General features: G+C 38.0%; 1 protein-coding gene across 2 annotated transcripts; it reads left to right on the top strand.

Annotated features, from left to right (window-relative positions):
- Positions 1-71,223: 71,223 nt before the first annotated feature.
- Anxa10 (annexin A10) lies at positions 71,224-143,630 on the top strand. 2 transcript variants are annotated; one of them, XM_060381284.1, is made up of 12 exons: positions 71,224-71,412; positions 99,718-99,799; positions 104,910-105,004; positions 118,486-118,599; positions 119,080-119,170; positions 120,749-120,828; positions 132,658-132,711; positions 132,802-132,895; positions 134,024-134,119; positions 137,384-137,442; positions 140,368-140,490; positions 142,987-143,628. In XM_060381284.1, exons 1-12 carry the CDS (start codon positions 71,395-71,397, stop codon positions 143,053-143,055), a joined length of 975 nt encoding a protein of 324 aa, XP_060237267.1. In that variant the 5' UTR covers positions 71,224-71,394; the 3' UTR covers positions 143,056-143,628. The 2 variants fall into 2 exon arrangements, with proteins under 2 accessions (XP_060237267.1, XP_060237268.1); XM_060381285.1 differs by lacking the exon at positions 140,368-140,490 and having other exon boundaries at positions 71,232-71,412; positions 142,987-143,630.
- Positions 143,631-144,179: the final 549 nt, after the last annotated feature.

Here is a 144,179-nt window from a genome sequence, read left to right as displayed (position 1 = left end):
TGTCATTGGGAGATGTTTATAATTGTTAATGATCTTATTCAGAGTGAAACAAGGAATATACAGGTATATCTTATAGAAATAAGACAAAAGGTAGATTATTGAATCTACTGAACTTAGGGTTTATAGGATTTGCATTTTGATGCAAATATAAATAATAAGACAAAAGATAGATTATTCAATCTACTCAACATAGGGTTTTATTTGTTGTTCTCAAATAAGGTTAATTTTAACTCTGGTATAGGATTTTGCATATTGAGGCAAAAATAACTGTTGACCGGGAGGAGAGGAGGGAGGGGCTTATGGGGGAATACAAAATGAATAAAGTGTAATTAATAAAAGTTAAATAAAAAAAAGAAAGAAAAAAAATAACTGTTGTTGGTACATTGTTATAAGCTTTAGTATATTGATACAAATTCAAGGTTACTTCCAATACTTTTTTTTTTTTTTTTCATTTTTCAATGCAGTTTATTCAAGGAACCTTGAACAATCATTGGACCCTGGGGAAAGTCAGCCCACAGCATAAATAGCCTCTGGGTAGCCAACCCCAGCGTGCCATGTGGGCAATGCAGATAGGTCCACATACATGGAAGCAAGCCAGATCCTCAGCCTTAGCCAAATGTGGAGTTGTTTGTGACAGAGAACACTCACCATCGGGAAGGTGGAAGGCGGAAACCAGCTCCATCTTTAAGGCGCGGCATTACGCAGCTCTCTACAGTTCCCCCTTTTTGTTTTAGACGCATCAGGCAAGAGTAGAGGTCTGATCTCTGATATTAGAAATAAATTGGGTCGTTTTGATTTGCATTTCACTGATGGCTAATGAGGATGAGCATTTCTTTAAGTGTTTTTCTGCCATTCGATATTCCTCTGTCGAGAATTCTCTGTTTAGCTCTGTTCCCCATTTTTTAATTGGATTACTTGGATTGCTGCTTTTCAGCTTCTTTAGTTCTTTGTATATACTGGATATTAGTCCTCTGTCAGATAAAGGGTTAGTGAAGATTCTTTCCCAATCTGTAGGCAGTCGTTTTGTTTTGATGACAGTATCCTAACCAAGGACCATGTATGGATATAACCTAGAACCTCCACTCAGATGTAGCCTGTGGTAGCTCAGTAACCAATTGGTTTCCCAAAGTGAGGGGAACAGGGACTATTTCTAACAGGAACTCAATGACTGGCTCTTTATTCTCCCCACCCCCGAAGGGAGGAGCAGTCCTGTTAGGCCACAGAGGAGGGCTTTGCAGCCAGTCCTGAAGATACCTGATAAAACAGGATCAGATGAATGGGGAGGAGGTCCCCCCTATCAGTGGACTTGGAAAGGGGCACGGTGGAGATGAGGGAGGGAGGGAGGGACTGGGAGGGAATGAGGGATCAGGACATAGCTGGGATACAGAGTTAATAAAATGTAACTGATAAAAAAAATAAAAATAAATAAAAAATAAAATAAATAAATAAAAAAATAAAAGAAATAAATTGGGACTTTGTACTGATGTTCATTTAGGTGTCATCCACCCAAAGAGCATCAGACCCATCCGATACCTTTTTCTCAGAGGCAGGACCTGGGGCATCAACCCGCATGCAATCAGACATACTCTTCTCTGGGTCCAAAGCGGCTGACCCTGAGTGCAGTGCTTAGCCTCGCATCCTGAGCATAACATTTTAGCTTTTTATGGTAGCCAACCATGCTTGGGGAGACTGTCCTGCTTCAATGGCTGTAAAGGCCTGAATGATCATGGCTGCATTACGCTGTTGTGAGCCTCTAATCTTGCATATATACCACAGGCAAACCAAGGAGACTAACACCAGAAGGCCTGCTAACGCTCCCATGCCCGCCCATTCCTTCAAATAATTCATGGCTGCAGCAATCCATGGTGATAATCCTGTGGCTAGTCCTGCGTCCACTCTGGTAGAATTTACTGTGACAATGGCCACTCTCAGCTGCTCCATCGTAGTATCGAATTCTCCAGTCCAATTACCTAAAATATAGCTAGACAATTGTTTAGACAGATTTGCAGCACAGGAAAAATTCTCATGTTGTATGCTAGTGACACAAAGTCCAGCATACTTTCATTGACAGCCCGGTTGAGCCATTTGCCATAGGGTATCAATTTGCTCCTGAACGAGGTCAATCCTCTGATTGAACACCATCAAGCCTCCTTTTAGTTGAGCATTAATTCCTTTTTGTACATCTAAGGCATGAGCTACATTGGCTAAAAGATTATTCAGGGTCTGAGCAGTCTGCACAGTATGACCCATGGCTAATGCCACGGTGGTAGCTCCAACAGCCGCCAATGAGATGGCAGTAACAGTGGCAGCTGTAGTTCCAAGATCCCTTTTCTGTCTGAAGAGAGTCATAGCGTGAGGGGCATCAATGGGCACAGGCACCCAGTGAGCCATGTGAGTAACCAGGGCATACCTAAATTCACTAGCATTCCAGCATTGGGCAAAAAGCAAGAATAATCACCACAATTACTTGGCTCTATCTGGCTAATAATGAATAAAAATGGGGGATATAAACAAACAGGTGTGGGCTTATAGGAAATACTATGAGAAGCCTTAACCCCCTCGTTGGAACATCCTGCATCAGTTCTAGAACTAGCAGTGGTGGTGTCCGAGGTCTGAGTAGGTTCAGGAGACCATTGCCCCCAGGGGCGAGACATGCTCCATGTAAATTGACTAACTCCATATTTTGCTCCACTTTTGAAAGTCATTTAAGGTTCTTAAATTATTTTCCCCCTTTCTTTTTTAAATTTTTCCTCAATTACACTTTATTCATTCTGCATCTCCCTATAAGCCCCTCCCTCCTCCCCTCCCAATCCCATCCTCCCTCCTCCCTCTGCATGAATGCCACTCCACAAGTCCACTGATAGGAGAGGTTCTCCTCTCCTTTCTGATCTTAGTCCATCAGTTCACAGCAAAAGTGGCTGCATTGTCCTCTACTATGGCCCGTAAGGCTGCTCCCCCCCCAGGGGGAGGTGATCAAAGAGCAGGCCAATCAGATTATGTCAGAGGCAGTCCCTCTTCACATTACTATGTAACCCAATTGGACTCTGAACTGCCCTGGGCTACATCTGTGCAGGGGTTCTGGGTTATCTCCAAGAATAGACCTTGGTTGGAGTATGAGTCTCTGGGAAGTTCCCTGTGTTCAAATTTTCTTGTTCTGTTGCTCTTCTTGTGGAGACCCTGTCCTCTCCAGCTCTTACTATTTCCCAGTTCTTACCTAAAATTCCATTCACTGTGCCCAACAGTTGCCTATCAAGCTCAGCATCTGCTTTGATAGTCTGAAGGGTAGAGGCTTTCCGAGGCCCTCTGTGGTAGGTTCCTAGGTTGTTTCCTGTTTTCTTCTTCTTCTGATGTCCATCCTCTTTGCCTTTCTGGATGGGGATTGGACGTTTTAGTTAGGGTCCTCTCTCTTGCTTAGTTTCTTTAGATGCACAGGGTATAGTGGGTTTGTCCTATGTTGTATGTCTATATGAGTGAGTATATACCATGTGTGTCTTTTTGCTTCTGGGACAACTCACTCAGGATGATCCTTTCCAGATCCCACCATTTACCTGCAAATTTCATGATTTCCTTATTTTTCATTGCTGAGTAATATTCCATTGTGTAGATGTACCACAATTTCTGCATCCATTCTTCAGTTGAGGGGAATCTGGGTTGTTTCCAGCTTCTGGCTATTACAAATAAAGCTGCTACAAGCATGGTTGAGCAAATGTCCTTTTTGTGTACTTGAGCCTCTTTTGGATATATGCCCAGGAGTAGTATGGCTGGATCTTGGGGAAGCGCTATTCCTAGTTGTCTGAGAAAGCGCCAGATTGATTTCCAGAGTGGTTGTACAAGTTTACATTCCCACCAGCAGTGGAGAAGGGTTCCCCTTTCTCCACAACCTCTCCAGCATGTGTTGTCACTTGAGTTTTTGATCTTGGCCATTCTCATGGGTGTAAGGTGAAATCTCAGGGTTGTTTTGATTTGCATTTCCCTAATGGCTAGTGAGGTTGAGCATTTCTTTAAGTGCTTCTCTGCCATTCAGTATTCCTCTACAGAGAATTCTCTGTTTAGCTCTGTTCCCCATTTTTTAAGTGGATTACTTGGTTTGCTGCTTTTCAGCTTATTTAGTTCTTTATATATACTGGATATGAGTCCTCTGTCAGATTGGTTGGTGAAGATTCTTTCACAATCTGTAGGCAGTCGCTTTGTTTTGGTGATGGTCTCCTTTGCTTTGCAGAAGCTTTTCAGTTTCATGAGGTCCCATTTATTGATTGTTGCTCTTAGAGCCTGTGCTGTTGGTCTTCTGTTCAGAAAGTTTTCTCCTGTACCAATGAGTTCTAGGGTATTCCCCACTTTTTTTTTCTAGCCGATTTAATGTGTCAGGTTTTAGGTTGAGGTCTTTGATCCACTTGGACTTCAGTATTGTGCAGGGTGATAAGTATGGATCTATTTTCATTTTTCTACATGTAGACATCCAGTTGGACCAGCACCATTTGTTGAAGATGCTATCTTTTTTCCATTGTATGGTTTTGGCGCCTTTGTCAAAGATCAGGTGTCCATAAGTGTGTGGGTTTATTTCTGAGTCCTCTGTTCTGTTCCATTGATCCACTATTCTGTTATTATGCCAGTACCATGCAGTTTTTAAAACTGTTGCTCTATAGTACAACTTAAGATCATGGATGGAGATACCTCCAGAAGATCTTTTATTGTAGAGGATTGTTTTAGCAATTCTGGGTTTCTTGTTATTCCATATGAAGTTGAGAATTTTTCTTTCCAGGTCTGTAAAGAATTGTGTTGGTAATTTGATGGGAATTGCATTGAATCTGTAGATTGCTTTTGGTAAAATGGCCATTTTTACTATGTTAATCCTGCCAAGCCATGAACATGGGAGATCTTTCCATTTTCTGATATCTTCTTCTAATTCTTTCTTCAGAGACTTGAAATTTTTTTCATACAAGTCTTTGACTTCCATGGTTAGGGTTACTCTGTTTTGTTTTGTTTTTTTTTTCCATGTCAATCTTTTTTATTGTATAGTTATTACTGTTTAATGAACACATCGATGAACATATGAGTATGAAATGGAAGAGATAAGCACAGAAAAATATTGTCTTCTACAATAGATGAAAGTGAAGACAATCTCTTTCCTCGGAATTTACAGTCGGGTAAAACCCTCATTAAAACGTCCTTCATCTTATCTTGTGGCTTGAAATGCTCCCTGGATGTAAGTCAGTACACTCCAGGTGACTTCAGCTAACACAAATGAGCACAAATCCTATAAGGCAAATGGGGACTGTGGTAACTGAAGGTGATTCCCTGGTACAGTGTTTTAATCCCCATCCATTGTGAAGTAAACGCATTGGCTTTTGCAGAGTTGTATTCCCTCCTGTTTATCCGTAAGTGGAAGGCTCCATGGAGAGATGAAGGAGGCAGGTTTTCAGTCTTTTCAATCCCAATAACAAGGCAAACTAAATGTAAGGCAAACAGGTGAAGAAGAGGATTTTGTTTTCTGTCTAAATAAAAATAATAATACTTCCCTAATTCAAATATTGCTTTGAAAATATATCAAACAAAAAAGCTATTGTTAAATTTAAAAACACTACCATAGTGAACGGAGATACATTTCTATAATTGCAAATAGCTTCTTAGAGTCCTGCAGTTTCTTTTTCACTCATTTCGTTTGACAGGAAGGATACCACAAATTCAAATTTGAAATATAGCAAATAAAAAAATAAATAATAATATTTCATCATTTCTTCTGTTAGCATTTATGGTGTGTATAAAGTCTTATATTGTTCCAATGGATGCTCAGCTCCAATTCATGGCTTTAGATTTGATCAAGAATATTTTTTTTTAAATTTTTCATCAATTACACTTTATTCATTCTGCATCCCCCCATAAGCCCCTCCCTCCTCTCCTCCCAATCCCACCCTCCCTCCTCCCTCTGCTTGCATGCCACTCCCCAAGTCCACTAATAGGGGAGGTTCTCCTCTCCTTTCTGATCTTAGTCTGTCAGTTCACATCAAAAGTAGCTGTATTGTCCTCTACTGTGGCCTGGTAAGGCTGCTCCCCCCCCCCCCCCGAGGGAGGTGATCAAAGAGCAGGCCAATCAGATTATGTCAGAGGCAGTCCCTCTTCACATTACTATGTAACCCAATTGGACTCTGAACTGCCCTGGGCTACATCTGTGCAGGGGTTCTAGGTTATCTCCATGAATAGTCCTTGGTTGGAGTATGAGTCTCTGGGAAGTTCCCTATGTTCAAATTTTCTTGTTCTGTTGCTCTCCTTGTGGAGACCCTGTCCTCTCCAGCTCTTACTATTTCCCAGTTCTTACCTAAAATTCCGTTCACCTGCCCAACAGTTGCCCATCCGGCTCAGCATCTGCTTTGATAGTCTGAAGGGCAGAGGCTTTCAGAGGCCCTCTGTGGTAGGTTCCTAGGTTGTTTCCTGTTTTCTTCTTCTTCTGATGTCCATCCTCTTTGCCTTTCTGGATGGGGATTGGACGTTTTAGTTAGGGTCCTCTCTCTTGCTTAGTTTCTTTAGATGCACAGGGTATAGTGGGTTTGTCCTATATTGTATGTCTATATGAGTGAGTATATGCCATGTGTGTCTTTTTGCTTCTGGGACAACTCACTCAGGATGATCCTTTCCAGATCCCACCATTTACCTGCAAATTTCATGATTTCCTTATTTTTCATTGCTGAGTAATATTCCATTGTGTCGATGTACCACAATTTCTGCATCCATTCTTCAGTTGAGGGGAATCTGGGTTGTTTCCAGCTTCTGGCTATTACAAATAAAGCTGCTACAAGCATGGTTGAGCAAATGTCCTTTTTGTGTACTTGAGCCTCTTTTGGATATATGCCCAGTAGTGGTATGGCTGGATCTTGAGGAAGCGCTATTCCTAGTTGTCTGAGAAAGCGCCAGATTGATTTCCAGAGTGGTTGTACAAGTTTACATTCCCACCAGCAGTGGAGAAGGGTTCCCCTTTCTCCACAACCTCTCCAGCATGTGTTGTCACTTGAGTTTTTGATCTTGGCCATTCTCATGGGTGTAAGGTGAAATCTCAGGGTTGTTTTGATTTGCATTTCCCTAATGGCTAGTGAGGTTGAGCATTTCTTTAAGTGCTTCTCTGCCATTCAGTATTCCTCTACAGAGAATTCTCTGTTTAGCTCTGTTCCCCATTTTTTAAGTGGATTACTTGGTTTGCTGCTTTTCAGCTTATTTAGTTCTTTATATATACTGGATATGAGTCCTCTGTCAGATTGGTTGGTGAAGATTCTTTCACAATCTGTAGGCAGTCGCTTTGTTTTGGTGATGGTCTCCTTTGCTTTGCAGAAGCTTTTCAGTTTCATGAGGTCCCATTTATTGATTGTTGCTCTTAGAGCCTGTGCTGTTGGTCTTCTGTTCAGAAAGTTTTCTCCTGTACCAATGAGTTCTAGGGTATTCCCCACTTTTTTTTTCTAGCCGATTTAATGTGTCAGGTTTTAGGTTGAGGTCTTTGATCCACTTGGACTTCAGTATTGTGCAGGGTGATAAGTATGGATCTATTTTCATTTTTCTACATGTAGACATCCAGTTGGACCAGCACCATTTGTTGAAGATGCTATCTTTTTTCCATTGTATGGTTTTGGCGCCTTTGTCAAAGATCAGGTGTCCATAAGTGTGTGGGTTTATTTCTGAGTCCTCTGTTCTGTTCCATTGATCCACCATTCTGTTTCTATGCCAGTACCATGCAGTTTTTAAAACTGTTGCTCTATAGTACAACTTAAGATCATGGATGGAGATACCTCCAGAAGATCTTTTATTGTAGAGGATTGTTTTAGCAATTCTGGGTTTCTTGTTATTCCATATGAAGTTGAGAATTTTTCTTTCCAGGTCTGTAAAGAATTGTGTTGGTAATTTGATGGGAATTGCATTGAATCTGTAGATTGCTTTTGGTAAAATGGCCATTTTTACTATGTTAATCCTGCCAAGCCATGAACATGGGAGATCTTTCCATTTTCTGATATCTTCTTCTAATTCTTTCTTCAGAGACTTGAAATTTTTTTCATACAAGTCTTTGACTTCCATGGTTAGGGTTACTCTGTTTTGTTTTGTTTTTTTTTTTCCATGTCAATCTTTTTTATTGTATAGTTATTACTGTTTAATGAACACATCGATGAACATATGAGTATGAAATGGAAGAGATAAGCACAGAAAAATATTGTCTTCTACAATAGATGAAAGTGAAGACAATCTCTTTCCTCGGAATTTACAGTCGGGTAAAACCCTCATTAAAACGTCCTTCATCTTATCTTGTGGCTTGAAATGCTCCCTGGATGTAAGTCAGTACACTCCAGGTGACTTCAGCTAACACAAATGAGCACAAATCCTATAAGGCAAATGGGGACTGTGGTAACTGAAGGTGATTCCCTGGTACAGTGTTTTAATCCCCATCCATTGTGAAGTAAACGCATTGGCTTTTGCAGAGTTGTATTCCCTCCTGTTTATCCGTAAGTGGAAGGCTCCATGGAGAGATGAAGGAGGCAGGTTTTCAGTCTTTTCAATCCCAATAACAAGGCAAACTAAATGTAAGGCAAACAGGTGAAGAAGAGGATTTTGTTTTCTGTCTAAATAAAAATAATAATACTTCCCTAATTCAAATATTGCTTTGAAAATATATCAAACAAAAAAGCTATTGTTAAATTTAAAAACACTACCATAGTGAACAGAGATACATTTCTATAATTGCAAATAGCTTCTTAGAGTCCTGCAGTTTCTTTTTCACTCATTTCGTTTGACAGGAAGGATACCACAAATTCAAATTTGAAATATAGCAAATAAAAAAAATAAATAATAATATTTTATCATTTCTTCTGTTAGCATTTATGGTGTGTATAAAGTCTTATATTGTTCCAATGGATGCTCAGCTCCAATTCATGGCTTTAGATTTGATCAAGAATATTTTTTTTTAAATTTTTCATCAATTACACTTTATTCATTCTGCATCCCCCCATAAGCCCCTCCCTCCTCTCCTCCCAATCCCACCCTCCCTCCTCCCTCTGCTTGCATGCCACTCCCCAAGTCCACTAATAGGGGAGGTTCTCCTCTCCTTTCTGATCTTAGTCTGTCAGTTCACATCAAAAGTAGCTGTATTGTCCTCTACTGTGGCCTGGTAAGGCTGCTCCCCCCCCCCCCGAGGGAGGTGATCAAAGAGCAGGCCAATCAGATTATGTCTGAGGCAGTCCCTCTTCACATTACTATGTAACCCAATTGGACTCTGAACTGCCCTGGGCTACATCTGTGCAGGGGTTCTAGGTTATCTCCATGAATAGTCCTTGGTTGGAGTATGAGTCTCTGGGAAGTTCCCTATGTTCAAATTTTCTTGTTCTGTTGCTCTCCTTGTGGAGACCCTGTCCTCTCCAGCTCTTACTATTTCCCAGTTCTTACCTAAAATTCCGTTCACCTGCCCAACAGTTGCCCATCCGGCTCAGCATCTGCTTTGATAGTCTAAAGGGCAGAGGCTTTCAGAGGCCCTCTGTGGTAGGTTCCTAGGTTGTTTCCTGTTTTCTTCTTCTTCTGATGTCCATCCTCTTTGCCTTTCTGGATGGGGATTGGACGTTTTAGTTAGGGTCCTCTCTCTTGCTTAGTTTCTTTAGATGCACAGGGTATAGTGGGTTTGTCCTATATTGTATGTCTATATGAGTGAGTATATGCCATGTGTGTCTTTTTGCTTCTGGGACAACTCACTCAGGATGATCCTTTCCAGATCCCACCATTTACCTGCAAATTTCATGATTTCCTTATTTTTCATTGCTGAGTAATATTCCATTGTGTAGATGTACCACAATTTCTGCATCCATTCTTCAGTTGAGGGGAATCTGGGTTGTTTCCAGCTTCTGGCTATTACAAATAAAGCTGCTACAAGCATGGTTGAGCAAATGTCCTTTTTGTGTACTTGAGCCTCTTTTGGATATATGCCCAGTAGTGGTATGGCTGGATCTTGAGGAAGCGCTATTCCTAGTTGTCTGAGAAAGCGCCAGATTGATTTCCAGAGTGGTTGTACAAGTTTACATTCCCACCAGCAGTGGAGAAGGGTTCCCCTTTCTCCACAACCTCTCCAGCATGTGTTGTCACTTGAGTTTTTGATCTTGGCCATTCTCATGGGTGTAAGGTGAAATCTCAGGGTTGTTTTGATTTGCATTTCCCTAATGGCTAGTGAGGTTGAGCATTTCTTTAAGTGCTTCTCTGCCATTCGGTATTCCTCTACAGAGAATTCTCTGTTTAGCTCTGTTCCCCATTTTTTAAGTGGATTACTTGGTTTGCTGCTTTTCAGCTTCTTTAGTTCTTTATATATACTGGATATGAGTCCTCTGTCAGATAAAGGGTTGGTGAAGATTCTTTCCCAATTGTAGGTGGTCGCTTTGTTTTGATGACGGTGTCCTTTGCTTTACAGAAGCTTTTCAGTTTCATGAGGTCCCATTTATTGGTTGTTGCTCTTAGAGCCTGTGCTGTTGGTGTTCTGTTCAGGAAGTTTCCCCCTGTACCAATGAGTTCTAGGGTATTTCCCACTTTTTTTTCAAGCCGATTTAATGTGTCTGGTTTTATGTTGAGGTCTTTGATCCACTTGGACTTCAGTTTTGTGCAGGGTGAAAGTATGGATCTATTTTCATTTTTCTACATGTAGACATCCAGTTAGACCAGCACCATTTGTTGAAGATGCTATCTTTTTTCCATTGTATGGTTTTGGCGTCTTTGTCAAAGATCAGGTGTCCATAAGTGTGTGGGTTTATTTCTGGGTCCTCTGTTCGGTTCCATTGATCCACCATTCTCTTTCTATGCCAGTACCATGCAGTTTTTAAAACTGTTGCTCTATAGTACAACTTAAGATCAGGGATGGAGATACCTCCAGAAGATCTTTTATTGTAGAGGATTGTTTTAGCAATTCTGGGTTTCATGTTATTCCATATGAAGTTGAGAATTTTCCTTTCCAGGTCTGTAAAGAATTGTGTTGGTAATTTGATGGGCATTGCATTGAATCTGTAGATTGCTTTTGGTAAGATGGCCATTTTTACTATGTTAATCCTACCAAGCCATGAGCATGGGAGATCTTTCCATCTTCTCATATCTTCTTCTAATTCTTTCTTCAGAGATTTGAAATTTTTTTCATACAAGTCTTTGACTTCCTTGTTTAGGGTTACTCCGAGGTACCTTATGTCATTTGTGGCTATTGTGAAGGGTGTTGTTTCCTTAATTTCTTTCTCAGCCCTTTTGTCTTTTGTATACAGGAGGGCTACTGATTTTTTTTTTTTTGAGTTAATTTTGTATCCTGCCACTTTGCTGAAGGTGTTTATCAGCTGTAGGAGTTCCCTGGTAGAGTTTTTGGGGTCACTCATGTATACTCTCATATCATCTGCGAATAGTGATAATTTGAATTCTTCCTTTCCAATTTGTATCTCCTTGATCTCCTTCAACTGTCTTATTGCTCTAGCAAGGACTTCCAACACTATGTTGAAGAGATATGGAGAGAGTGGGCAGCCTTGTCTTGTCCCTGATTTCAGTGGGATTGCTTTAAGTTTCTCTCCATTCAGTTTGATGTTGGCTATAGGCTCGCTCTATATCGCCTTTACTATGTTTAGATATGTGCCTTGTATCCCTGATCTCTCCAATACTTTGAACATGAATGGATGTTGGATTTTGTCAAAGGCTTTTTCAGCATCTAGGGAGATTATCATGTGTTTTTTTTCTTTCAGTTTGTTAATATGGTGGATCACATTGATGGATTTCCGTATATTGAACCACCCCTGCATACCTGGGATGAAGCCTACTTGGTCATAGTGGATAATATCTTTGATGTGTTCTTGGATTCGGTTTGCAAGTATTTTATTAAGTATTTTTGCATCAATGTTCATAAGGGAGATTGGCCTGAAATTCTTTCTTTGTTGAGTCTTTGTGAGGTTTAGGTACCAAGGTGACTGTGGCTTCATAGAATGAATTTGGTAATATTCCTTCTGTTTCTATTTTGTGGAATAGTTTGAAGAGAATTGGTGTTAGCTCTTCTTGAAAGGTCTGGTAGAATTCTGTGCTGAAGCCATCTGGTCCTGGGCTTTTTTTGGATGAGAGACTTTTGATGACCGCTTCTATTTCTTTGGGGGATATAGGTCTATTTAGTTGATTTACCTGGTCCTGGTTCAGCTTTGGTAAGTCAAATCGATCAAGAAAATTGTCTATTTCATTTAGATTTTCAAATTTTGTGGCATATAGACTTTTGAAGTAAGTCCTAATGATTGTTTGGATTTCCTCAGTGTCTGTAGTTATATCCCCCTTTTCATTTCTGATTTTGTTGATTTGGATGGTGTCTCGCTGCCTTTTAGTTAGCCTGGCTAAGGGTTTGTCAATCTTGTTGATTTTCTCAAAGAACCAGCTCTTGGTTTCATTGATTCTTTGAATTGTTTTATTTGTTTCCAATTGATTGATTTCAGCCCTGAGTTTGATTATTTCCAGCCGTCTACTCCTTCTTGGTGTGTCTGCTTCTTTCTTTTTCTAGGGTTTTTAAGTGAGCCATTAGGGTGCTTGAATGAGCTGTCTCGAATTTCTTCTTGAAGGCACTTAGTGCTATGAACTTTCCTCTTAGCACTGCTTTCATTGTGTCCCACAAGTTCGGGTATGTTGTGTCTTCATTTTCATTGATTTCTAGAAAGACTTTAATTTCTTTCTTTATTTTTTCCCTGACCAAGCTGTCATTAGTAACAAGTTGTTCAGTTTCCATGTGTGTGTAGGCTTTTTGTTATTTCTGTTATTGTTGAGGTCCAGCTTTATTCCATGGTGATCAGACAAGATACATGGGATTATTTCAATCTTCTTGTATCTGTTGAGGCTTGCTTTGTGACCCACTATGTGATCTGTTTTGGAGAAGGTTCCATGAGGTGCTGAGAAGGTAAATTCTTTTGTGTTTGGGTGTAAGTTCTGTAAATGTCTGTTAGGTCCATTTGATTCATGACCTCTGTCAGAGACATTGTTTCTTTGTTTAATTTCTGTTTGGTTGACCTGTACTTTGTTGAGAGTGGGGTGTTGAAGTCTCCCACTATTAATGTGTGTGGATCTATATGTGTTTTAAATTTTATCAATGTTTCTTTCACAAATGTGGGTGCCCTTGTATTTGGGGCATAGATGTTCAGGATTGTGATGTCTTCCTGGTGGAATTTTTTCTTGATGAGTATGAAGTGTCCTTCCCCATCTCTTTTGATTAATTTTGGTTGAAAGTCTATTTTATCAGATACTAGAATGGCTACTCCTGCTTGCTTCTTGGGTCCGTTTGCTTGGAAAGTCATCTTCCAACCCTTTACCCTCAGGTAATGTCTATCTTTGTGTCTTAGGTGTGTTTCTTGTATGCAACAGATTGCTGGGTTTTGTTTACGTATCCATTCTGTTAATCTGTGTCTTTTTATTGGAGAGTTGAGTCCATTGATGTTGAGAGAGATTAATGACCAGTGGCTGTTAGATCTCTTGATTTTGATGTTGGCTGTGGTCATCAGGTTGTGTGCTTGGTTGCTTTTTGTTTTACTGAAGTGAGGTTATTTATTTCCTGTGTTTTCTTGAATGTAGCTAGCTTTCTTGGGTTGTATTTTCCCTTCCAGTGTCTTCTGTAATGCTGGATTTGTTTGTAGGTATTGTTGAAATTTGTTTTTGTCATTGAATATCTTGTTTTCTCCATCTATGAGGACTGAGAGTTTTCCTGGGTATAGTAGCCTGGGTTGACATCTGTGTTCTCTTAGGGTCTGCATGATATCCGTCCAGGCCCTTCTGGCTTTCATAGTCTCTGTTGAAAAGTCAGGTGTGATTCTAATGTGTTTGCCATTATATGTTACTTGGCCTTTTTCCCTTGCAGCTTTTAGTATTTTTTCTTTGTTCTGTATACTTACTGTTTTGATTATTATGTGGCGGGAGGATTTTCTTTTCTGGTCAAATTTGTTGGGTGTTCTGTAGGCCTCATGTATTCTAATTGGCCTCTCCTTTAGCTTGGGGAAATTTTCTTCAATGATTTTGTTGAAAATATTTTCTGGGCCTTGGAGAAGGGAGTCTTCTTTTTCCTCTATACCTATTATTCTTAGGTTTTGTCTTTTCATATTGTCTTGCATTTCTTGGACGGTCTGTGTCAGGAATTTTTCGGATTTAACATTTTCTTTGACAGATACATCGATTTCTTCCATTGTATCTTCTACACCTGAGATTCTTTCTTCCATCTCTTTTAGTCTGTTGGTTATGCTTACCTCTGTAGTTCCTGTTTTCTTCCCTAGATTCTTCCTTTCCATTATTTCTTCCATTTGTGTTTTCTTTAATTTTTCCAATTCTATCTTCAGGGTTACTCTGAGTACCTTATGTCATGTGTGGCTATTGTGAAGAGTGTTGTTTCCCTAATTTCTTTCTCAGCCCTTTTGTCTTTTGTATATAGGAGTGCTACTGATTTTTTTGAGTTAATTTTGTATCCAGCCACTTTGCTGAAGGTGTTTATCAGCTGTAGGAGTTCCCTGGTAGAGTTTTTGGGGTCACTCATGTATACTCTCATATCATCTGCGAATAGTGATAATTTGAATTCTTCCTTTCCAATTTGTATCTCCTTGATCTCCTTCAACTGTCTTATTGCTCTAGCAAGGACTTCCAGCACTATGTTGAAGAGATATGGAGAGAGTGGGCAGCCTTGTCTTGTCCCTGATTTCAGTGGGATTGCTTTAAGTTTCTCTCCATTCAGTTTGATGTTGGCTATAGGTTTGCTGTATATCGCCTTTACTATGTTTAGATGTGTGCCTTGTATCCCTGATCTCTCCAATACTTTAAACATGAATGGATGTTGGATTTTGTCAAATGCTTTTTCAGCATCTAGGGAGATTATCATGTGTTTTTTTTTCTTTCAGTTTGTTAATATGGTGGATCACATTGATGGATTTCCGTGTATTGAACCACCCCTGCATACCTGGGATGAAGCCTACTTGGTCATGGTGGCTGATATCTTTGATGTGTTCTTGTATTCGGTTTGCGAGTATTTTGTTGAGTATTTTTGCATCAATGTTCATAAGGGAGATTGGTCTGAAGTTCTCTTTTACTGTTGGGTCTTTGTGAGGTTTAGGTACCAAGGTGTCTGTGGCTTCATAGAATGAGTTTGGTAATGTTGCTTCTGTTTCAATTTTGTGGAATAGTTTGAAGAGAACTGGAGTTAGCTCTTTTTTGAATGTTTGGTAGAATTCTGCGCTGAAACCATCAGGTCCTGGGCTTTTTTTGGATGGGAGACTTTCGATGACTGCTTCTATTTCCTTCGGGGATATAGGACTATTTAATTGATTTTCCTGGTCCTGATTTAGCTTTGGTAAGTGGAATCGATCAAGAAAATTTTCCATTTCATTTAAATTTTCAAATTTTGTTGCATATAGACTTTTGAAGTAAGTCCTAATGATTGCTTGGATTTCCTCAGTGTCTGTAGTTATGTCCCCCTTTTCATTTCTGATTTTGTTGATTTGGATGGTGTCTCGCTGCCTTTTAGTTCGCTTGGCTAAGGGTTTGTCTATCTTGTTGATTTTCTCAAAGAACCAGCTCTTGGTTTCATTGATTCATTGAATTGTTTTCTTTGGTTCTAATTGATTGATTTCAGCCCTGAGTTTGATTATTTCCAGCCGTCTGCTCCTTTTTGGTGTGTCTGCTTCTTCTTTTTCTAGGGTTTTTTAGTGAGCCATTAAGTTGCTTGAATGTGCTGTCTCAAATTTCTTCTTGAAGGCACTTAGTGCTATGAACTTTCCTCTTGGCACTGCTTTCATTGTGTCCGACAAGTTTGGGTATGTTGTGTCTTCATTTTCATTGAGTTCTAGGAAGATTTTAATTTCTTTATTTCTTCCCTGACCCAGCTGTCTTTTAGTAGCAAGTTGTTCAGTTTTCATGTATGTGTAGGCTTTTTGCTATTTTTGTTGTTACTGAGGTCCAGCTTTATTCCATGGTGATCAGACAGGATACAAGGGATTATTTCAATCTTCTTGTATCTGTTGAGGCTTGCTTTGTGACCAACTATGTGGTCTATTTTGGAGAAGGTTCCATGAGGTGCTGAGAAGAAGGTAGATTCTTTTGTGTTTGGGTGTAAGGTTCTGTAAATGTCTGTTAGGTCTATTTGATTCATGACCTCTGTTAGAGATATTGTTTCTTTGTTTAATTTCTGTTTAGTTGACCTGTCCTTTGTTGAGAGTGGGGTGTTGAAGTCTCCCACTATTAGTGTGTGGGGATCTATGTGTGGTTTAAGTTTTATCAATGTTTCTTTCACAAATGTGGGTGCCCTTGTATTTGGGGCATAGATGTTCAGGATTGTGATGTCTTCTTGGTGGAATTTTCCCTTGATGAGTATGAAGTGTCCTTCCCCATCTCTTTTGATTAATTTTGGTTGAAAGACTATTTTATCAGATATTAGAATGGCTACTCCTTCTTGCTTCTTGCGTCCATTTGCTTGAAAAGCTGTCTTCCATCCCTTTACCCTCAGGTAATGTCTATCTTTGTGACTTAGGTGTGTTTCTTGTATACAACAGATTTCTGGGTTTTGTTTACACATCCATTCTGTTAGTCTGTGTCTTTTTATTGGAGAAATAAGTCCATTGATATTGAGAGAGATTAATGACCAGTGGCTGTTAGATCCTTTGAATTTGATGTTGGCTGTGGTCATACAGTTGTGTGCTTGGTTGCTTTTTGTTTTACTGTAGTGGGGTTATTTATTTTCTGTGTTTTCTTGAATGTAGCTAACTTTCTTGGGTTGTATTTTCCCTTCCAGTGTCTTCTGTAATGCTGGATTTGTTTGTAGGTATTGTTGAAATTTGTTTTTGTCATTGAATATCTTGTTTTCTCCCTCTATGAGGACTGAGAGTTTTGCAGGGTATAGTAGCCTGGGCTGACATCTGTGTTCTCTTAGGGTATGCATGATATCCGTCCAGGCCCTTCTGGCTTTCATAGTCTCTGTTGAAAAGTCAGGTGTGATTCTAATGGGTTTGCCATTATATGTTACTTGGCCTTTTTCTCTTACAGCTTTTAGTATTTTTTCTTTGTTCTGTATACTTACGGTTTTGATTATTATGTGGCGGGAGGATTTTCTTTTCTGGTCAAATTTGTTGGGTGTTCTATAGGCCTCTTGTATTCTTATTGGTCTCTCCTTTAAGTTGGGGAAATTTTCTTCAATAATTTTGTTGAAAATATTTTCTGGGCCTTGGTGCAGGGAATCTTCTTTTTCCTCTATTCGTATTATTCTTAGGTTTTGTCTTTTTATGTTGTCTTGAATTTCTTGGATGGTCTGTGTCAGGATTTTTTTAGATTTAACATTTTCTTTGACAGATACATCTATTTCTTCCATTGTATCTTCCGCACCTGAGATTCTTTCTTCCATTTCTTGTATCCTATTGGTTATGCTAACCTCTGTAGTTCCTGCTTTCTTCCGTAAGTTCTTTCTCTCCACAATTTCTTCCATTTGTGTTTTTTTTTTAATTTTTCCAATTCTATCTTCAGGTCTTGAGCTATTTTGTTGGTTTCCTTCCCCTGTCTGACTGTATTTTCATGTGTTTCTGTCAATTCCTTCAGCTTTTTTTTTTTTTTTTTGAACAATCCACTGTTTCTTTTATTTCATTCAGTGATTTAAGCATTTCCTCTCTAAAGGCCACAGACTGTTTGGCTGCAGCTTCCCTATTTCTTCATGGATGGCCATTATCTCCTTATCTTTAATTTCCTCCATTTCTTTACGGATAGCCATGATCTGTTTGTTTTTATCTTCCTCTAATTCTTTTCGTATTTTATTTGTTTCCTCTGTTATCTTCTTCATGAGCATAGATGTTAGGTCATCTCCTTGAATTTCATTTATGCTGGGGTTTCTAGGGCTATTTGCCCCTGGATAACTGGGTTCTGGAGATGCCATATTGCTCTGGCTTTTGTTGGTTGGACTTTTACGCTGTCCTCTACCCATTGGGCTATCTTAGTTGTTTGAATTTAGTTTCTGGTTGTTCCTGGACTCTTGTAGTGGAGAGAATCCCTTTGGCAGGAAGATGGTTTTTCCTGAAGGAAGCCTTTCCAGCTTTTTGGGTATAGTCACTGGATGTCCAGTGTTTTTCAGGAGTTGCTACAGCTCACCTCAGGCATAGAGACCTGGGTAGTAACTGTGTTCCTGATTAGTCATGAGGGCTCTCCTCTCACTGGGAAAAGTCCTGGAGACAGTTGCCCTCCTTCTGGGTTTCTTGCTGGGAAACACGATTGATGTAGTTTCAGGGCCCAGAGTTCAGTCTCCTGGTCTCTGCACGGCAAGTGCTGTCCTGCTTCTCAAACGCGGTGCTCTCCTGGCACCGCCATCCTGGCTCCCCCCCCTACTTCCAATACTTTTAAAGAAATATGAAAAACGGGTTAGGGTATCAGGTAATGCAAATTAATTGCTAGTTATTCAACTCATAGTCATGTCAAACACTAGTTTATTTTTTCACAAGAGTATACATCCTAAGTTTAACAGATAGATTTGATTTTTTAGAAAGATTGATTACATAAAGATAGGTAGTCTTCAAAAACTTCAGAGACCTACAGAATATGACATTCAAAAATGTCTTTATTATTTTAAAGATTCTTTGACAACGAGACAAGTCATCTCCTGGCAGCACCCCGCCTACCTCAAAGAAGATAATGAGCATAAAAGAACAACCATATGGAGATGGCTTCAAATGTGACCAACAAGCCACTGGAGTAAAGAAAATACCTTTGTTTCACGACAGACAAATTCTGCCAAAAATGGGCAAACTTAAATGCAGGACAAGTCGACTGCTGAACTCTGCCAAGACAGGGTAAGCAAGTCCTAAACATTTCCTGCTTCACATATATATCTGTCAAATATTCTGAGCCAGAAGGCTGAAGATGATGCTCCAACGTTATAAAGGGCTATGGGTGACTGTTCAGGCAGCAAACTGTCAATTTTTAATTTTTGGAAGCTGCTAACATGCACTTCCTATTTATTCTAATAACTAATTTTATTCCTTGTCAAGTCTCTGATGGGATTGAAGAAAAATAGTTATAGTGCCACAATCAAATTTAAGTTGTTTAGAAGTTAGGAAATCCTTTCATATAGGTAATACCAATAAGGATAAAAGTTAATTTAGGTATAGAACTCTAAATTTGTTAAGATAGATAAAATAATCAGATGCTTTCTCCTAAGTTGCTAAATACAAATAGACTGGACATTGCACATGTAGATTTTATGTAATAGTTTTCATAATTTCATAATTATTATTGTATTTGAAAGAAAAGAAGCCTTATGAGTCTTTGGTCATAAATGAAAAAGGGGGAACTGAGGCAGCCATTCCATTGGACCTGAGATGGTCACGTGTGTGCAAGTCATGCTGGCCCACTATTCTTGTTTTCAGCAGACACCTCCTGTTTTGCTTGGGTAAGCCTTCTGTTTTGCCTAGTTAAGCCTCCTGTTTTGCTTGGTTAAGTTTCCTGTTTTACTTGGATATGTTTACTTGGAAACCTACATAAGTGGTTTACTCTGTAAGAAAGATGGCGCCTTGATCAGAGCACTGTCTTGGTGTCACTTCTTCGTGTGCTCTGTCTCTTTTAATTCCCAGACCCGTGTGCAGGCTGTTACTATTGGTGGCCATGGGCAACTACAGGGGTGACTCTAACCAAGCAAGTGAAAGACCTGTTCAAAAAAACTTCAAGTGTCTGAAGAGAGAAATTGAAGACAATATCAGAAGATGTAAAGACCTCCCATGCTCATGGATCTGTAGGATTAACAGTGAAAATGGCCATCCTGCCAAAAACAATCAACAGTTTCAAAGCAATTCCCATCAAAATACCAACACAATTCTTTACAGAACTTCAAAGACCAATTCTCAACTTCATATAGAAAAACAAAAAACCCAGAATTGCCAAAACCATCCTGTACAACAACAGATCATCTGGAGGTATCTCCATCCCTGATCTCAAGCTGCACTACAGAACAATAGTAGCAAAAACTGTATGGTAGTGGCATAGAAACAAAATGGTGGATCAATGGAATCAAGACCCACAAATAAATACATACACTTATTGATACTGGATTTTTGACAAAGAAGCCAAAACCATACAATAGAAAAAAGACAGCATCTTCAACAAATGGTGCTGGACCAACTGGATATCTACATGAAACGTGCAAATAGGTTGATGTTTATTGCACAAAACTAAAGTCTATGTGGATCAAAGACCTCAACATAAAACCAGACATACTAAATCAGTTAGAAGAAAAAGTAAGGAAGAGCCTAGAACTCATTGGCACAGGAGACAACTTCCTGAACAGAACACCAGCAGCACAGGCTCTACTAGCAACAGTCAATAAATGGGAGTTCATGAAACTCAAAAGGTTTTGTAAAGCAAAAGTTACTGTCATCAGAACAAAATGACAGCCTACAGACTGGGAAAGGATCTTCACCTACCCTATATCTGACAGAGGACTAATATCCAGAATATATAAAGAACTAAAGAAGTTAAAAACAACAAATCAAGTAATCCAATTAAGAAATATAGTACATAACTAAATAGAGAATTCTCTGTAGAAGAAGATAGAATGGCAGAGAAACAAAGAAATGTGCGACATCCTTAGTAGTCAGGGAGTTGCGAATCAAAATGACCCTGAGATTTCACCTTACACCCATCAGAATAGCTAAGACCAAAAAACTAAAAGACAATACATGTCGGAGAGTTTGTGGCAAAAGGGTAAGCCATCTCCATTGCTGGTGGGAATGTACACTTCTACAACCACGTTGGAAATCAATCTGGCACTTTCTCAGACAATTAGGAATAGCGCTTCCTCAAGATCCAGCTATACCACTCCTAGGCATATATCCAAAAGATGCTCAAGTATACAACAAGGACATTTGCTCAAACATGTTTGAAGCAGCTTTATTCGTAATAGCCAGAACCTGGAAACAACCCGGATGTCCATCAACTGAGGAATGCATACAGAAATTGTGGTATTTTTACACAATGGAATACTACGCAGCAATTAAAAACAAGGAAATCATAAAATTTGCAGGCAATTTTGTGGGATCTAGAAAAGATCATCCTGAGTGAGGTATCCCAGGAGCAGAAAGACACACACTGTATACATTCACTTATAAGTGGGTACTAGACCTATAAGATAGAATACACATACTAAAACTCTGTACACCTAAGGCAGATAACAAGAAAGAGGACCAGGGGTAAAACGATTAGTCCATTACTAGAAAGATCTACATTGAAAGTAGGAAAAAAACAAGTAACAGGACAGGAGCCTACCACAGAGGGCATCTGAAAGACTCTACCTGGCAGTGTATCAAAGCAGATGCTGAGACTCATAACCAAACCTTTGGCAGAGTGCAGGGAATCATATGGAAGAAGGGAGAGTTCTTATGACCTAGAGGGGACACGAGCCCCACAAAGACCAAATATATCAGGGCACAGGCATCTTCTATGAGACTGTTTCTCCAACCAAGGACCATGCATGGATATAACCTAAAACCACTGCTAGGATGTCGCCCATGGTAGCTCAGTATCCAAGTGGGTTCCCTAGTAAGGGGGGCATGGATTACTTCTGACATGAACCCAATGACTAGCTCATTGAGCTCCCTCCAGCCCCCTGGGGGAGGAACAGCCTTGCTATGCCACAGATAAGGACATTGCAACCAGTCCTGAAGATTCCTGATAAGCTAGGGTCATATGGAAGGGGAGGAGGACCTCCCCTATCAATAGACTTGGAAAGGGGCAGAGAGGAAATGAGTGAGGGTGGGATTGGGAGGGAAAGAGAGAGGGAGCTACAGCTGGGATACAAGTGAATGTCCTGTGATTAAAATAAAAAAAATAAAATAAAATTACCATCATTTCAATAACAAAAAAAAAAAAGGAATAGCGCCTCCTCAAGATCCAGCTATACCAATCCTAGGCATGTATCCAAAAGACCCTCAAGTACACAAGGACATTTACTCAACCATGTTCATATCATCTTTATTCATTATAAACAGAACCTGGAATCAACTGCAATGTCCCTCAATGGAGGAATGGATACAGAAATTGTGGTACTTTTACACAAAGGAATACTACTCAGTAATTAAAAACAAGGAAATCATGACATTTGCAGGAAAAATTGTAGGATCTAGAAAAGACCATCCTGGATGAGGTATCCCAGAAGCAGAAAAACAAACATTGTATATACTCACTTATAAGTGGATATTAGACATATAATATAGGATAAACATATTAAAATCTGTAAACCTAAAGAAGCTAAGCAAGATGGAGGACACTGGGAAAGAAGATCAATCCTCACTCAGAAAGACAAACAGGATGGACATTGGAAGAAAGAGAAAACAGGAAATGAGACAGGAGCCTACCACAGAGGGCCTCTGAAAGACTCTACCCAGCAGAGTATCAAAGCAGAGGCTGAGACTCATAACCAACTTCGGGCAGAGTTCAGGGAATCTTATGAAAGAAGGGGGAGATGGTAAGACCTGGACAGGACAGGAGCTCTACAAGGGGAGCAACAGTACCAAAATATCTGGGCACAGGGGTCCTTTCTGTGACTGATACTCCAATCAAGGACCATTCATGAATATAACCTAGAGCCCCTGCTCAGATGTAGCTCATGGCAGCTCTGTATCCAAGTGGGTACCCTAGTAAGGGGAACTGGAGCTGTCTCTGACTTGAACTCAGTGGCTGCCTCTTTGATCACCTCCCCCTGAAGGGGGAGCAGCCTACCAGGCCACATAGGAAGACAACACAGACAATCCTCATGAGACCTGATAAGCTAAGGTCAGTTGGAAGGGGAGGAGGACCTCCCATATTAGTGGACTTGGAGAGTGGCATAGGAGGAAATGAGGTGGGAGTGGAAGAGAATGAGGGAGAGGGCTACAGCTGTGATACAAAGTGAATAAAATGCAATTAATATAAAAAAATTAACATTTAATTAAAGAAAGAAAATTTAGTTTTTTCTAATTACATCAGATGATATTCGTTATGTACAAATCTTTAATCAATTATTGTGGCCAATAAGCATGGTATGAGAAACAGAACTGTAGTTGGATACCAAATAGTTGATAATTGTCAGCATTTTCTTTCACATATGAAAGAAACTTATGTGTGTTACTAGGTGAAATTGTTTATTTTTCAATTTTCATTAAAAATACTGTAGCAAATATACTTTACTGTCCATCCACATTGCTTGAAACTTGTTTTTTTTAAGATATACTAATTAAAAATATTTAAAAATCATTTTATCTCAAAAATAATTACATTAAACTTAGCGGAAGAGTCAGTTCATTAGGTTCGCAGAGCGTCTGAGCATAAACGTAAGATCAAACATGTCTACCACTTTGCCTCCAAGTCAACATGAACAGAGACTAACTTTTCCCGATGGAGAAATTTACAAAAAAGTATTTGGTCTAATTTTTAATTTTTTTCCAGGGTATTTCTTTCTGTACTAGGATACTGACTGTATTGAGGGTTCCCCAAGAAACCACCACTAGAAGATACCGTTCCAAGATAGACAAAGTTCAGCGTCTGTGAAAGTCTGAAGGCCCAAAACCCCGGAAGTCTGACAGCATGAATTCTAGTCTGGTTACCAACAATTTCAAGACCGCCTATGCCCAGTGCCCTTTACATGAGTCTGAGCCAAATAAAATCAAGTTAGGTCATTTCACAGCATCAGAGAGCAAGAGCTGCCCTTCCGCAAGTTTATACACAACAGAAGGGAATGGAAATAAGGTCAGCCCCTATGGAAAGCAATATGGAATTTCTTAAGAAAAAGCGGGGGGGGGGGACACCTTCCATGTGACCTAGGCATCTACAAGGCATTTACTGAGGGGCTAGAATCAAACTATCACAAAGATACTGGTACATCAACTTTTACGTCATTAGTCACAATAGCTAAATAACAGAATTATCATAGACCTGTCAGCAGAGGAGTAGATAAAGAAAATGTGTTTTATTTACACAATGGACTCTTATTAAGCTAACAAAATGAATAAAATTGTGCCATTACAAGAAAAGTAGATTGAACTGGAGAGTACCATGTTAAGGAAAGTAAGACTCAGAGAGACAAATGATATGTTTTCCTCTCAGTTCTGGATCCTAACTTTATATAGCTACATAAAACCATGCATATAGTACATCTACACAATCTAATATTACTCAACAATAAAAAACAAGAAAATCATGAAATTTGCAGGTAAATGGTGGAAACTGGAAAAGATCATCCTGAGTGAGCTAACCCAGAAGCAGAAAGACATACACAATATATACTCACTCATATAGACATATAATATAGGATAAACTTACTAAAATCTATACACCTAAAGAAACTAATCAAGAGTGAGGACTCTTGTTAAAATGCTCAATCCCCATCCAGAAAGGCAAAAAGGATGGCTATCAAAAGAAGGAGAAAACAGGGAACAAGTCAGGAGCCTGAAACAGAGGACCTCTGAAAGGCTGTTCCCTGCAGACTATCAAAGCAGATGCCGAGACTTATGGCCAACTGTTGGGCAGAGTGCAGGGAATCTTATGAAAGAAGTGGAAAATAGTAAGATCTAGAGAGAACAAACTCCACAAGGAGAGCAACAGAACCAGAAAATTTGAGCACAGGGGTCTTTCCTGGGACTCATACTCCAACCAAGTACCATGCATGGAGATAACCTAGAACCCCTGCACAGATGTAGCCCAGGGCAGTTCAGTGTCTAAGTGGGTTCCATAGTAATGGGAACAGGGACTGCCTCTGACATGAACTGATTAGTCTGTTCTTTGATCACCTCCCCCGAGGGGGTAGCAGCCTTACCAGGCCACAGAGTATGACAATGTAGCCACTCCTGATGAGACCTAATAGACTAGGATCAGAAGGAAGGAAAAGAAGACCTCCCCTATCAGTATGTTTGGGGAGGAGCATTCATGAAGAAAGGGAAGGAAGGGAGGAATTGGGAAGGGAGGAGAGAAGGAGCTACAGGAGGGGATTGATGGGACAACAGGTCAGAGACAGAGGGAAGCTGGGAAGGAGGCAGGTCATACGGTCAAAGCAGATCATGTGTTTATATAAACTTGTCCTTGGGGAGGGAAATGGAAAGCGAATGAGGAAGGGTGGGGTTAGGAGGGGATGAGGGAATGAGCTACAGCTGGGCTAAAAAGCGAATAAATTGAAATAAATTAATAAAACGGAAAAAAAGAAAAAGTGTCCTGATGAGGCCCTACACTACATGCAGTAACTACACCAGTTTTTAGGAAGAGGAGTGGGAGGTGCAGTTTATTCAGTACTACACCTGATTAGAGAATACCCACAGTAAGGAAAAGAGTCTGTTTCTCAACCTCTCAATTCATTGCTCTCATCCAGAGTATCCTCACAGGGATACCAGAAACGCATTTGAGCGCCTTCCCTGGGCACACCATGGGACATCAGAATTAACTAACAAAACTAATTATCAAATTTATCTGACCAAAAGTTTTATAACTCAGATTTTTACATATAAACTTTAGTTTGTGTAAATAGTCTAAAGCTATTCCATTAATTCTATTTAATTGATTTAGGGAAAATACTAAAGAGACCAAGGTTAAAAGTTGATGAATAAAATCTAAAATGTGATCAGAAGAAAGGAAAAGAAGACCTCCCCTATCAGTGGACTTGGGGAGGGACATGCATGGAGAAGGGGGAGGAAGGAAGGGATTGGGAGGGGTGGGGGGAAGGAGCTACAGGGGGGATACATAGTGAATAAAGTGTAATTAATAAAAAAAATTTAGAAATCTAAAATGTGTGTCTAAAATTATAAACACGCACAGAACATGTCTATGATAAACCTGTGAAAGTACAAAACAGTCTTGAACAATCTGGAAAGTGTGATTCAGTGCTGTAAACTTCTAAATTTATTACATTATGTAGTTCCAACACACTTGAGATCTGTATACGTATAAATACAATTGACATCACAAACATGCACACACACACTAAACTGATACAAATATTATTTTAACAACATTGGAACTTTCTGAAGTTCCTTTCAGCATATAGTTCAAAGTTAGAGTTTTTCAGGGGTATTATTGGGAATCTCAACTAGGGTAATAGACATTTTCATAAGAACTTCAGAACTCTAAAAACAATAGTCATGTCAACATTCTATTGATAGGTGGTGTTTCAGTGTGGGTCCACTATTCCAGCTTCTACTGAACCACATCATCTCAAGTTTCTGACAGATGACTGTGATGGCAAGCGAAGGCTACTGACCCTGAAGCTCTGTCTTGACAAAAAAGTGAAGACAGAAATGATGCCACCTCCAGACTGTCAGTGTGGGTGCCACTTGTCCTGGGGGTTCTTTTTTGCCCTTTAATCCCAGTGCATGAAAGATTCTGATGCTTCTCCTCCTATGCCTAAATTGGGTCAGAGGCTTAACACTAGATACAAAGAAAACCCTCCTAAAACCAACATGGCAGTGTCACAGCTGCACAAGTTCTGATTATTGCTCTGATGAAGTCCTCATTTCCTGTTCATAATCCAAGACGGCAACTTGGTACTAAGATGCCAGGCAGCACCACCACAACAACTAAAGCCTGTTCTCATATGGTGTGCTATAAGGGAAATCCATCAAGTATTCCCAGTATGATCTTTGTATAAGCCAGAGGAACCCACAGACAAACATATATTAAAATATTGATGAATTAATTGGCCCATGTTACCAAAATGTCAAGGACATACAGCACAAGAATCTTAAGAAGTTTTTTCAAGTTAGAGAAGAATTAAGAACACTACAGCAGAAAGCAATTTGGGCTCCTTGATTAGATCCTAAGGAAAGAACAAAAATAGATGTAGATGGCATAATGGAACAACTGGTGAGACGAAGCATGAGATGAGGATCAGGCAAGAGCATGTTCTATCTCATCATCCACAGCATTACACTAAGAACTGCTTTGTACTTAGGTAAGAGGAAAGAAATAAATTTATGGATAAAAGTACATACTTATGCTCAGTTCCTGTGCATTCAAATGACCGAGAATATAGGTGTGGGCATCTGTGACCATATGTGTACCGAAAAATTAAAGAGTGTGAAAAAAAAAGAACATTGAGAGAGACTAAAAGTTAGTATTACCAACTTTCCTTTAAAGTACAGCAAAAGCACAAATTAAAAGAAAGTTGGTAAATGATGTAAATAAGCATTGAGTGAATATTCTTTTCATTCGTGTATACTTTTTTTCTATAAAATTATATGAAATAACTTTTCCCACCAAAAATTATGTAAGTGACAAAGTGATATTTCAAAGTCTTTTCAGCTAGGTACATTATAAACTTGTGAGAATGAATCATATAGACCTATATATAGATATTATACAAAGCTAACCTTTCTCTGCACAGTTAACCATAGTAATCACAAGCATATGCATTCTTGAAGTTTTTTTTTGATGGTGGACTTTTATAATCTCTCTAAAACCAAGCATTCAAGCTTAAAACTGAGTGTCTTATTTATATTGATGTTGTACTTGATGTCTTAAATTGATAAGAGAACAATCCCTGTGTTACAAAAGTAAATTATAAAATGAAACTATCGTGCTGTAAGAATGTTAAATTCTAATTCACAAAGTACAGAATGATGCACTTTCTTCTATTCAAAATGATCCTTCTATAATGATAAGAACCCTCAGTAGATGTTATGTGCTCAATTATCTCAATCACTTTGAAACATAAGGTTAAGTGTAGAGATTGCTGATTAAATGTTTCATCATTCAGAGACAGCAGTTTTGAGAATTATAGAATATAACTGTAGCAGTATCCTTTAGGAAAACCAACCATATTCGTTGTCATCATTTTATTAAAGGTGAATGTCGGGATTATTTTTAACAGATACACAGAATGATCGAAAAGGTATGTTATGTTGTGTATTTATATTATACTTACCATGTCAGCTTCATAAAATAGTTAATGTTTTATTCCATTATTATGGTTTGTACCGTGAATGAGAAATATTCCCCAGAAGCTCATGTGTTTAAACAGTTAGGCGCCAAGCTAGTGAGGTTGTTTGGAACCTTTAGGAGGTGGAACCTCCCTGAAGAAAGGGGCAGGCCTTTCTGCCTTAGAGCCTGGCACAATTTCCCTTTCACTTTGCCTCCTTAGTGTGGATGCAATAAAATCATATATATAAGACAAGATTTAAAATATATATGTCTTACCAGGGATGTCAAGATGGCTCAGTGGGTAATGATTGCTTGCAAGCAAGCTTAAGGATGTAAATTCTTGAATTGGATCCCAGAACTAGCATGATGGAAGGAGAAAAACAACCTATGAGTTGTCATTTGACATCCATGCACAATAGCATGTGTGCTTGTGAACACATACATATAAATAAATTAATCAATCAAAAATATATTTCTTTACTGATGTCCAGCCAAGCCCAAAGGAATAAACATTGTAGTAAGCCTTAAAGAATGAGCAATGCTTTGTATGAGAGAGAGAGAGAGAGATAATGTATCACTTTTGGCTTGTGGGTATACTTCTGAAGGACCTGTCTCATGGAAATGACAACTGACTACAACATGACCTAAGTGTGAGAAGGTGATGAGAAGCTTTGATTATAGCCATCAGACAAGTTTAGAGCAGTGGCACAATACTAGATTGAAAATGGCTTTATAAAATCAAAAGACTTTAGATTTTTTTATCCTAGAGATGAAATATATTAACTGTTTTAAAGAAATTAAAGAAGGATGGAAGGCATTATCCTAGGAGGATGATATCCAAGGAGTCTAGTCATAGGATCTCTTGGGAAATTGTCTTGAAATATCAAGTAAGGGATGTCAGTGGCCATAAATCTCCAGACAATCATAGAAAGATGAAAGCTTTAGCTTTGGGTAAATTATTTTGTGTGTTCAGGTATAAATGCACATGTGAGTTCATGTGTGCAGAGGTAAATGCTGCATTTCTCTATTACTATCCATCTTATTGCTTGAAACAGGATCTGTCATTGACCCTAGAACTTCGTGGGACAGCCAGGCAAGCTGACTGGTCAACAAGCCCTGTGTTCTTCTACATCCATGTCCTTAGTGCTGTGATTACATGTGCACACCGCAGTACCTGACTTCATCTTTAGTTAACTGTATTGAATATTGTCTACATCTATCAAATTTTCAGTTTTAAGAATTAGCAAAGATTGGCTCTGAGTCTCAGCGTGTGCTTTGAGAGTGCAGGAAATCTTATGTAAGAAGAGGGAGATAGAAAGACCTGGAAGGAACAGGACTTCCACAAGGAGATCAACAGAGCCAAAACTTCTGGGCCAATGGGGGGCCTGAAGAGACTGATGAGTCAACCAAGGACCATGCATGGAGAGGACCTAGAACCCCTGCTTAGATATAGCCATGGGCAGCTCAGTCTACATGAGGGTTGCTTAGTAAGAGAAGCAGGGGCAGTCACTGGCATGAACTTGGTTGCCTGTTCTTCGATCACCTCTCCCTGGCAAAGTGGCCTTACTAGGCCACAGAAAAAGTGGATCCAGCCAGTCCTGCTGAGACGTGATAGGCTAGGGTCAGATAGTAGGGAAGGAAGACCTCCCTTAACAGTGGACTAGGGGAGAGACATAGGAGAGGAAAAAGGAGGGAGGGTGGGACCAGGAGGAGATGAGGGAGGGGGCTACAGACAGGATACAAAGAGAATAAATTGTAATAAATAATAATAGTAATGAAAAAATAAAATTATATTTGAAAAAAAAGGATAAGAAAGGAGAATACAACTTGTCTTATATATAACACCTATACCATGTGGGGCTTATTATGGTGGCTAAATACAGCAGATGATAATAAATATTTAAGGGAATACTTGCTTGTCCCTTAGAAACTGGAGCCCCATGCTTACCTTGCCTCCAGGATCTGACTCTCTTTTTATGAGTTTCTTCATCTTTGTCTTTTGTCTTGTCAAAGGGCGTGGACTGGAGCTCATTGCTAGAGTTGTCCCCTGGCTCTTCTGATGTCACTGGATCAAACAGCAGTGCTAAGAAAAGAAAAAGAAAATGGAGGAAAAAAAAAACTACGATCATATTAATGTTTAGTATTTTTGGAAAACATGTCCAATACCTAGTTTCCATGTTTTTCATATCGTACAGTCATAAAATGATATATTTTTTGAGACACACATTCTTGTACAAAGCAGACCAGATTGTACACTAAGGAAGATAATGGCAAGTGATGGTGGTTCCTGCATAATTTTTATATCTTAAAAAACAGGTTTTAGAATTGTATTTTATATCTTATTAAATCTTCAGGGAAACCTACTTAAAGTAATACACATAGAATTCAAACTCAGGTCTTCAGGGTCCTGATCAAACTAGAAACACTAATGAGCTAAAATGAGATTGTGAAATTTACATGAGCTCTGTATACAGCTCTGCTCTTCACAATCTTAAGGCATTGCTCTTCCCATTTTGATGGAAATTAATGTTAACAATTTTTAAAAATATATTGTTATTTAAGAAGTTTTTAAATTTAAAAAATGTTGGTTTTTAAAAATGGCATTAGCAGTGTAACTGCCCTAGGGCTCTTCTAATGAAGATTAAGGGTATTGTAATTCCTGAGTCCTTAGTTTTTTAAATAACTGAAAAAAAAAACTACAAAATAAAATCTGTACTATGGTATATCCATGTGAATTAGTCCTTTATAAGACCCAAAAGTTCTGCCTTTTAACAACAACCATAAATTTTACTGATAGAGGTTGAAATGGAAAATTAGGTGAGTAATGAGGGGAGGATCTAGAAGGAGTTGAGGATGAGACAGAGTGTGATAAAAATATACAGTATGAAATTTCCAAAGAATAAATGCAACATACAACTATAAAAAAAGAATTATTTAACCCACCTGTAGCTTTCCTCTGGTTGAAGGCAGAAATCAAAATGTGATCTTTATGTTCACTCAGTGTAGCCCACATTCTCAAAGCCAGTCAGACCAGCTTCTGCATTGAAGTTGCATGCAGACAATTCTACAAGGATATTGAAGGGACTGAGGTTGGTCCCCTCTGAACCCAGGTTAGACACAGACCACACCCACCAGCAACTGCCAAACACAAAGCTGTACAGCAAGCTGCATCCAGAAATCTGGGTTTGTCTGAAGCCAAAGCCAACTTCTTTTGTGAGAAAATACTTCAGTTAAAACAGCATATAAGAAGGCATTTTTTTTACATTCAATTTGAATGTAATTCTAAATTTTAAAAAAATATGGTTTCATTTGACACAATTAGACTAGAAAAGGAAAACCTAGACATGCCCTAGTCATTTTAATTCAATTAGCAAAACTTTTATTTGAACAATACACAGTGTCTAAATCAACTTAATTAAGAAATATCTGTGATACTCCAAGTTATTAGATTTTTTTTTCTGTTAATAGTTAACATCTGCTATTGACTGACAGAATGGCTCAGTGTGTAAAGGCCCTCGTTGCAAATATGGAACCTGAGTTAGATTCCCAGGAACTACAAGATGGAAGGAAATCAACTCCTGCAAGTTGTCCTATGACCTCTACATGAATGCCCAAACCCTCCTCTTTCTGCCTCTCTGTCTCTGTCTGTCTCTCTCAAACACACAGAGTAAATACAAGTATATAATTAAGAAATAAAAGTAGGCCAGAAGATGGTATCATATCCCGTGGGACTGAAATTGCAAACAATTGTGAGCTCATATAAATATGTGTGTGTGTTTGTGTATGTGTGTGTATGCAAGCGTGTGTAGTCAATGATAAAAATCAAGGAAAGAGAAGCATGAAAAATAGAAAAGGGAAATTACTTTCATATTCCCAGTCTTGAGAACATTGAGAGAATTACATTTGCTTGATGAATGAATATTTAGTTAACATCATAAAAATCAATTACAATACATCTTGCAGCCATCTGCATATGTAGTACCCATTGTGCTGAGATGGTCACAGTTATACATTTAAAACTAAGTGCTGTTATAATACAAGGACCCGCCTAAAAAGGAAATCAGTTCACTTTACAAATGAAACTAAGGTTAATGCCAATTATAGTTGTCAAGGCAACAGCTGAATGGAGAAAGGTGGGCATTTTGTTCCCTCAGTTTGTTCAGTCAGCTGCCTACATGGGGCACAGGATATGAAGTTAAACATGTATAAAATTACAATGCTGGCGCCAGGTCTTTCCCCTTAGCCTTTACATACTGCCATTAAAGTTAGCTTGCAACACTATTAATTAGCCTTCATTGTCTCCTTGTCTGCCTTTGAAAGCAAATAATTGTAGAGTAGTTCATATTCTACAACCTCTTTATATTGCTAGTTAGAAAAATATTCTTTCCAATATTGTAAGATCATATTTTTTTCAAAAAAGTAATTTTATTCAGTGTTTAAAAGGTTCATGCAGCCATTTACCTTTCAAATAAATCATACACTAAATGTTACAAACCCAAATTAATGTCACAAATGAAACCTTCGAAGAATCTTTTATTGTAACTTTATTGTTTTTTGATTTTTTGAACTTTAAAAAAACACATAAAATTTGTCTGAAAGTTAATTTTTATTCAATTATTTCTCCATATCCTTAAATATTAATTTGAAAATAGTAGATTTATATCTCTGGAGTAGTAGCAAAAGATAATTTTCTACTATCCAAATATACTAAGTAAACTGTTTAAATCTGACTGTTTAAAGACCTTTAATAGGCAACTGTATTGTACATTTTATTTATGTGTATAAATCTGTCATAAAAATTTCTGGGTTTTCTCAACCACTTGTTCGTGAATAATTTTAAAAAGATCAGCACAACCATGAGAGGGTATTTATGATAAGGATATTAGAAACTAGACTGGTAGCTCCTAAAGCATGAACCAGAGAAACGCTTTCCCCACAGGGAAACTCAGCAGTAATGCAAACAAACCCCAGCCAGACCTATGGGATCAGATTGCAAATTTCATAGGCAGAACTTAGCAGTCTGATTGGATAAATCCTACTTGCTACAAATAGTTATGCAAAAAGTCTCAAACTATGGGTTTCTTCTTTTCCATAAATTGTAGATTAGCATTAAGGGGAAAATTAAAGCTGAAAGTGTTTTGTGAGAAGATACTATACTTTAAGGCTAAGTTTTATCAGCATTTCTGGTCTTAATTTGTCCTCTAGTATATGATGACAACTCTCCCTTTTTCAGCAAAGTTAGAATTTATAACTCGGTGTTCATCCTTAGTAGTTTTTACAGGTGCAGCACAGTACTAATCCATATAAACCCCTTTATTCATAAGCAGAAAAGAGAACAATTAGGTAGGAAAAAATTCTCTAAGCCAAATGATTGTCCTTGGAAATCAATAAAATCTCAGATCTCTCTGTCTTGGCATCTAGCGCTGTTTGAACATAGTGCAATGTCTCTCAAGGATGAACAGGCTATATATTAAGGCTTGGGGTTTGACAGCAGCAAGAAACACAAATGCTAGAGTCTATGCTAACTAAAGCTGACTAGAGCAACAGAATGCATTTCATAGGAAAAGGAAAAACATGTCAATGTGTCCTCATGGATCAGTTAGGGCTGAGCCATATCATGGGACCATGAGGAAGCACACAACTGAATGGAAATGTTTGCAATTTCAACTACATTTTTGTCATCCCTAAACCTAACTCCTTTTTCTTGCATGCTGTGCTGTAGAGAGAGTTTACATGAAATACTATTTATTTTTAGCTTGATATTCTGCTCATAGAGCGGTACCCTGTGCAGTTATCATCAGAGATGGTTCCTCCAGCAGGATATGGGAGCAGGTGAAGAGATCCACAGCAGACTTTATGCACAGAGTCTAAATTGGAGATCGTCACTGGGTCCCTCCCCTAGAGATCTGGGGAATCCTGACAAAGATGGGAGAAAAGATTGTAGGACAAAAGGATGAAAAACACAAGGAGAACACGCCCCACCCAATCAACTAAGCAGGGTTTACACGGGCTAGCGAAACCAAAGCTGCAAGCTCAGGCCCTGCATGGGGGTGCACCAGGTACTCTGCATATGTTATGGTTGTTTTTGTGAGGCTCCTGACAATGGGGTGTGTGTGGAGGGGGTGCCTCTGACTTTTTTCCCTGCTTCTTGAACTCTTTTCCTCTTATTGGATCGAGCTTCAATATGAGGGTCTTTGCCTTATCTTATTATATCTTGATTTGTCTTGTTTGGCTGTCATCTCTTGGAGGCCTGCTCTTTTCTAAAGAGGACACAGAAAGGTAGTGGATCTCTTCGGTGAGAGGGGACCCAGGGGAGACACTGATTAGGTTACATTTTGTGACAGAAGACCCTGTTTTTCAATAAAATTTGAAAGACATATATAGATAAGTTTAAATATAGCTAATGTAAATAAAAAAAAGTCTGAAATATATCAAAATACCATTTTAGTTATTGGCTGGGCTAATAAAGGGAAATAAAGTAAGTTGTATAAAAACAGGCTGATTTAACACAAGACTGTGTGCTACCTTCTTTATAACTTAACTGAAATGAGTATTATACAGATGGATTTTTTATAACTGGTGGCTGACTGTGATCAAATTAGATTAAGGGAGAAGTGATGGTAGGAAGGCTTAGAGTGTAATTCCGTACGAAACACTTTCTCAGTGTGTTTAAGGATGTGTGTTTAGTCCTGGTCTGCACAAGTATATCAACATAGTAAAATACTGTGGGCTATTATGAGATTCACACGGTAGCATCTTTTCATGGCAGGGTTTGCTAGCTATTTCTTGCTGGACTTCTTTCTCTTTACAAACCAAACATTCTCCCTATAGTTGTCAATATATGTAGCTGATAATTAGAAACAAATCAAAACTGAGACTCAATAGGTCCAAAATGCAAACAAATCACTTTTATTAAGGCATAATTTTCTACTTACATAATTGTTATAGAGTAGGAGAAATCATAAGTATATGTAGTTACCTCATGCATCACAAGATAGAGCCTCATGCAAAAGTATGTAAACATACAAAGGTAAAGTAGCCAGTCTACCGCAGGACTACTTGAAAACCAGACATTTTTAGAAAGAAAAGTACATTTGATAGAAACTTAAAAGTTATTTGAACGCATTTCTTTGACTTTGCATGGTTTCATCTCTTTAAATGCAGTTGTTTCCATTCAGTATTTCTGTACAGGACTAGAAATGAAAACATCTGATATGCAGCCTTCCTAGTATTATGATCCTTGTGAACGTGGAAGTCATGGTTGCCCGAGTGTCTGAAAGGAAGAATTCTGAAACTGTTTTCTATGAAATCAGTCTCCTTTCGCTTCTTTAGTTTTATTTTTCTTTTAGTAAAATAAATGCAATTATTTTTGTTATCTTTTAAAAATGTAACTAAAATATAATTATACAATTCCCCTATCTTCTCATCCCCCAACCTATTCTTCCCTCATTCGCTTTCAAATTCATGGCCTCTTTTTCTTTTATTATTTCTGTCACATGTGTACATATATAGACACATAAATACATAAGTACAACCTGACAAATCTATTTAGTATATGTGTTCAGTATTGACCAGTTTTTGGTATATAATCAAGTAATGAGCTCATCCTTGGGAAAGTCTTGATTCTCCTTCTTTCAGCAGATCTTAGCTGCCTGTAATTCTTTGTCTAAAGGTGGGAATGCTTGGGTTTCCCCATTTGGAACTGTCATGTCAAGTATTGTCAGGTTCAAGTCTTGTGTCGACAGCCACATGATTGAGACATCATGAGTGTAGATTTCATGTCATTTCTAGGAAACTTGATCTCACAGTAGACTTCTGGGTTCTCTGGCTCTTGCAAGCTTTTCAATCTTCTTCATCAGTCTTCCCTGAGCCCTCAGTGCCGGATTGTGTTGTAGATGTTTTTCTGTGGTAGGCCTTGCCTTTCTCCTATATTCTGATAAAAATTTTAATTTGCTGTAGAACTTACCTTATTACAATAGTGAGATTAAGTTTTAACAGATTTACTTTCTTCTTCCGTCATAACAAAGACAATAAAGATTACAATCCATTAAATGTAGGAGGTATAAGAGAGTTCACTGCAGAAACACAGATGGCTATAAAAAGTGGTCCTTGTTTACCTCTGCATCTTTCTGACTCTTCACAGGGTTTGCTGTTGATGACCAGGAGTATGAAGTTTTGAACTCATTTAATTAGGGTTTGCTTTTTCAACTGTCCAAAAGATTGCTTTCCCAGAGGTCATTAATGATCTTCACCAGAATCTCATGAGCAGAAAGCTGGGTGACGGGAGCACATGCCTTTAATCTCAGCACTCAGGAGGCAGAGGCAGGTGGATCTCTGGTTTCCAGACCAGTCTGGTCTACAGAGTGAATTCCAGGACAGCCAGGGCTACACAAAAAAACAAAAAATGTCAAAACAAAAAATGGAAGTTCAACAAATGTTAAGAAATAAGCAAAAAGTAGAAAATTGCCATAATCAGCTTGAAATAATTCAGAAATCTTAAATATATAAATGTTAAAATAACATCTATAATATATTCAAATATTTTATTATACTGGATTAAAATTAACTGTGAATATGGAAGAAACTTGTTTAAAAAATAAGAAAATAATAAATAAATAGATAAATAAATAAGTAAAAATAGTGTTTTCTTGTTTTATTTATGTGCTCATTGAAGTTCAGTTAAATTTAATGAATAAAGAAGTCATTTTTTTTGTTTTGTTTTTTCAAGACAGGGTTTCTCTGTGTAGCCTTGGCTGTCCTGGACTTGTTTCATAGACCCAGCTGGCCTCGAACTCACAGAGATCCACCTGCCTCTGCCTCCCTGAATGCTGGGATTATAGGCCTGTGCCTGGCTGAATATAGAATTTCTCTAGTTCTCTTGGTGTTGCTGATTTTTATACTATTTTATTTTATTTTTATTAATTGTGAAGTTTTTTTTAGCCTTCCAAGCTAAAAACATGTTAGTTTTGTGTTGTTACACATCTTATTCTGATTTCCTATGAAAGAACAATTTAACACACAAGAATCCCTTCTAGCAATGACAAACCATGATCCAATGATTTGTATAGTAAATGCATCAACACTGTTATAAACTGGGTAACAAGTTCACCCTGCTCACGATCTAAAAATTTTCTGTTTCTTTTTATATCACCAGTAACAGTCCTTAGGCAGGGATGAGCAGGCTATCTTTGATCACATTACATGGCTATATTCTTGGTCCTTAAAGATTTCCTCATAACTGACTTCCTCTAATTTGGAAGAAAAGAGAAGATATACTCATTGATTCTTGTAGCTTTCCTTGTTTGCACCGCTCATCCTCTTCCTTATGAAATCGCCGTATATGCAGCTAACTACAAGAGTTGTATTTTACCCAATTCCTTGTTGATATAACGTTATGTGCTATGTAAGAAATTAGTCTTATGTAGGACTCATGAACTTATAAGGATGGCCTACAGACATAAGGATGTTAATTTTCTTTAAAAAAATGGGGGGACAATAAAAATGACAATTACTAGGGTGATGGTTACTTGTTAGTGATTTGTGTGCCTATGGTATAAATTTTTAGCAAAATTTAATATACACTGGACTAGAAAAATATCTTGATATTTGTTTTTGCTTTGTTGCTGAGCATTTCCTACATTCGCCAATGAAACATGTTTAAAGCTGGGAATATATTAGGAAATTTTCAGAAAAATCAATGATACCTCACTGTGTGAATTTTGTCACTTTAAAATTTCATAACGCCAGTGAAGACAACTCCACCAAAATAAGGCTGTCTTATTCTTGGCATAGCCTCAAAACCTTAATCATTTATAATGATTAATAATGACTACACACATCTATCTTCATGTCGCCATAGTAAGCACATGACAAAAGAACTTTATTAAAGAATAGGAGGCACCATCATACCCCACACAAAGAATATATACTTGCATTACATGTTTCTCTGTGTAAAAAATGCTGGAGTGACACGTTCTATAGCTAAAATCCAGAAATATCTTTTTCAGAGAGTCTGCCGAAGCAGTAAAGAGGGCTCATAGTAGAAAGTGACACTATAGATTAAATGACTTTGTTTTATTTCAAACAATAAACATGAGTTGCCTGCAATAGGCTGGATACTGTAGCACCTCAGGGTGGAAAATATCAAGTTGTATCTGTTCTTTACTATAAATTTTGCCAATAGGTATTTATGGGCAACTCAGGTGACAGGTTACTGCATTTGGAGTAACTAAGCTGCACTGGTTCATCTCATTCGGAAGCGATATGTAACAGACATAAATGACTGTGAGCCAAGCATCAGGTGGTGTCTTGCTAACTAGACATTCTTAAGCTCTGAAAAATAACCTGGAAATTCAGTGATTTTAGTGTTGTGAAGGTTATAAATGTCTCTAAAAGTGATGATGTGTTTTTACAGAGGAGCTTGCAAAGACCAGGGACCCACTACAGCCTGAAAGCAGTACATTTGAATTCAAACTTCTACTCTACCACCTGTAAACTACATAAATGTCTGAGCATCAGTGAATAATCCGTTTATACTCAGGATATACTCGTTCCCCTAGTCATCTCTAGGATCAACTGAAAGAAAGATCTGACTCTTCATTAAACAAAAGTAATGTTTTATCAGGTATCTTCAGGACTGGCTGCAAAGCCCTCCTCTGTCGCCTAGCAGAACTGCTCCTCTCTTGCGGGGTGGGGAGGTCAAAGAGCCTGCCATTGAGTTCCTGTCAGAAATAGTCCCTGTTCCCTTTACTACGGGAAACCAATTGGTTACTGATATTGGTTTTACCCATATATGGTCCTTGGTGGAGTATCGGTCTCATAAAAGATCCCTGTGCCCAGATATATTTGGTCCTTGTGGAGCTCCTATACTTTCCATGTCATATTAACTCCCCCTTCTTTCATATGATTCCCTGCATTCTGCCAAAGGTTTGGTTATGAGTCTTAGTATCTGCTTTGTACACTGCTACGTAGAGTCTTTCAGAGGCCCTCTGCAGTAGGCTCCTGTCCTGTTACTTGTTTTCTCCTACGTCCAATGCACATCCCATTTGTCTTTCTAAATGAGGATTGATCATCTTATCCTGGGTCATCTTTCTTGTTTATCTTCTTTAGGTGTATAGACTTCATTATGTTTATCATATATATCTTATCATATATATCATATTTTATAGGTCTATATAAGTGAGTATATACCACATGTGTCTTTCTCCTTCTGGGATACCTCACTCAGAATGATCTTTTCTAGTTCCCACCATTTGCTTGCAAATTCCATGATTTCCTCGTTTTTGATTGCTGAGTAATATTCCATTGTGTAAAAATACAATTTCTGTATCCACTCCTCCGTTGATGGGCATCTGGGTTGTTTCCAGGTTCTGGCTATTACAAATAAAGCTGCTACAAACATGGTTGAACAAATGTCAAAACAGGGTCAGATGAAAGGAGAGGAGGTCCTCTCCAATCAGTGGACTTGGAAAGGGGCAGGGAGGAGATAAGGGAGGGAAGGTGGGATTGGGAGGGAATGATGGAGCAATGGAGTGGGATACAGCTGGGATAGAGAGGTAATAAAAATGTAACTAATAATAAAAAAAAATTAAAAGACCTGGAGAGGACAGGAGCTCCACAAGGAGAGCAACAGAACCTAAAAATCTGAGCACAGGGGTCTTTTCTGAGACTGATACTCCAAATAAGGACCATTCATGGAGATAACCTAGAACCCCTACACAGCTGTAGCCCATGGCAGTTCAGTGTCCCAGTAGGTTCCATAGTAATGGAAACAGGGTCTGTTTCTGACATGAACTGATTGGCCTGTTCCTTCATCACCTCCCCCTGAGGGGGAAGCAGCCTTACCAGGCCACAGAGAAAGACAATGCAGCCACGCCTTATGAGACCTGATAGACTAGGATCAGAAAGAAGGGGAGGAAGACCTTCCCTATTAGTGGACAAGGGGGAGGGAGAAAGGGTATTGGGATGAGGGAGGGAGCTATAGGGAGGATACAAAGTGAATAAACTGTAATTAATAAAAATAAAAATTAAAAAAAAAACAAAAAATAATAAAACAACTTTCTAAAGTGGAAAAAAATAAAATAATGTGGATATACCACTAGCTATTTATAATGTGATATTGAGGGTTTTGATGGCTAACTCCCAGTATTTCTACACAGTCTTGCTTTATTAAATGTTTAGAAATAACCCCAATCATAAATTTAGAGACATCTGCTAAGAATCATATTTTATCACTCAAGTGTTGATTAATTGTCAATCATGAAATCTGCTGAAAGCTGTGCCATTAGCATAGTAAAAGATCACTTACATATCAGTGAAGTCTTCATGGGGACGATTAAAGACGATGAAGAGAAAGACCTGTCCTTACCAGAAGGACATTTTGTCCAACTCTGGCACAAAGAGGTACAAATCCATTAGGTCATCAGCAATGTTTGAAGGAAATGAGAACCAGGGATTCCAGAGAGGTTAAGGTACCTGTGGAGGAAGCTAAAGTGATCACAAAAGAAATTCATAAAGAGAAGCCAACCAAGAATATTGGCTTGTACCTTTGCCTTCTAGAAAGTAAACGGCAGAATTAACCTGCCAGATGAGATATGCCCACTGATGAAATAGCAGCATGCCTGTTTGGGGGAAAGCAAACTATTTCCTGATTTGGCTTGAGACCACCTCCAAAGAGAGAATACATGGTTAGCCTACCAAGTCAAAAGTCTGTAGTTACTGAGTGCACCTTGGCAATGAACCTACTGCACAGTTCTTTAGGCAAACAGACATGTTGTCAAACTGCTTTCTAAACACTCTAGAAGATTGGCAAAGAAGCTCTTCTTTGCAGAGGGCAATGCTTAGCTCAGATAATTATATCTCATTAATGTGAATAATGAATTATCATTGAATAATTATTATTCAATAATAATGATTATTATATTAATATATTGTTATACATTATATATAATAATTATTATTCAATAATAATAATAATAATTTTTCAACTACAAAAAGGACGTATACAGCACTCCCTCCAGGGCCCAAGGAATTCTACCGAAGACAAGATGGAAAGACACGGAAGCCAGAGGACAAAGTGCTGTGAAACACTGCCATCCAGATATGGCATTGCATTGCAGCCATGACCTACAGCATGTCTTCACACACAAAAGATGAGGCCCTTTCCAGATCACAGATGCAGTAGATACCTATTACCCGTGATGCAACACCTTTTCCTGCGGCGCTATTGGAACTTAGTGTTTTGGGAAAGGGGCATTTTTTTCTGGGTAGACTCCCTGGCACCAGCACATAGCCAGCTATTCACATATATGCAAACAACCCTAACTAAACTCAGTGGTTCAAAACAAAAACAGAACTATAAAAGGAGCAGAAGAGGCAGGAAGAAGAAAAGATTCAGAGAAGAAAGGAAACCAACGAGGGTCAGGAGGATTATGTAATAATGCATTGTATATATGTATGAAATTGTTTTAAAAAATAAACAGCAGTTAGGAAAGCAGATAATGAATTTTAGGGCCACCAATTTATAGCATTTGATTGAGAATTGGGTATAATGCGCCATGGCAATTGCAAAGATAGAGGTTATAACCAGAATAGGTGGCTGAGTGAATAAGACTCACCCACTGTAGCATCCCCAGGCTGGAATCAGTAGATTACAGAAACAAGGATATTCTGAGAAATGGGTCATCTAGCTTGTAGACCGTCAGAAACTCATTTCCAAACCCCTACTGATATCAGCACTGTGCGTGGGAAAGCCACCAGCCGTTTCTCTCGGGTCTGATTTCGTCAAAGGGATAAGTCCGTTAGTGCTGCTCTCTTAGGAGTCTCATTAAGTGCAGTTTTTTCAGAGATGTGAACAAATCTGTTGAGCCGTGTAAAGGCAAAAGTAAACAATGTAACATTGTCTAAATTTTCCCTTTGTCTTAAATAAGCTATTGAATAGACAGCTATTCAATGTATAGAGAATAAAAAACCTTTATAAGCTGGAATAAATCTAAAGATCCTCTTGATTTTACAGTTATGGTCAACATATGGTATATATTACTATGTACATTATAAGACTCCTTTTGTGATTGTTTCTTCAAGGGCAGCCACTAACTAACTGTTAGAAAACTAACAGGAGGCAGGCCTCTGCTTGGCTACTGAAAATAGTAGATCATGATGATAAATGGTTTGAATTATTCAGAAGAGAGCAAATGGCATGAAAGGTTGGGAAAAAATTAGAAATTTTTCACTTAATGTGAGTGTTAAGGTTGTCTTAAAATACCATTTACAAAGCGATAGATGGGATAGACAAATATTGCAATGAGCCACCATATGAAAACTGGGTAGGTTAGCTGCCATGTTAGTTCACTAAATATCTGAAAGCTGATATAGAGTTTCTGAACTCCCCTAGCCTTAACGGATTCTTTTAATCTTCTCTATTGCAGAGAAAAGAATTTATACATTTCAGTACCAACTGTAATGACATAGCACAGAAGTGAAGGATATGAATCCGACTGACTAAGGGCCCTGGTTACCTGGCTCATTACCGAGCCAAAGGTCCCAAGCTGTTGACACAAGCATGTGAAGAAGCCATAGTCAGAATGCTGGACTCTGTTTGCAATGTAATATGATTCAAATCTGATGAGTAAATAATAACAGGCAATCTAATTGAAGTGGATGAGCAACCACATAGGATGTCAGGCAGAAGAACTTCCCGAACTGAAGATGTGATTAGGATGTCAGGGCGAAGAACTTTACCAACTGAAAAAGTGTACAGCCATCTTACCATGCTGAAATTGACTGAGGGCATAGAAGTCTTTGCTTGGAAAGACTCTTTTTTTTCTTTTTGTTTCCTTTTTATTTTTTATATTAATTATAGTTTATTCACTTTGTATCTCAACTGTAGTCCCCTCTTTCTTTCCCTCCCAATCCCACCCTCCCTCCCTCATTTCCTCCCAAACCCCTCTCCAAGTCCACTGATAGGAGAGGTCCTCCTCCCCTTCCATCTGAACCTAGCTAATCAGGTCTCATAAGGACTGGCTGCATTGTTCCTCCTGTGTGGCCTGGCAGGGCTGCTCCCCCCTCAGAGACAGTCCCTGTTCCCATTACTAGGGTACCCACTTGGATACTAAGCTGCCATGGGCTACATCTGAGCAGAGGATCTAGGTTATATCCATGAATGGTCCTTGGTTGGAGTATCGGTCTCAGAAAAGACCCCTGTGCCCAGATATTTTGGTACTATTGTTCTCCTTATGGAGCTCCTGTCCCCTCCAGGTCTTACTGTCTCCCCTTCTTTCATAAGATTCCCTGCTCTCTGCCCAAAGTTTGGTTATGAGTCTCAGTATCTGCTTTGATATACTGCTGGGTAGAGTCTTTCGGAGGCCCTCAGTGGTAGGCTCCTGTCCTGTTTCCTATTTTCTCTTTCTTCCAATGTCCATCCCATTTGTCTTTCCGGAAATCATGAAATTTGCAGGCAAATGGTGAGATCTAGAAAAGATCATCCCGAGTGAGGTATCCCAGAAGCAGAAAGACACACATGCTATGTACTCACTTATAAGTGGATACTAAACGTACAATATGGGACAAACATACTGAAATCTGTACACCTAAAGAAGTTAAGCAAGGAGGACCCTTTGAAAGACTCTTAAGTGACCCAAATGATTAAGAAAAACTTGTCCTGAAAATCTGTTCTTCATCCTTTAACGGAGCATAGCAAATGGACAGCATTAGAATTATGTAAACTCACTCAAGTGGCTAATTTAAAACAATTAAAGAATAGTATGCAATGGGCTAGGGTTGAATACCTGAGGTGCATAAAGAAGTTTGGGTTCAATTAGAGATCTCTTAGATGTGGTTATATCAGTATCCACAAACTCCTTGCTTAATGACCTGTGAGAAGGGCTGATGAATCCTTGAGATCCGATTTACATTGTAGAGATATTAATAAATAACTCCATGCGACAAGCAGAGCACCGTATTAACTATTCAAGCTGTGCCAAAAGAAAAAAAGAACATCTATTATTCTGTAAGCAATTTGGCTAATGCCTTTCTTCTCATCTCTACTTATAAAGAAATTAAAAGCAAATTTGCATTCACCTGAGATGGATGAAAATAAATACACTTTCTATGTTCCCTGCTTTCCTATTGTGCCTGATGAGATGTGGCAAAGCTTGATGCAATGGAAAATGCTGTTACTCGTTGCATTAATGAGATAATATTTATAGATTGCACTAAACACAAAGCCAAAATTGAATTATATATGGTTATTAATCATATTATCCCAAAGAATGGCTGATTAACCTAACTAGAGTCCCAATACCCAGAAATATGATAAAACTCCCAGATAGTTCCTGGAGAGGATCTCCTTCAACAACCAAAAGTAAATTATTTTCTGCTTTTTTATCAAAATAAGCAGCAGATTATAATTGCAAAAAAAATCGCACAGAACATATAGGTCATGTACTCTTAGTGTTTCAAAGAAACATACCACAATGACAGGTTTTGTGATTCGGTTAAGTCTTCCCCCCTGCTCCCTGATACACACACACACATACACACACACACACACACACACACACACACACACACACACACAGAAAACACCCCCTCTCAAATAAATTTGATAGTGTCTCATAAACTCCAGCTAAGAGGACTGGAACATTTGGCAAAAGTCCGTTACTGACACCCAGAGGTAATTGCGGGTATTTTCAACTGGGAAATAATACCATAGCACTAAAGCAAGCAGGAATTGACAACAGTCACTGTTCTAAACGCGACATTTATGTCATACCACCCTTCAAGGCCCAGCGGACATCTCAGAAGAGCAAGCAGAAATCGTGTAAAACGGGAGACAGGAGAGCCAGGAAGGGCTATCCCTAGTCCTACACAGCAAGCATGGGCACGCAGGCAGCTGTGCTACCCGCACACGAGTGGGCCCCAGTGCTCTACTGCTCCCTCAGCACTTGTTGGCAACTAACAGTTGCTGGGGTAGCTGGGGTCATTTTCTTCAGGAATGTAGCCACTGGAAGTAGAAGGTGTGCTAGTCAAACTCCACACTACAAGGAAGGGTAAGAGAGGAATAATTGTGAAAAAATAGGATATATATATATATATGTGAAATTATTACATGTATGAAACTATATAGATAAAAATTTCAAAAATTAAAGAAAGTCTTGGTTTGTTATTGTTACTTGAATTTTAGTTGACACTGCTTCTATAAGGAAGTCAATATTCCTCTTTTTTGGACTTGATCTAATTTCACTGTCCTCTGTGAGCTCAAGTAGTATGTGTCGTCTTCTATTGGTCAAGTCACTTAATATATCATCAACGTCATCCTTGTTTTCATTCTGTCTCAAGGCTCAGGACTTTCTTGGGTTTTTGTTTGTTTGGTTGGTTGGTTGGTTTGGGTTTTTTTTTTTTTGTTTTTTGTTTTTTGCTGTAAATGATTATTTTATTTTTATGGTAGAGATAGACAGTGTTTCTTGCTTGCTTGCTTTCCTTCTTTGATTATTTTATTTAATTTACATCTTGATCACAGAATCAGAGACTGCCCTTGCTCCTGCTGTTAAAAGTCCCATGTGAAGACCAAGCTGCACTTCTTTTACAAGTGTGTAGGAGGCCTACTACTGTCCCAAGCATGATCTTTGCCTAGTGGTTGAGGCTCAGCGGGTCCAATAGAGTTGATTCTGTAGGTTCTCTTGTGGTGTACTTGACTCAGGTGTCCAAGGACTATGGATCCTTTAATTCATCTTCCCTTTCTTCAAGATTTCCGAGCTCTGCCTAATGTTTGACCGTAAGTTTCTGCATCTCTTTCCATCAGCTGCTGGGTGAACCCTCTCAGAGGACAGTTATGCTAGGCTCCTGTCTGCAAGTATAGCAGAATATCATTAATAGTGTCAGGGGTGGGCCCACTCTCATGGATTGGGTCTCAAGCTGGGCCAGTCATTGGTTGGCCCATTCCTCCATGTGCAACATTTAGTTCCATTTTCATCTATCTTCATTCTGGTGACTGAATCCTTTGATGATCAACAGGTTTTAAATCTAATGACATCTTCTTTGTCTATTCTTGCTTTACTTTCTATGCCTGAGTGCTGGGGCAAAAAAAAAAAAAAATCCCACTCCAAATTTTACCTGTTTTCTTCTAATAATCACACTCATAACAGAACATTGTGTTGTGTTAAGTTGATTCTTCTGAATGGTGACAGACAGATATTGGTTTAGTTGTCATTCCGTTAATGGACACCTGTTTACCTGGAGGTAAGCATTGAAATGACTGTTCTTTCTCCAATGTGCGCTTGTAATATCTTCATGAAAATCAGTTGGTTCTAGGTACCTAGATACACTGCCAAAGATTTCCAGTACAATCAATGCATGTGATGAATTTGTGCAGCCTTATTAAATCTTCTTAAATCTTGGTAGGAAGACTTTCATCTTTCCCCATCCTATGTAAAGCTAGATTTGTACATGACACATACACTTAATTTAGTAGAGCCATGCTTTTTCTATACTGAATTTAGGGATATAATAGCATATAGAAAGTTAAATCTACTTTGACTTTAGTTTTGTGCATGGTGATAAATATGGATCTATTTTCATTTTTCTGCATGTAGACATCCAGTTGGTCCAGCACCATTTGTTGAAGATGCTGTCTTTTTTCCATTGAATGGAATTGGCTTCTTTGTCGAATATCGAGTATTCATAGGTGTGTGGATTTATTTATGGGTCTTCTATGCGGTTCCATTGATCCTCCTTTCTGTTTCTATGCCAATACCATGCAGTTTTTATTACTGTTGCCCTGTAGTACAGCTTGAGATCAGGAATGGAGATACCTCCAGATGATCTGTTGTCGTACAGGATCGTTTTGGAGATTCTGGGTTTTTTGTTTCTCCATATGAAACTGAGCATCTTTTTTTCAAGGTCTGTAAAGAATTGAGTTGGTATTTTGATGGGAATTGCATTGAATCTGTAGATTGCTTTTGGCAGTATGGCCATTTTCACAATGTTAATCCTACCAATCCATGAGCACGGGAGATCTTTCCATCTTCTGATATCTTCTTCGATTTCTTTCTTCAGAGACTTGAAGTTTTTCTCAAACAGGTCTTTCACTTGCTTGGTTAGAGTCACACCAAGGTACTTTATGTGATTAGTGGCTATTGTGAAGGGTGTTGTTTCCCTAATTTCTTTCTCAGCCTTTTTGTCTTTGGTATATAGGAGGGCTTCTGATTTTTTTGAGTTGATTTTGTATCCTGCCACTTTGCTGAAGGTGTTTATCAGCTGAAGGAGTTCTCTGGTTGAATTTTTGGGGTCACTCATGTATACTATCATATCATCTGCAAATAGTGACTCTTCCTTTCCGATTTGTATCCCCTTGATCTCCTTTAGTTGTCTTATTGCTCTGGCTAGGACTTCAAGTACTATGTTGAAGAGATATGGGGACAATGGACAACCTTGTCTTGTCTCTGATTTCAGTGGGATTGATTTAAGTTTCTCTCCATTGAGTTTGATGTTAGCTATAGGCTTGCTATATATTGCCTTCACTATGTTTAGGTATGTGCCTTGTATCCCTGATCTCTACAAGACTTTAAACATGAATGGGTGTTGGACTTTGTCAAATGCTTTTTCGGCATCTAAGGAGATGATCATGTGGTTTTTCTCCTTCAGTTTGTTTATGTAGTGGATTACATTGATGGATTTCCGTATGTTGAACCACCCTTGCATGCCTGGGATGAAGCCTACTTGGTCATGGTGGATGATATCTTTGATGTGTTCTTGGATTCGGTTATCACCCTGCACAAAACTAAAGTCAAAGTGGATCAAGGACCTCAACATAAAACCAGATACTCTAAATCTGTTAGAAGAAAAAGTGGGGAACAGCCTAGAATTCATTGGCACAGGAGACAACTTCCTGAACAGAACACCAACAGCACAGGCTCTAAGAGCAACAATCAATAAATGGGACCTCATGAAACTGAAAAGTTTCTGTAAAGCAAAGGATACCATCATCAAAACAAAATGACTGCCTACAGATTGGGAAAGAATCTTCACTAACCCTTTATCTGACAGAGGACTAATATCCAGTATATACAAAGAACTAAAGAAGCTGAAAAGCAGCAATCCAAGTAACCCAATTAAAAAATGGGGAACAGAGCTAAACAGAGAATTCTCGACAGAGGAATATCGAATGGCAGAAAAACACTTAAAGAAATGCTCATCCTCATTAGCCATCAGGGAAATGCAAATCAAAACGACCCTGAGATATCACCTTACACCCATCAGAATGGCCAAGATGAAAAATTCAAGTGATAACACATGCTGGAGAGGTTGTGGAGAAAGGGGAACCCTCCTCCACTGCTGGTGGGAATGTAAACTGGTACAACCACTCTGGAAAGCTATCTGGCACTTTCTAAGACAAATAGGAATAGTGCTTCCTCCAGACCCAGCTATACCACTGCTAGGTATATACCCAAAGTTTGTTCAAGTACACAAAAAGGACACTTGCTCAACCATGTTTATAGCAGCTCTATTTGTAATAGCTAGAACCTGGAAACAACACAGATGTCCATCAACGGTAGAATGGGTACAGAAATTGTGGTATTTTTATACAATGGAATACTACTCAGCAATCAAAAAGGAGGAAATCATGAAATTTGCAGGCAAATGGTGGGATCTAGAAAAGATCATTCTGAGTGAAATATCCCAGAAGGAGAAAGACAAACATGGGATATATTCACTTATATAGACCTATAAGATATGATAAATATAATGAAATCTATACACCAGAAAAGATAATCAAGAGAGTGGGCACGGGGTAAGATGATCAATCCTCATTTAGAAAGACAGATGGGATGTGCATTGAATGTATGACAGGAGTCTACTGCAGAAGTCATCTGAAAGACTCTACCTAGCAGTGTTTCAAAGCAGATACTAAGACTCATAACCAAACCTTCGGCAGAGTACAGGGAATCATATGAAAGAAAGGGAGTTAGTATGATGAGGAAAGGATAGGAGCTCCACAAGGACCAAATATATCTGGGCACAGGGTCTTTTCTGAGACTGACATTCAACCAAGGACCATGTATGGATATAACCTAGAACCTCCACTCAGATGTAGCCTGTGGTAGCTCAGTAACCAATTGGTTTCCCAAAGTGAGGGGAACAGGGACTATTTCTAACAGGAACTCAATGACTGGCTCTTTGGTCTCCCCACCCCCGAAGGGAGGAGCAGTCCTGTTAGGCCACAGAGGAGGGCTTTGCAGCCAGTCCTGAAGATACCTGATAAAACAGGATCAGATGAATGGGGAGGAGGTCCCCCCTATCAGTGGACTTGGAAAGGGGCACGGTGGAGATGAGGGAGGGAGGGAGGGACTGGGAGGGAATGAGGGATCGGGACATGCCTGGGATACAGAGTTAATAAAATGTAACTGATAAAAAAAAATAAAAAATAATAATAAAATTTAAAAAAAAAGAAAGTTAAATCTATCAAATGTCTTATCTTCATTTCTTAAGTCTTATTGTGATCTAAAATATGTTCTAACACAGAGAATGTTACACAGGCTTCTAAGAGTAATGTATATTTTACAATTGTTAGATGAAATCCTCTGTGAATGTCTGCTTCATCCATTTGGTCTACATTGAAGTTTGTGACTGCTGCTCTTTATGTATTTGCTGCTTCAATGATCCACCCATAATTAATCATCAATTTATTCTTCTTATTTAATTCTAGTATTGCTAGAGTGAGGTTATTTACTTTGTTGAAGTGACAAACCACTTGTACTGGATTACTCATGTTGAGCTATCTCTGCTTCCACGACATAAACCCTGACTGTTCATGGTGAGTGATCATATCAATGTTCTGCTGGATTCCATTTTCTATCATTCTGTTGACTATTTCTGTGTTTATGGTCATGAGGCCTGTAGGTTGCTTCTTTTTGGCTAGTAGGTTTAGGGTTATTTTGAAATATTTTCCTCTTCTCTGAAATTATATGGAGAAATATCAGAATTGCTCTTTGATTTTCTGTAAATGTTTGCTAGTACTGAGAAAGCCACAAGATCCTGGCCCTTCCTTTGATGAAGACTTTTTTTTTCAACTTATCAATTCTATCTCAGTTTCTAAGTTTGGTAGAAGGTAAAGACCATTTGTGACATCAGATATGAGATCTCAATTTTTTGTTTTTAATTTATTTGTCTTTATTCTTTTGTTCATATAAAAATGTCTGTTATGTCTTTGCTTGAATCCCATTTACATGGGATAACTTCTTCTGTGTCTTCTAAGGGTATCCTTGCAGAAGAATTGTGTGAATTGTTACAGCATATCCTATGTGTTCATGACTTTTAATTACGAAACTAAAGGCATTTCCATTTAAGGTAATTATTGATATAAAGCTCCAATTGTCATTAATCTATTATTTCTATTGTAATTTATTTTTATTTTCTCTTTGACTTAAAGTCTACTTCTATGGATAAGTGTTTTTTTTTCCAGTTGTATATTTTGATACTAGTTTATTGCTTTTGCTTTGTGAATCATAGATTCATATTCTGTGGTTACCATTATGGTTTGCAAAAACATTAATTATAATAACCTATTTTGAGAGGAAATAAATTGACAGAAGTAAAGAAATTTCATGTATATTTCATCCCTCCATAAAATTGAATTTTTGATGTTCCATTTTACATCTCTACACATGACCTATATCATAATGTATGAACATAGTTATTTTGTCTCTTTTGGTCTTCATACCAAGCACACCATGTTTATTGGGTTCTAAATTCACTTTGCACTGAATATACCACCTTCTTATTTTTCCTTCTTTTTTAATTTTTATTATTAGTTGCATTTTATTAACTCTGTATACCAGCTGTATCCTGCTCCCTCATTTCCTCCCAATCCCACCCTACCTCCCTCATCTCCTCCCTGCCCCTTTCCAAGTCCACTGATAGGGGAGGACCTCCTCCCCTTTCATCTTACCCTCTTTTATCAGGTATCTTCAGCACTGGCTGCAAAGTCCTCCTCTGTGGCCAGCAGGGTTCCTCCTCCCTTGTGGGTTAGGGAAGTCAAAGGGCCCACTATTGAGTTCATGTCAAAAATAGTCCCTGTTCCCCTTACTAGGAAAACCCACTTGGTTACTGAGCAACTACGGACTACATCCAAGCAGAAGTTCTAGGTTATATTCATACATGGTCCTTGTTGGAGAAACAGTCTCATATAAGACCGCTGTGCCCAGATATATTTGGTCCTTTTGGAGCTCCTATTCTCTCCAGGTCATACTAACTCCCCTTCTTTCATATGGCTCCGTGCACTCTGCTGAAGGTTTGGTTATGAGTCTTAGTATCTGCTTTAATACACTGCTAGATAGAGTCTTTCAGAGACCCTCTGCAGTAGGTTCCTATCCTGTTACTTGTTTTTTCCTACATCCAATGCCCATCTCACTTGTCTTTCTAAGTAAGGATTGATCATCTCACCCGGGTCTTCCCTCTTGTTTATCTTCTTTAGATGTAAAGTCTTCATTATGTTTATCATACCTTATAAGTTGAAATAAGTGAGTATATACCATCACCAACCCTATGTCTGACAGAGGGCTGTTATTCGGAATATATAAAGAACTAAAGAAGTTAAAAAGCAATAAATCAAGCAATACAATCAAAAAATGGGGTAGAGAGCTAAACAGAGAATTCTCGATAGAGGAATATAGAATGGCAGAAAAACACTTAAACAGATGCTCAACATCCTTAGCCATCAGAGAGATGCAAATCAAAACGACCCTGCGATTTCACCTTACACCCATCAAAATGGCTAAAATCAAAAACTCAAATGACAACACATGCTGGAGAGGTTGTGGAGAAAGGGGAACAACCTGGTGGGAATGTAAACTGGTACAACCACTTTAGAAATCACTTTGGCTCTTTCTCAGACAACTAGGAATAGCGCTTCCTCAAGACCCAGCTATACCACTCCTAGGCATATATCCAAAAGTTGCTCAAGTACACAACAAGGACAATTGCTCAACCATGTTTGTAACAGCTTTATTTGTAATAGCCAGAATCTGGAAACAACCCAGATGTCCATCAACGGAGGAATGGATACAGAAATTGTGGTATTTTTACACAATGAAATATTACTCAGCAATTAAAAACAAGAAAATCATGAAATTTGCAGGTAAATGGTGGGATCTAGCAAAGATCATTCTGAGTGAGGTATCCCAGAAGGAGAAAGACACACATGGCCTACTTTTCCTTCCTGCCAGTCACTTTCATTTGAAGAACTCTCTTTAGTACTTCCTGTTGGAGGTGAGTTCCCTGGGCTTTTGTTTGTGTGAGAATGTCTTTTTCTTTCAGTCTTTAACACAGAGCTTTGCTGTGAGCAGCATCTCAACTGGCTGAACTGTGGCCGGTTCCCTATGGCCATACTATGGGAAACATTTCACCCTACTCTCTCTGGTCTGGAAGGTTTATGCTAAGGAGCCAGTTCTCATGTAAATTATAACACCCTGGTACATTACACTTTTACTCTAGCCGCCTCAAAATTCTGAACTTTGTCATTTAAGCTTTGAGTGCTCTATTACAATATGACCTGAGGAAGATTTGATTGCATTGAATGTGACTAGTGTATTTTGGTCTTTCTGAACCTGTATATTTGGGGTTTTCTCTAGATTTGGATGGTTTTCTATTATGGCTGAAAATTTCTTTATTTTAATTTATTGTATTTATTTTTATTTATGATTTATTATAATTTGTTCACTTTGTATCCTGCTGTAACTCCCCTCATCTCCTCCCATTCCCAGCCACCCTCCCTCTTCTCCCACTATACCTTTCCCCTAGTCCACTGATAGGAAAGGATCTCCTCCTCTTCTATCTGACCCTAGTCTATCAGGTCTCATCAAGACTGGCAGCAACATTTCCTTCTGTGGCCTGGAAAGGCTGCATTCTTCCCCCCCCCCCCGCCCCCAAGGAAAGGTGATCAAAGAGCTGACCACTGAGTTCATGTCAGAGATATCCCCTGCATCTCTTACATGGAACCCACATGGAAACTGAGCAGCCTATGGGTTTCCTCTGAGCAGAAGGTCTAGGTCCTTTCCACGCATGTTCCTTGGTTGGAGTATTGGTCTCTGCAGGCCACCCTGGGCCTAGGTTTTTCTCCTTATGGAGTTTCTGTCCCCTCCAGGTCTTTCCATCTCCCTCTTTATCCATAAGATTCATTGTACTCTGCCCAAAGTTTGGCTATGAGTATCTTCATCTGTTTGATACCCTGACAGGTAGAGTCTTTCAGAGGTCCCCAATAGAAGGCTCCTGTCCTGTTCTCTGTCTTCTCCTACTTCCAATGTCTATCCTATCCTTCTCAATGAGGATTAAGTCTCTTCCCTAGGGTTGTCCTTGTTGTTCAGCTTCTTTAGGACTGTAGATTTTAATATGTTTTTCCTATATTATATGGCTAATATTCACTTGTAAGTGAGTACATACCATATGTGTCTTTTTGCTTCTGTGTCACCTCACTCCGAATGACCTTTTCTAGTTCCCAAAATTTGCCTGCAAATTTCATGATTTCTTTGTTTTTAATTGCTGAATAGTATTCCATTGTGTAAATGTACCACAACTTCTGTGTCCATTCTTCAGTTGGGGGATATCTAGGTTGTTTCCAGATTCTGGCTATTATGAATAAAGCTGCTATGAACAGAGATGAACAAATGTCCTTGTTGTATGGTTGAGCAGCTTTCAGACATATACCCAATAGTGGTTATAGCTGGATCTTGAGGTAGCACTATTCCTAATTTTCTGAGATAGCGCCAGATTGATTTCCAAAGTGGTTGTACAAGGTTACATTCCTACCAGCAAAGGAGGAGGGTCCCCCTTTCTCCATAACTTCTCCAGAAAATGGCATCCCTTGAGTGTTTGATCTTACCCATTCTGATGGTGTGAGGTGGAATCTCAGGGTCATTTTGATTTGCATTTCCTGAATAACTAACAATGTTGAGCATTTCTTTAAGTATTTCCCTACCATTCACTATATCTCTGTTGAGAATTCTCTGTTTAGCTCTGTACCCCATTTTTTTAAATTAGATTATTTGGTTTATTGGTGTTTAAGTTCTTGAGTTCTTTATATATTCTGGATATTAACCTTCTGTCATATATAGACTTGGTAAAGAGTTTTTCCTATTCTAAAGGCTGTCGTTATTTTTCTGTTGACAGTGGCCTTTACTTTACAGACACTTTTCTGTTTCATAAGGTCTTATTTATTGATTGTTTATCATAGAGTCTGTGCTGTAGCTGTTCTGTTCTGTCGGAAGCTGTCTCCTGTGTCAATTAGTTCCAGGCTCTTCCCCACTTTTTCTTCTAACAGATTTAATATGTCTGGTTTTAGGTTGAGGTCTTTCATCCACATGGACTTTACATTAGGGAAGGGTGATAAATATGGATCTATTTGCATTTTTCTACATGTAGACTTCCAGTTAGACCAGTACCATTTGTTGAAGATGCTACCTTTTTTGCATTGCACGATTTTGGCTTCTTTGTCAAAAATCAAGTTTCCATAGGTGTGTGGGTTTATTTCTGGATCTTTGATTCGATTACATTGATCCACCAGTCTATGTCTATGCGAGTACCATGCCATTTTTTATTACTGTTGTTGTAGAGTATGGCTTGAGGTCAAGGATGGAAATACCTCCAGAAGACCTTTTACTGTACAGGATTGTTTTAGCTATTCTGGGGTTTTGTTTTTCGATATGAAATTGAGAATTGTTCTTTCAAGGTCTGTAAAGAACTATATTTTGGTGAGAATTGCATTAAATCTGTACATTGCTTTTGGTAGGATGGCTAATTTTCACTATGTTAATCCTACTGATCCATGAGCATGGGAGATCCCTTCCATCTTCTGGGATCTTCTTCAATTTCATTCTTCAGAGACTTGAAGTATTTTCCAGATTTTCCACTTGCTTGGTTAGAGTCACACCAAGGTACTTTATGTTATTTGTTGCTATTGTGAATGATGTTGTTTCCCTAATTTCTTTCTCAACTTGTTTGTCTTTTGTATACAGGAGGGTTTCAGTTTTTTTTTGTTTGTTTGTTTTTGTTTTTTTAATTAATTTTGTATCCAGCCACTTTGCTGAAGGTATTTATCAGCTAAAGGAGTTTTCTGGTAGAATTTTAGAGTTCATTCATGTACGCTATTATATCATCTGTGAATTGTGATGTTTTGACTTCTTCTTTTCCAATTTGTATCCCCTTGATCTCCTTTAGTTGTCTTATTGCTCTAGCTAGGACTTCAAGAACTATGTTGAAGAGACAAAGAAAGAGTGGGCAGTCTTTTCTTGTCCCTGATTTCAATGGGATTGATTTAAGTTTCTCTCCATTCAGTTTGATGTTGGCTATTGCCTGGCTGTATATTGCTTTTACTATGTTTAGGTATGTGCCTTGTATCCCTGATCTCTACAAAACTTTAAACATAAACTAGTGTTGATTTTTTTTCAAATGCTTTTTCAGTGATGATCATGTGGTTTGTTTTATTTTTTTTCTTTCAGTTTATTTATATGGTGTATTACTCTGATGGATTTCCATTATGTTGAACCACCCCTGCATGCCTGGGATGAAGCCTACTTGGTTATGGTGGATGATATCTTTTACGTGTTCTTGGATTCAGTTTGTGAGTATTTTATTGAGTATTTTTGTAACAATGTTCATAAGCAATATGGTGTGAAGTTCTCTTTCTTCATTGTGTCTTTGTACTGTTTAGGTATAAAGGTGACTGGGGTCTCATAGAATGATATTGGTAATGTTCCTTCTGTTTCTGTTTTGTGGAATAGTTTGAAGAATATTGCCTTTAGCTCTTCTTTGATGGTCTGGTAGAATTCTGTACAGAAACCATCTGGCCCTGGGCTTTTTTTGGATAGGAGAGTTTTGATGACAGCTTCTATTTCCTTAAGGGATATAGGACTATTTAATTTATTTATCTGAATCTTGATTCAGCTTTCATAAATGGAATCTATCAAGAAAATTGCCTACAGCTGGGATACAAAGTTAATAAAATGTAACTAATATTTTTAAAAAAAGGAAGAAACCAATAAATAAATAAATAAATAAATAAATAAATAAATATTAAAAAAAAAGACCTGGAGGGGACAAGAGCTCCAAAAGGAGACCAACAGAGTCAAAAACAAAACAAAACAAAAAAATGAGCTGTGGGGGCCCTGAAGAGAATGATACATACCCCTACCAAGGACCATGCATGGAGAGGACCTAAAACTCTGGCTCAGATGTTGCCCATAGACTCTGTCTCCAAGTGGGTTTCCTGGTAAGGGGAAAGGGACTTTTTCTGGTCTGAACTCAGGGGCAGGCTCTCTAATCACCTCCACCTAGGACAGTACAGCCTTGCCAAGCAACAGAGGAAGACAATGCAACCAGTCCTGATGAGACCTGATAAGCCAAAGTCAAATAGAAGGGCAAAAAGACCTCCCCTATCAGTGGTCTAGGGGAGGGGTATAGAAAGAAGGAGGGTGAGATTGTGAGGAGAGGAGGGAGGGGGCCACTGCAGGTATACAAATTGAATAAATTGTAACAAATGATAATGATAATAAAGAAAAGAGAAAAAAAGAAAGAAAATTGCCCATTTCATTTACATTTTCAAATTTTGTTGGGTATAGGTATTTGAAGTAGGAACAATGATTTTTGGACTTCCTCCATGTCTGTTGTTATGTCCCCCTTTTCATTTCTGACTTTGTTGATTTGGATTTTAGTTAGCTTGGCTAAGGGTTTGTCCAGCTTGTTGATTTTCTCAAAGAATGAGCTCTTTGTTTCATTGATTCTTTGAATTTTTCTTTTTCTTTTCCCAATTTATTGATTTCAGCCCTAAGTTAGATTATTTCCTGGTGTCTATTCCTCTTTTGTGTGTCTGCTTTTTTTTTTTCCTCGCATTTTCAGGGGTGCCATTAAGTTGCTTGTATGAGATGCCTCGAATTTCTTTATGAAGACACCTAGTGCTGTGTACTTTCCTTTTCACACTGCTTTTATTGTATCCCATAAGTTTGGGTATGTTGTATCTTCATTTTCATTGAATTCTAGGAAGTCTTTAATTTCTTTTTTTATTTCCTCCCTGACCCAGTTGTCATTCAGTAGAGAGTTGTGAGTAATTTCTTATTCATTTGGTACTCACACATTCTTCAACCAATAAATCAAATATTTAATCTTTTTGTATCAAAAATTGTTACGTTTTTCTCATTCTTTTTGTTTGATTTTTGTTACTTTGTCCTTCCCTGTACTCCCATGTATTTTTAAATAACTAGCCCTTAAGTTCATTCATTCTTTCTTCTGGTTTGCTTCCTTTGTTCAACTTATTTGGTGTGTCTTTCACCTCTAGGAATTTTATGAAAACAGGGTGTTACAGTGTAGCCCAGCCTGGCCCTAGGCTCACTTATGGAATTTTCATACTGGCCTCTAATTCATCGAAACGTCCCTTTTTCATCCTCCCATCCATTTTAGCTTTTTATAATCACTTCAATTTTTTGTCATTAGGTTTCCCTGATAAAGAATTAAATGATTTAACTCTGTCTTTAATTAATTCATTGATTTCCATTAAACTATCTGTTTTGAATGGCCCACACAGGAGTTTGCACTTACTGGTTGCAATATTTTGGATTTCACTCAGTACCCAGGCACGGTGATACAGTTATTTCCTGCCTGGTTTACTCTATGGATGAAGTCTTTGCTACTTATCTGGGAAAGGAGTGGTAGTCGTTTTGCTGTCAGGCTATAAGGCCAATCTTGGGCCATGAGGAATGACTCAGAGATAAGAGGTAGGAAGTCTGGCTACTGCTGGGTTTCATTGTGATTGGGTTATTACTGTACAGGCTTGTATTAATACCCTATCTCTGTGCTTCACTGCTAGAACTTTGTGAGGAGACAACCCAGGTGACTGTATCCTTCCTGTCATCCACATCTGTTCTTATTATGATGACAACACCGAGTATTGTGGTGTTTTGTTGAGGTTATTGTTGTTCTCTTTTGCTCTTATAAAGTGAATTTGTTTCATAAATAACTACATAAAATTGTGTCTCCGTGAGATGGCTACTTGACTTGTCTTCCTCAGCCATCCTCTTGTTGTATTGTTGATCTGGGGATAGCAGCAGATGTTGTTACAATATAGCCTTGAAAAAATAAAAATAAAGCTCGATACAGCCAGATGATGAAAGAAGCTGAGCACAGGCTTCACCATAACAATGCCCCAAGTAACACTAAAGCTGCCACTAATGTTTGTCTGGCTTAGCTACATAATTAGAAAGGAGAGAGATTACACCAAGAATTTTCTTAGCTTTCCCTAAGCAAAGCTTATTGCATAAATGACAGGTCAATCTGGAAAGGAAACACACATTGTGTAAATGAAATGAACTGTGATAAGTGAACCTAGAGTTTGCCTAGATGCTGTTTCTGCTACCGTACTGGATCCTTAGTAATAAAGACTTTATATCATGAAAACATGCATAAAAGTAACATAAGGACTAAACAGGTTATATTTAGGAATGTGTATGTGCAGACACATTTGCATACAACAACAACTAGGACAGGAGCTCAACAAGGAGAGCAATAGAAACAAAAAATCTGAGCACAGGGGTCTTTCCTGAGACTGATACTCCAACCAAGGACCACGCATGGAGATAACCTAGAACCCCTGCACAGATGTAGCCCTTGGCAGTTCAGTGTCCAAGTGGGTAATGGAAACAGGGACTGTCTCTGACATGAACTGATTGGCCTGCTCTTTGATCACCACCCCTTGAGGGGGTAGCAGCCTTACCAGGCCACAGAGGAAGACAATGCAGCCACTCTTGATGAGACCTAATTGACTAGGATCAGAAGGAAAGAAAAGAAGACCTCCTCTATCAGTATACTTGGGGAGGGGCATGTGTGGAGAAGGGGGAAGATAAGAGGGGTTGGGAGGGGAGGAGGGAGGAAGATACAGGAGGGATACAAAGTGAATAAAATGTAATTGATAAAAAATAAATAAATAAAAATAAATTAAAAAAGAGAATATGAATTTGAAATAGAGTGGATAGTGGTATATGGAAGATTTTGGAAAGGGAAAAAAGAAGGGAAATATGTTTTAATTATATTATATTCTCAAAAATAAATAAACAAACAATGTTATTCAACATCTTGTGCAGCAATTATCTGCATGGAATTTTCATGTTGTGCAATATTTATGTGTATTACAAAATAATAAACATGCCTGCTTCATGGGCTTTTCAAAGAAATAACTAAATCACCTAACATGTTGAAAACAAGACTGGGACAGTCAATGCTTAAAAAACATAATTTGTCACTGGAACCACCGCTTTACTGCTGTAGTTCATGTAAGATCTTTGACATTAAAGAACAATACATACTGATATATACAAATTTTAATGCATTTATTGTTAACAGAGTCACACGCCATAATGGAGTTTTGAATTGTACATTATAAGATGTCTCTTATACTTATAAAAAGTTATATGTACATGTTGTGAATGTATTATTTGAATATTATAAGAGGAACTCTTTTCTGTGATTGCAAGAAAGCTCAGGCAAATATGAGCCTCTTCTTCAGCATTAGATTCATAACAACATATTTTTCCATGTGCCACATTAATAAACTGAAGATGAATAAGAGTCTTAAGATGTAGCTTATTGCAAAATAAAAGATAAAAGCATGCATTAATCCAAAGAGACAGAGGACATTTGATGCTGCTTTAGAATTTGCTTTGATTTTAACATTTACCATATCCCAAGAGTAACAATATTCAACAGACCAATTTAGCGTATTTCCTAGTCCTTGGTAATAATTCTCGTATTTCTGATGTCTATGAAATATAAGAAATTACTATTCTAGGAGTGTGAACATTGTTTCAAATTAATATACATGACTAATATGCCAGAATTTAATTTTCAAAGTGCTGACAATAATTTTATTGAAAGTTACACTTTTCTTTGACTTTTAATTAAATTTCATATACAGGGATTTAAAAATATGATTTGGACAATAATTAAAACTGTTTTTTATTCATCAATTCTATTGCTTTAAAATGGAAGAGCTCAATGAACATTTAGAATGAGAATGAATCACAAATGAACTTTAGAATATATACAAATTTCATGAACATACATTTTAAAAGCATATTTGTTTCATTTACTTAAATTGTGGCTATCTATTATATCTTGTATACAGATTTAGCTGACAAACTGCTTAACGTTTGGCCCCAATTATTTTTAGCAGTTGATAAAAAAATTATAGTGTCGTTGTGTTATGTGCAACAAATTCTATTATTATAAATGATAGTACAAGTCAAAGAATACAATCTTTGCCACCTTGTTTCAGAAAGAACTAGAAATTTAGAAATATTGAGGCTAAAATGATTACCAGCTAGACTAATAATGTTAGCATTTTAAAGTTCTTTGGTTTTTCGAGAGACAGGGTCTGTGGATAGCCCTGGCTGTTCTGGACTCATTTTGTAGACCAAGCTGGCCTCGAACTCACAGCGATCTGCCTGCCTCTCCCTCACCAAGTGCTGGGATTAAAGACATGAACCACCAAATCCTACTCATTTTACAGTTCTTTAAAGAACAAAGTAATGGTTTGTGGTGACCTAGCATGGTTCCATAATCTCACAGGTGACCTTTTTGTTTATCAGAGTTCAAGAGTACTACAAGAAAACATGCTCACGAGCAGACTGATGGAGCTACCACGTAGTTAGTGTGTGCCCTAGTCTTTACTTCTACTTCCATCTCCAAGTTCAAGCAAACAAAAACTAGTTGCTAAAATTTTTTAGAACAATGTAATACAGCTTTTATTGTAAGTGAAATAGGATCAACAAGATTTCTCTTCATATTTTAGTGGTAAAGACACATTAAGATAATGAAATTATATGAAAACACAATAAAGCAGATGTAGAAATGTAGGTGGAGTCTACAGTAAATATGAGAAGATATAATCAATAAAGCCTAAGTAAAAGTAAGATGTTGTGGTCCTTAAGGAGAATTTGTGTCAAGAAGGAGTGTATGCTCTCAGCCTTGCCTAGAAAAGAACAGGACTAAGCAATGGGATTTGAAAATGGTGATCACACATGGTAACAAGTTAGTGTTCTGAGGGAGCCGCTGACTGAATGGGACAAGTGCGTTGGTGTGTAGGGGAGAAGGTGTGAGTAACTGTTTGAAGAAGTTTTCTGTTAGAAAGGAGAAGGGAAAATAGATTCAGTTAATAGAGAATGTGGTACCAACACAACTTGGTAACTTGATTTCTGTTTTGTGACTTGCTTTGGAATTCTTGCTCTCTCAAGATTTGGATCTACTGCTGATAATACTGAGTTGGAAGCTCTTGGGCAAATGAGTCAGCATGACTAAGGGAAGTGCATGACTGGAGAGAGTGGAAGGGGCTCAAGATATAACCAATGACCTTCTATGAGAGGAAGGCAGGAAGGATGGGAGGAAGAAGAATGTTAGAAGTATAGTATAATAATTATATACTAATATAATATCACTGGACTATTAATTATTATACTATACATTACTGTGCAATATATGTTATATTGTACCATATAATATATGTGATGTAGGTATTATAAATACATTATCAGTATCCACAAAATAAACTTGCATTCTAAGAAGAATGTTTATTTATGGTTACACCTTCAGTGCATTCTGTGACACAGTGTCTACTACTTTGGAGAATAAGTGATATTTAATCAGGATTCTTTTCTCAGAATACTACCTTCTCTCAGAAGTTGATACACTGTTAAAATTCTGTTAGTCAAAATCACAAATGTAATTATTTCCAAACATGAAGTAAAATTACTAATATATTTACATAAAAGTTATAAGGTTATTGTACTTTATCTATTTGTCTATTTTTTATTCTCTCATATATTACAGCCCAACCACAGTTTTTCTTCCCTCCACCCTCCCAGTCTCTTCCCAATCCCTCTCTCCAAATCTACTCCCTCTCCCTTTCTCTTCAGAAAAGACCAGGCCTCCCAGATATATCAACTGAATGCTGCATACAAAGTTACTATAAGACTAGGCTCCTGTCAAGGCTGAATGAGGCAACCCAGTGGGAGGAAACAGGTCTCAAGAGTAGGCAAAAGAGTCAGAGACAACTCACTCCCACTGTTAGGAGTCCTACAATAAGTACCAAACTACAAAACCATAACATATATGCAGAGGACATAGTTCAGACCCATACAAGCTCCTGACCATCACTTTCAGCTCCATAAGGCCCTATGATACTTACTTAGTTGATTTTGTGCATTTTCTTCTGGTATTTTCAACTCCTCTGACTCTTATAATTCTTCCTCTCCCTCTTCCACTGAGTTGCCAGAGCTCCACCTATGTTTAACTGTGGGCCTCTGTTCTCCGATCAGTTGCTGTATAAAATCTCTCTGATAACTAGGCTAGATTCTGTCTTGAGTACAGCAGAATATCATTAGGAAGCATTTCACTGACTATTTTTTTGCCAGCCCTTTGGTTCTATCCTAGGTCTTTAGGTTTCCAGTCTCTGGTTCTCAGCTATCTAGGCAGTGTTTCCCATGGGTTCATTCTTGTGGCCTGGTCCTCAAGTTGGACCAGTCATTCATTGGCCACCCCCACAAATTCTGTGTCACCAGTATCCCAGCACATCTTTCAGACAGGACAAAGAACAGAGTTAATGTCCCTGTCGTACAGCTGGAAGAACTAGAAGCCTTGCCCAGGTACAGAAGATGGTCAGTCTGTATCTTCATTCATCATTAGTAAGAATCGTTGCTATGGTCATCCTTGTAGATTCTAAGGAGTTTTCCTTGCACTGGGCTTCCACATGCCCTCCAAGTGCCCCAATTTAAATTGTGTTTCTTAGTACTCTCCCCAATACATCTTAACCCTCCTGTTCCCATCCCCACTTATCCCTAGTTCACCTTCAAAATCTAATCTATTTCTCCTTCCCAGAGAGATCCACGTGTCCACCCTTGAGCTCTCCTTGTTACTTAGCCTCTCTGAGTCACATGATTTAAAGACAATTAAGATAGTTAAATATTAGGAAGCAGGGAACTGTATGGGAACTTGAATCTAAGCTTATGTTTTGTTCATGGATGTGTTCTTGTGTAAAGACCCACTATGAGAATATCACAATAACAATTCAGACAGCAACTATAAAGAGTACACTCTTGAAAGGCACATTACCTATTTCCCATTTAAATGTGTGTATTCCTGTATCATGTGCAGAGAGAGTGAAAGAGTAGCAGCCATATTGTCTCAAGGTAATAGAAGAAAATCTGGGACCAGAGCAGAAGTGGGAATGTGGATTTGAGTTGCTATAATCAAATAATTCACAGACATTAGGCTATCTATCACCTACTGTCTTAGCTAGGGTTTTATTGCTGTGAACTGACACCATAACCATGGTAAATTTTATAAAGAAAAATATATTTTGTTGTGACTGGCTTACAGTTCAGAGATTTAGTCCATTGTCATCATGATGGGAAGTATGGCAGAATTCAAGCAGTCATGGTGCTGGAGAAGTAGCTGAGAGTTCTACATTTTGATCTTCAAGCAGCAGACTGTGTGTCACCTTGGCATGGCTTGAGCATATATAGGAACCTTCACAGTGACACACTTCCTCTAACAAGGCCACACGTACTTTAACAAGGTCAAACCTCCTAATAGTTTCACTCCCTGTGGACCAAGAATTTAAACACATAAGTCTATGAAGGCCAGACCTATTCAAACCACCACACATACTGAATATAAAAGTATCTAAAAGGACTAAAAGTGACAGAGTACTGAATACAGAAAACTGGTAACAGTCTTCAGAAACAAGACAAGAAGAGTAGCAGTTGTAAATAATAAAACCAGAGAAACCAATCAGCTAGTAAGAGTAAGGGCAGAGTACAGTCTGCTGCTGGAATTTAAGAAAATTAACTTAAAATCAATAGTCCCTACAAGAGTGTGTCAGTATCCAGGGTTTCCATACTTATTACTGCTCATGGACTTTGCTGTCAAAACAACAATTACAGAGCTAATTCCAACTTAATCAATGTGTGAATTTCAGAGGAAACAATCTTAAATTAGGTAGACAGGAACAGGAGAGTCAAGGGCATGAGAAGGAAAGGAGTTGTGTGTGGTGAATATGCTCAAATTATAGTGGCATGAAATTCTGAAAGAGCCGAGGGAAAGACCCTGTCTCACAAACTAAGGTACAAAGCTCCTGAGAAATAATACCTGAGATTGACTTCTGCCTTCCAGATACATCTGTACACACTTGGCATTGAAACACACAAATAGTAATCAACCAATCAATCAATCAATCAATCAATAATAACCAGGTTATTCATATGAAAAAATGAAACAAGACATGTTATCACAGAGAAAATGTAATTAAAATTTGTCAGAATTCTTATGAAAATGTATAACTATAAACTTTTTTATAACTTTAAACTTAATCTACAAGGAATATCACAAAGCAATGGGGAGGAGGACTCCCCTATCAATGGACTGGGGAAGGGGCATGGGAGAAGAGGGAGAGAGGATGGCATTGGGAGAGGATGAAGGAGGGGGTTACAGCTGGGATACAAAGTGAATAAATTATGATGAATAAAAAAATAATTAATTAATTAATTAATTAAAAATAAGGCACAGAAACTGAAAAGCTTCTGTAAGGCAAGGTACAGTCAATAGAATGAAACAACAATCTACAGATTGGGAAAAGATCATCACCAATCCTCCATCTGACAAAGGGCTAATATCCAAAATACATTATGAACTCTAGAAATCAAACACCAATAAAAAAAAATATTCCAGATCACCTCCCCCTGAGGGAAGAGCAGAAAGCCACAGAAGAAGACAATGCAGACACTCCTGATGAGACCTAATTGACTAGGATCAGAAGGAAAGAAAAGAAGACCTCCCCTATCAGTGGACTTGGGAAGGGGCATGCATGCAGAGGGTGGAGGAAGGGAGGGATTGAGATGAGAGGAGGGAGAGAACCACAGGGGTGATACAAAGTGAATAAAGTGTAATTAATAAAGAATTAAAAAAACTAACCTAATTAAAAATGGGACAGAGAATTCTCAACAGAGGAAATTTGAATGTCTGAGAAGCATTTAAAGAACTGCTCAATGTCTTTAGACATCAGGGAAATGTGAATCAAAACAACTCCAAGATTCCATCTCATACCAGTCAGAATGACCCAGCTAAAAATCTGAAGCAACAGAGAATTCTCTGTTTAGCTCTGTACCCCATTTATTATTTGGATTACTTGTTTGTTGCTTTTTAACTTCTTTAGTTCTTTAATAGACTGGATATTAGCCTTCTGTCAGATATAGGGTTGGTGAAGATCCTTTCCCAGTCTTAAGCAGTCATTTTGTTCTGACAATAGTGTCTTTTGCTTCACAGAAGAGTTTAAGTTTCATTAGTCCCATTTATTGATTGTTGCTCTTAGAGCCTGTGCTGTTGGTGTTCTGTTCAGGAAGTTGTCTCCTGTGCCAATGAGTTCTAGGCTCTTCCCCACTTTTTCTTCTAATAGAGGAAGATAGAATGGCAGAGAAACACTTAAAGAAATACTCAACGTCCTTAGTCATCAGGGAGATGCAAATCAAAATGACCCTCAGATTTCACTTTACACTCATCAGAATGACTAATATAAAAAACTCGAGTGACAATACATGCTGAAGAGGTTGTGGAAAAAGGGGAACCTTCCTCCATTGCTGGTGGGAATGTAAACTGGTACAACCGCTTCTGGAATCAGTCTGGTGCTTTCTCAGACAATTAGGAATAGCACTTCGTTGAGATCCAGCTATACCACTCCTAGGCATATATCCAAAATATTCTCAAGTACACAGCAAGGACATTTACTCAACCATATTCATAGCAGCTTTATTCATAATAGCCAGAACCTGGAAACAACCCAGATGTCCATCAACGGAGGAATGGATACAGAAATTGTGATACATTTACACAAAGGAATACTAGTCAGCAATTAAAAACAAGGAAATCATGAAATTTGCAGGTAAATGGTGGTATCTAGAAAAGATCATCCTGAGTGAGGTATCCCAGAAGCAGAAAGACACACATGGTATAAGCTCACTTATAAGGGGATACTAGACCTATGAGATAGGATAAACATACTAAAATCTGTTCACATAAAGAAGCTAAGCAAGAAGGAAGACACTGGGTAAGATAATCAATCCTGACTTAGAAAGAGAAATAGGATGGACATTGGAAGAAGGAGAAAACAAGAAACAGGACAGGAGCCTACCACAGAGAACCTCTGAAAGACTCTACCTAGAAGTGTATCAAAACAGATGCTGAGACACATAACCAAACTTTGGGCAGAATGCAAGGAATCATATGGAAAAAAGGGGGAGTTAGTAAGACCTAGAGAGGAAAGGAGATCCACAAGGAGAGCAACAGATCCAAAATATCTGGGCCCAGGGGTCTTTTCTGAGACTGATACTCTAACCAAGTTCCATTCATGAATATAACCTAGAACCCCTGCTCAGATGTAGCCCATGGCAACTCAGTACCCAAGTGGGTGGGTACCCTAGTAAGGGGAACAGGTACTGTCTCTGACATGAACTCAGTGGTTGGCTCTTTGATCACACCCCACCCAAAGGAGGAACAGCCTTGCCATGCCATAGAGGACATTGCAACCAGTCCTGAAGCTACCTGATAAGCTAGGGTCAGATGGAAGGGGAGGAGGACCTCCCCTATCAGTGGACTTGGAGAGGGGCATGGGAGGAGATGAAGGAGGGAGGGAGGAATTAGAAGGATATGAGGGAGTGGGCTACCACTGAGATACAAAGCAAATAAATTGTAATTAATATAAAAATAATAATTTAATAAAAAACTCAAGCAATTACACATGTTGGTGAGGGTGTGGAGAAACTGGAACATTTCTCCATTGCTTGAGGGAGTGTAAACTTTTACAACCACTTTCGAAATCAATCTTGTATTTTCTTTAAAAAATTAGGAATAACTTTACCTCAATACCCAGCTACCTCTCCTGAGTATATACCAAAATGATGCTTCACCATTCAACTATGTTTATAGCAGCTTTATTCATAATAGCCAGAATCTGAAAACAACCTAAATGTTCCTCAGCTGAAGAATGGGTAAATAAACTGTGGTACATTTACACAGTACATTTGCACAATGGAATACTACTCAGCTATTAAAAACAAGAAAATTATTAAATTTGCAGGCAAATGGATGAAACTAGAAAAGATCATGCTGAGTGAGGAAACCAAGACTAAGAAAGACACACATTGTATGTACTTATAAGTGGATTTTAGCTATATAGTACAGGATAAGGATACTACAAGGCACAAACCCAAAAAAGATTAGGAGGACCCAAGTGAGGATGCATAAGTCTAACTCAGAAGGGTTGAGAGAATAGATCAAGGTCATGAAGGAAGGAAACAAAGTTGGAGAGAGATCACAGAGAGTTAAGAGAGTGTAGATCAGACCTGAAGAGAGCTAGGGTGAGAGAACAGAAGGCCTGTAGAGAAAAGAGAAACTGAGGATGGGGACATCTCTATAACAAGCTGAAGTCCTAAGTCAGAGTAGGGTACTGGGAGGGTATGAGGATTCAAGCACAGGCTCCTAGAAGCAGAGACTATAGAGACTGAAGAGGACATCCTATAACTAGAACTGTCTTCTAGTAATGGGCAGAGAACACCAACAAACCCACAAAAACTTCGACCCAAAATTTGCCTTGTCTATGAGATGTGAGGGATAAAGATAGAGCAGACAGAGCAGAGATTGAGAGAGTGCCTAACCAATATCTGGCCCAACTAAATTCCCAACCTATCGAAGAGTGTCAGCCACTGACGTTAGGAAAGATACTCTGCTAAACTTGCAGATAGGAGCCTTTCAGAGTTATCCTCTGAGAGACTCTACCCAGCAAAGCTTTAAAACAGATGCTGAGACTCACAGCCAAACATTGGGGGCTGCATAAGGAGTCTTGGGGAATAGTGTAGGAAAAGAGAAAAGGACCCAGAAGTGACAGGAACGCCACAAGAAAAACGACAGGCCCAGCTAACCAGGACTTAGAGGGCTTGCTGAGACTGAAGCATCAACCAGGGACCATGCATGAACTGGACCTCGACCTCCTACAAAGATGTAGCAGATGGTCAGCTTAGGCTTCAAGTGGGTCCTCTAGTATGGGAAGTGGGGACTGCATGGGACAAGGACTCACTTGCCAGCTTTTAGATCATTTTCCCCTGGTGCAACTGCCTTGACAGGCCACAGGGGAAGAGGACACATTCAGTCCTGATACAACCGGATGAGCTGCAGTGAATGGGAAAGAGAGCTTGCTTTCTGACAAAAAGGGGGATGAGGTCAGGGGAGGGAGAGAAGGACCTACAAGGATGTAAAGTGAATAAAATAAATAAATGAGAAAAAAGTATTAAACCGTCCTCCTAGCCCAGAAGTCATTATAGTTAAACTTCTGCTGTCTAGTTAAATTTCTGCTGCCTAGTTCCATGTTGCTGATTTATAACTAGAAGGCAATATTAATTTATTAGTTGCTGCTGTTTCTCTTTTGTTGAATTTTAACCCCGGGTTGAATTTTAATGTGAACTAATGAGGCAAATTATGAATAATTAGTGCAGAAGTTAGTTCCACACATTTTTAGCATTCTGTTCTGAAATATTCTTATATGCCATTTGACAACAACATTGTTAAATTTAGAATGAAGAAAATTACAGTACATACTTGCATCACTAGTATCCTGCTAGTACTGCTCTCTTGGCTTCTCCATCTGGAAGGCTCTTTCCTTCCATTCTAAGCCACACTTCAAATGCTAGCTCATCTATTTACTGCCTAGGGTAGTTTACTGCTACAGACTGTCCACAGTGTTTTATGCGATTTGCCTATGGCACTTACCAGTTTTCATTGACTCTATTCATTTCTCTACCTGTTAAACCAGACATCTTTCTGAATCAGAAAACATGCCCCTCTTTGCCTCACAATAGTTTACTTACCTTATTTCTTCATATAGTACCTGCACAACAGGTTAATAGCAAGGATTCTGTCAAGGCAGTAAGCTCGGGTTGTACTTGATCACTTTGGAGGAACAGTTTTCAAATACCCTGAATACTCGTCTCTTCATCCTTCTTTCAGTACAATGTGTGTCACACCACCTACGCCTCGGAGTTTCTACGTGATTAAATTCAATTACATACAAATATTCACTGGAAGCGATGTTTACCATAGATTAAAATCTCAAATACCATGTTTAGTTATAATTTTAATAGGTAATACTCAATCCGTAATTAAATATAAGTGAGCTAGTTCTAAGACTTTAAATGCTTCTGTTATGAAAAATTATCTCTACCTAAAACTAACCATATCTAGTAAACTTCCCTTTACTTACTGTTTTCAAACCATATTATGTTGGCTTCATGAGTCACTAACCTATTTCCTGACATAAAGCATAACCTAAGAAAAATCCCAGAAGTCACAGTTTCTGTCAGGGGTGTCTTGAAAAGCTAAATCACAAAACAATGATGAAAAAAAAAACTCACAAAGTACCCATTGGGTGGACAGACATGAAGAAAATGTCTGGTTTCTTTTTTCTACATTATTTAATTATACAAGATAAAATGTTTTAAGCTCAAATATTTTGCAAGTACCATTTCAAGTAGAAACATGAACTCTGAGATTAAAACTGTAAGGCCCACACTTTTAAAATTATCACATAAAAATTGTTTAAAAAAACACTTATTTTCTTCTATTTCTAGTTCACAATCCTGTGCTTTCTAATTGTAAATAATTTAATGGTAATGTATGGCCTCTAGACGTACACATGGGGAAAAAACTAATTTAGACACCAGGACAGACACATACAAACACAGGGAGACTAAGTTCATAATGATCTGTTTGCAAGCAAATAGGCAACATGTTTCTTTGCATATTTCAGTATATATGAACCAGATTCTATTACATATTAGATGATGAATAATTTAGATATCTTGCTGGTTGTTATACACAAATGTATATATTATTTTAATGTATCATTCTTATTTATTTTTATCCATATTTTAACGTCTGATATATTTTAAGAAAAGCATTTCTTGAACTACAGATATTGGTCTGTTTGTATTTATCTTACCATAGTCTGTTCTTCAGCAAAGAGTTGTTCATATCAACTAATTCAAAATCTAAGTATAGTGTCTGATTCACTAAATCTCAGTTAGCAGCAACAAAACACAATTTTATATTATTTTTAGAACAGTGTGTAAGGAATTTGTGAAGACTGACAGTTCCTATTACAATATTTGCTTTGAAGAGTTTTAAATATTTGTTTCCTTCATATATAATAAAATATGTAAGTAATATACTTTACAATGAAATTTGAAAAAATAATGGCAACTCTTTCTTCAAAGACATTTTTTACCGGATAGTCACTTGGATCCTAAATACCAGATATACAATAACTACTGCTCTGCTAAACCAACATTGTATTAAAATGGCTCCTAATGTTTTATTGCAATACATACAGATCAGAGCATCTCCCAACCCAAATCAGAGTCTTATGAAGTAGAGGGCAGTTAGCAAAGAGACCCCTATCTGGTCAACATGATGAGAATAAGCTACTGTGAAGTTCTCAGCCCTAAATAGAACATCCCCCCTAACCCAGAGCTCAGGGACCTCTTTGGAGGAGGGGGAAAGACAATTGTAAAAGCCAGATATGGTAGCTAACTTCAAGAAAGCAGTGCTTTCCAAACATCAAGGCAGAGGCACATAAGATTGTGCTCACAACTGTTGCACTCACAAGACCTGAGAAAGCTCCAAACAGACAAAATTCTAATCATAGAAAGGGGAGGGTAGACATGAAATCTCACAATGAGCTGAGAAGCTCTGGGCTCTTGTTAATGCTCTGACTCCAGGTAGGTTCAGCACACAGCAGGGCATGCTCTACTCTCAAGAAGAGCTGGACAACACAAACTGGACTCAATGGAGAAAGAAGGAAAACAAACAGAGAAGAAACCTCAAAGACGAGTCAGAGAGAATGGTATTGCAAGGAGAATATGTTCAAAACACATAATGTGGAAATTTTCAAATATTGTTTATTTTCCTAGGGAAAGTCTTAATTAAAAAAAAAATCACAGCCTAGAACCTGAAAAGGCAATAGAACTAGTGCTGGGGCACCTCAAAGAGTCTGGATGGTAAGAATAATTAAACAGAAAATAAACATTAACTTTGTGCCTAATCTACTTACCTTTCTATGAGTCATCAGCTTTTACGAAAGGTGACACTTTGTCATTATTTGGCTACTATATGTCTCTTTAATCAGCACATGAGCAGGGGTTGGACAGTGGTCCTTTTCTGTGTAATAGTCCTATCTATTTACATATGATTGATAGCCAAGTATTGAGTCATTACATTCCAGATTTGCTTCTACGTATTTCTTGCCCGAGACACCAGGCTGACCAGGCAGACATATTTAAATTTACCACTGCAGAGGACCTCAGCCTTTCTGGCCTCGCAGGGAACAACTCTATTAAGTGGGTCCTTTACTGTGATTCTTGTGATCTACTCTGATTATTCACTCTCTTCAAAATGTTTTGCGGGGAATACGTGAGTACATTAATTATTTCTATAAAACTTTCTAGTCTTCTGAGATTTGAGTTTCTTGGCATTTTGAAGAGGAAATATTGGTTTTAATTTGTCTTCATTAAAATTTTAATTAGTTATTGTCTAATGTAACTATTAAATAGAGTTAATATTATTAAGCCTTAAATCCGTGCTAATATATTATTCTATTCTAATTAAATTGCCTCTGTTTTAATAAGCAGTCTGGCTCAGAATCATGACTGGTTATACTAAAAACTGGTCTTTGTGTTTATTTCTTAATATAGAAAATTAAAATAATTTTAAATGCAACTCTTTATTTTGAATATTTCTTAAACTTAGTTTAATTTTAACTTAGTTTCATTTGCCCTTATATAAATTATTTTAATACAAACCCTTTACTAGTCCACTGTCTTTGGAAGAACCAACAGAAAGTTACCTGCATATACATATATGAAAAAATCAATTTCATATGGTAATTTTATGTATTTATGTATACTGACAATGACTGTTTTGAATCTATAATATAAATGTACTTTCTAGATTATTTTTATGCAAGAGATTCATGAAAGAAAAAAGTAAAAAAAGTAAAGAAAAAAGTAAAGAAAATAATTTTCTTTACTCATTTACACAGTATAGAAATTTCTAGATATTTTGCTCAATTATTTCATTTATCAAGACAAGCACTGAATGAGCACTTCAAATGTCACTATTTTATATCACCATTGTTTTAGCAACTGACATGTGTAACTTTAAGATCTCATATACAGTTGGAAGCCCACATTATTTTTATTAATTCTGACATAGTTATAGAGAAATTAAAACTATTATGCATCTTAAGACCAAAATATAAATGAATCAATTTATGAATTTCTGCCGTTTTATTTGAGTACAGTTACTTGAATATATTTAATACTACAACTGTATACCACACAGTCTTATGCTATTACTTACACCATTTTGACAAATGTTTTAAAAGAAACTTTTTATATAATATTTCTTCTAATTTAGGGATTTAAAAGGTATCATTACATGAAAATTTTAAGATATACAATTTCTTTGCTTTTATAACCAATGAAAAATGAATATTAAAGAGTTGCACTTAGGGGCAGGAGAGATGGCTCAGCGGTTAAGATCATGGGTTGCTCTCGCAGAGGTCCTGAGTTCAATTGCCAGCAGCTCTAATGATAGCTAACAACCATCTGCAGTGGAATCTTATTCTCTCTTCTGGAGTGCTTGAAAACACAGCACTCATATACATAGAACAAATAAATAATTACATAAATAAATAAGTTGCATTTAAACTCATTTAAATTTATTTTAAATTATTTGTTTACCTGCGTGTAGAAGAGTGTTATATATTTTTCTTGCAATTATACCATGAATTGAGAGTAAAATGATCTTAAGATTTATATCATTGATGTCATTATAATATGAACAACTTTTCTGCCTTAAAATATGTGGTCTAAGTGTCTAGGGTTTGATGTTAAAGCAGTCAATATTTAAGGAAAATTTCATTATTCAGTCTCCATTTTGCCCGAGGTATCTTCAGATACCCAGCAAACAAGAAAGTTCTTATTTTCTTTTTTGTATAAACAGGACTGAATTTTTGTTTATTTTTATTTTTTTATTAATTACAGTTTATTCACTTTGTATCCCAACTGTAGCCTCCTCCCTCACTCCCTCCCAAATGCACTCTCCCTCCTTTATCTCTTCCCAAACCCCTCTCCAAGTCCACTGATAAGGGAGCTCCTCCTCCCCTTCCCTCTGACCCTAGCCTATCAGGTCTCATCAGGACTGGCTGCATGTGTCTTCCTCTAAGGCTGCTCCCCCATCAGGGGAGAGGTGATCAAAGAGCCAGCCACTGAGTTCATGTCAAAAACAGTCCCTGTTCCCATTACTAGGGTACCCACTTGGATACTGAGCTGCCATGGGCTATATCTGTGCAGGGGTTCTAGGTTATCTCCATGCATGGTCCTGGGTTATCTCCATGCATGGTCAGTCCCAGAAAAGACCCCTGTGCGCAGATATTTTAGATCTGTTGCTCTCCTTGTGGAGTTCCTGTCCCCTCCAGGTCTCTCTATCTCCCCATTCTTTCATAAGATTCCCTGGACTCTGCCCAAAGTTTGGCTATGAGTCTCAGCCTCTACTTCGATACCCTGCTGGGTAGAGTCTTTCAGAGGCCCTCTGTGGTAGACCCTGGTCCTGTTCCCTGTTTTCTCCCTCTTCTGATGTCCATCCTGTTTGCTCAAGTGTGGGTTGATCATATTACCCAAGGTCCTCCTTCTTGCCCAGCTTCCTTAGATGTACAGATTTTAGTAGTTTATCCTATATTATATGTCTAATATCCACTTATGAGTGAGTATATACCATGTGTGTCTTTCAGCTTCTGGGATACCTCACTCAGGATGATATTTTCTAGATCCCACCATTTGCCTGCAAATTTCATGATTTCTTTGTTTTTAATTGCTGAGTAGTATTCCTTTGTGTAAATGTACCACAATTTCAGTATCTATTCATCCATTGAGGGACATTGGAGTTCTTTCCAGGTTCTGGCTATTACAAATAAACATGGTTTACAAATGAACATGGTTGACCAAATGTCTTTCTTGTATACTTGAGCATATTTTGGGTATATGCCTAGGAGTGGTATAGCTGGATCTTGAGGAAGCTCTATTCCTAATTGTCTGAGAAAGTGCCAGACTGATTTCCAAAGTGATTGTACAAATTTACATTCCTACCAGCAATGGAGGAGGGTTCTTATTTTCTAAAAGAGATGGTAACTAACTAGATTGACTGTTGACTAACCAGTTGAAAGTAGATGCAGAAACCTTCTACTTTGCAGTCCTGATTTGTAATTTCTGATATTCGAACAGTTTGCTTGATATACACACAATAACATTTTTTGAGATCTGCTTAGTAGTACAGCATTGCCACCAACCAAGAAGTACAGGATACACCAACAAAGAAGCACTAACATAGAAAAGTAGCTATGTTGCTATGAATAGTAATGTGTAATTTTTTAAATTATTTCTGGAAGTGTGGACTTGGGTGTTTCCTAATGATTAAGGCAGTTTAATAATGTTTCTTATGGTCAGAAGTAAGGCATACCTTTGACATAATAAGTGTGTTTTATTTATGTTCTTATATGTAAGGCATCTATTGAGGATAAGATTAAATTGGTTGCTAAAATGAATGCATTTGACTTATTATTTAGATTTGCCATGTTTAAGGAGAAATAAAGGATATTATACACCAGACTATTAAAACATTCTTGCTCAAAACAGGATTCAAACCCAACATCCACAGAACTGCAGCTCTTCAAACTAAGATGGTCCTTTTAGAATATATTATGCTGATTGTTCTAGGAAAATGTTTCCTAATTTTGTCTTGTCGTCAACCAGTTCCAGGTGTTTTGTTAGCATAAGATTTTATTTATAGACCCATTGATATGATTGATTCATTTTAATTCTATTAATGTTCTATTCATTTTGAGACTTTTACATACTTCTAACACATATATTGGCTGACAGAAAAGAATTAATCTTAGCCATTTTTAAAAAAGGAGAGAATATTGATACATGTACCAAATATACATATGACCCATGCCTAAATTACCACTATATAGTACGCAAAAAGTTGAGAAATTATTCTAAATTTTTTAGTATCTACTGAAGAAACCAACAAATAGAGCTTTGTCTAATTTAATATCCACGTTTAGTTATTTCATAGGAATAAAAATTAACATACTGAATATATTTTTTACAGTTCTTAGCCTTGCTAGACATTCTGTTCAGTGATCTCACTTATAGGATTTCAAACTTTCCTAATTTCATTGAAGCTAGCACCCCCTTTATATCCATGATTAAAATACAAAAGTTTAGAGACATTAATTACTTAAAAGCCAGAAATTTACAGCCACAGGATCATGTCTAACACAAAATAATTTGTATAAGAGAGGGAAGAAGAATTTATGTAAGAGGGGAGAAGGGGAGGGAGGAAGAAAGGGAGAGGAAAGGGTAAGAGGAAGAGAAAGAGGGAAGAAAGAGAAGCCGGTATGATTATCCTACATAATTTCCAGCTTTATGTAGGAAAGGTAGGCCAATTGTTCTGTAGATTTATTTATTTACCTATTAATTTTCTGTGGTGTAAGGGAATAAGCCCAGGACAACTAAACCAAATCCCCAGCCATACTCTATTTTATTATAAGAGAGGGTCTTACTAAATTTTCCAGTCTAGTTCCAAAATTTGTGACCTTCTTGAATAGTTTATTAAATAGGCTTATTCAGTCTCCTGAATAGCTTAATTATATATGTAAACATATCAAGCAAAGAAAAGATTCTCTGTGAATCAAATTAAGAGATAGAAAAAAAGCAGTAATATTTTTACAAAGATGTCCCAATTTCTAAATATGACTCAAAATGACTCTGAGTTGCAATGGATATATGGACAATGAGATGGTCAATATTTTGGCCCAATGAAGATGGAATAAATGCATTTTTAGGAATGAATTTCATAAACCAGGAAAAAATTCAAGGTGCATTATTCAGAAGCAAGTGCAAACTAGGGTGAAGTCAGATGGGAGCAGAGGTTGCTGGTATGGCGAGATTATTTTCAAAGCAGAAGTAGGAGGGTTATTTTTGAGAGAAACTTCCCTCTAAGATATCAAACTTGGATTGTTTATCTGTAATATGACTTACTGAGCAAATATTATTAAAAGGTTATTCATACTTTAGATTGCTTTTCACTATCACAAGACTACATTGTGTGAACTTTACACATATGGTTCAACAAAAGTTGGGAGTTACGCTAGTTATGCTTTCAACCTTTACTGAAGCTTTGGTGGAATTAATAACTATTGGAATGAAAAAATTAAGCTCAATAACCTTTTTCTTTGGAGTTTAGTGCAGGCATTGTGTTATTTTTTTAAAGGGAAAATGCTTGTTTTACCAACTATTGATGGCCTTTAATGTAAGGGCTGTGCAAACATAAGAATGGTAACTAAGCATACAATCAGAAACAGTCTTTCCATGTATTGTGTAGGATCTATGTACCTCAGTACAATTTTTTTTTCTCCTTTGAGTCTAGCCTCAGTTTCTCTAACTATTAAGAGGATGTGAGGTTGGGGGGGGGAAGAGCGTTACACAGCTGCAATCTCAGGACTTGAGAAAATCAAGAATTCAAGATAATATTGAATAATGAGCCTTGGTCAGGCTGGTCTACCCCAGACAATGTCTCAAAAAAGCACCTACCACTCTCTCTTTAGACTCTCTCTTTAGAAGCAGTTAATACATAAAGCCTAAGAAGGAGGACAAGGAGTACAGAAAACATTCCCCATAGTGAGTTAGTTTTGAATTTTATTAAATATAAGGAACAAACTCACCTAAATAAATTACTCTGGTTCTCAATAACACAAATCATTGCATTTAAAGAAGAGGTTAATCTTGTACCTATTACTGATGATTATGTGCATGTGTGCTTATAAATACAACTACCCAAATTATAAGAAAATCTAAGTAGCATTAAAATCCCTTTGAGTAGAAGTATATTTTCTCTTAAACTAAGCATATGTTTATTTGTATAAAGATCTTAACACACACAAAAAAATTATGTAGCTATTTTCCCAAACACTACTATTTTTTTTCTGGAAAAAAATTAAATGTGCATTCCTGTTCACTTTCTTTCCTCTAACTTTCTCTAAGTTCATTCTCATTGGATTTTCCCCAAAAAGTACCTCACCTGCTCTTTTCAGAGGAAGTAGTGACCTCCAGCTATCTGTGCGCTGTGTCCAGTTTTTACCCCTTTTCATAATTGATGGAAGTATGACAAAGCTAAATTCTTAAAACTCTTCCTTTTCCTACTCATTTTCCATAGCATTAAAAGTCAAAGATTTTTTTAATCTATTCAGAAGTTCCTTCTTCAATTTATACATAAACCTAGCACATGAGCTTGAGTCCCAAACATATAACAATGTGTCTATTTTGGTGATTCAACTCCACCCTCTTGTATTAGAAGAAAGAATAAATTAATATAAGAGCAAAGAACTTGAAGTTAGGGTTAGTTTTCATCGTTTTTACTCACAAGCATTATGCACTTCTAGCTATCTGGTCTTTAGCAAAGTCTGCCTTCTGCAAACAATCAGTTTAGGGGGTAATCCCTTAGAGTAGCTACACTAATAAGAAAACAGTAAGAATCAAATTTGTAGACTCATTTTTCCCAGGTGCTGTTTACTTGGGACCTCTTCTTTAGAAAATTGGTGCCCACATCTCTAAATTTATTTTCTATTCTGAAATTCTAATATTTCCAAATGAATCCAATACTCCATTCTCGTGTTTCTCCACTTTCAGTTTCGAGGTGAAAGAACTTGGGGTTTTTTTGTTGTTTTATTTTATTTTATTATTTTTATTTTTATTAATTACAGTTTATTCACTTTGTATCCCCCCTGTTCCTCACTCCTTCCTCCCTTCCCAACCCCACCCTCCTTCTTCCCCATCCGTGTCCCTCCCCCAGTCCACTGATAAGGGAGGCCTTCCTCACCATCCCTCTGATCCTAGTCTATCAGGTCTCATCAGGACTGGCTGCATTATCTTCTTCTGTGGCCTGGTAAGGCTGCTTTCCCCTCAGGGGGAGGTGATCAAAGAGTAGGCCAATCAGTTCTTGTCAGAGACAGTCCCTGTCCCCATTACTATGGAGGCCACTTGGACACTGAACTGCCATAAGCTACCTCTGTGCAGAGGTTCCAGGCCATCTCCATGAGTGGTCCTTAGCTGGAGTATAAGTTTCAGAAAAGATCCCCGTGTCCAGACTTTTAGGATCTGTTTCTGTCCTTGTGGAGCTCCTTCCTCTCCAGGTCTTACTATCTCTGTCTTCTTTCATAAGATTCCCTGTACTCTGTTCAAAGCTTAGCTATGAGTCTCAGCATCTGCCTCAATATCCTGCAGCATAGAGCCTTTCAGAGGCCCTCTGTGGTAGGCTCCTGTCCTGTTCCCTGTTTTCTCCTTCCTCCAATGTCCATCCTCTTTGCCTTTCTGAATAGGGATTGAGCATCTTAGCCAGAGTCCTCCTTCCCGATTAGCTTCCTTAGGTGTACAGATTTTAGTATGTTTATCCTATATTATATGTCTAATATCCACTTATTAGTGAATATATACCCTGTGTGTCTTTCTGCTTCTGGGATACCTCACTCAGGATGATCTTTTCCAATCCCCATCATTTACCTGCAAATTTCATGATTTCCTTGTTTTTTATCACTGGGTAATATTCCATTGTGTAGATGTACCACAATGTCTGTATCTATTCCTCAACTGAGGGTCATCTGGACTGTTTCCAGCTTCTGCTCAACCATGTTTGTAGCAGCTTTATTTGTAATAGTTGTTGCTTTATTTTGTCTTTGTTTCTGACGTAGAGTTTCACTAGGTACTCCTTGCTGTCCTGGAACTCACTATGTAGTTTAGATGGGTTTCAAACTCAGAAAGCTGTCTGCCTCCAGTTCCCAAGTACTCAGGTTAAAAGTATCAGGAGTCTACCACAGAGGACCTCTGGAAGGCTCTGCCATGTAGGGTATTGTGGCAGACGTTGAGACTCATAGCCAAACTTTGGACAGAGTGCAAGGACTCTTATGAAAGAAGGCAGAGATAGTAAGACCTGGAGACAACAGGAGCTCCACAAGGATAGCAACAGATCCAAAAAGTCAGGGAATAGCAGTGTTTTCTGAGGCTGATACTCCAGCCACGAACCACTCATGGAGATGCCCTGGAACCCCTGTACAGATGTAGCTCACGGCAGTTCATTATCCAAGTGGGTTCCATAGTAATGGGAACAGGGACTCTCTCTGACAGGAACTGATTGGCTTGCTCTTCGATCACCTCCCCCTGAGGGGGGAGCAGCCTTACCAGGCCACAGAGGAAGATAATGCAGCCAGTCCTGATGAGACCTGATAGACTAGGGTGAGAGGGAAGGAGAGGAGGACCTCCCCTATCAGTGGACTGGGGGAGGGACACGGGTGGGAAAGAGGGAGGGAGAGTGGGATTGGGAGGGGAGGAAAGAGGGAGGTACAGGGGGAATACAAAGTGAATAAACTGTAATTAATAAAATAAAAATAAATTTTAAAAAAGTGTGAGCCATCATGGCTGACAAGAAACTTGTTTCGAATTTATACTTCTACCATTAGCATTAATATATTGTGCTCATTTAAATGTCAGTTTTAGTTTTTATTCTGAATAAAGAAATTATGTGTAACTACATTGCTATTTTTTTCTTCCTAATTAATCAGCCCAGTTAACAAACAATACAGGAAATAAATCATTAGGTTGTCACAAATCATGATCTTTATTAAATTATAAGATAAAAGTCTTGAGAAAGTGTGCAATAAGAGTCACGGTTACATTAATGAGTCATGAATTTCTGTAATTGGAAGACATGGTAAAAAAAAAAAAAAAGAAAGAAAGGCTATGATACAGGATATTGCTCATTCATTTTTTTTCCATTTTGTAGCATAGTCTCATAGATCAACACCCAACCTTTCATGTACTATAGAATTATTTTATCAACGGAAGTCCCTTATGACCATGAGTAACTTAGGCTGACTCACCAAACAGAGAAAGAGAAAGAGAGATTACAAGAATTTTTGTTGTTGTTTTCTTCTTACACAATGTTTTAGATAAGTTGTATTTTTCTTGATTACCTTTCTTTTTAAATTATTTATTTTTATTAATTACAGTTTATTTACTTTGTACCCCCTGTAGCTGCCTTCCTCCTCCCCTCCCAACCATACCCTTCCTTCCTCTGCCTTACCTATGCCCCTCCCCCAGTCCACTGATAAGGGAGGTCCTCCTCCCCTTCCCTTTGAATTTTAAGAACTATTTTGGAGTCCACACTGTCAACCTCAAAGTCTAGCCTCCTCAGTTCTCTTCATAATTCACAAATATTTGTTTATAGTTCTTTTTTATTTTATTTTTTCTTATTAGTTACATTTTATTAACTCTGTATCCCAGCTGTATCCTGTTCCCTCATTCCCTCCCAACCCCACCCTCCCTCCCTCATCTCCACCCTGCCCTTTTCCAAGTCCACTGATAGGGGGAGACCTCCTCCCCATTCATCTGACCCTGTTTTATCAGGTACCTTCAGGACTGGTTGCAAAGTCCTCCTCTGTGGCCTAACAGGACTGCTCCTCCCTTGGGAGGTGGGGAGGTCAAAGAGCCAGCCATTGAGTTCCTGTTAGAAATAGTCCTTGTTCCCCTTACTATGGGAAACCAATTGGTTACTGAGCTACCACGGGCTACATCTGAGCAGAGGTTCTAGGTTATATCCATACATGGTCCTTGGTTGAATGTCAGTCTCAGAAAAGACCCTGTGCCCAGATATATTTGGTCCTTGTGGAGCTCCTATCCTTTCCCCATCAGACTAACTCCCCTTCTTTCTTATGATTCCCTGTACTCTGCCGAAGGTTTGGTTATGAGTCTTAGTATCTGCTTTGAAACACTGCTAGGTAGAGTCTTTCATATGACTTCTGCAGTAGACTCCTGTCATACATTCAATGCACATCCCATCTGTCTTTCTAAATGAGGAGAGATCATCTTACCCCATGCCCACTCTCTTGATTATATTTTCTGGTGTATAGATTTCATTATATTTATCATATCTTATAGGTCTATATAAGCGAGTATATACCGTGTTTGTCTTTCTCCTTCTGGGATATTTCACTCAGAATGATCTTTTCTAGATCCCACCATTTGCCTGCAAATGTCATGATTCCCTCCTTTTTGATTGCTGAGTAGTATACCATTGTGTAAAAATACCACAATTTCTGTATCCATTTCTCCGTTGATGGACATCTAGGTTGTTTCCAGGTTCTGGCTATTACAAATAAAGCTGCTATAAACATGGTTGAGCAAATATCCCTGTTGTGTACTTGAGCAAATTTTGGGTATATACCTAGCAGTGGTATAGCTGGATCTTTTTTTATTTTTTATTTTTTATTTTTTTTATCAGTTACATTTTATTAACTCTGTATCCCAGCCGTGTCCCGATCCCTCATTCCCTCCCAGTCCCTCCCTCCCTCCCTAATCTCCAACGTGCCCCTTTCCAAGTCCACTGATGGGGGGACCTCCTCCCCATTCATCTGATCCTGTTTTATCAGGTAACTTCAGGACTGGCTGCAAAGCCCTCCTCTGTGGCCTATCTTGAGGAAGCACTATTCCTAGTTGTCTGAGAAAGTGCCAGATAGACTTCCAAAGTGGTTGTACCAGTTTACATTCCCACCAGCAGTGGAGGAAGGTTCCCCTTTCTCCACAACCACTCCAGCATGTGTTGTCACTTGAGTTTTTCATCTTGGCCATTCTGATGGGTGTAAGGTGAAATCTCAGGGTCGTTTTGATTTTCATTTCCCTAATGGCTAATGAGGTTGAGCATTTCTTTAAGTGCTTCTCTGCCATTCGATATTCCTCTACAGAGAATTCTCTGTTTAGCTCTGTTCCCCATTTTTTAATTGGATTACTTGGTTTGCTGCTTTTCAGCTTCTTTAGTTCTTTGTATATACTGGATATTAGCCTTCTGTCAGATATAGGGTTGGTGAAGATTCTTTCCCAATCTGTAGGCTGTCGTTTTGTTTTGATGACAGTGTCCTTTGCTTTACAGAAGCTTTTCAGTTTCATGAAGTCCCGTTTATTGATTGTTGCTCTTAGAGCCTGTGCTGTTGGTGTTCTGTTCAAGAAGTTGTCTTCTGTGCCAATGAATTCTAGGCTGTTCCCCACTTTTTCTTCTAACAGATTTAGAGTATCTGGTTTTATGTTGAGGTCTTTGATCCACTTGGACTTTAGTTTTGCACAGGGTGATAAATATGGATCTATTTTCATTTTTCTGCATGTAGACATCCAGTTGGACTGTTTACAGTTCTTAATTATGCATTTCTTAACTAAAGAGGAATAAAGGTTGGAAAATTCGAGGCCCTGTTTTCTTGATACAGAGTCACATGTATCTCCACTTTGACATTCTTTCTGTTATGGCTTTATACAAATCATTTAGAGGTTCTAGTTAATTGCTAGCTGGGAATAAAAAGATTATTAGACCATGACAAGTATTATGTACAAAACATAGAAGTAATTTGTACTCACAGTTGTGTTTATTGTATTGCTCTTATGAATATAGCGAGAATCAGTTTCATTCACAAGCTGCTTCAGATGGCTTTTCATAGTTGCAATTTGTAAAAAAGTCACAGGATGCTACAGTGTATTTTATCATCCTGCTTCTTAATTGAAAATTGGTGCTATGTTATTCAAAAGAAGCTGGTTAGATTTTGCAGGATATGAAAAGGGAAAGCACTTTAACCCTAGCAAACTCATTGATGTCATACTGTGTGTTGCTAGTGTTTTGAATAAATAAGCAAATAATTTTATATTTTAAAACTGTGTCATTCTTTTTTTCTTCCATCGCTGCAATAGCAATCTTCTCAAATCATGGTTCAACTCCTTGGAGATATTGACAATATGTGTACACACTTATGCAGGTATTCATTTAGCTGCCATCTCAAAATGTCACTGATCTAAGAGTAAGTAAGAAAACTGACAAAGGTCTAGAAAGATAGAGGCACTAGTACCTGGGACCACAGGCTCCTTCTGTGTATCTTTCTTTCATTTGCTATTGTGCTGTTTAATCAGGTGTTCAGCTGGAACAGAGAAAAGCAAACACTCTCGGTGAGTACAGTAGTCCCTTCACAGCAACAAGGACCTGGATTCAGGAACCTTGATGATAGGGTTCCGAGGAGTTTGGATATGGAGATACTGCGTATGTGTAACAAAAGTCACAACTGCTGTGCCTTTCTCAGCTAATCAGAAAAGCTCTTCACCGTTCCACTCCCCCACCTGGGTCATTCTCTGTCTTCCCAGACATTACAACTGCTAGGATTAACATTTGCAGGTACCCCAGATCTTTCTTCAAGACAATCAGTGATGTGCAAATTCAGAAATTAGTGGGCAGCATAATGTTTGACTTGCCTTTCAGGAATAAAGAAACAGGTAGGTCCATACCTTCTTAGCTACTAGGCATCTTTCCTTTCTCGTAACAGATACAACAATATACATTTATGACCCATTTTGTTTTCTGTTTTTGTTCATGTATGTGTGCATGTATACATACGTTCACACATATGTATAGTGAGGAGTATGCATGTACCCTTGTTTGGAGGCCACACATCTGTTATTGCCCCTCCTTGTTTTGAGAGACAGGATCTCTCATTGGCCTAGATCTCACCTAGTAAATTGGGCTGGATGGCCAACTACTGCAGCTCCACAACCCCAACCCCAACCATATGCCTGGGATGATAAATTCAAGTCGCTGGCCATCCCTTAATTTTCAGATAGAAATCACAGAAAGAACTCAGGTCCCCAAGTTTGCAAAAGCAAGCACTTTACTCAGAGATTTCTTCCTATTATTTGCTTAATAATTGTATTTCATGTTGAGAAAGTACTCGCAGGAAAACTAATGTAATCTGAAGTTTGTTATTTGAATTAACTTGAGTAGGTGTGGTAAACTTGGCAGAATGGTAGGACGATGCATTATAATTAACAACATCTGGCTAACTTCTTTAGCAGTTAGTCACATTTTTATTGAGTCGTTGCCCGGTCCCTCAGCCCCCGCCTCCCACCCTCCACACCAGTCCAAACAGGCATGTGGACAGGGTAACTGTGAAATTTAGTTTCATGGCAGTGTAGCGTGTTCTTTCCTCAGCCCTTTTAGATCTACAAAAATGTTCACACCTCTGCCTGGCATGAAAACTGATTCACAGCAGAAGTACGTTCATCTGTGAAATTATCTGTCCCTTCCCTATGGTAACTTACGAGACAGGATATTTCAAATAGCTATGGCTATAGTATTTTGTCACCTTTCAGCTAACAGCTCTGTTCTCTCTGGAAATTCTCCATTCAGGTTATCTATACTTTACCTATCCTCTGCTGCCTTTCTCCATTTAAATGCAGTGAGGACCTTCAGCTTTTTGGAGGTTCTAGCAGGGTTGCGCAGCTACTCCTATACCCTTAACCGAAGACCAGTCCTCCTCTATTCAGGGAAGGTCATCCTCTTTGAATGAGCATGCAGCTTTGGGAGGGGAGCACATGGAGCAGTGAGGGAGGAAGGGGACACCCAGCTAACCAGCCAGATCAGCCGAATCAACCCTGGCAATCAATGTGGTGACAGATGTTGCAGCCAGATGGCCCTCACATCAGGGCCTCTGAGAGACTCTACCTAGCAGTGTATCAAAGTAGATATTAAGACTCATAACCAAACCTTTGGCAGAGTGCAGGGAATCACAAGGAAAAAGGGGGCGTTAATATGATCTGGAGAGGATAGGAGCTCCACAAGGACCAAATATATCTGGGCACAGGGGTCGTTTATGAGACTGTTTCTCCAGCCAAGGACCATGTATGGATATAACCTGGAACCTCTGCTCGGATGTAGCCCGTGGTAGATCAGTATCCAATTGGGTACCCTATTAAGGGGAACAGGGACTATTTCTGACATGAACTCAATGGTGGGCTCTTTGACCTACCCCTCACCCCTGAGGGAGGAGCAACCCTCCTAGGCCACAGAGAAGGACTTTGCAGCCAGTCCTGAAGATACCTGATAAACCAGGGTCAGATGAAAGGGGAGGGGGTCCTCCCCTATCAATGGACTTAAAAAGGAGCAGAAAGGAGATGGGGGAGGAATGGTGGAATTGAGAGGGAATGGGGGAGCTGGATACAGCACGGCTACAACGTTAATAAATGGTAACTAATAATAAAAAAATAAAAATGGAAAAAAATAAATGCAGTGAGGACCTGTCTCCTTCCTGCTACACTTCATTGCCACCTCCGTTTTCAAGCTGTAGCTTACTGATCCAGCAATTGTTGACGCATTGCTGTTGAAAGCTAAGTTCAGACCAATGTATTGACACTTGACTAATAGTCTCTCGTTTGTGGATTAAAGGAAATGGACTTGAACTTAAAAACAAGACAGTTTAACTTTTTGTTTTGGAAAATGTTTAGATTCATACAGAACTCATACACATGACTTAGGACCAAAGAGATGGCTCAGGGTGGAAAGCACTTGAAGAGGACCCGTGTTGGATTCCTAGCATTCACATGGCAGTTCAGAACACCTGTAACTACAGTTCTAGGTGAACTGAGCTTGTCCTTTGACTTCCCTGGACACTAGGCTTGTACACAGTACACAGACATACATGAAGGCAAAACATGCATGCACACAAAATAAATAAATACAAATTTTAATGATATAGATTACCAATTATTCTTTCTCCAGCTCTCTATTTATATTTACTGAAGTCATCAAAACTAGACTATTACAACCAAGAGATTACTACTCTCTAAACTGCCAACATAATTTAGATTGCATCTAATTCCTCATAGCTTTTCTATGTCAACAATTAATCAAATATGTTGCATCTTGTTATTGTATATCTTCCTCTCTTACAACCACTAACAATTACTTAGTTTTTACCTCAGTTTTCTGACCTAGACTCTTTTGAAGAGCATTCAATTATGAATAAGATGTATTTCAACTTAGCATTTGTACTTAGTTCAAAAGAATAGTACAGATGCGTTGTGCCCTTTCCAGTACATCCTATCAAAGGTGTGACAGGGTCAACCCATAAGTCCTGGACATAATCACTTAGTTGTGGTGAACATGGTGAGATGATGGGGTACAGATTTTTCACAAAAATTGAATAAATCCGTTATACATTAGGGAATAAATGCTTTATGGTTTTTCAATGGTCTTTCTCCTTAAATTTTTCCCCAATTTCAGCATTCAAATTTATGTTCATGTAATAATTAGAAATATTTTTGAAGGAGAGATATAGACATAGTCATATTTATTGACATATTAAATGTGATAAGGCATCCAGGGCAGAGTTTTGATGCCAATCTACTTCCTTTGTAAGTGACCTAAATGTATCTAAATGTAATGATGCAAATATTAAGTTTAGTCTTTTCATTAATACTCACCAATATAAAATTATTTACTGATAATTTACTAATAATTACTAATACTATTTAATGATGTAATTTTTTATTATTTGGATTTTTCTATATCCTTTCTTCCTTTTCACAACTCAGCCATTTCCAGTATATAGACAACATTTGCTTTGGGAGTATAGGATTGGGGGACACACAGACATGGATTTTAAATAAATCATTTAATTTCCTAAGCTCCTATAACAAATCACAGAGGACCCAAGTAATTTCATGTTTCTCGTGGTGTTGGGGGTCTAAAAATCTACTGTTAATTTCATTATCCTGAACTTAGCTATCAACAAGACTAGTTCCTGCTGGAGACTCTAGGACAGAAAGTGTTTTCTTGCCAATTCCAGCTTCTAAATGATACCCCTATTCCTGGATCCTGTTCCCTCCCTTCATGTTCAAAGCTAGCAGTATAAGCTCTTGCTTCCATTATCTTGTTGCTTTTTCTACAGTCAAATATCCCTTTGCCTCTCCCTTATGAAGCCAGTCATATTGATTCTACTATCCCCCAGGCAACTGTTCCACCTCACACTATTTAATTTTATTTTTTCTTCCTTTTTGTTTATTACAATTTATTTGCTTTGCAACTCAGCTGTAGTCTCCTTCCTTATCTCCTCCCAGTCCCAACCTTCTTCCTTTTTCTCCCCCTTGTCCACTGATAGGGAAGGTCCTCCTCCCCTACTATCTGACCCTAGCCTATCAGGTCTCATCAAAACAGGTTGCATCCTCTTCCTCTGTGGCCTGGAAGGCTACACACCCCCACGGGAAGGTGATCTAAGAATCTGCCACTGAGTCCATGTCAGAGACTGCCCTGCTCCCCTTCCTAGAAAACCCACATGGAGACTGAGCTGCCTATGGTCTACATCTGAGCAGGAGGTCTAGGTCTTCTCCATGCATAGTCCTTGGTTGGTGCATTGATCTCTGCAAGTTCCACTGAGCCAGATGTTTTTGCTCTGCTGGTCTCTTTTTGGAGCTTTTGTCCCCTTTCTATCTCCCCCTTCTTCAAACAAGGAAATCATGAAATTTGCAGGCAAATGGATGGAACTAGAAAAGCTCATTCTGAGTGAGATAACCCAGAAGCAGAAAGACACAAATGATATATACTCACTTATAAGAAGATATTAGCGATATAATATAAGATAAACAGTAAAATCTATAGTCCTAAAGAAGCTAAACAGCAAAGAGGACCCTAGGGAGGATGCTTAATCATCATTCAGAAGGGCAAACAGTTATAGACATCGGAAGCAGGAAATGACAGGGAACAGGATAGAGGACCTCTGAAAGACTCTACCCACCAGGGTATCAAAGGAGATACTGAGACTCATAGACAAACTTTGGGCAGAGAGTAAGTAATCTTATGGAATAAGGGGGATATATTTAATTTTATAGTATGGGAAAAGTCTCTTTGATGTAATGTAACATTCACAGGTTCCAGGCATCAGACAGTAGGCATCATGTGCTTTAAAAAAGTAAGCAGCTTTTGAAGTTTTCTATTTTACTATAATTAGCTTATGTTTAGTAGTATTCTATTGAGTTAAAGTTACTTGCAATTACATCTTTGTAAAAATTGTTTTCTGTAAATTAGCTAAGATATTTTATATGTTAATTTTAAGAGGCTATGTAGATGAGATCGGATTCCTCTCTAAAATTTCTGAATATCTAACTGCTAATTTAAAAAGACTTTACATTTACTAATTTAATAATTGGATCTTGTCTATAAATAACTTATTTGTCAATTTGGAAAAAATAATATAAGCTCCCCCATCTTGATATCACAATCTGGGGCAGTACTAATGTACGAGGGCTCTGTACATTTTTATTTTTATTAGATAAAATATACAAACTTTCTTTGCAAGATAGAAACTAAAGTTATATTTCCCTTTTAGTTGGAAGTTAGATTCACGAAACTCATTGCAATGACTGCTTTACTAAAATTCTTCATAAATTCTTTACTAAAATTCTTATTTTCTTCATAATGAAAAAATAAGGTTAATTTTCATAATGAAGAAAATAAGGTTAATTTTTCTCTCACTTGAAGTTGAATTTCTGTTTCCTGAGATTAATTAGTTTAGGGACTATACAGCTAGCATAGATATGGTTGGCTTTTCTGTTTCACCCTTGAAGCAGGGTTAGAGTTTATCAAGAGAATTTAATATAGACAGAAAAATAGTCAGAAAAAATAAAAGACACAGCCAAGAATATTGGCATGACCTTCTCAAAGGAAAAAACTGCTATGCCTTCTTTTTGGAGGGGAGGTTGACAGTTTTGTTTTGTTTTATTACAATTTATTCACTTTGTATCCTGGCTGTAGACCCCTCCCTCATTTCCTCCCAGTCCCACTCTCCCTCCCTCTTTTCCTCCCTTGCCCCTTCCCTAGTCTACTGATAGTGGAGGCCCTCCTCACCTTCTATCTGACCCTAGCCTATCAGGTCTCATTAGGACTGGTTGCACTGTCTTCCTCTGTGACCTGGTAAGGCTGCACCCTCCACCTCAGGGGGGTGGTGATAAGAGAGCCAGTCACTGAGTTCATGCCAGAGATAGCCCTGTTCCTCTTACTAGGAACCCACTTGGAGACTGAGTCTTTGGGCTATATCTGAGCCGGGGGTTTTTAGGTCCTCTCCATGCATGGTCCTTGGTTGAGGTATCAGTCTCTGCAGGGCTCCCAGTGCCCAGATTTTTTGGCTCTGTTGGTCTCCTTTTGGAGCTCCTGTCCCCTCCAGGTCTTTCTACCTTCCCCTTCTTTCATAAGATTCCAAGAACTCTGCCCAAAGTTTGACTGTGAATCTTAGCCTGTGCTTCGATACCACGATCAGTACAGTCTTTCAGAGGCCGTCTGTGGTAGGCTCTTGTGCTTTTCTCTGAGTTTGCCATTCTGAAAGAGGATTGAGCGTCTTCCTTAGGGTCTTCCTTGCGCTATGCCTTCTTAATGTCAGGTAATCCTGACATGGAGTGGCCTGGTGCCTTCTTTTTTTCCAGTGCTATCAACAAAACGTCTTTGCAACCAATCTACTGGGGAGTCATGGCAACTGAGAAATAATGAAATACAGATGAAAACACTTAGAAAATAGCCTGTTTATAAGAATGACTAATTTTAGAAAAAAGCTACTAGGAAAATTAAAGAACTCTGTACTAGTTAGATTTTTCTGTCACCTTGACACAAGCCAGAGTCATCTGAAAAGAGGAAACTTTAATTGAGAAATGCCTCCATCAGTGTCTAGAGGCAAGTATGAGGGATATATTCTTGAATAGTGACTGGTTTTAGAGGGCCCAGGCCCGTGTGGACTGCACCACGTCGGAGAAAGTGGTCCTGTGTGAGCCCTGAGGAGCAAGCTAATAAATTGTTTTCCTCGGAGCCTTCTGCTTCAGTTTCTGCTTTGAGTTGCTGCCTAGAGGTCCTGCCCCGACTCCCCTTCATGACTGGCTGTGAGCTATAAGATAAAATAATCCCTTTCCTCTCCAACTTGCTTTTGGCCATGGTATTTAACACAATAGAAATGTAATGTTCTTGGGGATCTTGGGAATCCTTAAGACATATAAAAATTCCATAATTCTACCTTGCATCTAAGGAACTAAATTATTGGCTCACTGGAAGTTTGTAATTTAAATGTAATGAAATGCAGAAGAGACAGCCACATGTAATAAGGAGCAGGTAGAAAGCATTGCTTGGTAAAATCTAAAGTGCTTGAACTGGGTTTTGAATTAGGAGGCAGCATAATCCTCAGAGATGGAGCAAATATACATGAAAAAATACATTTCAAAAAAACATCTAAGAAATAATTGTTGAGTGGCCTTTTAACAAATATGAATAAAGGTCAAAGACTGAAACTCAGTTTTGAATCTATGCTTCTTGCATAGAAACCAATTTGTAGTTTTCGTCTTAGATGATTATGCTACAAATGGGCTCAATACCAGATATGTGGCATTTGTTACATCTTCCTCTTGTCACCACAATAATAGAAAAAATAACAATTGGTATTTCTATATCCTCCTTTAAAAACAATACTTAGACTTTACAAAGTTCCCAAGCTAGGAAACAATTTATGTCTGAGACTCTTTCTATAACTTTATTGAAAGGTACTTCCTTAGCATATATTTTCTTTATACTATAAAGGAAATCTATGATATGTAGCTTTCAGATGTCCTAAAAAGCTCACATATAAGTTTCCACTATCATTTGAAAATGCTAGAATTAATTATCACACAAAATAACTGAGCCAGGGTTCAAATAAGCAAAGGATTTTCCAAAAATAAGGTAGATGAAGACAAATACATCTACGTTTATAAACACATGTTCTTTATAATATTTGGTTGAGTCCGAAGGCAAATAAATAAATACATAAATATGAAATTTATCCCCAATTTTTTTCAAATTAAAAATTGCATCCATATATACTAACACAAAATATACTTTTAACACACGTAAAATGGTATTTCACAGCCTTTTCCTGTGTATCAAGAAATCTTGCTTTAGCTAATTGTAAATATTCAAACCACTGTTTACATATATTCAAGTGTCTCTAAAGTCAGTCTAAAATATATATCTCTTCAGGAATGGTTACAATGTCCTTTAGCAAGGCTGCTCCTCCCTCAAGGTGAGGGTGTTGTCAAAGAGCGAGCAGTAGAGTTCATGTAAGAGACAGTCCCTGTTCCCCAAACAAGGGAACCCACTTGGATACTGAGTTGCAATGGGCTATATCTTGGCAGGGGTTCTAGGTTATATCCATCCATGTACCTTGGATGGAGAAACAGTCTCAGAAAAGATCCCTGGGCCCATATGTATTTCGGTAGGGGGAGGTCAAAGAGCCAGACTTTGACTTCATGTCGGAGATAGTCCCTGTTCCCCTCACTACGGAACCCACTTGGATACTTAACTGCAAAGGGCTACATCTCTGTAGGCGTTGTAGGTTATATCCATTCATGGTCCTTGGTTGAAGAAACAGTCTCACAAAAGACCCCTGGGCCCAGATATATTTGGTCCTTGTAAAGTTCCTGTCCTCTCCAGGTAATGCTAACTCTCTCTTCTTCCATATGACTCCTTGCACTCTGCCCAAGGTTTGGTTATGAGTACCAGCATCTGCTTTGATACACTGCTAGGTAGTCTTTCAGATGCCCTCTGTGGTAGGCCTGTTACTTACTTTCTCCTACTTCCAATGTCCATCCCATTTGTCTTTCTATGTGAAGATTTGTCATCTTAACCCGGGTCCTCTTTCTTGTTTATTTGCTTTAGGTGTACAAATTTCATTATGTTTATCATATCTTATAGGTCTATATAAGTGAGTATATATCATGTGTGTCTTTCTGCTTCTGGGATACCTCACTCAGAATGATCTTTTCTAGATCTCACCCACCATTTGCCTGCAAATTTCATGATTTCTTTGTTTTCAATTGCGGAGTAGTATTCCATTGTGTAAAAGTACCACAATTTCTGAATCCATTCCTCTGTTGAGGGATATCTGGGTTGTTTCCAGGTTCTGATTATTACAAATAAAGCTGCTAAAAACATGGTTGTGCAAATGTTCTTGTTGTGTGCTTTAGCATCTTTTGGATATATGCTTAGGAGTGGTATAGCTGGATCTTGAGGAAGCGCTATTCATACTTGTCTGAGAAAGTGCCACATTGATTGCCAAAGTGTTTGTAGAAGTTTACATTCCCACCAGCAATGGAGGAGGATTCCCCTTTCTCCACAACCTCTCCAGCATGTGTTGTCATTTGAGGTTTTCATCTTAGCCATTCTGATGGATGTAAGGTGAAATCTCAGGGTCTTTTTGATTTGTATCTCTCAGATGGCTAAGGATGTTGAGCATCTAAGTGTTTCTCTGCCATTTTATATTCCTCTACAGAGAATTCTCTGTTTAGCTCTGTATCCATTTTTTTTTATTGGATTGCTTGATTTGTTGCTTTTTAGCTTCTTTAGTTCTTTATATATTCTGAATATTAGCCCTCTGTCAGATATAGGGTTGGTGAAGATCTTTCCCAGTCTGTAGGCTGTCGTTTTGTTTTGATGACAGTATCTTTTGCTTTACAGAAGCTTTTCAGTTTCATGAGCTCCCATTTATTGATTGTTGATCTTAGAGGCTGTGCTGTTGGTATTCTGTTCAGGAAGTTGTATCCTGTGCCAATGATTTCTAGGCACTTCCCCACTTTTTCTTCTAACCGATTTAGTATGTCTGGTTTTATGTTGAGGTCTTTGATCCACTTGGACTGTAGTTTTGTTCAGGGTGATAAATATGGATCTATTTTTATTTTTCTGCATGTAGACATCCAATCGGACCAGCACCATTTGATGAAGATGCTGTCTTTTTCCATTTAATGGTTTTGGCTTCTTTATCAAAAATCAAAAGGTGTGTGGGTTTATTTCTGGGTCTTCTATTTGGTTCCATTGATCCATCTTTCTGTTTCTATGCCAATACCATGCAGTTTTTACTACTATTGCTCTGTAGTACAGCTTGACGATCTGTTGTTGTGCAGGAACGTTTTGGAAATTCTGGGTTTTTTTGTTTTTCCATATGAAGTTGAGAATTTTTCTTTCAAGGTCTATAAAGAATTGTGTTGATATTTTTGGTGGGAATTGCTTTGAATCTGTAGATTGCTTTTGGCAGAATAGCCATTTTCACTATGTTAATCCTACTGATCCATGAGCATGGGAGAACTTTCTATCTTCTAATATCTTCTTCAATTTCTTTCTTCAGAGATTTGAAGTTTTTTTTTTTTTCAAACAGGTCATTTACTTGGTTGGTTAGAGGCACACCAAGGTACTTTATGTTATTAGTGGCTATTGTGAAGGGTCTTATTTTTCTAATTTCTTTCTCAGTCATTTTGTCTTTGGTATACAGGAGGGCTTCTGATTTTTTTTTTTAGTTGATTTTGTATCCAGCCACTTTGCTGAAGGTGTTTATCAGCTGAAGGAGTTTTCTGCTTTATTTTGGGGGTCACTCATGTATACTATCATATCATCTGCAAATAGTGAAACTTTGACCTCTTCCTTTTTTGATTTGTATCCCCTTGATCTCCTTTAGTTGTCTGATTGCTTTAGCTAGGACTTCAAGTACTAAATTGATGAGATATGGAGAGAGTGGGCAGCCTTGCCTTGTCCCTGATTTCAGTGGGATTGATCTGAGTCTCATTCCATTGAGTCTGATGTTGGCTATAGGCTTGACTTTACTATGTTCATGTATGTACCTTGTATCCCTAATCTCTCTAAGACTTTAAACATGAATGGATGTTGGGTTTTGTCAAATGATCATGTGGTTTTTCTCCTTCGGTTTGTTTATATGGTGGATTTACATTTATATGGTGGATTTACATTTACAATGGATTACAATGATGGATTTCCATATATTGAACCACCCTTGCATGCCTGAGATAAATCTTACTTGGTCATGGTGGATGATATCTTTTTTGTGTTCTTGGATTCAGTTTGCCAGTATTTTATTGAGTTTTTACATCAATGTTCACAAGAGAGGTCTGAAGTTCTCTTTTATTTGTTGGGTCTTTGTATGGTTTAGATATCAAGGTGGCTGTGGCTTCATAGAATGACTTTGGTAATGCTCCTTCTGTTTCTTTTTTGTGGAATAATTTGACAAGAATTGGAGTTAGCACTTCTTTGAAGGTCTGGTAGAATTCAGCACTGAAACCATCTGGCCCAGGGCTTTTTTTGGAGGGGAGACTATTGATGACTGCTTCAGTTTCCTTGTGGGATATAGGATTATTCAATCTTTCTACCTAATTTTGTCTTAATTTTTGTAGATGGACTCTATCAAGAAAATTGTCCATCTACTTTAGATTTTCAAATTTTGTGGCATATAGGCTTTTGTAGTAGGATATAATGATTGTTTGGATTTCCTCAGTGTCTGTAGTTATGTCCCCCTTTTCATTTCTGATTTTACTGATTTGGATATTTGGATAGTTTCTCTCTGCCCTTTAGTTAGTTTGGCTAAGTGTTTGTCTGTCTTGTTGATTTTCTCAAAGAACCAGCTCTTACTTTCATTGATTCTTCGAATAGTTTTATTTGATTCTAATTTGTTGATTTCAGCCCTGAGATTGATTATTGTCTGCTCCTTTTGAGTGTATATGCTTCTTTTTATTTTTCTAGGGTTTTCAATTAGGCCATTAAGTTGCTTGTACATGAAGGCACCTAGTGCTATGAATTTTCCTCTGAGTACTGCTTTCAATATGTCCCATAAATTTGGGTATGTTGTACCTTCATTTTCATTGAATTCTAGAAAGTCTTTAATGTCTTTCTTTATTTCTTCCTTAACTCAGCTGTCATTGAGTATCAAGTTGTTCAGTTTTCATGTGCCTGTAGGCTTTTTGTTATTTCCATTGTTGTTGAGGTCCAGCTTTAGTCCATGGTGGTCAGATAGAATACAGGGGATTATTTCAATCTTCTTGTATCTGCTGAGGCTTGCTTTGTGACCAGCTATATAGTCTCTTTTGGAGAACGTTCCATGAGGTGCTGAAAAGAAGGTATACTCTTTTATGTTTGGGTGGAAAGTTCTGTAGACATCTATTAGGTCCATTTGTATTAGGGCCTCTGTAAGTCCTTTTATTTCCCTATTTGGTTTCTGTATAGTTGATCTGTCCCTTGGTGAGAATGGAGTGTTGAAGTCTCCTACTATTAAGGTGTTGGGATCGATATATGATTTAAACTTTAATAATGTTTAATAATTTAAGTTTTAATAATGTTTCATTTACGAAACCAGGCGCTTTTTGTATTTGGGGCACAGATGTTCAGAATTGTGATGTCCTCTTGGTAGATTTTTCCTTTGATGGGAATGTAGTGCTCCTCTTCATCTTTTTTGATTAATTTTGGTTGAAAGTTTATTTTCTTAGATATTAGGATTGCTATCCCAGCTTGTTTTCTGGGTCCATTTGCTTGAATAACATTTTCCCAGACCTTTACTCATGGTTAGTGTTTATCTTTGCTTCAGAGATGTGTTTCTTGGATGTAGAGGAATGTTGGATAATGTTTCCACAACCATTCTGTTAGTCTGTATCTTTTTATTGGAGAGTTGAATCCATTGATTTTGATAGATACTAGTGAAGAACGAATGTCACTTTCTTTTGATTTGGGGTTGGTGGTGTTGCTCTGTTTCATTGCTTGCATTCTGTTGAATTTTTTGTTGTGTAGTTACCTATGTCCTATGTTTCCTTGGATGTAGTTGTTTTTGTGGGGTTGGAATTTCATTCTAGTAACTTCTGTAGGGCTGGTTTGCTGTGGATATTGTTTAAATTTGGTTTTGTCATGGAATATTTTGATTTCTCCATTTATGTTGATTGAAAGTTTTGCTGGGTAGAGTAGTTTGGGTTGGCATCTGTGGTCCCTTAAAGTCTGCAAGATGTCTGCCCAGGCCCTTCTGACTTTCACAGTTTCTGTTGAGAAATCTGGTGTGAGTCTGATAGGTCTACTTTTATATGTTATTTGACCTTTTTCTCTTACTGCTTTTAATATTTTTTTTCTTTGCTCTGTAGGTTCAGTGTTTTGACTATGATGTGACATGAGGTGTTTCTTTTCTGGTCTAGTCTCTTTGGTGTTCTGTAGGCCTCTTGTATGTTTATGGACATCTCTTTCATGAAGTTGGGAAATTGTTCTTCTATAATTTTCTTGAAAATATTTTCTGGACCTTGGAGCCTGGTATCTTCTTTTTCATCTACTCCTATTATTCTTAGATTTTGTCTTTTCATGGTGTCCTTGATTTCTTGGATGTTTTGTGTTTAGAACTTTTCTGATTTTTTTTTGAGAGGTGTATCAATTTCTGCAAGTGTATCTTCAGCACCTGAGATTCTTTCTTCCATCTCTTGTATTCTGTTGGTCATGCTTACCTTTGTGGTTCCTGATCTTTTCTCTATGTTCTCCAGCTCCAGAGTTTTCTGTTTGTGTTTTCTTTATTGATACTAATTCTGTTTTCATACCTTGCACCATTTCCTTCACCTGTTTGAATGTGGAGTCCTGCTTTTTCAATGATTGCTTCTATTTTTTTTGTTCGTTTCCTCTCTCTACGCCACTAATTGTGCCTCTACTTGTTTGGTTGTATTTGCCTGTATTTCTTTGAGAGCTTTGTTCATTTCTTCTTTGTTTGCCTCAATTTTTGTAGCCTTTTCTCTGAGAGATTTGTTCATTTCCTCTTTATGAGCCTCTAATTACTGAAAAAGCATAATTTTAAAGTCATTTTCTTGTGTTTCCAATGAATTGAAGTGTCCATTGATTGGGGGGGTGCTGGTGAAGCCATGATGCCCTGATTTTTGTTGGGTGTGTTCTTACCTAGGCCTCTGGCCATGTGCTTATCTGTAACCCTCACTGTTTGTTCCTGGAATCTGTACTTCAGACTAGTTCCATCTTTTTCTGGTTTCTGGAATGTTTTTCAGGAAGATGAGAGAGGTTCACTGGTTTGAGAGTGTATGTTGTGGTTTCAGCTGTACCTAAGTGAGAAATGTGAAGCTGACACTATTCGCAGGTGCTTTTAGCAGGCGCAGTGTGCAGGTGCAGATTCCCTGACTATGGCAGTGGCCTCCAGGCCACTGGTATGCAGATCTGTCTGGGTTCCAGGAATTGTTTGGCAGGAACTCACCCATAGACCATCAGAGTGCGGGCTTCAGTGTTGAGAACACTGTCCCAAAAATCCTTATGTTGCCCACACTAGGGGTGTGGGTGGTAGGGATCTGTTGTCGGGATACTTGTGTAGAAGGGCTCTCGATCTGGGGCTCTGCAAGCACTCACTTGAAGGCACACTCTCTTGCAGGACCAGTAGGAGAGCACAGGTGTTTCCCTTGTTCTCTACTCTCCGATTTGATCCCACTGGGGCAAATGCGGGTGTAGGCTCACAGTCAGCTCAGTGGTGCTGTAGCGGCAGGTCTTGGTGTCCACCTGCACTGTTTGCTGTGCTGAGCTCCACCCACACTGGAGCCTAGGCAGTGTGCTCTGTGGCAGACTCTGTAGGCCCCTTCTGTATCTTTCACCTCCAACAGGGAATGGTTATGGGGCCCATTCTTGGGGGGAGTGTCAGGGTGGGGTTGGGGGGAAAGTGGGTACTAAATATCCTCTGTCCTGGATCCTGAGCCTGCGGCCCAAGAGCTGTGGTCTGTGGCGGAATCCTCAGGCTGCCTCTCTGTCCTTACCCTCCTCCAGAGAAGACGTATGGCAGCCGGTCCAGAGGGGAGTGCCAGGAAGAGTTGAGTGTCTTCAGTCCTAGATCCCGAGCCGGGGTTCCTTTGCTAGGAGCCACTGGCTGCACTGGAGACGAGGCGCTGTGGTCTGTGGCAGAACCCATGCCTCTCTATTCTTCTGCTCTGCCATGGCAGGCTTATGGTGACCGGTCTCCGGAGAATGTCAGGAAGGGTTGGGTATTCTCAGTCCCAGATCCTGAGCCAGGGTTTCTTTGCTAGGAACAGTTGCCAGTGCTGGGGCCTGGGCAGTGTGGACTGTGGCAGATTCTGCTGGCTGCCTCCTCTGCCTCCTCCAAAGAGGGCGTAGGGAGGTAGATACTGGGAAGTGGCTGGGTATTGAGGCCCAGGAAAGGACCATAAAGGAGTCCTTGAGTGACCTGATTCTAAATGAATTCAGTTCATGGTTAGTCTCTTTCTCCCTGGAAGCCTAGATAACTCTGTTCTGGGTTCAGCAGCCCCTTCACCCACCAATTTCAGAGTTTCAGATCCTTTGCCCCTCAGATAAGGTACACACTGGTCTCTGCCATCTTGGATCCCCCCCACACACACATTTAAATCTTAAACTCATATAGACTTGAAACATGAAAAAAAAAATGTGGGAGCAGGAGAGATGGCCCAGCAATTAAGAGCATTTGCTGATGTTGTAAAGTTCTTGGATTGTCTTCCCAGCACCCACATGGGGCAGCTCATAAAACCCCAGCTTCAGGAGATCAATATTTTCCTCTAACATCTGAAGGCACCTGTATATGCATAGCACACATACATACACTCAAAGCACAGACACATACACATAAAACAAAAATGTCTGAGTTATGAAGATCTAAATATTTACATTAAAATCCATAATCTGAGCTTAATTTAATAAATGAAAGAAATTTGCCTGTCATCCTAATGGAGCCCCACCATATGACATTTTGATAGACACATGAGTTAAAATTTGGTGTTTTCACCTAATAAATAGACATAACCGAGGCTTGACTCAAGAGAATGTTCTTTCAAGGTCATGTGCAGTAAACTTTGAGAACTTGGATGTTCACTGAAAATTCATTTGGTAATGAATGCAGTGGGGCAATGTACATAAAGAATAGGTTTTTAGGTAGTAGGTGTTTTGTTTTGAAGGAATCTTACTCTGTAACCTCTGCTATGTGGAATTTACTGTAAAGACAAGGCTGACCCTGCATTCACATAATCCTCCTGCCTCAGCTTCTCAGGTGAAGTTTGAGAAGTGGTCGAATTACAAGTGTGAGCTACCATACCTGGTAGTTCTTATTTTAATGACATTTCTGTTCATGACAATGCTGAAGGAGCACATTCCACCATCACATATGTGCTTCTAAGTGTAAAAATATGAATACACCACATATTATGTAGTTTTCTACTTTAAATGCACAGATAGCTACACATTTATTAATATCATTTAAAATCAAATCTACATATACCTAAAGGAAGAGAACATTTGATGCTCTAAATTCATTAATAAATACTTTGTTATCAATGGACTAATAATTATTTAACAATAAACTATGATCCAGTTTAATTGATTGATCTTCCCTTAGACCATGGGTACCACAGAGCAGTATTTTGGCCTAACATTGTATTCCCAAAGCACCAGCTCAATGAATGAGTTCTTGAATCCTCATAGGCTCATTTACTGTGAGATAGCATTTTTATTTTCCAGAGTTCCAGACACATCGACAACAAATAGAGAGAGCTGACCCTTGTACTTAATAATATCTGATTGACAGCTCTCTCATGTTGAGGGTGAGCATAGGGCACAAAGTCCTAGGTGGCAGTATCTGAAGTCAGAAACATGTGACTCCAACATCTTCCCTAAATGTTCTGCTATTTTATTATTGTCAAGAGATGTGGGGTGAGCTTTTTTATATTTTCTCTGCAGCTGAGTGTGTCAGGTCAATAATCCAATGTTACCTGTGTTCTTCGGAAGCCACTGAATAAAATACATTAAACCAAATTAGCTTTCCATATTTAACACACGATTATGACATGTTTAATAAACATCAGTGTAGCACAGCAATTTAACCATGTAGAATACATTTCTGTGGGTATTTATATACTAAACTTTGTTGAAACTTTTTGTGTAAATTAGTACAATCTCTTATGCGTTGACTTTTCCCACCAGGTCCAAGGAACTATCTTCCCAGCTCCAAATTTCAATCCTGTGATGGATGCCCAAATGCTAGGGGGAGCACTCCAAGGGTTCGGTAAGCCTGGAAAAGGCATTCTTTGAATATTGTATTGTCTTCCTTTACCACATGTTAACATGATAGCATGAGTTAAAATAACTAATGTTCTGTAGATGAGAGTCACAAGAATATAGAATTAGGAAAAAGTAATAGAAGGGTATGATGCTGAGGAGAAATTACAATTTGGATTGTGAAATAAATTCCTTATGCCTTCAAATGCCTCATAGTTGACTTCCAGACAAATTTCCAAACCAATAAACTTGATCCAAAGTAACACATCTTCCTGACCCCTGAGTTTGTTTCCTTTCTAGCATGTTTCTGTTGCTACTTATTCTTGGAGCCAAATCTAGTGTCCTGCTTTCTTAAACAGCTCTGTTTGCTTATATCTCATAAAGTGTCCCCATATACTTCTTGCCTGGGGTGCTGTTTTCTCTCTTGTCTGTTTTTATCCTAAATTCTTCAAATGAATGTCCTCTTTGCATTTTTCTCTAAGGCTGTACTATCTGTACATCCGGGACATCTTTCTTCCTAGCTCCTTCCTTACTGATAATCATTTGCCTTGTGTTTGTCTATTGCACCTGAAGACTGATCTGTGAGTTCCTAAGATGAGGAAGTTGGCTTAGCAAATTGACATTCATTTGATAAGATCCTAGTTTAGAAAAGGAATGTCCAAAAAAGGGGGAGGAAAACAGCTTGTTTTTAGTTCTTTAATCTTTAAGGTTAGATCTAGAAGTGTTAAATAATCATGTATTTTCCTTGAACAAAACCCATTTTTAAAAGACTTCTAAATGAACAGATAGATAAACCCAGAGAACATAAATGATTGTAGAAAAAATTAAGCCCTTCTATAAGAAAGCAAACATATCTGGGCACGGAGGTCTTTTCTGAGACTGATTCCCCAGCCAAGGATCATGCATGGATTTAACCTAAATCCCCTGCTCAGACATAGCCCATGGCAGCTCAGCATCCAAGTGGGTTTCACTTGTAAGGGAAACAGGGACTGTCTCTGACCTGAACTCAGTGGCTGGCTCTTTGACCTCCCCATGGAAGGAGGAGCAGCCTTGCAAGGACACAGAGGAGGACATTGCAGCCAGTCCTAATGAAACCTGATAAACTAGGATCAGATGGAATGGGAGGAGAACCTCCCCTATCAGTGGACTTAGAGAGGAGCAGGGAGGAGGGGAAGGAGGGAGGGTGGGATTAGGAGGGAATGAGGGAAAGGGCTACAGCTGGGACAAAAAGTAAATAAACTGTAACTAATATAAAAAATAAAAATTACAAAAAAGAAGGCAAACTCATAACTTCAGGACAAGGTTACTTGCTTTACAGAATATCTCCTCCCTCTTTTGCTCTGTCTCTCTCTGTATTTCTGTGTCTCTGTCTCTCTCCGTGTGTGTGTGAGAGAGAGAGAGACTCTCTCCTGTACATGAATACACACTATAGACCTTTGTGTTTCATCATGAATAGCATATCACACACATACGAAAATAACAGTATTATATATGATTTCTGAATTTAGCTTTAGAAGTTGGCAAATATTTCATGCCCTTTAAACTATCAATAATTACTGAAAAGCTACAAAGACAAAGTAAGTTTTTATTCAGGATTCAGACAATGATTTTTTTCTTTAAAACTAAAGGGCAGAGAAGTCTGGTCTCACACACACACTTATCATTTTCTCCATTTTCAAATTTTCTGTCATTACAATATAAAAGTGAAAATATGGATTCATTTTGACTATCAGGATGTTTGCTTGTGAGGTTTAGGCTGAGGGGTTCCAGTGTTGTATCCCTGCTGTAGTCCCCTCCCTCATTCCTCCTTGGTTCCACACTCCCTCCCTCTTCCCCATCTATACCCTTCCCCTAGTTCACTGATAGGAGAGGTCCTCCTCCCCTACTATCTGACCATAGCCTATCAGGTATCATCAGGACTGTCTGGATTCTCTTTCTCTGTGGCCCAGTTATGTTACCTCACCAGGCAGAGGTGATCAAAGAGCTGGCCACTGAGTTCATGTCAAAGTCAGCCACTGCCCTCCCCTTACCAGGCAACCCCTATGGAAACTGAGCTACCCCTGGACTACATCTGAGTAGGGGGTCTAGGGATTGTTTCAAGTTTGATGGTACAATGTTTGGGGAAGCGTGCTAGAGCAAGTTTCACATGCATTAAGAGTCTTTCAATTTTAATGACTTTGATCAAATGTAATTGAAAAGATAATTATCAATGTTTTACCCAGAGATTCTTACTAATTTTATTCTGAAAAAAAAATTAACTCTAAAGCAAATGAAATATTAGCAAAATTTGTAGAAATGTGCTTAAGTACATATTCATTAAACCTAAAAGGGAATACTTCTTAGGTGTTCATCTCCTCATGATACAGTCAGAGTCCCAACAAAGTACCATCAGTTGCTGTTCATCTACATATATATTCTCAGAAGACCTATATGCTTTCTTTAAATCTATAAGAATGTATATTTTCCAAAACTCCAAGTGACACTGGATAACTGAAACCATTCTGTTGGAGAATATTTGATCACACCGTGAACCCCCACACGGTGTTATCTACTGAAAAAGAAAAAAAGTTTATAGTTGTGGTGTGGCTTAGCCCCAGCATAGACCTTTACTTCAAGAGCTTTATGCTTGAAACATGATTGAATAAAATCAACCATAGGTCAAGAGTTGGCAGGAAGTGAGTATAGACTAATAAGAAAAAAAAAACATAGAGAGTAAGAGAAAGTCAAGAGGATGGATAGAGAGACACACAGGAAGTAGGGAGGGAGAGTCGGTTTGAGGAGGTTGTTTGAAACAGCTTGGGAGAAGAAGTGTTCCTTCTGGGGTATCACCTGGGGAGGAATGTCATCTGGGCTCTTTCACCCCAGCATCTGACTACTGAGTCTTTACTGGTAAAATTGAATGATTTAGATTTTGTTAAAAACAACACCATTCTTAAGCTGTATCCCTAAATCTTAACAAAGGAGTATAAAATACAAAAGTAGTCTTCTGTTTTGAAATACCCTCAGCTAAATGTGGTCACCTTCACTTTGAAGAGGACCCTTCTCTACATGATAATAATCACGGGATTTTTGCAGAGGTCCTTTATCAAACTGAAAAAGTTTCTTCTGACTCCTACTTTAACTAAATATTTTTTTCTTGAAGAAATGGTGCATTTTGTCAAATTTCTTTTTCTACATCTTTTCTTATAATCGTATGGATTTGCTTTTTTAAACTATCTATGGCATAGGTTACATTGATTGTCTGATGTTAGGCCTATGTACAGTTCTTCATAAACACTGTTGTGTTCAGTTTCCTATGTTTTTCTTTGGAGAAGTGTGTCTTTGTTCATGAAAGTTCTTTGTCAGAAGTTTCCTGTAATGTCTGCCTCTGGCTTGAACATTATATTAATTCTGACACCTGTCTGTCAGATTTATGTTGACATCAGATAATGTTTCTGGTAAGTGGAAATATTACAGACAAGTGCTAGTTCTTCTTTTAAAATTTGTCAGAATCATTTTTTTCAGAATCATTATTAACATCTAATATTAATACTTTTATTCTGACAGACTTAACTATTGATTCAATTTCTTTTATAGCTATAAATCATTCAGATTGTCAATTTTTCTTGTATAAGTTTGATCTTATATCTTTGAAGAAATTGACCTATTTATCTAGACAATTAAATTTTAGAGCATGGAGTTATTTATAATGTCCCTTTATTATCTCTTTAATAAAGCCAATGAATAATGGTCTCTCTTTTATTTCTTTTATATTAGTAGTTAGTTTCTGTATTTTAATTAACCCACTTTAATAAAATTATTGAGATTCATTTAAAATTATTATGCAGTATCTCATAAAGAACAAGTGAACAAAAACTGATACAAAAACTAATAAACACAGAGTAAATCAGAGAGACAGTTTGTGTGTAATCTCAAGAGACCAACAAAACAGATGAGTATAGTAACTCAATAAATTTTATAATTATAAGAAAAACAGTGGAAATCACTGAAAATCTTCTATTTATTATTTATAAATATGTTCACAGCCTCCTTTCTCTTTCTAAATCATTCATTTTTCTATTCCTTTAATAGAATGAATGAATGATAGATATAGATAGAAAGATTGACAGATAGATGATAGATAGATAGATAGATAGATAGATAGATAGATAGATAGATTATTTAAAACTCTTTCCAGTTTACAACACTAATAAGAGCAAAAAGAAGATTTCTGTCTCTTAGGAAAGAAGATATTTACACTTGTGTATTTTCAAGATAGTTACCGTAAGAAAAAGGAGGTCATAGGGCTTTCAATATAAATGAATCTGTTTACATTTTAGTCAAGCTGATGCAAAAGTTAAACCTATCTTGGCTACTCTATTCTGAATAGTCAGAAATAAACACAATAGAAAGCAATTATGACATATGACTGATATGAGCATTGTGATGTGAGATGTGGCGTGTTATGGTGTGGTATGGTGTGGTATGGTGTATTGTGGTGTGGTATGTTATGGTATGGTGTGTTGTGTTGTGGTTTGGTGTGTTATGGTGTGGTGTGGTGTGATGTGGCATGATGCGATGCTGTGGTATGAATAAGTAGAGGGTACACAGGAAAGACAGCCTAGGTAATGGACAAAAAAAGACCGTATTCCATCCAGAGTTTCATAGGCTCACTTTACCTGACTATACTTTGCAGACACCTTGTGCTTACATTTTTTTTCCTTCTGAGTTTCTTCTCCTTTTCCTAGAGGTCCTACAAAAGCTGCCCTAGTTTTGTAACACATTTTTACTATAAACCACATCTTTAACTGTACCCTGGGAAGACACGGTACTCAATTACTACCCATCAGCTTGAAAGTCAGGAAAGCTCTCTTTCAGTAAGGCAGACTAAAGTATCTAAAGACAAGCTCTATTTTATTTATCTTCCTATATTTCTTATGGGATTTTATTTAAACTAAATGGATGTGATGCATATTAACAGTACTAATTGTAACATGGAAAAGCATGTAGGATTTATCAAGTGGGATATCCAATAATATTTAATAGTAAAGTATAAACGAGGATAACACCTGCCCATTAGTTTTAGTCCAAAATGAATGGATTCTTCATGCTAACTTTCTATTACGGTTCCTTCCTAGACTGCAACAAAGACCTGCTGATCGACATACTAACACAACGCAGCAATGCGCAGCGGCAGATGATAGCTGGGGCCTACCAGAGCATGTATGGCCGGGTAAGCCTTGACCTGTTTCTAGGTCAACACCCCTTTCAGAGAAATGAACCTATTCTTTCCTTCAGGCTCACTGAGCACAAACATTTCTGAACTCCTTGTTAGTTAAAAAATGGTTTGTCTTGCTCTTAACATATTTCAAGGAATAAGAGCTCTTTCATGAAAAGTCTGTGTGTATGATGTCTATTCACACTCACAGTGACTTGCTTGTGCTTTTCCTATTTATACAGTATCTCACAAAAGAAAGACTGGATAACCTTTTATGCCACTTGGTCCAATTAGGCTGTAAGTGTAGGGCTGGGAACGCCTATGTGGAGCTTTAGGGGAGGCAGAGAGCCGACTAATGATCACTGGGGTCAGAAAAATAACATCTTTCCCACCAGATCTCTGCAGGTCCTCACCTAGCTCTGAGCCAATATGAATTTTCTTCTACCTTTTCTCCTCCACAGCATGCCATGATGGAGACCATTAAAAGGGGAATGGCATTTTAAAAATAGTTTAAGGCAATAAAACTATCCATGTTTTAAAGTAATCACATTCTAATTTCAAAGTGAGGACCATTAAGGAGTCTTTGCTTTTGTTATGCATTTAAACCACAGATTCAGAACAAAAACTCTTCAGGCCAAAAGGGCCTGGAATAGCAATTACTTTGTCAACTGCACATTATCGATGAAACACTCTCATAAAACTTTCTCTACAGAGTTAGTCCATATAAATTGACTCTGTCTCTAAAGAGCAGCCTTTGAACGACCATAACACATGCAACAAAAGGTAGCTCTGTGTTTTAGAACAGTTAATGATCCAGAAAGCTCTACAAGTAGATACATGAGTTGAATTAAGCCAGAGGAGACAGTTACACCTCTTTCTACATAAAACTGTTACCTTACCTTATGCTCCCAGAGCTAATTTTCTTGCAAACAAAATGTAAAAATGGTCAGTGTAGTATGGTTGTTAATCTAATATGATCTAAATGTACACAGTACTATAAGTGATGATATTTCTTAGGAAAAAAAATTTAATCCAAAGGTATACTTCAAATTAACTTAGGCCAAAGACCTTCTGCATATCAAGCTCTGCAAAAATCATGCCAAAATAGATTAAAATAAAACATGAGTTCCTTAGACTCAAGGGATTTAAGGCCCATTAAAAATAACTTACACTGGCGTGAAACTCTTTTCACTAAGGTCTTGGAGTTGTTTATCCTGCACTTTCCCTGAACAATTGGTGTGTCATAGCTGATGGCTAAATTGCTGAAGAAATGGGACAACACAGAGCCAAGCTTTTCCCTCACCTCAGAAATACTCTTGTCATTCAGTCAGTTGTAAAGTCCTGCCATTTATCACTCCCTCACATTCTTCTCCTTCCTTCCATTACAAATTCTTGATTTAGATCACCATAGTTTTCTTTTTTCTTTGTTTGTTTTGTTGATTATTATTATTATTATTATTATTATTATTATTATTATTATTTACAATGTATTCACTTTGTATCCTGACTGTGGTCTCCTCCCTCATCGACTCCTAGTCCCACCATCCCTCCTTCTTCCCCAACTATGTCCCTCCCCTAGTCCACTGATAGGAAAGGTCCTTCTCCCCTACTATCTGACCCTAGCCTATCAGGTCTCATCAGAACTGTCTGGATCCTCTTTCTCTGTGGCCTAGTAAGGCACCCCACAGGAGTGGGTGGAGGGAGATGATCTCTGTTGCTTGCTCTTAGACCATCATGGTTTTCTGTGCAGGCTAATCCTAACTGGTTCCTACTACTCAATTTCTATTTCCTCTACCTCCTCCTTTCTTTTACTATACCAACCTAAATCTAGAATGATGCAAAAAGTAAAATTTCTCTAGCATTTTCTCTATTACTCCATCATAATTATCTATAGATGCATGACCCAAACCTGGATCCTTTTTACCTCTTTTTTAATCTTATGTTTCATTCATTTTTTTTTTATTTTTACAATTAATTCATTATATATCCCAATTGAAGCTCCTTCCCTCAACTCGTCCCAGTCCCTTTCATCCTTTCTTATGATATGGGAGCCTTCTTACTTTATTTTTAGTTTTCATATTCTCTCTTTCTCTCTCTGTCTGTCTGTCTGTCTCTCTCTCTGTGTGTGTGTGTGTGTGTGTGTTTCTCTCCTCCATTGCTCCCTTCCCCCTCTCTCCATCTCTGTCTCTTCTTACCATTCTTACTGTATCTTGGACAGCATTGACTGTATCCCCAGGAAGTATTTGTAGTTTTCTATAGCATCCTTGCCTGCTTCCTTATTTTTCATCATGCTGTTTCATCTGCCTTCAGTAGTCTCTGTCCTCATTATATTGGCTGTACCCGTCAAACTTCCAGACACTGGACACCCACTCCTCAAAACCAGTAGATCCTAATTCATGAGTTTGTTTTTATATACGCTCCTCATTACCAGTATACTCACTTGGAACAATGTTTGTTCTGCCGGAGCTTAGTATAAATGTTTATTTAATAGCAAGATTGATTGATTGATGTCTGGTGGATGACTGATCTCAGAGCTAAAAGAAGCTCCTCCAGTAAGATGCAATCCAACTTTGGGTGCAATTGCAAAACTCTTCAGCCTGCCATGTGCTTTCTGCTCTGAACTAGGTGCTCTCTGTTTGAGTCAGAGAGGTCTCTGTATATAATATTATGACAGTAGCTATTGGTTCCTGTTTATGTCTTAATCATGATCACTATAACATCTAAAAAGAGACTGGCTTGTTTTATTCCTTTCCTCTAGAACTCAGTCAAGGTCTAATATGCAGAAAGTTCTTCATTTACAGTTTAAGACAGACTAATGAATTACATTCTGCCCATATACTTTTTACCATCTACTTTGAAAATAAAAAATAAATTATGAGCAAGGACCTCTTTATCATCTGCTCTAGAATTAAAATAGTCATGGTTACCTGAGTTTCTCTTTTCCCCTTATGCTCTGCTGTGGCTGCTTTTCACGTTAATCTGCCCAACCTTCCATTAGGTCCTCCTGGCTTCCCTCACTATGTGCATCCAGAAAGGCATCTCCTATTTCACATTTATGGCACCCAGCTTTCTAACTAAAAAGAAAAAAAAAAAAAACAGATTGTCTTCTATGTTAACCATTGATACTTCTGTTTTCTACTCACGTGAATAATCAAAAGTTGACAACATTGTTTTCTTAGCTGTGAGAAAAGCATAATATGAGGCAAGCTTATAAGTACTTCTTGACTGAGGGTTCATATTAGTACCAGACTTTTGGAGTTGATCAGTATCATCATTGCCCTAAGCATAACAAAAACTAATCCTCAAGCTCAACTGAAAAGTATTTACTGTGCATCAGATTAGCACAGTTGTCAGTATAAATATGAGATTACCCACTGATCTTTCCCACCAAAGCAAGTGTCTAAGTATTGACAATGAACAGGACTAAAGGATGGAGAGAATCCTGTCCATCCATGACAAACTTGACAACTAGACCATGGTTCCTTAAATAATTCAAGTGGAACATTAAAGCAATTTGTGGTTCCCAGTTTTCAGCCGTAACAGGTCAACTCCATAATATGTTGATTTCTGTTTCATCACAGCATTGTTTGGCTAAACCATCTGATTATATCTCAAAATAGAGCTTTAATGAGATAATTCAGTGATGTGAAAAAAAAAGATAGATCCCTATTCTAGTAGCACTTCTTTCATAAGAAAAAGAAAAGACACTAAAGGTCTGTGTATATAATGAAAAGGAGATGGCTGTGTACATGTTAGGGAAATGAATCTTGGTAGAAACCGAAACTGCACAGGAAGACTTTTGACTCTCTTTCCTTAGCATTCTGAGCCTCAAACTCTAATGTTTAAGCCCACAGCATCATGCTATCACAGCCCAAGCTGTTTATCTTCACTGATAGATGCGGATTATAAGAAGTTCATTCTTCAAACTTCTTTTGTTCTCAATAAGTTCTCACTTATTGTCGCTGAGCTCATGGTTAAACATATCAATAACTTAAGAGTGTTATAGCTAAGAAGTAGCTAGAAATTATCTGCTCTATAGATGTTCATCTTTCCTATAAAATGATTCTTCTTCTCACATCATTTCTATTTTGAAAATGATCATCAGATGTAGTTTTAGCCCAAAGGCTGAGTTTTGTTATCTAGTTTGTCACAGATAAATATTTTATAAATATTAAATTTATTGAGTTAAATAAACCTTCTGGTAAAACCTGGAACTTAACAGATTAGAAAAATACTTCTAATTTCTAAACATTTTTCTAAAGAATCAAAGTTCCATACATGCAGAAAAATCACCTCTGCAGTTTTCTTATTGAACTGATTTCTCTTTGGAATGACGTATTTAATAGCTATGGCAGGAAGGAGGAACAAGAGGAGAGGAGAAGGAGGAATAGAAAACTGACAATTCAGTTATTTTTGCATTAGAAGTACCCTCACTTCAGTTACTCTCTAAGGCAGTTATGTGAATTCACACTTTTACCCACAATGCATAACAATTCCTGTTCCTCTAAAGTTATCAGCAACACTGGATGATATGCAGTGTTGTCAATTTAACCTGTCTATCATGCAGCGCAACTGAAATTTCATTGCAGCTTTAACCAGTCTATTATATATGTGTAATGAAGACTTACTGCAGTTTTTAACTTGCCTTTTTGCTCTGATAAAGTGTAATGGGAGGTATATTTCCATGTTTCTCCTATAGACAAGATGCTGCTTGTTTGCAGCTAGCAGTTTGTATTCTTTATGTTTTTCTTTCAGCAATGTGTTCTTTTATATTGATATGGAGATATTTGTATTTTTATACAGGGCATTTCTTGAGATTATGCGAATAAATTGAAAATATTTTTAAATATATAGTTATATTTTATATAAGATTATTATTTTTATAATTATAATTCTATAAATACATATAACTAAATTATATGTCTACAAATGATACAGATATGAATTAAGAATTGTGAAAAGTGTAGGATCTTATTTACAAGATAGCAAGTTAATTAACCAAGATGACATGGAAGCTGGTACAGAAGGCCCATGAGTCAAAGACAAAAGACACTTTGTACTCTCATTAGTAATGGTCAGACACATCTCAGCTGTTTGTTCCCTGGACTACAGTTCTCAGAGATCAACATGAAGAGCATCTTCACATATAGTGGGTTGCATTTTAGCCATGAAACCAAGAGATGAGGAAAACTAAATTCTTTAAATGGGCAGAATGCATGCCTACCTTTGTTCTTTTAGAGAGACCTTATCTCTGTCCTTACGGAGTTATGTAACCATCCTTAGAGAAGGAGGATAAAAGCAAAGGCTGTCAGTGCCTCGCTGTGCATGATATTTATAAATATGAGGTCCAGAGAAAACTGCCACTTGCCTGTATTAACCCAATTTCTATACAACTTTAACAACAACTGGCACATTTTACGCTTGTGCCAAATGCAATCCACTCTTTCTACTCTGAACCACAAAGACTGACAGATCATCAATTTGTCTTTATATTCATTAAAGGGCTATAAACAAAAAAGTAAAGTGGAATATTATTCCTAACAGTACCTTCACTGATTTCTGGAATCAATGAATTATCAAATCCTATACTATCATGGGAATTTACCTCAAAAATCGAAGAATCCTTCTTTTCAAATTCAACACTGACCTATTTGTCTTGAAATTCTAATCTGGATCATGAAGTAGGATATATTAGCTATGAAACTGTTACCTTGGCCACAAGGAGAAAGTCTCAGGTGGGCCTATCATCTGTAATAATCTTAACAGTTGCCACTGTGAATGCTTTCCAAGGTCAATATAATTTACTTATGCAATCCAACCTTGCTCAAGGTGACAAAGCTATTCTTCCTTTACCAAAAGAAAGAAAACTATTGACTTCCATTTCAGTACTTCCAGCTTCATATTTTTGTTGTATTATCGCCAACAAATAACCAGGACAACTTGGAATTGTTAAGTGTGGGAGGGTTAGGGTCATTTTTAGAACAGTCCAGAAGCGATATGTCCTACAATGAATGAAACAATATAGTTAACTGAGAAGGAATTATTCCTATATATCTAGAAATGCAAGAATCCTCAGAGAGTGTAAGTAGATAAAGCAGAATCACATTAGGATCCTATGCTTACTTTTGTTTAGCATACCAAAAATAATAAGAGTGTAGACCAAACACTGTGCCCAGAGGTCAGCCAGGAGAAAAAAAACTGAAACATCATCTCAGGAATGGTACTGTTAGAATATTAAATATTAGACATGAGTCTACATAACCTTTTTCCCCCTCATTGTGAACGCTGCCAAGGAGAAGGCTGAAAGGAGATGACATTTTTCTCTTGAACTACTATATCTGGGGACCAAATGTCCTGCTTCACTGAGCACAACTAAAGAAATGAAAAGAACCAGAGTCAGAATTCTTACCAGCTTGATAAATTAAGAATGGATAGCCAGCTGGCGAAGAATATGCTAGGTCTATTAGAGATGCCCAGATCCTACCTTCTATTGGAGATGCTTACTGTAAAATTCAAACAAAACAGCATGGTCAGTCCAGAAAGCCTAAAACACGGGGTGTATTAGTCTCTAGGACCAGAAATAGCAATGCTATGACTTGAAAATGTTCAAGCTGTGGGTTACTCCAAAGACGGAATCAAATCTGCCAGGAGTGCAGGGCAATGCTCTGTGAGATGAGTTCCTTTCTGTGGAAAGAAAAAAAAAAATCAGATTAAATTTAACAGATATCCTAAGATTGGAAGCACTGGCAACCTTGGTGTGTAAGATACTGAGAAGTTCACTAAACATCTGGTTTATGACGAGATGTGTTTTGCGATGTCCGGTTTGCTGGGAAGGGAAGGGAAGGGAAGGGAAGGGAAGGGAAGGGAAGGGAAGGGAAGGGAAGGGAAGGGAAGGGAAGGGAAGGGAAGGGAAGGGAAGGGAAGGAACTGGTGTCTCACTACCCTCATGCCCATGATGGCTTAAGAGACTTCCACTAGGTCCCACCTTTAAAGCTTCCATAACCTTCCAATAGACATATAGTAGGAACTAAACATTTAACACATGATCCTCCAAGGGACATTCTAAGTCCAAACTGTATCAACTTCAATATGCTGTGTTTCTCTAGAGGACCAAACTGTTATTCCCATCGAACAATGAACAGCCCCATTAGACACAGAAGCATTAAATAAAATGTGTGTGGGATACAGCTATTTGGAAGAATATTCTCTATCTGTAGCAAAGTAACACAACAACTTGCACATAAATTGTTCACTTATCTTCACAAATAAGCACAAGTATATTTTTATGCAGGGGCCTCATGGCAAATAGAATTGATGGACTTTTGCTTTCACTGTATGTGCTCGCCTTTTGAGTATTTCAATGATAGGCTTTATTTTTATGCTTAATGAGGAAAAGGCACATAAATTAGAAGCATATGTAAGTGTTCCCCAGAGTATATTCAAACAAGAAAAGCATCATACTTCCACTTCTGACCCCCATTTTATCCATAAGAAGATGTGAATAAGAGAAATCACATATGAGAAAATGTTTTATTTTTAATTTAACCAGAGTGGTCAGAATGGTTTCGGCAGTGGGACAGAACAGCTCAATTTGAAAAGCAAGTACTCATTAGCTTAATGGAAGGCCAAGCTGTGATTCTGCAGCCTGCTTCAGGGCAAGGCTTCAGAAAATAGGAAATCAGAGGCGTTGAGACTAGGGAAAGTCACACTCCAAAGGTTGCATGGAAGAAGTTATTTATATAGCTCCAAGTGCGAATTTAGGAAGTCTAATTAGGAAGTCAACTTGAATGTTCCTCTTTGAACTTTCAAAGTATACTTATTTAAACATACAATTCAATATTTATTTTCCCTGCTGAAGGCGCAATCTCCTTCCTGGTGCCCTGATAATGATATGCTATTCCCACATCTATAGGCCTCACCCTGCTGTGCCCTGAGCCTTGGTTATTTCCCCTGATATCTGCAGTCTCTACTCAAGGGAAGCTGCTGGGAATAGAGATTGCTTTCCATGCTTATTTTCAAACTACTCAAGAATGACTACAAACAAATAATTGTTGAATTACATGTTCTCCTATCCATTCATTTGCTCATTTTGTTATTATTGTACAAGTGCTTAGTAGTTAGCAGGCACAACTCCATGAGCTCATGAAGGAACAATGGAGAAAGCTGGGCAAAGCTCTGCCATGATGGAACCACATCCTGCCTTGGTGAGAAGGGACATTAATTGGTAAAATATGTCAGTTTAAAGACAAAAGGTCCTATGGAATGGAATGGAGACAAAGTCAGGTGAGAAACGCAGGAAGTGCTGGGGGCTTGTATGGCTAGGAAGCTATATAGTTTCTGTTTTTGTTTTTCTTTGGGTTTTTGTGGGGTTTTTTTATGAGAAGACTGAAGTGTGAGAAAACATTGGGGAAACACATGAAAGAATGAAGGTCAAAGTCAAGCATCAGAGTTGATCTGCTGTTTCAGAAGCAGGGAGAAGTCCATTATAGGTAGAGTGGACCAACCAGGAGCAAGGACGAGAACCATAAGGGCCAAGAAGTGATCAGAATGTACCAGGACTTTTGTCAACCCTGGTTAGAATTTATGGTTAAGTTTACATGCATTAACATACCCAGCACCCACTTTCTTCAGAGATAAACTATGCAGATGAATGACAATGTTTATGTTGGAGTGGGCAACATTTAAGGCAGAAGAGTGATTATTCTGATATGAGGGTTTTTTTGGGGGGGAGGGGATGTTACCCTCAGATTTTTACAGAGAATGGAGGGAATAAGCACAGAACCAAAGCTCATTAGATGGTTGCTCTGTTGTTGTAGAAGAGGCAAGATGATTGCCTGTTCAAGGCTTGCAGAGGAAGCAGCAAGAGTTGAGTTGGCCAGCTCTAGAATTGCGAGCACATGCTGCTTACCAAGGACAGGGGCTGAGCAGAGCATTGGGTGAATTCATTGCATGAACATCACAGGCCGACCACGCTTGCTCCAATCAAGAAACTGAGAGTCACTAAGCAATGGGAACTTCTCATCTCCCTTGTATTCTTATAGAATCGCCATAAATGGAACCCACAGAGCATAAGTACACTTCTAAGAAACAGGAACGAGAGACAGTACTGACAACAGGGCATGGGGAACATAGCAGAAACGAAGGATAACAGACAAAACTCTGAGCTGTGGGTGTCATAGAGAGAGACTGGGAAGATGGAGACCATGCTGCAGTGCCATTTTGTTTATCTCTGATTTCTACTGATTTGCAAGTGTTGTTCAGTAATTTGGAGGGAATGACATCTTTGGAGTACATTTTGGAGTGTTAAAAGTATTTTTAAGCATTTTCCCTATGTCTCATAAAATTATACTAATCCTGTGAGGAGGGCTGTTGTTTCCTTTACTCAGAGGTGTGAAAATACAAAGAAATTTAGTAATATTCCTCTAATTATTCCAGTAACTTACACAAGATTGGAAACTATAACACTGTGATAGTCAAGGGTATCTAATATGGCTTCTTTCACTAAACTGTTATTTAACTTATTTTTATGTTTTTATAATTATCATTTATTGCAATTTCTTCTATTTGTATCCTGACTGTAGCCCACTCCCTTATCTCCTCCCAGTCCCATCCTTTCTCCCTCTTCTCCCCCTATGCCCCTCCCCTAGTCCACTGATAGACGAGGACCTCCTCTCCTTCTCTCTGACCCTAGCCTAACAGATCTCATCAGGGTTGGCTGCATCATCTTGTCTGTGGCCTGGCTACATTGTCTTCCTCTGTCGACTGGCAAGGCTGCACCCACTCTAGAAGGGAGGTGATCAGAGAGCCTGCCAACTTAATTTTTAAAAACAAATTTGCTATAGAACTCTTGTTCTCTCTCTCTCTCTCTCTCTCTCTCTCTCTCTCTTTCTCATACTCAGACACAGAGTACAAAGTAAAATAGATATCACCATCTAGTGGCAATCCTAACCTCAGGTTTTAGTGAAATACATATTCAATATTTGTCTAGAATTGGTATAATGTCTTTAAAAAAACTCAGATGTTATATACGTATGGGATGAGAACAGTGATCAAACAAATGTACCTAAAGATTTAATCAAAGACTTAAAATGCTCAAATTATCTTCCACTTAAATAGAACGTTTATTCTTTGCACATAATAAAAAAAACATTTCTCTTTTCACACTCATTTATTTATGTATTTATTTACTCTTTTATTTTTATGGAATCATTTATATATTATGTATGTTCTACAAACATGTTGTATACACATTATCATATAGCTAAATGCTGAGTTTAGGAATTTTTGAGACAATTCATGTGTTTATAAACACTGGAAAAAATACATGCATGAAGTTTTATCACACTTTGTGAGGGGTCTAATAACTCCGAAGTCTCCAAGAGACCCTCAGAGGGCCCTAATCTGTTTGACTAATCTGACTCCATGACAAGCTTTATTTATTTAATTATTTTTTTATTTATTACAATTTATTCACTTTGTATCCCAGCTGTAGCCCCCTCCCTTGTCTCCTCCCAATCCCATCCTCCCTCCCTCATCTCCTCCTATGCCCCTCCCTCAGTCCACTGATAAGGGAGGTCCTCCTCCCCTTCCCTCTGACCCTAGCCTATCAGGTCTTATCAGGACTGGCTGCATGGTCTTCTTCTGTGGCCTGGTAAGGCTGCTCTCCACTCAGGGGGAGGTGATCAAAGAGCCAGCCACTGAGTTCATTTCAGACACAGCCCCTGTTCCTCTTCCTAGGAAACCCACTTGGAGACTGAGCTGCTGTAATGGGCTACATCTGTGGGGGGATTCTAGGTTATCTCCATGCATGGAAAGTTAGGAATAGTGCTACCTCAAGATCCAGCTATACCACTCTTAGGCATATATCCAGAAGATCCCCCACCATTCAATAAGGACTTTTGCTCAACTATGTTCACAGCAGCTTTATTTGTAATAGCCAGAATCTGGAAACAACACAGTTGTCCCTCAACGGAGGCATGGATACAGAAAGTGTGGTACATCTACACAATGGAATACTACTCAGCAGTTGAAAACAAGGAAAGCATGAAATTTGCAGGCAAATGGTGGGATCTAGAAAAGATCCTGAGTGATATATCCCAGAAGCAGAAAGACACATATAGCATATACTCACTTATAAGTGGATATTAGACATAGAATATGGATAAACATACTAAAATCTGTACACCTAAAGAAGCTAAGCAAGAAGGAAGACCCTAGGTAAGATGATCAATCCTCAGAAAGGCAAACGGGATGGAAATTGGAAGAGGGAGAAAACGGAGAACAGAACAGGAGCCTACCACAGAGGGCCTTTAAAAGACTCTACCCAGCAGGGTATCAAAGCAGATTCTGAGACTCATTGCCAAGCTTTGGGCAGAGTTCAGGGAATCTTATGAAAGAAGGGGGAGATGAAAGACCTGAAGCAAACAGGAGAACCAAAAATCTGGGTCTTTTCTGAGACAGGCTTTATTTTCAACTTTGCGTAACTAAGTCTGAGTTTCTATTTCTCAGAACATGGAAAAACCATTTCTGGAAAACCCATAGCTCTCAGGCAGCCATTCAGTTTAAATTTTTAACACATGGTCTTGAGCTAAGTATAATGATTCAGCAAACCTGAGGAAAAGTCCTTAGCAACTATGGAAAGTTCCTAAATGTTTAGCTAATCCTAAATCCCACCCTCCACCACACCTCCTGAGTCCCTACTAACTAATCAAATGAGAGGTTACCTCACTTCTTCTGGAAAGCCCCAGTTGCCTTTAAATTGGGCCCAGGTGCTCACTGCCTGTTTCCATTCTAAGAATGGTGGTCCTTACATGCTGGAAATTTTCTACAGAATAAATGTTCCTTGCATTGCATACTATTCGAGTCTGGGGTCTTTTCTAAGTGATTCTCAGACCCTAACACTTGATAAAGTTTTTTATACCCTGATTGTTTTATATATAGTAAGTTCAAAATTATTGGGATATTAAAGAAGGAATCGATTTAGGATTAGAAAAAGGCTGGCGGGTCAGGAGCCAATTCAAGCGCCAAACCTTTGCATCAGCTGTTTAAGCATTGCTACCTTGTTATAATGACATATTAAGTATGTGTATGTACACTCACATTTTCAATGTGCTGTACCATCTACAAGCAAACACAGTCTACTCCTTTGCAAGACATATGCTGTGTTCACTATCTAGGCTGCCTGGACCTTACACACCATTACAAAACAGACTGGCTAGGCATGGTGGCACACACCTGCTGTCACAGCATTCAGGAGACTGGGGCAGGTGGATAGTGAATTCATGGCCAGCCTAGGCTATACAGTGAGACTGTCTTAGAATACTACAAAAAGATCATATCCAGGCACTGTCTTTTATTCCTCACCTATTCAGTGTGCTGCTTACAGCTAATTAGAGTACTGATGTAGTGAGCTCATTCTGGAAAACAGCAGCAATAAATAGTTGTTACTTGAAGCCTCACACTATAGTGCTCAGATTCCCATTTTTCAGGGCCGATCCTCTGTACACATGAATACAGGTTGGAATAAGCTACGTCTGAGTCTCCATAAACATCTAGATTTCAAACCAACTTGATACGGACTTAAAGTTAACTTGGTCATTTTCTGAGCACATTCTATTTTACCCCAGCCAGTGTCTTCCTGCTCTTCAAGTTCACCTGTTTTGAAATCTTGGCCTTGTAAATAAAGTTTGACCAATTTGAATTTCTCCAAATAGAGTTTATTATTCCTTAGTAATAGTGCAAACTACTAAATATTATTTCACACTTTTATGTAGAACTAGATATACTTCACACATTTTTAGCAAAACACAATAAACTTTAAATATCTTCAACTGTCCTGATAAACCTACATAAATGTAATTTAGCATAAATTTAAATTTCTTAGTATATCAGAAAAATAGAAAGTATAAGTTTAATATTTTGTAGCTATGTTCCAAGAACTAAAATCTAGCAAGTATGTACTCTTTTAAGTAACATTCACTATTTTAGGTAGTGTGACTGTTATTTGAGAAATGTGTAAGATTAATCAATTTATGTAAGCTTTTCATCCATAAAATAACAAGTAACCCTGCTTAAAAAAAAAAAAGACTTTGATAATGAGAAAAGAAAGAAAAACATTTTATTTAAGGATTGATTGTTCAATAGTTCCATCCAGAAAAACCAAAGACTCCAAACTAAAATGTTTTCAGGTTCAATGTTTACTTTCATAAGGAAACCAAAAGAATCACGAGGGTTGAGGATTACAGAAAGAAATAGCCCCTGTACTGATGTGACCAATACTTCCACATGCTCTGTCATTCATGGATGTGATTAAATCAGATATTTCAAGCCCTCAAATCCATTGTCTAGTGCAGCCCGAGGGATACGTTTGTGAATCAAAACCACACTTACTGCCTGATGAAATAAAAAGACATTTTCATAAAAGACTCCTAACAGTCATATTTCTCTTGTAACTTTGGTGAGTGTTTCAATTTTCATGTTTACTTCTTCCCGCATAGGACCTGATTGCAGATCTGAAGGAGCAACTTTCATCTCACTTCAAAGAAGTGATGGTGGGCCTGATGTACCCTCCACCATCTTACGATGCTCATGAACTCTGGCATGCCATGAAGGTAGTGAATGACCCAATAATATACCGGCATCAGATACAGGCAGATCCAATAATATACCTCTAACAAGGACAGGCTCAGTTTTCAACAAAGAATAGACATTCCCATTCGACAAAGGAGAGATGTTCCTGCACAATCAGAGAGACATCACGGAAACATGGAAAAAGTGTGCTAAAAGGAGGCTTTCTGAGAACAGTGAGGCTTTGAGTCAAGTGGCTGGGACCGGGCTGTTCTTTGGTTGTAGACTCCGACATTCTCAGTCACCTTCAAGCTCAATTCCAACAAGAGTGAGTGAGTTAGCTTCCAGTGCTGTTCAGATTAGTCTCTTTTCCAAACATGCCCTCCATACTGAGGAAGATGTGTTTAAAGTCATGAGAATTTATTAAATCCATTTGTAATCATTTGTCTCAGAACGAAAATAAAATACTGAATCAGACTATTGGTCCAAATAAAAGTATCTTCATATTTCTCTCTGATTTTTAGGGAGCAGGCACCGATGAGAATTGCCTCATTGAAATATTAGCTTCAAGAACAAATGGGGAGATTTTCCAGTTGCGAGAAGCCTACTGTTTACGTAAGGAATACATAAATAAGTATATATAATGAACTTGCTTTTCAAATAACAACTAAACATATTCCATCCCATGTATTTTAAATAGTTTTAAGGTACTGTTCTGGTTTATTTCTCTGTTGCTTTGGTAAAACACTGACCAAAAGCAAGTGAAAAGGGGAAATTTACTTGACCTACAAGTTACAGTCCATCACTTAATAGAAGTCCATACAGGAACTCAAATGGAAACCTTGAGTTGGGAGCTGAAGGAGAGCTTATGGAGAAACACTATTTACCAACTCGCTTGCCCTGCCTTGCTCAGTTACTCTTCTTGTCCAGCCAAGTCACACCTGCCCAGAGAAGGAACTGCCCACAATAGACTTCACCCTTCTACCCCAAGTAGCAAACAAGAAAACTCCACTTCAGTCATGCCCACACACCAGAATGAAAGAATCAGTTCTTTTTATGCTTTCCCCTCTTCCCAGATATGTCAGGATGACAGCTGAGATTAGCCATGGCAAGCACTCTTACATTACAACTATAACTCCCCAGAGGTTTTGGCATCCTGTAGTAGATGGGGGGATGGGGAAGTTGATAAACTGGTACACTGTCACACCTATATTGGAGGACTTAGTTCTGATAATCCGCTGCACAGTACAGTGAGGAGAAATAATAAAAATGTATTTTATACCTCAATGTAGCTGACAGAGAGGAGTGGTGGTATCAAAAGAGTATTGAAAAATGGTAGATAGTGTTACACAACGTGCTCATGGATTGAAACATTACATTGTACCAGAGATACAACAATTATATATTGATCATACGACTAAAACATGGAAGACAACTAACATAATGAAGCAATATGACTCACTCAAAACCCATTTGTTCATTAAATAAAACTGATGATTATCACACTGAAAATGAAATAATTCCCCAGAAAATCAAGCACATTTTGCTCAAGTGTGATTACCAATGCAATACAGATGCAGGAAGTGCCCAGAATCTTGATTCAGGATTATTTTGTTCTTTACCCAAGAGACACTTGATTATAAACAAAATACAGAAACAATGGCCATTACTCAACAAAACCATCTCTCTACTTTGCATAAATGTCATCATCCCAACAAGTTACCAAAATCAAAGTTTTTTTCACATTTTAAGATAAAAATTACTTTCATATCAAAAATGGTGTAATGCCTTGATTTCCAACCAGTTGTGTATTGTGGAAATTGATTGGTCCTCACAGTCACTTTTAATGCTTCTGAACAAAATCAAATGAAACACTGAAATGACTTGGAACATTTGGGGAAATGCTTAGACTAGCCAACAGTCTACAGCATGGAATAAATAACTCTGGCCTACAGAATGAGATTTCCAATGTTCATTTCGATGTTGGCTCAAAATTATCTGTTTAGTAAGACAGACCTAGGTTGATATTACTATTATTATACAGGTAGATTAACATAATTTATGATACAAAAAAACAGCCAATTGATTGATGGCTTCCTCATACTTAACATTCACTAGCATTAGCTTTGTAAAGCCCACTGATAGGAGGTTCTGTAATAGCCATGCTTTTAACATGAGTATTTTATTGCCCAGAATACAACAATAACCTTCAAGAGGACATTTATTCAGAAACTTCGGGACACTTCAGAGATACTCTCATGAACTTGATCCAGGTATGACACTGCAAAACCATGCCATTTTACACTTTTAAATATGGACACTATAAAGTCCAGTATATTATAGTCCGTGCCTCATGCTATATAATAACATTTACTATCAGCCAAGTTTGAGTCACTTAATTTAAAACTTGACTTACATATGTTATAAGGATGAATGTGTACCATCTCTGTATTAAAACATTCTAATTCTACCATATTCCAAATTATTATAGATGTATATAAATGATCATTTAAAAACTTAAAACTTTATATTGTATAACTTAAATTAGAAATATACTCCAGCTTTTATCATTGCAATTAAAAAAATTATTTTTATGTGTATGTGTGTTTTGTCTGCACGTATACCTGTGTGCCACATGCATGCCTGGTGCCAACCAGTGTCAGAAGAAGGCATAACATTCCCTAAAACTAGGATTACAGATGGTTGTGACCCACCGCATGGATTCTGGGAATTGAACTGAAGCCCTTGGGGAAAAAGCCAGTGCTCTTAACCACTGAGCTATCTCTCCAGCCTTTATTTTATTTTTTAACTACTACATGAGTTGGAGATATGCTAGGTTTCCTAGGCTGCTACTCTCCATTTAGGGTATTGTGGTAAGTGACTGAGTTTCTCATCTGATGCAATAAATCATATAGTACAAATATCCTTATAAGTGAATTTATTCTTTACAAATAAAGAAGCAAACAATCAAAAATACGGGATTTGACATGTGTATGTGTGTGCAACGGTTTTCCAAGAAGCCAGTACATTGAAATGCAGAACTGAATGAGCTCCCATTGTGCTTTCCTGACAGGAAAAGATCTCAATGCTGCCTACACATGTTCCATTAAACTATACATCACCAAAGAGGAACCTTACTTCTAATAAAAACTATATTTTGTCACTTATCTTCTTTTTCTATAATGACTAAATTATATATAATTATTTCTATACAATTAACATTTCTCAAAAACATTCCACATGTTAGTATTGTAGTAAGAGTAATATTTTAACATATAATTACCTTTTAGTTTATGTCTGCTTTAGAATGTTCCTGTCATCCTATTGAGGAAAGGCATTCAGGAATTCAAGTGGAGTCAGTGTTCTGCACTTAAATAGTAAAAGTACAAAACCTCAGAGGTTCAGAAGATATCTTAAGTGTTGAGGCCTTTTTTTGTTTTTTTCATTTTATGAAGTGCATTACAGTGTATATGCTTCAGTATGTATGGGCTCTCTCTCCCCCCACCTCTCTCTCTCTCTCTCTCTCTCTCTCTCTCTCTGTGTGTGTGTGTGTGTGTGTGTGTGTGTGTGTGTGTGTTATGGTGTGTGTCTAAAGTAAAATATAAAATAATCATTTCTAAATTTACAAAGCTTTCCTTTATACAACAAAAACATAGCTCATAAACTAGAAAAACAGATTGGCTAAAGTCATAGAAACAAAAATCTGCATTAAAAGCCATAGAATTCCATATATGATAATGTGGAGTGAAGAAAAGAATATACTACTACCACTACTATTTCTAAAACTATGTGTGATGTGGGGGAAATGTACCATGGAGGTCAGAGGACAACTTTATGAAGTTATTTTTCTCCTTCCATCTCTACTTGGGCTCCTGAGGTTAAACTCAGGGTTTCAAGCTTGCATAGCAAGTGCTTTTTTTTACACACTGAGCCATCCTGAGAATCCTCTTGTCCAGATCTGTGTCAAATATATTCTGTTACTTTATTTCGCACCCTCTCTTCCTGAGGACCATTCTTCTCTACCTCGTTTCCCTTTCTAGCTTCATCTCTCTCTCTCTTTTCTCTCTCTCTCATGCACATGCACACACACTCATATGTGCATATCTGTGCACATGCACATACACACAGAGTTTCTTCACTTTTGCTGAAGTTATTGTGGTTTCACAAGCAAAGAAGTTAATATGAATTATTTCTACCTTATCTAAGAATGATTCATATGCCTAAAAAAGAGCTAAAAGGAAAAATGACTTTTATTAATTAATTGTTCCTTTGAAACAATGACAATGTGAGTCTTTATTCATTATTTATTTTAGATTTAAGTATTTTTTTTCCTTTTGAGATTATAACGACATCATTTCTCTCTTCCCTTTCCTCCCTCCAAACCTTCCCATATACTCCTCCTTGCTCTCCTTTAAGCTCATGACCACTTTTTACGTTAGTTATTGCTACATGCTTCTGTCTGTATGGATACGTATGTTCATATATATTCCTAAATATAACCAGCTCTGTCTGAAAACTACAACTTCACCTTTCCACCTTCTCTTCCATTGATATTCAACTCTGCATCTCTTTTTGGATGTACTGGCATGTTCAAAGACAGTAGATGTGGTTTTCTTTAGTGAACGTTTATTGTACTAAAAATTTCATACTGTAATTCCTACAAATTTTATATTTTTAACTAAAGGCTGAATAAATATAAGCTACATATATAAGAACAAACCAATAATTTCATTCATTTGCAATCAGAAAGGATCTTGGCTTCTTTAGATCCCTTTTCGTGTGCACATTTTTTTCTAAGTTATTGTCAAATTTTCAGTTCCAAGTAGAGACAGGTTGAAAGAGGGCAACAGAAGATGCTTTGAATGTGCCATGATGATAACATTACTTCATATACCAACCTAAAATTTTTCCTTTATAAAGGCATGAAATAGAGAAACAGTTTTTTGGGGAAACTTCTAACAAAGCCAAATGTTAGTGACTTCACACTGGGGAAGACTGTTAGTGACCGACTAGATTCTTTCAAATTTCTCTGTTTAAAAAAGACAGGCATTTTATCCAGCCTTTCTTATTGTATCTTGGTCTCTCCTGTTTGGCTCTTGTCTCTTGGAGCCCTGCTCTTTTCTGAAGAGGACACTGAGGAGAAGTGGATCTGGTGGAAAGGGAAAGCAGAGGAAGCTGGGAGTGATGGAGGAAGGGGAAACTTTGTAGTTGGGTTGTAGTGTATAAAAAAAGTCTATTTTCACTAAAACCTTTTTAAAAATTAAGAATGAGACATATTTCCAATCTATTGACCCATTACTTAAGCTATATAAAAAAATTGTAACCAAAGTCAAGACTGTTTTTACTGTACTAGTTGTCAATTTGGCTGGGCTTGCTTTGGAGTGCTTGTTGAGGATACATAGTTTGTGAAACTGCCCTTATTAGCAACCTTAATTGACCAAGATCTGGAATGAGAATCCTACCTTCTAATAACATAGGAAATGAAGACCAGACCTCAGTTTATCATCATCCCAATTAAGACATCTGAGTAAGGTGACACAGCAAAGATACTATTTTGATATTGTCTTTTATCAGAAAATAGTTCTATAATGCTTTAAGATATTTACTCAGTTCTTTTTTTATTTTAAATTTTTTATTTAACTTTTATTAATTACACTTTATTCCTTTTGTATCCCCCCATAAGCCCCAACCTCCTCCCCTCCTGGTCCCACCCTCCCCCGCTTTCTGCATGCATGCCTCTCCCCAAGTCCACTGATAGGGGAGGTCCTCCTCTCCTTCTTTCTGATTTTTTTTTTTTGTTGTTGTTGTTCTTCTTCTTCTCAATGCAGTTTATTCAGGAACCTTAAACAATCTTCTGACCCTGGGGAAAGCCAGCCCACAGCTTAAAATAGCCTCTGGATAGCCAACCCCAGCATGCCTCGTGGGCAATGCAGATAGGTCCACATACATGGAAGCAAGCCAGATCCTCAGCCTTAGCCAAATATGGAGTTGTTTGTGACAGAGAGCACTCACCATCTGGAAGGTGGAAGGAGGAAACCAGCTCCATCTTTAAGGCGCGGCATTACACAGCTCTCTACAGTTCCCCCTTTTTGTTTTAGACGCATCAGGCAAGAGTAGAGGTCTGATCTCTGATATTAGAAATAAATTGGGACTTTGTACCGATGTTCATTTAGGTGTCATCCACCCAAAGAGCATCAGACCCGTCTGATACCTTTTTCTCAGGGGCAGGACCTGGGGCATCAACCCGCATGCAATCAGACATGCTCTTCTCTGGGTCCAAAGCGGCTGACCCTGAGTGCAGTGCTTAGCCTCGCATCCTGAGCGTAACATTTTAGCTTTTTATGGTAACCAACCATGCTTGGGGAGACTGTTCTGCTTCAATGGCTGTAAAGGCCTGAATGACCATGGCTGCATTACGCTGTTGTGAGACTCTAATCTTGCATATACACCACAGGCAAACCAAGGAGACCAACACCAGAAGGCCTGCTAACACTCCCATGCCCGCCCATTCCTTCAGATGATTCATGGCTGCAGCAATCCATGATGATAATCCTGTGGCTAGTCCTGTGTCCACTCTGGTACAATTTGCCGTAACAATGGCCACTCTCAGCTGCTCCATCATAGTATCGAATTCTTCATTCCAATTACCTAAAATATAGCTAGACAATTGTTTAGACAGATTTGCAGCACAGGAAAAATTCTCATATTGTATGCTAGTGACACAAAGTCCAGCATACTTTCATTGACAGCCAAGTTGAGCGATTTGCCATAGGGTATCAATTTGCTCCTGCACGAGGTCAGTCCTCTGATTGAACACCGTCAAGTCTCCTTTTAGTTGACCATTAATTCCTTTTTGTACATCTAAAGCATGAGCTACATTGGCTAAAAGATTATTTAGTGTCTGAGCAGTCTGCATAGTATGACTCATGGTTAATGCCGTGGTGGTAGCTCCAACAGCCGCCAATGAGATGGCAGTAACAATGGCGGCTGTAATTCCAAGATCCCTTTTCTGTCTGAAGAGAGTCATAGCGTGAGGGGCATCAACGGGCACAGGCACCCAGCGAGGCATGCGAGTAACCAGGGCATACCTAAATTCACTAGCATTCCGGAATTGGGCAAAAAAGCAAGTATCATTACCACAATTACTTGGCTCTATCTGGCTAACAATGAATAAAAATGGGGGTTATAAACAAACAGGTGTGGACTTATAGGAAATATTATAAGAAGCCTTAACCCCCTCGTTGGGACATCCTGCATCAGTTCTAGAACTAGCATTGGTGGTGTCCAAGGTCTGAGTAGGTTCAGGAGATCATTGCCCCCAGGGGCGAGACTTGCTCCATGTAAATTGACTAACTCCATGTTTTCCTCCACTTTTGAAAGTCATTTAAGGTTCTTAAATTATCTTTTCTTTTCTTTTTTTTTAATTTTTCATCAATTACACTTTATTCATTCTGCATCACCCCATAAGCCCCTCCCTCCTTCCCTCCCGAACCCACCCTCCTTCTCCTTTCTGCATGCATGCCACTCCCCAAGTCCACTGATAGGGGAGGTTCTCCTCTCCTTTCTGATCTTAGTCCATCAGTTCACATCAAAAGTGGCTGCATTGTCCTCTACTATGGCCTGGTAAGGCTGCTCCCCGCCAGGGGGAGGTGATCAAAGAGCAGGCCAGTCAGATTATGTCAGAGGCAGTCCCTCTTCACATTACTATGTAACCTACTTGGAGACTGAGCTGCCATGGGCTACATCTGTGCAGGGGTTCTAGGTTATCTCCATGAATAGACCTTGGTTGGAGTATGAGTCTCTGGGAAGTTCCCTGTGTTCAAATTTTCTTGTTCTGTTGCTCTCTTTGTGGAGGCCCTGTCCTCTCCAGCTCTTACTATTTCCCAGTCAGTTCTATACTCACTTGGAAGTCAATACTCACTTCCAAATTTTACATTTTATAAGGTAAATTTTACTAAAGTTTTATTTATTTCATACAGGCATGCCACAACACACTTGTGGGAACTGAGAGAGCTTCTTTTTTTTCTTTATTAATTATACTTTATTCACTTTGTATCGCCCCTGTGGTTTCCTCCCTCCTCCTGTCCCAATCCCTCCCTTCCTCCACCCTCTGCATGCATGCCCCACCCCAAGTGGACTGATAGGGGAGGACTTATTTTTCTTCCTTCTGTTCCTAGTCAATTAGGTCTCATCAGAAGTAGCTGCACTGTCTTCTTCTGTGGCCTGGTAAGGCTGCTTCCCCCTCAGGAGGAGGTAATTAAAGAGCAGGCAATCAGTTCATGTCAGAGACAGTCCCTGTTCCTATTACAATGGAACCCACTTGGACACTGAGCTGCCATGGGCTACATCTGTACAGGGGTCTTAGGTTATCTCCATGCATAGTCCTTGGTTGGCATATCAGTCTCAGGAAAGACCCCTATGCTCAGATTTTTTGGTTCTGTTGGAGAGAGCTTCTTGTAGTTGTCAATTGTCTCCTTCCACTGCGTAGCTTCTAGGGATCACACTCAGAACACCATGCTTGTGGGCAAGCACCGTTAGCCCCTTAAACCACCTTGCAAGCCCTCATGAGGTTAATTTAAGTTAAAATAAAACATTCTCAAAATTTAGAAGGATGATGTTTTGTTTTGTTGTTTTAGTTAAAGTAACAATGCTATGTAAGGTAAATTAAAACAACGGTTTCCGTTCAGAGATTCTTTTACACAACTGTTCAGCTATAATAATAGTTGGGCAAGAGAAAAAATTATTCTGTCTGTCTGTCCACATGCTCATGTGTCTGTCTGTCACCTAATATGCTTATAAATTAACAAGATAAAGTATTAATTCTTAAATTTAATAATTGAAGTCTAAGCATTCTCTCTTTCTCTTTTATCCTTTTCTCTCTCTCTCTCTCTCTCTCTCTCTCTCTCTCTGTGTGTGTGTATGAAACCTTGAAGCAGCATGAAGTATAGTAAAACTTTCAACAGAATTAAATGAGGGTAAATCAAAACTTGGATTTTGCAGGCAGCAAAAAATTTTTACTTAATTTACTACTTAACTAAAATTTACTTGCTCCTTTTTATTTTTTCACTTTACTTGTTTCTTTTCCTTAGCATTCTGTACATACAATGTTTATTTAATATCACATGCTTATGTAGTTTCACAGCACGTTATCTTCAAAGTGCTAAACACAAAAAATAAAATAACGCTTATTTCATGGAGATTGGTGAAGTCATAATAGAAAACTGAGATAACAAATTTCACTAATATAGAACTAATACAGTCTCATTTATTGATAGTGTTTTTGTAGCACAGAAGTTCCATAATGATTCAGTGCTTACTGAACTATAATTTTCCTTAGGCTTTTAAATATTTTGAAAAATGTGTTGACTTCTGGTTTTGACATTTAGTAACTATTTTTCTTGAAGCCCCTGATTTAGAATTTATGATTTCCGTAAAATGATTTAGGAAGTTGAGAGTTGATCGGGTCTCTGGATCATTGTGAGGTGATAGGCTATAACCAGAATGCTGTAGAATACTACAATTTAAATTGATCTTGTCTATCCTCTTCTCTAATATACCCAAGTAAGTATCCATGCTCTCTCTATTTCTACTTCTTTCTCTTTCTCTCTCTTACACATGTTCATGTATTCACACTTGCACCCACATACATCAAAGGAGGTGGATAAATGATAGATAGATAGATAGATAGATAGATAGATAGATAGATAGATAGATAATATATACATGCATACATACATACATACGCAGACAGACAAATTATCTTTTCCTCTTCCTCTACTATAGTTTAGTTGTATTCCTTGGATTTATTACTTTTCGTTTTGTGAGAGTCAGACTTCTGCTCACCAATTTAGTAAATATGAGGTAATTCTTCTTTCAGATCTTCCATGATATAAATTTTCTTTTGTTCTTCAGCTGTAGCAATTGTGTCATCTCATCCCAGGTGCACCTTCACTTTCAGAATAAAAGGAAAGATAATTCATAGATTCCGTTCTTTGAACATCACTAAAATTCAGACAGACCCCTTTTGACATTTTATTGAATACAGGGAATTAGAACATAAGAGCTGTGAAGGGTGAAAATAATTGCTGTGATTTCTGGGAGGTAAATCTTGTACTTAGTCTACACAGGGTTTTCTGCCAAGAAACAACTGAGGGGAAACACATCCCCCTTGAAAACTGATGTCAGTAATTAAGCTGGCCCACAGCACTTCCTGTATGCTTTTATTGCACTAGATTTGTGGAGGGTCTAATTATCTGTCAAATAAAGAAGGATTAGTCTCTTGGAGATTAATTAATCAACATGTGCAAATTACATTGTGGATAAGTGCTTTCACAAAGAGAAAGAAGGGAAGCTACCAGATTAACTACTCCAGCCTCACTCCTCATCTTGGCTTTCAGAATTCTCCTGAGGACCCTTTCTGAAATCTCTACAGTGAGACATCATGGCATTACTGAATCATCCTCCTTTCTGCAACTGTCTGGAGTTTAAACTGTCAGTTTTTCTGCCCAAGTATTTTCAACCAGATTTTCTTGCCTCTAATTTCTTTCACTTTTATCTTTCCCCTTACTCGGGTCCTATATTCACTGTACTCACACACAGATGGACACCTCTGCAAGTTAAACATGCAGGATTATCACCTTTCTATGCAAAAGCTCAGATAAATAGAACTGCAGGAAATCTCTAAGTAGTTCTCACAGTCTTTGCAAGTGCTGAGTTTACTTAGCTGCAAAGATAAAGATCATGCTTCAAAGGTCCAGAAAACAAATATAATGTCTGTCATCCAACAGGCATTTTTGGCCTCCCTTATAAGGAGTCTTCAATTCTTACAACGTGCCAAATGTGATTTCTGACACTTGGGAATCATCTGTAAACAAAGGAGACACAGTTTTATGAAATTCACATCTATCAAAGTAAATTATACTATAAAACACTAATGAACATGGGCATTATAAAGAACCTTTGAAAGTGATGAAAATGTAACCAGTCAGAATGTCAGACAAGAATTGTAGGGCTGGGCAGAGTGTGTAAGTTGCATTGTTGTATAAGTTGGTCAGAGTAGATCTCATTAAACATATGAGATTTGTTATGATTAGTTATGATATTTCCCCTCCCCAAAAATATTTTCAAAAGAAACAATTGGATTGTATTTGATAAAGTTAAATAATGATCCTACTTTTCTCCTAGTAAATGAAAACTAATTCACACAAATATATATAGATATATATATATGATATAAATAAACATACAGATGAAATAGTAAATCAAGCCACAGATCAATGTAACAGGATGAACAGTCAAAATACAGAACTGGAGGAAATGTCCAAGATAAGAATAAGATGAGGTTAATGAGTAACAAGTGCTAAGGACCATTCAAATCGTGCATCCTGTATAGTCGTGGGAGTTTATATTAAGTGGCATGGTGGTTAGGTATACATTTTTCTGGGCTTTTGAGCAGACGAATACTGTGATGTTATACTTCTTGACGGTCACAGTAAATTCTATATTCAATAAAAGACTATGGAGACAAGTATAGAACCAGAAGCCTGAATGAAGCCAGTCACAGTGGAAACCTATGGTATAATGTGATCTGTGAGCCATCTGGCAGCATAGTAAAAATCAAGAGTGCTCACGGATGTGTTTGGGAGGCAGTGTCTGTATTAGTTACTGGGGGATTTTGTATGAAACATGAAACAAAGTAAAAAGAATCAAACATGACTCAGGTTTCCCCTCTGAGAGGTGGAGAACTGGAAGGGGTCATTGAGGCAGAGGTAGATCAGAGGCTGGATGTTGAGTGGATGGAATTTCATATATAGAATAAACATTCATGATGTAAAGTTACATAAAATAGTCTAGCTACAGAACTTGAGAATCGTTACAATATAGTCAGAATCTAGACCCCATATCAATAACCGGGACTAGAAGACTTGGGAGAGTAAAGGCAGACAAGAAGACATGGGCACCATGGTGATGAGATTTACCATGTTAAGAGACTAAATATTAAGAGGAACCAGTTCCCAAGGTCGAAAAGTTTTCAATGAAACAGAAACAAAGAAATAACTACATGAAGGCAAGCAATGAAAACACTGTGAGGCAAAAAAAAACAAATAAGATAAAAACTAATAGTTACTGTGATAAGCTAATTAATTAAATAGTATACGTTAACAAAAGATATAATGCTTTAATTATTTTCACTTTTTTGTAAATTGAAATCATTAGAGAAAATTTGAAAGTGAGCCCTAGGATGTTGTTTGTTAAGAATGAGTTTCAGTATGGTAACTAGATCTCAGAGCAAGTAAAGATACAAGTATCTAATAATTTTCCTTCTTTAACTCTCAGACATGGAACAATTAATTTAATAACTCTAAGTCCATTCATCTCCATAATAAGAGAAAGAAACATAAGACTCCTAGGGATCTTGCACTGCGACACATTTTCATGATTTAAAGATAAAATACCCATAATCTACTAGCCAGTAACATTGCTTTCATTCTTTAAATGTTGTCTTTTGTTCCTAAATTCTTAGGGCTACAAATTTAGTCATATGAATTTATTTCTCTATTAATAATTGAAGTTTTCTAGATGTGTCCAGGTTTGTGTTAGAAAAAAAAATTGAAAGTGCTTAAAATTTAATTTAACATGTAAATTTAATCCACACTTGAACAGTCAAAATGTATGGGTGCGCATTCAATGCCTTTAATACATTTATTGAGTTGATGACTCAACTCTAAGAGTTCTTGCCATTGCCTCTTCTTCCTAAGATGCTACTTGATGGAAAGATGTACCAAAGGCTTTCAGGATGTCCTGGCAAAGGATAGTGTCCCCAAATAGCAAAGATATTTTTTTGCATCCTTGATGAACTTGACTATAAAATGACAGGTCTTGGAAACTGTGGGTAGATAATGTAAGGTTTTAAGTCCATAAAATAGGTGGGTGTTTCTTAGTACTAACTTTACAAATGTAAAACTAGTTAATTAATGATTCTTTCTCTGTCTCTATTTGGTTAGAGCCAGGATAAGTTACTTAGCCACACCTTTACCTTCTTGGGATATGAGGAATCCCCTAAGGGCTAGTCCTGTCTCCCCTACAGGTCTAGTCACTGTTATTTCACTGTACTCCTTTAAAGTATTCTGTCCTCATGATGATCATAAACAACACTATTGTTCAAGATTCAACATTAGTTCCTCAGCAACAGTGTAAGTGCCTCTAACCATAAGCAGGAAAACTGAGGTCCTATCTATGCTATTTAGAAATTGAGACTAACTCAGGAGAACTAAATCCAATGTTATCCCCAACATGCACATATATACACAACACAAACACTCTCTCTCTCTTTCTCTCTCTCTCTCTCTCTCTCTCTCTCTCTCTCTCTCTCTCTCACACACACACACACACACACACACACACACACACACCTTTGTCTATCTTCCAGTCTCACTGAGTCCACTGGCATGAGCCCATTTCACGCCATGGAAAGGCACTAAATCCTTAGTGTTCACTCATAATTAGTAATCTTCTCCTCCATATTTTGGTTCAAAACATAAAAATAAACTCAAATCACAAACTCCTCCCATCTCTCTCTTCTACTGCTTGACCCCAGAGACTAGTGGGTCTTGCATTGATTAGTCCTCCTTCCTCCTGCTTCAAAGGTGAAAAAACACTCTGCTGTTTATGTGATAAGAAATTTGGGTGTTTTAAACAATATCACAGAAAATTCTCATTTGCAAAGCCTAGCTTTCATCATCATTTCATTGTTGCATAAATCATGCTTTGGGAGCCAGACCCTACTATGTCTGCATCATTGCACCAATATTATTAATCTCCAGCACCAACTTCTCTGACAAGGGATGGATGATCAGCTTGACAGGAGAAAAATGCCTCACAGAGAACTGAAAACTGCAAAGCATCTCAACATTTAACCAAATGTGCCTCCGTTGTGAAGAAAAGCTCAAAATGAAGCTCCTTACAAAACTACATAACAACTCCTCACATAATGCAGTATCCAAATAATGAGATGATAGATTGATAAAGATTCACCAGCGTTTGATGGTTCTATGTCTTGTGTATTGAGGCTATCTAAAAGAAAACCCCTGCTTATTTCACAGGGTAACAGGGAGGAAGGCTACGCAGATCCTGCAATGGCTGCTCAGGATGCCATGGTAACTGGACCTGACTCTCCACCTGACTAACAGAGAGTTTGGTAAAGGGAGGCTGGTTCTGATGCCCTATCTGGGGGTGTGAATTTGCAGGTGCTCTGGGAAGCCTGCCAGCAGAAGACTGGGGAACATAAAACCATGCTGCAGATGATCTTGTGCAACAAGAGCTACCCACAGCTCTGGCTGGGTAACTAAAAACACGCTGTTTACAGCTATTTAACCAATTGAGAGACATACAAGTAACTAGGATAAAAGAGGAAATGTCACCCAGAAATAGAGAAAAGCCAGTTAGTGCTCTGAATTATGTCTATACAGTGTGCCTCGTTTAATGACTCCACTAAGGAGTAAAGCTCTGCCACCATTTAATTTCTTTCCAATAACTAAACTCTGTAGCTTTCGAATACTGACTCTAAAAAATTACCTATTTAGATATACTAGCTATTTCTTAGCAGATACATTATACTGTATTTTGAATAGTCTCTAGTGAGCTTACTGTGGCCAGCCTATGTGTCAAGGTCTTTGTTACAGACAATGTGATTTATGAAATATCAATAGAACCTATTGGTCTTCAAGATGTGCTCACATTAACCTACACTTGACTTCCTCTAGACTCTGAACCTTCCCTCTTCCCTCATTAGAAAAACAAATTAAGTACAATTAAATGAAACATAAAGTCCTATCAATTTTTTTAGCAACAACCTGCTCTAATTCAACTATGCCTCTTTTATTTTGTGTCACTTAAAGATTAATACTAATGATAGCAATACTTCTTCACATCTAAATTGAAATGGCTGAGGATAAAGCTAGCTGAGTAAATTTTTTAAAGAAGAAAGTTTAATTGAACATTATTTTATGCTAATAAATGAAACCATTAATGATAATCTCCTATTTCTCAAAATAGCTCTTCTAACCTCTATTTCTCAACATCACTCATTGGATTTTTTTTTTACCTAAATTTTATATTTAAATCCTAACAATTATTATTCATGTTCTCTGGAATGTCTCATAGACAATAGCTCACCCTAGGCTTTCCCTCCATCTAAATCAGCCCTGAGTCAATGAGTCCCACTGCAGGTGACCATTGTTCCCCAGCACAGCAATAGTAGGTCTTTGTGGTTCAGTATCCGTGCACATTTTAGCATCTCATAGGGTCTATACTTGATGCAAAGAGGAGAAACGTCATCATGATGGGTCGCAGTACGAGGAAATATTTCTGAGACTTACTTTTGCTATGTATAGTAATCTAACTAGCGTTCAGGCTTTAAGTTTATAATATTTATGAAAATTCCTTTTGAGTTACAACAATTTCTTGAAGTTTTCCAGGAATTTCAAAATATTTCTGGTCAAGACCTGGTGGATGCCATCAATGACTGTTACGATGGCTACTTCCAGGAGCTGCTGGTTGCAATTGGTAAGCTGAATTTTGTATGATGGACATTTCACAGTCAGTGTTGACTGGCTCCGTCTGGGTTAAATGTGTGTGAGTAGCATCTTAATTGAAGTATTTTCTTCAGTGCAATTATGTGAAAGATCCATTAATTCTAGGAAAGTCCATCAGCTAGTGGTTCGATGCAATGAACCAGCAACCTGGAGACAACCTAATGAAGTGGCATCTATTCCCTAAGAACAGGCTCAACTTCCATATGAGAAAAGTCTCGAGTGCCCTGCCTCAGGAAGCGACTTCTCACAGTCTTAAATCTGTTAGGATTATTGACTTCTACCTCCCTTCCAGGAGCAGATAAATGCTAATAGTATGACTATTTTCTTGTCTCCAAGAAGAAAGGTGATTTTTTTTTAATTTTGATTTTGATGGTTCCTTAAATTTTTACTATCTTTAATAAACTTGCTTTTAGAAATAAATCTTATCACCCCAAAATGTTAGTTAGCAGTGGGTTCTCGAGGTTCTCAGAAATTATATACCCATTGCATAAAAGGCTATGACTCTTATTCAGAAAAACTATTCCAGTGTTCACACTACCATTTACTCTGTGGTTTTGACAGTACACATTCCAGAAAATGTATACAAAGAGTCATTGTGAAATATCCTACAATAGATGCATCAAATGAACACTGATATATGTGCTGAATAAATAATCATTTTGAGTTTTTCATTTCAAGAATGTCTTGGTATGAAGCGAAAAGTTTGGTCACAGGATTTTTTTGTTTTGTTTTGTTTTTCTTTATTATTATTCTTATTACAATTTTTTCACTTTGTATTCCTGCTGTAGCCCTTTTCCTTATCTCCTCCCAGTCCAACCCTTCCTCTCACTCCTTCCTCCATGTCCCTCCCCTAGTTCACTGATAGGGGAGGTCCTCCTCCCTAACTACCTGACCCTAGGCTATCAGGTCTCATCAGGACTGACTGCATCCTCTTCCTCTGTAGCCTGGTAAGGCTGCACCTGCAGGTGGAGGTGATCAAAGGGCCAGACGCAGAGACCATGTCAGAGAAAGCCCTGTTCCCCTTACTAGGGTACCTACATGGAGACTGTGCTGCCCATGGACTACATCTGAGCAAAGAGTTTTGGTCTTCTCCATGTATGGTCCTTGGTTGATTCATCAGTCTTTGCAGGCCCCCCTGGACCCAGATTTTTTGGCTCTGTTGGTCTCCTTGTGGAGTTCTTGTCCTCTCCAGATTTTTGTACCTCCCCCTTGTTTCATAAGATTCCTTGCACTCTGCCCGAAGTTTGGCTATGGGTCTCAGCATCTGCTGCAATACCCTGATCAATAGAGTCTTTCAGAGACCTCCTGTGGAAGACTCCTGTCCTGTTCCCTGTCTTCTCCTACTTCTGGTGTCTATCTTGTTTGCCCTTCTTAATAGGATTGAGCATCTTCCCTAGGCTCTTCCTTGTTTAGGTTCTTTAAGACTATAAATTTTAGTATATTTATCCTATAGTATATGGTTAATATCCAGTAATAAGTGAGTATATACCATGTGTGTCTTTCTGCTTCTGGGTTACCTCACTCAGGATGATCTTTTTTAGTTTCATCCATTTGCCTGTAAATTTCATCATTTCCTTGTTTTTAATTGCTGAGTAGTATTCCATTGTGTAAATGTACGACAATTTCTGTATCCATTCTTCAATTGAGGGACATCTAGTTGTTTCCAGATTGTGACTATTATGAATAAAGCTTCTATGAACATAGTTGAGCAAATGTCCTTGTTGAATGGTGGAGCATTCACCATTTGGGTATATGCCCAGAAGTGGTGCAGATGGATCTTGAGGTAGCACTATCCATAACTTTCTGAGAAAGTACCAGACTGAGTTCCAAAGTGGTTGTGCAAATTTACATTCCCACCAGCAATGGAGGAGGGTTCCCCTTTCTCCACATCCTCTCCAGTATGTTTCATCCCAGAAGTTTTTAATCTTAGCCATTCTGATGGGTGTAATGTGGAATCTCAGGGTCATTTTGATTTGCCTTTCCTGGATGAGTAAAGATGTTGAGCATTTCTTAAAGTGTTTCACTGCCATTGGTCACAGGATTTGTATTAATTATCTAGTAAGAGATTTTAAAGCAAGCACCCTATGAAAAGGATTTGGTGGATTTTATGAAACCGCCAAAAGATATGTGATATGATGGCTTTGGCCTATGAATATTTCTGAGTAATATATCCACAGATAGACATAGAGATAAAAATAGATACATATCATCAAATTTCTAATAAGTATAATACTTATATGTCACATGTCACCTAATTAGCAATAGAGTTAGAGGAGAATGCCTGTCATCAAAATCTCAAAGCACTCCAAACTGTTACCACAAAACAGTGGTATGAGGGAATGGGCAGTGGACATCAGGAGCACCAGGAAAAACTTATCTGGTTCTTTCTATAGTCACTCTATCAATCAATCAATATTGAATGAGCACCTACCGTGTTTCTAATTTGGGTACGAAGAGAGAATAAGAAATCGACAAAACCAAAAATAACAACAGAAGCCCATACTCTCCGGGAGCTCACCTTCCAGAGAAGACTCAAGATTAGTTATCAGGTTGACTTTTCTCTGTAATAAAAATAAGTTGAAAATGTGGTCTCATGATCTAAAATAATTACTTGAACTGAAAAGAAACACTAATATGATTTTATTTTGAAGAGAAATTATGGTTTCCCATTATTTTACTCATTTATGTAATTAGTCTATTTCTTTTTCAAATAAGGACTAATTGCTGGACTACAGTCTCAACTGATATTTAACAGAGACAACTGTTGGGTAGGTTCCAGGTTGTTCAAAGTCCTGGAAAGTATAATCAAACAATATCTAAAACTGGACAAGACACGTTATATTTGCTAGTTTCTCCTTAAAGGGTCTCCATTCTATTTACAAATCTAAAAATGATCTTATACCACTCAAAGAACTGCTTGTCTAGGCCAGTTTTAGAGGCTATTTGAATAGGTGGCATTCAGGAAGATGAACGGAATGTATATGTTTGATTTTATATTTAACACCGCATCTTTAAAAATTAGTAATAGTGGTCATGCATTCAGTGGAGAACATCTGTCATTATAAATATGATACTGACATTATCTTTTTAATACAGTGTGGCTAGTGTTACCAATTCTAAGAATTGAAATTATAATGCAGTGTGATGATTCCAGCAGAATGTCAGAGTGCTCTATTTGTTTCCCAGCTCCAGAAAAATTACATCTTGTCATTCAAATGTCTTCCTTGCTTTCTAGTTCGCTGTGTCCAGGACAAAGCAAGCTATTTTGCTTATAAATTATACAGAGCAATCCATGTAAGTATAACACATAATTTTAAATTTATTTAAAATTAATATCTATTATTTTTTATTTCAAAGAAAAATGTGCTCAAGTTAAAAGAAACAAGTTAAACACGAATAGCTAAATTCATCAAATACAGATAATCTGTTCTTTCTACAACACAAACACCTAAGACATATGGGACTGTAGGGTATATATCCTTCATTCAGTATTTATTATTTATTTAAACTGAAAACCCAAGTGCATTTTTTTCAAACACCCCACATCATACACATTCAAACACAGATTCCATGGCAGAAAATGCCAAATCATAGTAAACCCCCAAAAACTATATTTTTGAAGTTGAAAACAAAATGATACCAGTTATTTTTAAATGTGCTATATGTCAAAAGCATTTCAAAATATTTAACAACAATAAAATTACACACAATGTAATTTTAAAAAATTAAAGAAACAATCTCATAGGTTGTTGTACATGTCATAACTCTGAAATAATAAAAGAAAATTTTATTAAAATAATCCAATACTATAGTGATTTGAACAGAGTATATAATTTTAATGAGAATATTCTTTTTAAAAATTTTTTTTAATTTTTTATTTAACTTTTATTAATTACACTTTATTCATTTTGTATCCCCCCATAAGCCCCTCCCTCCTCCCCTCCCGGTTCCACCCTCCCCCCCCTTTCTGCATGCATGCCCCTCCCCAAGTCCACTGATAGGGGAGGTCCCCCTCTCCTTCTTTCTGATCTTAGTCTATCAGTTCTCATCAGAAGTGGCTGCATTGTCAGGGTTCTAGGTTATCTCCATGAATAGTCCTTGGTTGGAGTATGAGTCTCTGGGAAGTTTCCTGTGTTCAAATTTTCTTGTTCTGTTGCTCTCCTTGTGGAGTTCCTGTCCTCTCCAGCTCTTACTATTTCCCACTTCTTACATAAAATTCCATTCACTCTGAGAATATTCTTAAAGCAATTTATTTCTCATTAATACATATTAATTGTACAACATAACAGGATTCATTGTGACATTTTCATACATGTATGTAAAATATTAGCGAAGACAATTTTACAGGCCAACTTCTTGATATTTTCCCACACATTGGGGGAATATGCTAATAGTTCAGAATAGTATATTATGTGTCTTATTCCTAGGAAATAGCTTATGCGTAAGAATCCACATAGCTTCAGAACGCAGAAGAAAAGTCAGTGTTCTTTGGTTTGTCAAAACAGCATCTTGAACAATGCTGTAACATGGTTCATCAACTCCCCTCCAGCGAGCCATGACTGTAACAACAGCCTGAAGCCTTCCCTGTGAATGTCCCTGGGCAAACAATCAGTTATTCTGGTTTCTGCTATGCCCTCACTCAAGGAGACTTCTTCTAACAGCTTAGGAAATTAAATTATACTATCTTGTTCTAGGGAGAAAAAAAAAAGCTCTTGTATTGAACAACAGTTTGGGGTTAAAGCAGATTATGTATAAATAATCAAAAGGTTCTCCTATGAGTAGCTGGATTATCAAACAATTGTCAACAAGCTCGTTTTACCACCCCTAAAGCTTTTGTCTGTCATAAAGAAACTTCCAGTGACCTACATTTTTTAAAGTAAAAATCTTGGTCAGATCATTTGTGTTAATCACCTCAAATTATGAAGTCAGTTAATAGAATTACACTCAAAACACTGCAAGAACTCAGTGGATAGCTCTCCCCCCCCCACCCTCATGGGATACCTGTATTTTATTTTTTTCCACTATTTTTTAATTTTTATTTTTTAATATTAATCACAGGTTATTTACTTTGTATCCCAGCCATAGCCCCCTCTCTTATTCCCTCCCATTTCCACCCTCCATTCCTCATCTCCTCCCTGTCTCTTTCCAAGTCCACTGATAGGGGAGGACCTCCTCCCCTTCCATCTGTTCCAGCTATACCACTCCTAGGCATATATCCAAAAGATGCTCAAGTACACAACAAGGACGTTTACTCAACCATGTTTGTAGTAGCTTTATTTGTAATAGCCAGAACCTGGAAACAACCCAGATTTCCATCAACGAAAGAATGGATACAGAAATTGTAGTACTTTTACACAATGGAATACTACTCATCAATTAAAAATGAGGAAATCATGAAATTTGCAAGCAAATGGTGGGATCTAGAAACGATCATCCTGAGTGAGGTATCCCAGGAGCAGAAAGGCACACATGCTATATACTCACTTATTTAGTCCTATAAGATAGGATAAGTATACTAAAATATATTCACCTAAAGAAATGGATAGCTCTTTTGACGGCCTCTCCCGGATGGGAGAGCAGCCTTGCCAGGAGGACAGTGCAGCCAGTTCTGATGAGACAGGATAAGCTAGGGTCAAATGGAAGGGGAAGAGGACCTCCCCCCCTATCCGTGGACTTGTACAGGGGCATAGTAGGAGATGAAGGAGGGAAGGTGGGATTAGAGCAGAAAAGGAAGGGGACTACATCAGGGATACAAAGTGAATAAACTGTAATTAATATAAAAAATAAAAATTAAAAAACAAAACAACAACAACAACAAAGAGTGACTCTGATAATTAGATTTTGGTCAAAAGATAGAAAATGACCGTAAGTCAAAAGTAATAATGGCAAAGGATACAATCTACACATTAGTATTAATGGGAAGTATTAGTATTAAATGGGAAGGTATAAATTTGTATCTGTTTTGACATTAAATATTTTTAAAAGAAAAAAAAAATGGATTATGTGAGTGGCCAGCAGATGTCACCATTATTCCGTTTCAAACACATTTGAAATATCCCCGTGGAGAAGCTTCAGGTATCCCATAGCTGTGACAACAGTGTGGGGGCCTGTGGGCACACAAGAAAATTGCTACTGAGGAGGAAGTCTGTCCATGTTAAAGCACTGTTAAAGCAGGCTGTAAAGTACTGTTTTCTCTTGCCACCCTTCTGCGACTTTTAGGACTTTGGCTTCCACAATAAAACTGTCATCAGGATTCTAATCTCCAGAAGTGAAATAGATCTGATGACCATAAGAAAACGTTACAAAGAGAGATTTGGAAAATCTCTCTTTCATGACATCAGAGTAAGTCTACTCTTCATGATTTACTTTACCTCACTTTTTATTCTTTCTGGGCCGAAAATAAAAGCTTTAAACAACTTGCTGTGGGGATCTAAAAAGCTCCATGTCTGACAATGATGACTGACTTGAAGAATTCAGACAGCTTTCAGAACAGTTAACGAGTGTTAGCCTGTACAATAAAACCTTTTGATCTTTGCTTTTAAGCGAAAATTTTCACTTAATCGTAGAAAATATTCCCTCCCTATGACTGTGCTTCCAGGTTTCAGTTCTGAGGTGAAAAACACAGGACCAGCTGGGTGTGGCAGCTCACCTGCAGTTCACCTGCGACCCTAGATCTACTGAGGTTAGGGCAGGAAAGTCAAGACTTTGAGGTCACCCTCAGCGACAAAGCAACTGAGTTTAGGATGGACTACCCAAAACCTTGCCCGAAAACACAAGCAAACAAACAAGCAAAAATCAAACTGAGGATCAGGAAAACAGTATTTTGCTGCTGGAACGCATTAACTGTGGGAAGGGTTCCTACCTTGCTGCAACACTCCTCCTACCATCATAGAAGGCAAGGCAGCCAGCCCGATGCCATCGGCTGCCAGTTCAGAGCCATTTATTACTAAATATGTAAACCTCTACATGACCAGTCACTTCACCCACCAATCAGACGGCAAGAAAATAATAATTCAAAAATAAGCAAGCCATTTTCTCACTCTGATCTTTCTAAATTTTGTTAAATGCTTTATATAACTTGGGAAAAATGAAATACATGGGACATCTATGTAATTTGAGGGTGTGGTGTAAAATGAATACGTTCAGGGTTTTTTTTATCCAAAAAAAAAAAAAATAAGAAATCAAAAAGATTTTCCAGATGGAGAAAATAGGGCATTGGAACATACACAATACTTGAGACTATGTCTTACTTTATACTGTCACATTGTTTTCAAGTGAAATGCTCAGCCACAAGAAAGAACATTTTAGCTCATTTAATTATTCAAGTTATAACTCTCAACATCTCAAAGATTGAAGCTACCAAATCTAGAAAGCTTTCTCGGCCGTTGTAGGAGCAAAGTAGTTCTAAGAAATTGATGAATCATTTAAAAATCAAACTGTGTTGTGTTTTGTTTGTTTGGTTGGTTTTTTTTTACCTTTGATAAAATGTCATTCTGTCTACCTTGAAAACCCTAAGCTATTAGTGGTGACCACCATGTACTATTGATTCAGAACTCAGTTTCTAAGTAAATAAGCTATTAGTGGTGACCAGCACGTACTGCTGGTTCAGAACTCAGTTTCTAAGTAAATAATCTTGCTCATGTACACTACTTTAACTATGCCTAGCAACATCAAAGACAAGTTAGAATAATGCAGTGTTACCATATACTTTTATATCTGTGAGTATTAATTACCAACTTTGTGTAAAAGGGTACTAATACATTAAATAATCTTTATGGAAATGGATCTTATAATGATATTCATTCAGCCATCTGGTCTGGAATATTTAGAAATGATGAAAGAACATAAAAAGGAAGAAAACTGCCCTGATTCTCTGCCACAGACACCCAGTAATTAGATATTTCTAGGCCCTAGTATGTCTGGAAATCTTCTACAGATTCATACAACAAAACGTTTATCCTAAAGAAATGGTGTTACAAGATTGGCTTTTGAGAGTTAAGTCATAAACGTAGAACCCATAAGTGGGGCTGTTTTCCTTATTGAAAAAACCTCCAGGATTCTCCTTTGTACCTTCTGTCATGCCAGGCTAAAATCTGTGAAGTATTCTCGCAGTAACAAGAAATGTCATCTGGATTTCCCATTCTTTCTAATAAACTGCTGATATTTTAAGCTACCTCACTTGTAAAAGCTCTAGTGGACTAGCATAGCCACTGTTGATCTTTTTCAAAGTACATAACGTTAATGTTTTGTTGTTGAAAGGATTTTATTAACTCAGGTCATCCCGTATAAAGCATACCGTGAAACAGAAAAACAGTCTCAGAGGATGATGCATTTTTCAACTTTTCATTGTTTTATGTAACAATATGGGGCATATATTGTTAGCCTAAATCTCCATGCTCATCCATAACTGATGATAATTTTTAATTTATTTCTTAACATAGCACTGCTGAATGAAACAGTGTATTTTCAAATCTTTTGAGACAAATTGGCAATGTCCAGTGTCTACATTGATTTACTATAGTATTAATATTAGAGTACCAATTCCTAAAGCTGAAGAGAAGACTCACTGTAACAGAAGTCATTGTGCTCATAAATACACATTAAATTTCTATCAGCTTTATATAAAACATATTATATCAACTAAAATCAGTATTTTAATAATTTAATAAGTTCACTTTGAATAGTGCTCAGAAAAATCTTTAGACAAAAAGAATTAATAATTTTATGAAGGGTAATGGTCCATGAATATTTCGTACAGCAATTATAAAAAATTATAGCTGACTTTTAGAAACAGGAAGAGATTTGATTTTTAATTGCCTGTATTTTTTTTCTTTCCAGAATTTTGCTTCAGGGCACTATGAGAAAGCACTGCTTGCCATCTGTGCTGGTGATGTAGAAGACTACTAAAATACATCAAACAGGGGAAGATTTGAAGGTCATGAAATCTTCTTCATACATACCTCAGACATAGATTGTTGGATTTGTCCTGTTATTGACACTGAAACAAAACTGTAGAATCCTATTCTTCTTCTGTCTCTAAAATCATTGAGATGAGAAAAAAAAAATCTACCATTGAAAAATGTCATCCTGGATTTGCACCTCTTACTCAATTCGTAATTAATTAAATTGTGTATGGTGGAATAAGAAAGGTATTGCATTGGAGTACATTTTATTTCATTGAACTGTCAGTTCCTAGAAGAAAGTCTGCTCGTGACTGTCTTTTGTGGAACCATCCTTAGTTTGTGACCACCCTCCATAGTGAGAGATTGCTTTCAGTGAGTGACCACCCTCCCTGTGTGACCTCTGAGGAACTGACTGGACTCCGACAAAAACATAAAAAAGCTGAAATGATTCCCTAGAATATCCTTTAAAGGAAAATAGATAATTGAAAGGAAAGTAAGTGTAGCAAGAGGTATACTTACTGGGCTAGTGGTACAGGAAACTTGAATGGAAAAGTCAGGGTTCATAAGCATCTGTGTGTATACCTTGATTTTATTAAAGCCACTGCTGTAAAGATAAATTGACTATTTTTAAAAAGTTATTTCTTTAATTTTGGAGGAAGGCTGGGCACGTGAGGACCATGGCACATATGTAAAGGCCAGAGGACATGACTGGTAGTCAGTTTTCCTTTGGTCTCTGGAGATCAAAATCAGCCACTTGTTCAATGAATGCCAGAAAAGTCATTGCTCAATATATATAATTTTCAATTTAAAATATATTTACATTATTGCCCCCTTCTCTTTCCTTTCTCCAAGCCCCAACGGTGCAATTGCCTTGCATTCCTCTTTTTCTTTAATTTATGGTGTGTGTGTGTGTTCTCGCATGCACGCACATGTTCCCAAATATATGAATACAGTCTGCTCAGTCCATATGATACTTCCATATATATGACATGAGGGCTAAACAAATCTCATGGAAAGCTAATTGGTGGTTCTTCTCAGGGGAAACCTATTTCACCTGCTCTCAACATTCCTTAGTTGCCTACAGTGTTTTTCTAGGACCGGGGTGTAAATGCTTTTCTTTCCTGAGAT

The sequence above is a fragment of the Meriones unguiculatus genome, chromosome 4, assembly GCF_030254825.1.
Source record: "Meriones unguiculatus strain TT.TT164.6M chromosome 4, Bangor_MerUng_6.1, whole genome shotgun sequence".
Lineage (NCBI taxonomy): Eukaryota > Metazoa > Chordata > Mammalia > Rodentia > Muridae > Meriones > Meriones unguiculatus.
This window is presented reverse-complemented; position numbering and strand designations above follow the sequence as displayed.

Excerpts from the sequence above, each read along its gene's own strand:
- Anxa10 (XM_060381284.1), top strand. Across the intron at positions 120,829-132,657 it reads CTCTCATGAACTTGATCCAG|GGTAACAGGGAGGAAGGCTA; the intron begins GTATGACACTGC and ends CTTATTTCACAG. Across the intron at positions 132,896-134,023 it reads CTACCCACAGCTCTGGCTGG|TTTTCCAGGAATTTCAAAAT; the intron begins GTAACTAAAAAC and ends AATTTCTTGAAG.